This window comes from Phodopus roborovskii, unplaced genomic scaffold, assembly GCF_943737965.1.
Source record: "Phodopus roborovskii unplaced genomic scaffold, PHOROB, whole genome shotgun sequence".
NCBI lineage: Eukaryota > Metazoa > Chordata > Mammalia > Rodentia > Cricetidae > Phodopus > Phodopus roborovskii.
Window position 1 is genome coordinate 880442 of NW_026126542.1, and position 144179 is coordinate 1024620.

The 144179-nt window shown below is 40.1% G+C and overlaps 1 protein-coding gene across 1 annotated transcript; it reads left to right on the plus strand.

The window, feature by feature from the left end:
• Positions 1-6372: 6372 nt before the first annotated feature.
• On the plus strand, positions 6373-85610 carry Cfap95 (cilia and flagella associated protein 95). The gene is made up of 6 exons (XM_051200135.1): positions 6373-6524; positions 29111-29216; positions 51008-51126; positions 51939-52007; positions 69425-69482; positions 85372-85610. Exons 1-6 carry the CDS (start codon positions 6373-6375, stop codon positions 85552-85554), a joined length of 687 nt encoding a protein of 228 aa, XP_051056092.1. The 3' UTR covers positions 85555-85610.
• The last annotated feature ends 58569 nt before the right edge of the window (positions 85611-144179 follow it).

A 144179-nucleotide genomic window follows, 5' to 3' on the forward strand; every position in this document is an offset into this window, starting at 1 on the left:
ACATTGTGTGACTTCTGAGACTGTCACTAGAGGTAGTATGCAGCTTTCTGTAAGTCTGATTTATAATTGGCTGACTTTTCCTAGACTGATAGATTCCCTGTGCAGGCTGTTATAGATTGTGGGCCAGAGTTCTGCTGTTACAAGTGGTCTGACCATTGTTCATTTGCATACCCAGCATCTCGGTACAGCAATATGGTTTCAAGGGTACTGTAAAGCCAGACATGGGCAGTTTCATTCATTGCCTTTCTTCTTCCAGAATGCTATGAATATATTCTTAAACTTAGCTCAGTAGAGCCAGAATAGGTATGTCCTCAAAGCCCCCGAGAATCAAATGACCAAATCTTATATCTGCTGTAAACTTTCTTGCAATTGGAGTAGACCGAGCCAGAAATGCAAAAGAAATGAGTGGCCACTGTTATTTCTACCAAACCACCTTCATGACCATCCTATTTATCTGTAAGCTTTAATCTTTGAGACTGCTCTCACTATGTCCAGGTTTAGGATTGTGACATCCAAGTAAAGCTATTAATGCTGCTGCAATTATGAGTTGGGCAACTTGCTGAAGGGTTTGATGGTGTAATTTTCCTACAGGCAAATGGCTCTTGGATCGGATACCATGTGCAGAGAGCTCAGAGGTAAGTCTGGGAATTGTGGAGGTGCTGTTACATTCTGGGTGTGGGAGTTTAGATTTGAAGGATGCTGAAGTCCCTTGAAGGAAAATGAACCAATCATTCTCCCTCTGGGTTTGTTAGAACAGGAAGAGATTGTCAATACTGAATTGATTTTCACACATCATTTGAAACCACCCCTCTTTGATGGCTCTCAGCAACTTTTTTTTTGAATAATAAATAAGCAAGGAAACGTTGGCAGTTCTGTCTTCCCATTCGGGTAGAAAAACGTCTTCTTGCGTTTCCTGAGGCCATTTCTTTTCTCTCTGAGATGCCTGAGATGGTCTGTGAATTCCATGTCTCAAATAATTTTAAATGGGAATGAAGACAAACTGGCTTTTAGCTCAGTCTAGTCAAATAAGTGTCCAAGATGATATGCCTTCTTCTTAAGCCTGCCATCTTCCATAATGTCAAAAATAACATTTCATTCTTGGTGGATAACAGGGAACTGCAGAAGATAATGTTCAAACAACTTCACAAGAGCTACGAAGGAAACAAAGATATGATGTATATTTTTATTGATGGAAAGCATAGTGAAGAACGGGCATGTCCCATAGACTAGGCTGAAATGAGAACACAACAAGAAAACACTATAAGTGAAGAAAAATAATTTCATTAAATAAAATATCAAATTCAATAACTAAAATAAATAAAATATTCACTACATTCTTTCTGTGAATTAACCTCATTCTACATAAATCTAGAAGGCTAAGTCTAAAAAAGGTAAGCCAAAAGCTTGAGATGATGTCTGCTTATAATCCCAGCACCTGGGAGTCTGAGGCAGAAGAATTGAGGACTAGAGACCATCTTGGGCTACAAGACATGGCCCTGTCTCAAAAAGTAAACAAGCCCTTGAACACCAAGAGCAAAAGATAAGCAAAAGATACTCCCTAAACCAGAGTAAATATTGCAATATTAACATAAAACAAGAAAATTCAGGGTCAAAAGAATTAAAACGGAGCATAGGATATAATTTAAAATCAGTGCATCTCCTGGCAAAGAAGATAAAGGAAAGAGACTCACAAGATTGGAGAAAGTCCTTCCAGCCCTGTTTGGTCAGTCACAAAAAGCTCGCCTGCTAACTAACATATAACATACTCCCCTTGCCAGTGTTATTTCTGTTCACTGGACATGGCTTCTACACTGCAAGATGCAATTTGTTGTCTTTAGGTATTGATTTTCTTAAATGATACTTCTAAAAATGTCACTTCTTTTAATTTTCTATTGCTGCAAAATGCACCAAAACATATTACCACAGATGCAAGGACCTTTACAAGAACATTTACTAATTTCAAAGTTTTGTAAGCTAGGTGTCTGGCCAGGCTTGTATGAGTTTTCTGGTTAAGGTCTTATAAAGCGCCAATCAATGTGTTAGCTGAATCACCTTCTAATCTGGATGCTGGGGCCATGACAGGGGTGGGGTTGGGGGAGATCATGGGTAGTGATGGAATTCAGTTCCCTGCATTTGTACGACAGACAACTTCATTCTTCTGTCAGCAGTGAGGAAGTTTTCTGGACCCTTCCTTCAGACTTTCTTTCATCTTCAGTACTGGCTACTGAAACTCAAACTCCTCCTCCCATTTTCTTCTGCCACAGTCAGGGGAACTATCCTCATGATAAGACCTGGGTTTATACATAATCTCTATTTTGATGAACTCAAAGTCAAGCAATTGGTGCTCTTAATTACGTCTGAAAAAATCTCCTTTGTCACATTCCCTTGGATCAGGGCAGGAAATCTAGAAGTGGCTCTGTAGATTTTTAGGATCCTCTCTGCTCCATCAGTCAGAGGCTGAAATAGAGAAACTGGTCATCTAGACATCAGACCTGGGATTCATGTGTGTTTGAGTCAGAGATATTCCTGGAATTCCGAGTTGCATACCACATTGTATGAGTCAAAGAACACCTGTTTAACCTCAGGCGTTTGATTGACTCAGCGCTCTGCTGTTATAAAGAATGTACTTTCCCAGTCACTACCCTCAGTAGAACTTTATCTAGAAATCATTGGTGCTTCTTGGAGAATTCCTAGACCTAACATTAAAGCCATTGCAGGATGAATGTGGGTGGGAGCTTTTATTTCCTTTGAGGACTTTCCTTTCTCAACCTCAGTCAAGAAGCTTTCCACCGTCATACCTAAGCCACTCAATCCCATGGGCAATACCGAGGCAGCCTGAGGCTCAAATGCACACTTGCCTGTCTAAACAGCCAGGACCCACCTGGACTGTCAATCCCTTATCCAGCTTCCCCTGTGAGCATCTGTGGGCGGGGCTTGTTGGGAAAAGGAAAAATGTCTGCCTTTAGCAGTAGCAAAAAGGCACCCAATTCCTCCCTCTCCTACTGAGTTTCATACTCAAGGGGAGAGGAGAGTCCTTTATCAGTATTGAAAAAGAAGAAGAACATAAAAAACCTCAGCAATGTTTCCTGAAATTCCTGGACTTCTTTCTTCCTAAGAGCTGTTAACACAGTTAAACCTCTCATCCTTGCTACTGGCAAATGGCAAGCTTCTAGAAATCAAAGCCTCACTGGGGAGAAAAAAAGAGAAATGGACGGCTCTTTAGAGCGCTGGTGACAGCAGATATTTAGTCTTTAAATAATTAAGGATATACCATTTGTATGATATTAAGGAAGGCTCTAATCTACATTTATGTTAGAACATGTCATTACTATTCCACAAAATTAAATTTTTATCGTAATAGCTATGGACATTTCTGCCAAGAAATTTTACTTATTGGCTAGATTAGATATTAAAATAAGGGAAATGATGAATTATGGAATACTAGATGTTGAATATTTAATAAGTCAATCCCATGTTGCTAGTGGAAGTTTCTGAAAGAATGCCTGTTGCATCCTAACACTGAATCAATGACAGTGGCCTGAGGGCAAATAGATGCCTAACTGGTTCCCAGTCCAAATTTGGAGCACAGCGAAGCACACTCAGATTTAAAATCATTCAACAGTAGAACTGTTGGTAATTTCCCAGAAGTTAGAGGAAAGGAAAGATTGATGGCTTTGTCAGCTGATTCCTTCAGTAGCTCCTGGGCCGTAAATATTGGCTCTAGCTCCTAGGACTTTGTTTATAGGTCCGACTAGTTTCTTTCACATTTTTATATTACTTTGAATGGTACCAATTCTACCTCCTCCTCCCCCTTCTCCTTTTTCTCCAATTCCTCATGCTGAGAAATGATTCTGACTCCCCAGTTTAGTGTAACAGGGGGAAGGAGAGGGGAAGAAAGTAGAGCGACTGCAGAGGAGGGAAAAACAAGAAGGGATAAGAAAACAAGGAATAGGGCATTGAAAAACAAGAAACAAAAGGAGGAAAAGCCAAGAAAGGATTAGGGAGGGAGAAGAGAGGGGCTGAAGAGATGGAGAGGACCAGAATGAATAGGAATATGTTATTTTGAGATAATATGTAGGCTCCAACATATGCAAACATATGTTTGGCAAAGTATGCATGCGTGAGTATGTGGCTCATCATGGTAGGTCCTTGTCTTTGAAGAACAGCAATAGAGATGTTATGCAATTTTGATTAAGCTATCATTACTTAGTTCATCAATTATGATGTAAGTACAGTTTAAAATCCATTTAAACTGGATTGACATAGAGGTGAATTGACATACAAATGAATTTCCAGCCATCCTAAAGTCTTATCTCTTAGCTTGATAAACAATTGGTAGGGGCTGGAGAGACAGCTCAGAGGATGTAGACAGAGGCTGCTTTTCCAGAGAATCCAGGTTGAGTACCTAGCACCTACTACTCACAACAATCTGTAACTCCAATTCCAGGGGATCTGATACCCTAATACAGCACCCACACAGGCAAAGCACCAAATGCACCTAAAATAAAAATAAATCATTAAGAACTGCCTGTGTGGCAGCAGCAAGGTCCAGACTTTGACAGACTGAACCTTGAACAGCTGTACAAAGACATATTTGTTGATTTGTTGCACAAAGTTGTTCTTTTGGGTAAAGTATTTCCTTATACCATGGTTCCTAATCCAATCTGTATGTCTCTCTAAAGGACCGTGTCACGTGCTCCTGCTTCTTTAGTACTTATAGTATACCATTTCAGTACACAAAACTCCCAGCTTCAGGTGTGCTAAAAGTGTCTTGAGATCAAAGTCATGCCAAGGCTATAATGCCCCCACCCCCAGAAAAACAACTGTACAAATCACAGGAAACAATTGCAGTTTTCCACGATGATTCTTCAAGGTCAAAGTATTTGTAGAAAATAACTATCCACTCCAAAGTTTACCATACTTACAGTGACTCTGCCAGATTCCTACAACACTAAGGCAATGTGGTTATGCCCCCTTCACCATAGCATCAGTATTCTCTGCCTTGATTGGATATGTGGTGCTCATTAACCCTTTTAAAGTTCACGCCCATTTCTCTTTCTATCAAAAAGGAAAAGCTGACACAGCAGTGGCCGGCACTCTGCAGGCACTTAGCTCATATCTGGTAGTTTGGGTTGCTGTGGCTGTGAGCAAAAAAAGATCTTAGCCTACCCCTGGGGTCCATACTATGACAGATGGATGGCCACAGTAAAGTGCTTGGAAGATGTGTGTAATCAAATTGGTGAAACCAGATCCAGAGGAACTCAATGTAGACATCAATCAATACAACACATATTTAATAAGTGAATCTACTCATAATGTGAATTATTTCTTCATATCTCCTTCATTATTCATTTTTGTGTGAGTGTGATTCTTTTATTAAAAAAAGGTCTCGTGTCATTTTTTTTTTCAAAATTGTATATTTGAATCAGGAACCGATTAAGTTCTACTATTCTGATCGCTTGATATGAATTTTGAGCCCGTTTTAAAAATATTTATTTAGTTATTAGATGGAGTCTCTTTATGTATCCTAGGTTAGTCTCAAACTCAGTCTTCCCACCTCCTGAATGCCTCCTGGTGAGCGATGATAGATCTTTCAGCACCTTCTGGGGTCTGTGGAATTGTGAGTAAAGGGTGGTCAAATCATATTCATTTGTGTATTTGACACTGGGAAGACACAAATACAATGATAAGAAAGAAATCTTGGTGGTTCTCTGGGAGTTGAATTCCGGGTCCTAAACTGCCTAGAAGTAGTTTGGCCTCCATATTCCGAAGGCACTAAGACCCTTCTCTGCTCTTCCCATCCCCCCACACTGTGCTTTTTGTCATAGGAGGAAAGCAGTGCTCGGCATTTGGGCCTGGAACCGTGCCTTTGGCTGCTCAAACTGTTCAAGCCATTTGCTGAATGGCTCTACTGTTTGGCAGCTGTACAAGGAGATCATATTCCAGGCCTGGGGTTTTCTCTTCTTCTCTTTTAGTCAAACTTAATTATGACCAGAGGTGGGCAGTCAAAACGGCTGCCACGGCTGTTTTTCCTTAACGGATTCTCTGCACTACATGCCCTTCTCTTCCCTTGCTTAGGCTAGCGAACCAGTGCAACTTCAAATCGTTAGCACACAACCCTCCAGCCAAAGTCTGTGCAGACTGTCACTCTCACTGCATCCTGGGAAATGTAGTTTAATCAGTAATCAGAAGACAGGCAATCAGGTTAGTAAGGCCCGAGAAACCCCCACGTTACCCTGACTCCGCCTTCTCTATTGGCCCCTCCCAGGTTGCTTAGGAGACAAGAGACGCAGAATCTTGGCCCTTGTAACGCAGAGCTGGACTGGCGCTGGGGGAAGTCCAACCCAGTCTGTTCTTAGCTCAAGCACTGGCATGGGGACTACTAATGGCGAGTGTCAGAAGTCTTTTGACAGTAAAGAGCACTGGTATGAGATTGGACCCACGGACTTGCTGGAGCGCAAGGGCTCCCTAACCCTCCGCTCTCATCACAAGAAATACTCGAAGCCAGTGTTGGTGTATTCCTGGTGAGCCGCCATTCATGGGTTCTAGGGAGGGAGGAGAGGAGAAGAATCTGGCAGGGGGCGGAAGAAGTAACAGAGTAATAGGAAACAGTGGTAGAGAAGAGAAATTGGGAAGAGGAGAACAGCAAAGAAAAGGAGTATGATGAGGTAAGAAGGGTGAGCAAGAGAAGGGAGAGGGGAAGCAGACCTTCCAACAGAACAGTGGCCATATCAAAGTGAGCTAGGAGAACTCTCCAGGACCTGCCCCAGCCAGTGCTCCTGCTAAGGAGAATATAGCTGTTTACACAGGGGAAAGGACTGAGAGTCATTTAACAGGCTTGAACATCGCCCCCTTGACACAATGCTTACTTATAGGCAGAAGTCTTATTAGAAAGCCAGGCCAATCGCAGGTATCAAACTTTAGTCTCTCTTTGCATAAGGCCAGTGCAATTTGTTTGGCATATACTCTGCTTATTTTTTTTAATTACTTGGTCACACTTAAAATTCATATAAAGATTCAGGGCTGTGGTTCTCCTGGAAAACTGAAAGGCCTGGAGGACTTCCTTCTAAGTCCATCGTCTTCTGATGATAGAGCTCACAAGACTCCAGGAAGCATTTGGCTTTCTTCCATGCTTTGGGAATTATACCTTGTGTGGGAGTTTGAATGTAATTGGCTCCCGTAGGGAGTGGCACTATCAGGTGTAGCTTTGTTGGAGTAGGCATGGCCTTGCTGGAGGAAGTGTGTCCCTGGGGGGGAAGACTTTGAGGTTTCTTTTACTTAAGCTTCACTCAGTCAACTTCCTGTTGCCTGCAAGATGTGTCCCTCTCAGCTACCTCTTCAACACCAGGTCTCCTTGCATGCCACCATATCCTACAATGATGATAATAGAATCTTTGAACTGTAAGCCAGACACTCCAATTATTATGTCTACATCTATACAAGTTGGTTATGGTCATTGTGTCCTTTCATAGTAATTAAACCCCAACTAAGATGGGAGTGGGTGGTCAAGTTTCTTGCAATAAGTACTTTAGAAATATTTGTAACATTGGAGAGAAGTGGGAAGACAGAAATGGAGGGAAGTCACAAATCTTGTCTATTTTGTGCTTTTGCCTATGGCGAGAGATGAATGATTTTGACGTTAGTGTTTGTGCCATTTCTGTTCTGCAGACGTTTAAAAGCCTGTCTACTCCCTGTATTTCCAAAGCCCACTCTTTCTTCCTTCATTTCTCATTCCAGAGCGTACTCTCTTCCTACGCTAAACTCACTGTGAGAGATTATATAGGCACAAAATCCAAAGCTACCCAGGGAAACATTCTTTTTCAACAACAAAGCTTATATTGAGACATGTTTCTTGACATTGATGGCGTGTTTGCTTATGGCAGGGGTGGAGTCCCAAGTGCCATCATTTGTCTTCATACGTATCTATGACCCTTAAGTGAAACACTTAGCTCTTCCGTTATGCCCCAAGAATGTGCATCATAACCGACATCAGCTCTGTAAGTCATGGATGAGAAAGGGTTTTCGATGGGACAGTACTTCTGCTCCCTTTGGCGTTATTGTTGCTTTGGAGTTAACTTGTAAGCCACAAGGGACTCAATAGCAGAGCAGAAATCTGAAAGTTGTGGAGCCTGTAGAGAAAGAAGGGTAGTGGGAGACTGTCCTCAGCCATTCCTGAACATGTGTAGGGCTTTCCTTTGGTTCACAAGGGAGATGAATCAAATTCAACTCAGCATGTATTTATTTGTCATAAACTTTGCTACACATTAGGGTGCAGAAAGAGAAACAAAGCTCATTGAGATAATTTTTGTATAGCATTTTGTCTTCCTTAGGGTTTCTATTGCTATGAGGAATAAAAACATGACCCCAAAAACTAGGGGAGCAAAGGGTTTATTTGTCTTTCCATCGCTGAATGAAGTCAGGACAGGAACTCAAACAGGGAGGAACCTGGAGGCAGGAGCTGATGCAGAGGCCATGGAGGAGTGCTTTTACTGAATTGTTCTTCATGGCTTGTTCAACCTGTTTTCTGTTAGAAACCAGGACCACCAGCCTGAGGATGGCATCACTCACAACGGACTGGGCCCTCCCGCATCAATCACTAAGAACATGCCCTACAAGCTTGTATACAGACTAATCTTATGGAAGGAGTTTTTTCAACTGAGGTTCTTTCCTTTCTGATGACTATGCCTTGTGTCAATTGACATAAAACTAGCCAGTACACACTTTGATGTTTGATGAACTTGGGCTCTAGATTTATTGACAGCCCTGTGACTATGTTATGTGACAAGTGATTTGATAGTACCAGGACCAATTCTGTCATTATAGAATAGTAGTTTTACAATTATTATATGAGCATAGAAGGTGACACACCCTTTGACATTAAGCCTGGTGTATAGTTAGCTTGAAAATTATTTACATATATTAAGACATTGTCAGTTTTTTTTCCCAAGGAATTTGACAGGCAAGTACAGGACTTGCACTTGATTCCTTGTGTAAATTCACCTTCTTGGTGATGATTATTTGTGAATCAGAATCAGTACTTGAGACTCCCCCTCCTCCTTTCCATTCACATGTGCAGGGAGGCAAAATGGTCCGATGCTTTTTGCCCCAATGTGCATGTTCCCAATTAAGGTCAAATAAGGCAAAACTCTGCCTTCTCGTTTCTCACAGATGTCATGTTTTGTGGTCTGTTTCATGCTGCCTTCTCTCTCATTTGAATTTGTGTGGTTTTTGTTGGCACTGTTATTGCTTAGCCTGCCAACAGACACAAGGATGAAGTGCTGCCTGGTGTCTCTAAGCACAAGGAGGTTGTGCGTGATGTATCTTTTGAAGAAAATGTGTGTTAGACAAATCTTGTGTGAGGTCTAATGTTGTCAGTGGCAAGTTCAGTATTGATGAAGCACCCATATATCAAATAAGATGCTTTAAATAGGTGGACAAAGGGGATGGGGATGTAACTTAGCAGTAGAGTGTTTGTATTGTAAGTGGAGGTCCCAGCTTCTGTTCCTAAAGTCACAAGAAAACAGACCAGAGTGCCTATAAAACAAGGCTATAGACTGTGGCCATGAGGTCACAGGAACCTGAACTTGTTTCCTCTGTGAGAGATGCTCATTAGTGGTCTGAGGTCTCTATAGAACACAAACTAGTGAGAATCTACTGTAAAGGTTCAGAAACAGTAGCATCTTATGAAGCTGGCCACACCCTGCTGTCTTTTCACAAAACCAACCTGTCATTTAATATCTATGCTGGCAAGTCAACGTAAAGTCGAGTGTACACTTATGAATGAACAATGGCAGCAAACCCATGGTTGTTAGCTCTTGCTTACCTTATTTTATGACAATTTAAACTTTTCTGAAATTATGTTTAGTAGTTGCTTGTAAGTTCAATTGTTAAACATCTAAGGTCTATGCTTACCATTTCGGTGACCTCTCAAGGGAATACTCCATCAGGGGCCTTTTATACTTAACAGGTACAAATGAAGTATGTAAGTAGGAGACATTCTGATTTACACTTCATTGTTGTTTAAACACATGGATTTTCCCTGCATCTCTCTATCTGGCATGTAATAGAAGTCTGTTTGACCTCACTGAACATACTCAAAATAGTTGTACAAGGCAGACATGATAAATGATGGGTGTTAATGGATACCTCTAGTCCACTATTAGCCTATGACATTGCCTAAGATGCACCTCTTCCTTGCAGCTAGAGTGGCAATAGAGCCCACCACCCTTGTCATAGCCTGCTGTTTTTGAGTTAGAAATACCTTCTCTTTGCTTACTCCTTTCTTTAGCATTTATGGAACTGTACCATGTTTCTGTTAGAAATTTCAAGCTGAGAGAAAACTATTTCCTGGGATATTGTGACACTCACCAGAAAAATAAGAAACAGAACAAATTATACTTACTTTTAATTATCTCATGTGAGATGTTTGTTCAATCCTTTACTCATCCACTCCTCATTCATTCATTCATTCATTCATTCATTCGTTCATTCTCTTCTGTTCCTTGGCCAAACTGACAACTGGTAACAAATGATAATAATTTAAAAAAGAAAAAATATTCATCCAGATCTCCATGGAGACAGATCCTGCTCCAGTCTCCATGGCAATATCTAGTTTTAAGGACTCAGATTAATTTTATGCATTTGTAATTTTAATTGTTTTTCTTTCTTGCTTAAGCTGCAAATTAAAGACCTTGAGGGTTACATGTTCCCCATGACACTCCCCTACCTCAAAATAATAAGAAAATGAAAATGAAGGGGAACGAGGGGAAGTCAGATGTTAATCCTGTGGGAACAGGGAATCTCCTTGTTTTAAAGATTTTTACAAAACCTAATTTGGGCATAGATAAGAAACTAGAAGTAACATGAAAATTAATCTCTCTTTGACACTCTTAGACATTTGCAATGCTGTTTCTGGAGCAGGAGTGCATTGCATCTATATAGGCCCTCCCCTGAAGATGGAGAGCCATTCCAAAGCACCAGGCCATGCTGTGTACTTAAATAGAAAACAGAGTGCTCGGATTTCTTAATTTAATGGGTCATTCTTTTTGTGTTTAATCAATGATTTTCATGGGTGCTGACCTGGAAGGATTTAGAATCCTCATATCACTGAGGGCCAAACTAGTTATGTAAAGTTCTACTGGCCAACAGACCCACTACCCCCACCTCATGCATCTCCATTACATAAGAGGATAAAAAGGCAAAAAGAAAGAGCCGTCCCTAACCTTGTGCTGTAGGTTGTTGTCACTGAAATTCACAAGGACATCCTCTTCTGTCATGTCTGCAACTTTAACATAGACCCAGTACCTCAAGAGAAAGCTTAACACTTTACTGCAGATTTGAAAAGGTCCAGTTATATGGTTTCCATGCATGAAGTATATAATTTGAGCTCAAGTAAGGAGGCATTAAAAGGGCTTTTTGTTCACTGGTACAGAGAAGATCAAGCCCTGGGACATAGAACACAGTGAGAGGTCAATAGATGTTTATCACATAAATTAGCAGAGTGTTGTAAGGCATTCACCAGGGAAGACTAATTGGACATGGGTTTAAGCCAACAGGAAGTCTTTATTAATAAGCCAGCTACTACATTGGGTGTCTGGGACCTCAAGGGCAATCGGAACCCTTTTTCATGGTGCTCTTTTAAGTACAAAATCCTCATCCTGGGTTGACATATCTCAGTTAGCAAGAAGAGTTTAGCCAGAGGTGGAACTATAGAAGCCTAAAGCAAGGTTTGCCCTGTTAAGGGCCTTCCCAGAACTACGGACTTGGATGGATTAGATCTTACTTCTTATTTTGGCTGCTTTTGCTTCTTATGTGCTATGCTCCAAGGCCTGAATGATACTTCCATCATGGCACCAGTTGTGTTAAGGTCTGGGAAACTGTTAAAAAAGGAGCAGATAGAGAGAAGATAGAAGGAAACCCAATCGGCATAGAATGTTGGCACTCTAGTATGGTGGCTTTACATGAAAGGTTATATATTTGAATGTTTAGTTCCCAGATCTGTTCGCAAGAGTTAGAAAGTATGACTTTGTTGGGGGTAGGTTTTGAAGTTTCAAAAGCCCACACAAGGTCCAGTCTTGCTGTCTTTGTTGCTTACTTATGGATAAGATATGAGCTCTCAGCTACTGCTTCAGGGCCAAACTATGTGCATGCTGCCATGCTATCTGCCACGATGGTCATGTACTCACCCTCTGGAACTGTAAGAAAGCCTCTAATAAAATGCTTTCTTTTATAAGTTGCCTAGGTCATGGTATCTCTTCACAGCAATAGAAAAGCAACTAATACAAGCCATACATCATTGATGTAACTTTTCATATTTCTTCCAAAACTCTGATTTTTCAAAAACTTACCAAAATATTCTCCTTCCTGAAATAAACAGCAGTCAAACTTTCCATCGATCTGTCCTGCTTAGATTATTGTTAGAACTGTAGTCTCCTGAATCATATGTTTTCATAAGATCCTGAGGTAAGACTATAGTATAGCACAAATCCTTAAGAAAATGACTTGATTTTCATAGCTAATCCAGTTCAACAGGATAAAATTGAAACATGTTAGTCACTTTACATGTAAGTGAATTTGGAAGAACATAACACACCAGACTTTTGTGATGTTAATCATCTAATAATGGTTTGCTCTGGAATCAGCTACAAAGCATGCTGTAGACTGGTCGTGTCTGTCAGGGCTTTTTCAGAGCAGGGAAGGGTGGGGTGGAGGAGTGGATGGACCTTGACTTTGAGCCACACCATTCCATATGCTGGATACAGGACTGAATAAAAAGGAAGTGAGAAAAATGCTGGTATTCCTTCTTTTGTCTTCTGATTGTCACACTATAACTAGTTGTCCTGCCCTGCTGGGTCATATCTTTTCCTGGTAGATGCCCAAATAAATGTTTCCTTCTTTAAGTTTTTTTTTTTTTGGTCCGGGGTCTTTGGTCACATAGAAGAGTAATGCAATGGAAGAGAATTAGAAAACAGGGGCTGAACTTGTGCCAGTCTCTTGGTCGCAATACCTGATATACCATCAGGAACTGGTGGATCCTAAGGGGATTTTGAGTTAAAATAGAGACAAGTACTTATACTGTAAAGAACTATTTTTATTTCTTATAAATGTTCAAATTATAATATCACATGTGCATTTATTATAATGTAAAGTAGACCGAGTACATGGAAATATATTCACTATCTAGTGGGTAGCAAAATTCAAAATTTGCATACTGGTGGGTATGGTGACGCATGCCTGCAATCCTAGCACCTGGCATTCTGAGGCAGGAAGATTTCTATGAGTTTTTGGTCTCTCTGGGATGCATATAGAGATAACTGTTTCAAAAAAAGAAAGTAAAACTTTGCATATGATCCAGATGTATATAATAAAATTTATTTTCTACAATTTATCTTCAGCTCTTGGCTTCTGTGGAAGAATTTGAACATGCCAGTTAAAGCCTGTCTCTGCCTTTCTAACTTTGAATGGCTTACTTTAGGTTAAAATAGTTTCAGAACAGTGCCCATTCTTTCCAGGCCCCTCTTCCTCCACATTCTCCTTCCTGATCCATTTGTGTGTATCAAGGGAGGAGGGTTATGTGACAGATGGTGGTGGGAGTGGGTTTGTCTTCCAGAGCTGTGTAGACATCCTTGTTCTTGTTCTCCTCATTCTTGCCCCACTCCTATGCCCACTGCTGGTGAGATGATGAAGAAGATTATTATTATTATTATTATTATTATTATTATTATTGAAGGCTTGGCATGTCTGTTTGCAGTTATATTCACACTTTGGCTCTTGCTGGTTCTGCAAGTCCCTGGGTCAGGCTCATTCTTTCTGGCTCCTGAATTGGACCTATCATTCCATAGCCACCAGTGGGCTACTTTATCCCTCAACATGGGTGCTGGCAGCTCAGATTCCATCTAAGTGCACTGCATATGCGCTATTGTGCTAGCTCTTTTCATCGTGGTCACTAAATATGCGACACAAGCAAATTAAGGAAGGAGGGAAGGATTGATGTTGGTCCGTGGTTCAGAATGTACACTTTGCCATGACGGCCAAGGCATAGTGGCTGCAGACTTGAGCTTGAGGCACAGCTTCATTACGTTTGAGGAAACCCACCCCACCACACCTAGGATGATCTACTTCCTCTAGCTTTGCCTCATCTAAAGTTCCCACAGCTTCCTACAACTTCCCCAGCAGCCAGGGACCACCTAGTCAAAAACACAAGTTTGTGGGAGACATTTCACATTCAAGCTCTACCACCTTGTCCTCATAAGAAAGTTTGAAAAGGATATTGTTTGGATGGAACTGGATAAGTTATCATGCTATTTGAAATACGTCAGACTCAAAAACTAAAATTTTACATTTTTTTCACATTTGTGGAATGTTTTTAAAATAATAATAAAAAATTGAAAGCAGAATGGAGACTTATTTGGAAATAAGACAGAGACTGATGGAACAGAAGGAATGTCCAGAGAAAGAGATGGGCGCAAGGTGACAAAATGCATGTCATACATGGCTGAAAATGCCATGATAAAAATCTGTTATTTTGACAACTGATGCATACTAATTAAACAAACAAAATGGTCATGCTTTAGAGCCTTTCTCCATTTCAAATGTACACACATCTTCATCAGAAGACTATTAGTTATAAGCTACAGCAAAGTATGTATTATAGATTGGCCTCTCTCTCTGCTGCTGCTGCTTCCATGTTTCCCATAAATGCTGTGTATTGTTTTCATAGCGAGACTTGAGTAATAGTCCTTTTAAAACTGACAGCATTTTCTAGAGCTTTCCCTGTGAAGCACCAGTTCTCTAAGTGATCAGAATGTAGGCATAATACTTTACCTTTTTCAGACTCCAACTCACTTGAAATGGCTTATTATGAGTCTTTAAAAATATCTTTTTAATTGCTAGTCTTTGCTGGGTAAGAATCATGATACACATTCATCTGGTTTTGCCACCCTCCCATTCTAGTCTGTGTGCTGCCGCGGTAGCTCCTACGCCACAGTTATTTTAGACCTAGTCTACGTTTTCATTCCTCAATATACTCATGCTGCTTCCAGTTGCTTTTTGAATGAAATAGTTTTTGGGGTGCAAACGAAATTCAAGAGGCTTTTCCTCCTCCACCCTGGCTCCTATCTCCCCTTCTCAATGCTATTCTCTTTTATGAAATTCCAATCAAATTTTGTTTTTCACAAAACAAACAACAACAACAACAAAAACTGAATGGCTACAGAGTTGTGCTGGGGCCACCTGTGTGAGAAGAGAGTTTGTTAGCTGGCATTTATGAAAGCACAACAGTCTTGCAGGAAAGAATGTTACGGCTTGAATACGAAATTGTCTGCCCCAGCCTTAAGGATCCTGGTTTAAAGACTTCTCAGCAGCAAATGGTGCTGTTTTGGGAAATTTCTGGCATCCCAGGAGAGGCTTACCTGGAGAAGAAGGGACCCTGATGATTGGCCCATGCGGGATGTCTTATCCCTGTCCCCTGTCTGTCTCCCTCTTTGTTTCCTGTCTGCAAGGAGGTGAAGAAGCCCCTTTGCACACAGTTGTTCTTAGTGTCTTTCCCCAGCACTTGGGTTAAGCAACCACAGACTGAAGCCTCTGGAATTGAGCAAAACACATTCTCTGTCCTCTTTGAGTTCATGTCAGAAATTCTGCTATAGGGCAAAAACAGAACAAAAAAAAATATCAAAACAACAAAAACAAACCAAACAAGGACAAAGCCTTGAAAGGCACAGTATAGACCTTGTGCTATGTGGATGCACTGGGAATTAGAATAATCATTGCTGTGTAGAGAGACTCCTGCCTACAGCCAACTCCTTATTCTTGTGATATCCTAGTTGAGCTGATTCTGGGATCTACCAGGTCCCCTCATCACTCATCATTGTGCTGATGTAATCTTTCAGTCTCAAGTTCAGTTTCACCAAGCTTTGCGGCCTTCCACACTGATAATCTTCTCAATGAGGGTATCGGAGCAGAGGAAGGGGTGAAGAGAATGTGGAGCCTAGTAATAGTTTGATACAGAGAAGTTTAGTTATGGGCTTTTGAGACAGTCTCACTATGGAGCTCTGTTCACCTATAACACACTCTGCAGACCATGCTGGACTTGGAAAGATCTGCCTGCCTCTGCCTCCAGAGTACTGAGATTGAAGGCATGTACCACCACTCTAGGCTCAGACATTTTTTCTTTAAACAGCACTAGAGCTAGTATTAAGCAAATATCTCTGCAAGTCCCCCCATCCTTGGTGCCGCTTCACATGCTTATCAGTTATAAGACCAGTCAGATCTCTTTTGGTTGTAAATGGCAAATATCTTGCACTAGCTTAAGCAAGGTGAATGAATTAACCCAAGTATGGTTGGTTTAGGATATTAGGAACACAGGTAAAAGGCACTAGTTCCTAACTTATTTCTCTACTCTTTGATACTTGTTATTTATCTTCTCATGGAGGACTAGGAGAAGCATGGCTGCCGCAGTAGAAATTGATAATTTACACCTTTATCTCCAAAAGGAAGTCTGGCTTTAAAGTGTTTTCAGCTCCAAATTTAAAGACAGTAAGTCAGTTGTATGTCTCTGGATCAAGTGTCTGCTTGGGGTCATCTTTCTAAGCAAAATCAAATTTAAACCCGGTGCCTCTCCAGTCGCCATGGAGACATGTACATAGGAGAAAGAAGATATAATGGACTTGAGATCACAGCGACAGCTCCTGTGCCAGAGAAAGATTCAGTAGTCCATGCATTCAGTTTTATAGCAAATGTGTAGAACCAAACACACTAATATATTAGATATAATGAGCAGAAAAAAATAATTATTGTACATAGATTAGGTAAGAACATTTTTCTGGTAATTTGAATATTGTGATATGCTTTTGATAGACACTAATCTTCCTTTGTTCTGTTCCTTTTAATTCATTTTGAAATACAATTATGCTTTAATTGTTATTAGTCACACTTTATATTTTCTTTTACTGATTTGAGCTTTGGTGAATTAACAAACATAATTGATTGGCAGGAATACAATAGGCTTCTTTGGTAAACTGTTAAATCTCTAATCAGATTGTTAAACTTTTGATAAAATGAAAGAATTAATATGCTATTTATCTCTAAATAAATTTTAGAACAAATAATTTCGTTTCCTTATGTAGAAAATATTTGGAAAGATTATTTTGAAACTAAAATGTAACAGTGAATAACATCACAATGTTTTCAACACAAACTAGGTGTAGTGGTGCAAGCCAGGGTTCCTAGAATTCTGAGCCTGAACCTTCAGGGCCAGCCTGGGCTTCAAAGCAAGACCTTCTCAGAAGCAAGCAAGCAAGCAAACATACAGAACCCACACCCAAATGTAACAACCACTCACCTCCCTCAATGAAAACAAAGCAGAAGGCCACAAGGAAAACAAGTAAAAGCTACTTTTAAACATTTAGGGAAACTCCAAATTGCCCATCCAAAAGCCAGAAGTGTTAAATGAACTTAAAAAGATCAAACTTTTCCCCAAATACATCCCTTAGATGAAGCGCTTTTGTGGGTATTGCTTATTTAAAATAATATATTTACTAGGGTTGGGGCTATAACTTCTTATAGAGGGTTTTCCTAACATGTACAGAGCCTTGGGTTGGATTTGTGGCACTGAGAAAAAAGGTCAAAATGTATTTGTTGTCATGTGTCTCCAAGGCACACTGCTGGTACACATTGACCATCCTCCCTGTCCTTAGGATGCCAGCGACTTTGAGGCAGCAGTGGGGAGGGCTAAGTTAACAATTACAATGCCTACAGCATGTGCTATAGGTAAGGCTAAAATAAGCAGGGTGTCCTGGTTATTAGGTGTGGATCAGAGTCCAGACCCCACCCACTGAGGTTTCTAGGTTCTGTGACTCAGAACAATGAATCAGAGCAGAGACACACAGATAGTGAAAGAAATAGACAGTTAATTAAGAAAAGGAAATGTTCTCTTGAGGGGATAAATGACTTCTTGTGCTTTGCAGGTTATTTTTATGGTGCCTGCCTTGTGTTTGTATGCTGGGGGATTTTCTACTTCATTATCTGTTATATAGTTCAGGTAGAGAAGGAGTTCTATCTGTACCAGTTGGCTTCGTTCATGTTAGTCTTGTTACCTCTCTCTCCATATGCCACTCTGCTGTCACATTGGGAGTATCTAGAAGAAGCATGTATCTTAGGTCTGGTGGATCAGATAATGCTACCCAATGGAGACCATCTATCCCCTACCATCCATAGAAGAATTAATGTATGGTATGTTAGTTCTCAACTTTAGCCTGGTATTACTTCTTCCCCAAATATTTGGAAATAGGTGCAGGTATTTTTATTGTGTTATGATTGCTATCTTGTATTGTGCATGATTGTAAGACTGAGGACTCTTGGTCCTAGGGATGGCTATGGCATCTTAATATTTATCCTTCTATATGATGTCTCATATTCTTGGACCTACAGCCTGATGGGTGGAAACAGTATAGCTAGTGTAAATCTAGAGTTGTTACATGGAGGTTAACTAGTTTCTATATGGCCATTCACAGAGTGAGGATAGTGGCATTGTTAATCAATCTAGTAATTCATTCACTCACGGCCAGGCAGTTTCCCTCTCCTTGTTGTGAAAGAATCTTTCACTTTTAGAACTCTGTGGTCCCTGGCTTCCTTGTAGGGATATATGTCACAAACAGCCAATGGATCATTGCAGGCTTTCTTCTAGAGGGTAAAATATTGTGGCCTTACACCAAGACCCTGAGAAAGATGCTAAATGAATTATTTAAAAATGTGGGGGATCAATGAATAGGGTGGCTAAGCAGACAGGGGTGATTTTTGCCATGCTTGTAGATCACATGTCTCCAGTCTAATTGTTATACACTAGATTCTCTCCTAATTCTAGCTGTGATTAATTCTAAACCCTGAGAACAAATATCTGACAGTCTCGAGCTGTAGTTAGTTCTAAACCCAGACAGCAAATACCTGGCAGCCTTGACTGTTGTAACTGTTTCTCTTGATACAAGGCTTCTCAGTGACTGTCTAAAATTCATCTCATTCTCTTTTGAAAATGGCAGAAATAGGTGACTGTAAAATCATACAGAACCAACATCTTTCTGCTCCCCGTTTCAGTCTCATGGACATATGGTTTGACTTTCTTCTTCCTGTGACTATTGAATAGCTGACCTTCCTTTCTTGTCAATGCTGTGTGCTTTAGACTTTTGTAACACTATGCGTCTCTCCACTTCTGCTTCTGGTTCTTTTGTTAAATATGGGATTCATATTTGATAACAAATACTCCCCCATTTCAGTGGCTTATCATATAAACATTTATTTCATGAGCTCCTAATAGCCTGTCTAAGTTTTTGTTGGTGTGGGAGTGATTCACTGCTTCCTCTGAGGCCTGCTCCTTACTGGGGTTTAAAAGTCTCCTCCAAAATGCACATTGAAATTTAAGTGCTACAGAGATGGGAAAGGGAAGTGAGCCAGTATGAGATCAGGAGGGGCCTGATTGAATGGATTGGTACTATCTTGACAGTGGCTCTGTAATAAAGCATGCATTCTCCTCCTCCTTTTCAGACTCCCCTCTCTCTCTCTCTCTCTTTCACCCTTGATTCCTCTCGTTCTCTCCTTTACCCCCACTGCCATGTGATGCCCTCCGAATGTTACAACATAACAAGAAATCCTTAACCCTCAGCTTCCTGACTTCTCCATGAGAAATTTATCTTCTTTATAGGTTATCCAGTTGGAGATATTCTATTACAGCACCAATGAGCAGGCTCCACAATCATCTAGAAAGGCATCTCTCTGTGTGACAGGAGAGTTGGATTTGAACACAGCTTCCTTCTACTTTCTTAGTTCCCAGACCCTGTAATTTCTGCTCATAGTAATTTCATTGGCCAGATCTAGTCAAATACTACCACTAAGTGGTCCATTTTTTTTTTGTTTGTTTGTTTTGTTTTTTGAGATGGAGTTTCTCTGTGGCTTTGGAAGCTGTTCTGGAACTAGGGCTTGTAGACCAATCTGGCTTTGAACTCACAGAGATCCGCCTGCTTCTGTCTCCTGAGTGCTGGGATTAAAGATGTGTGCCACCACTGCCCGGCTTAGTCTGTTTATTTTTATTATGTATGTTGATTAGGCATAGTAATGGGTCTCATCATGGCATTTTCGTAGATACATGTAAATGTATCTCTACCATATCCACCTCCTATTGCCCTCTCCTATCCCACACCCACTCCTATTGATCCACTTCCTCCCCCCACCCAGCTCCTCCTCCACTTTCATGTCTTTATTTCTTATTTTGATGATGCAGAGAGTTCCGTTAGGGTTGCTTACTGGGTCCTGGTTGAAAGATTATTTATAGGAGCATTAAGTGACCACTGATATTCAGGGATGGGCGGAGCCTATTGAGTCCACCTCCTGCACCATGATCTTGGGTATAGGTCCTGGAGGTGGGGAGCTCAAGGACCTTTCTCTCTGCCACGAGGATGTTGATTGGTCCAGCCTTATACAAGTCTTGTGCCTGTATCACAGCTGTTGTGGAGTCAGGACTGTATCAGTGATGTTACATTACAGACAGTGTCCTCCGTCCCTCCACTCCTGCCTCCCTCCACTCCTGCCTCTGCCTCTTACATTCTTTCCACTACATGTTCTGTGATATTCACTGACCCTTGGAGCCGGTGATACAGAAATCCCATTCATGGCAGTCCTAGATTCCCATCCTGTAACCAGGTAGATGTCTGCAGTTAACCCTGCAGGCCTTGGGGTCCTGGTCTTAGGAGAATTGTACTGATGAGTACAATGTCACATATAGAAGACTGTCTTGGAAAGTTCCCATAGGTGGACTCTAGGCTAGGCTTGTGTCCCTTCAACATTGGTGTCCTTGAGTTACTTGAGGTATCACCCATGCTGAAGAGCAGTGCTGGAAAATGCTCTGAGGGGGGGCTTGACACAAAGGTTCTTCTTAGCTCTCTGACGGAAGACTTTCATTAAAAAATTGACCTGGATTTTCAGCTCTTGAGAATTACTAGTATGTGAGACAAACTGGAAAACTTTTCCAATGTTTACAATGAAAGAGTCTATGGGCACAACTGTATGAAGTGAGATCTGGTCCAGTCAGTCCTCTACAGGTTCCCACCTATGAGCCACCTCATCAATGAGACCTTGTCTCAGTCAGGGTTACTACTGTTATGATGAAATATCATGACAGAAAGGTTAGGGAGGAAAAGGGTTTATTTGGCTTACACTTCCACATTGCAGTCCATTATTGAATAGAGTCAAGACAGGAACTCACACAGAGCAGGAACCCAGAGACAGGAGCTGATGCAGTAGCTACAGAGGGTGCTGCTTGCTGTCTTGCTCCACATGGCTAAACCTGCTTTCTTATAGAACCCAGACCCACTGGCTCAGTGATAGCCCCACCCACAGCTATCATTGAGAGGTCCTCCCACAGCGATCACCAATTACGAAAATGTCCTACAGGTTTGCCAGAAGCTTGATCTTATGAAAACATTTTTTTTTTTTTCAGTTGAGGCTCCCTCCTCTCAGATGACTATGGCTTATGTTAAGTTGACATAAATGTAGCCAACACAGGCCTCTTTCACATGACCTCTTCTCTGTCCATCTCCTACTTGGTTTTCCCTGGGTCTTGGCTCCTTTTAAGTAGCCCACACATGGCATGATCTGGGGCTTATAGTTCCTTCTTCTGCCAAGATTTTAGTTTCACTAGCTTCCCCTCCACTTTTTTATGTTTTTGAGTGATTCCTCATAAGTAAATGGAAAAATGTGCATTCTTTAGCTATGTTTATGATGAAACTGTTTTAAGCCTAGATTCTATTTACAAAGAAAAGCTTATTTGTTTTGGTTTTGAGTTTCTATTATGTTGAGGAATCTAACTGACTCTCCAGTGTAATTTTCTTTTAAAGCCTTAGATTTAGCAGAGAATTAGAAATAAAATGAATTTCATTGAAACCAAATAACCTTATCTATTCACTATACATAACACATGGAATCATAGAAATATACAGTAAAATGGACATTAGACTCCCTTAATATGGCCACCTGATATTTTCTAGAATGATAGTGAGATTAGAGGAGAGGGGACGTGCATAAAGAAGCAGATGCTGTTTGCTTGTATGTAGCATGAGGGGTAACTAATTTCCATGCCAGTTAATACTCACTAGAGCAGTGGTTCTCAACCTTCCTAACACTGTGACCCATTAATACAGCTCCTCCTCTTGTGGTGACATCCAATCATGCAATTATTTTTGTTGCTACTTCATACCTGTAATTTTGCTACTGTTAGGAATCATAATGTAAATATCTGTTACGGAGGCTATGAAAGGGTAATTTGATCCCCCCCCAAAGAGGTCATGACCCATAGGTTGAGAACCACTGATCTAGGTGCCCTTTGCACTACAGTGAACTATAATGAATGTATAATATGTCTTTAAAATATTTAAGTCTTTCTCTTAAGTCCCTTTCTTCCACCCAGAATACCTTTTACGTTTTGTTTTGTTTTTTGAGTGATGGTCTCTCACTATGTAGTCAGAGCTGGCCTTGAATTCACAAATCTCCCATCCCCCCCCCCTTTCAAATGCTGGGAGTACAGGCTTGAACTACTACACCAGGCTTGGAGTGTCTTTGGCCAACTAATACAAGCTATTCTTTGGAGGGGTCTCTCCCAGAAACCCTGAGAAGTACAATAGAATGGGAAGATAATTGAGGGTGAGCTGTCTTGGTTTGAGAAGGATGAATGTCATTACTTCTGCTGGACATCATAGCATGAAATGTGTCCCAGGTGGCATAATCAATTGTATTATCACCTTGCCTGATATGTGTTTCTTCAGCTATCTGTTAAGTCGTGTGTTTGGCAGTCAATCAGACTGACATTTCCTTAACTGTTTACACCTCTGACTGCTGTACTCATTTCTTTCCTCACAATGTTCTCTATGGAATTTCTTGTTTTTGAAGATTTTCTATGCAGGAGATTTGTAATAGTGACAATTCTCGATTTGCATGCCACTCAATATATGCTGAGTGAAGAAAATGTGGCACATCCATCTTCGTCAAGTGGTTTTCTCGAGAGCACAGCTTTAGGCTGCGAGCTTTAGGATCATGGTGCAGATGTACAATTGACACACAACACAGAACACACTGAAAAACAAAGTCCCTACTCACCACGATTCCTCTCAAGAATATAAAGTTTTCTTACAATGCTGCAAATATGTCTAAACGTCCTTGTCAGTTTAATGTATAAACCACTAAATAACACTAGCTTGGCCCATACATCTCTTTGCCTAAGAAATGTTAAAAAGGATTGTCACGCCTCTTTGCAGCATTTACTTCTATTGGTTTTAAGTTTCGAATGGATCAGGGAATACAACTGACTCTCCAGGGTATCTTTCTTTTAGAGTCTTAGGTAGCTGAGGATTATGAAGCTTAATAGAAAAGATATCACTCTTATTTGCACTCCATTTACATCAGAAAATACAATAGCTGACAGCATAGCTGCGAACTACATTAATAATTCTAAAGCTTAAAGTTAATATATTCTGCCATCTGGAGTCTTAACTAAACATTTTTAACATCTTTGAAATCTGCAAAGAAAATGTGTCTCTTGTCAAGTAAACAGAGGCAGGAATCAGGCTCAGAATTTCATCGTTCTCATGTCAGATATTCCTCATACCCAAAACCCTTTGCAATTGGTGTTATGCATATGTATAGAGAGTGTTCCCGTTTAGCAGGTAGATTTATAATTCCTCCAGAGACAAGCTGGTGCTGCAGAGAGCAAACTTGTCTGTATGCATGATCACTCCCTCCTGATGGGTACTTTTGAAGATGGAGCCAGGACACTCCTTTATCTTTATGGACACATTGGAAAGCCTTTGCATTCAGCATTTATAAGAGGGTGACAGTAACAAAATGTAGGAAGATTCAACCTGTCCATCAATTGTGAAATATATAATCATTTGTAATGTGCAGACTATGCAAGTCACCAGATAAAAATAAGATGAATCAAAAATATTCTCTATGTCTAAGAAGCCCTAACTCTCGGGAGAGCAGGATACATTAATGATACATTAATGGATCATTATAGAATAATGTGAAATGTGGTACCTTGAGGAAAAAAAAGTGTCTTTGCAAACTTCCAGTTCCTCCCTACTCCTTATAGACACAAGACCGCAGAAACCCTAGAGTGTAACTTCTCCCCTTTACTATGAGAGGAACCCTATGCCCTAACTCCTCCTTTCTTCCACTAGCAAGGATTGGGGTTCCTCTGTGGTGGGACAGCCTGAAGGGAACTGTGGCTTCCTGTCTTACCTGAAGCTCTGGGACAGTATGGTGAGCCTTGAAACTCACATGGAGTGTTGTTCAGGTTTGCATAGGAGGGGCTTGTAGATCCTTAGGATATAGAATCATGTAGTGGTAACAAGAGAGTCCTTAAGCTCCCATAGAGCCCTGGGTAGCAACTTCACCAGATCCTTTTGATGAGATAGTGAATTACAACTGAGTTGGCTCAAGATGCAGAAGGATGATGGAGGACTGGAAGGCACAGGTGATTGTCAGTGACCAGATGAATCTTCAGGGCATCATCCAGTGTGAGATCTGCACATGCTGGTCTTTGCTCTGAGCTCTCGATCACTGACAACAGTTGTCAGGCTGCTTTTTATATAGTTTTCCATTTGGATTCTCTCCTAGCAGCCCTCTTTCCATTCCTAATTCTATTTATAATGTTAAGGTACAAAATTACAGCAAAATTGGTATAAGAATCAAGTTGGCTTTCCTTATAATTCTACAACTAGGCAGTATCTCATTTTAGGGAACTGTTTGGCTGATCTTAGCCCAGAAAACTGGTCCTGTAGGGAGAAAGAGTTGAGAGAAACTGAATAAAAGATTATTGGCTATTTCAAATATTTCTTTAGAACATTAACATAGGGGGCATTGTGTCTTCATACTGACTCGGGTGGCCTGAGTTCTCTTATGTTTGTGGAATTCTGGATGTTTCAAAGCTTAGTTGGATTACATAGCATTTGGCACAGTGGTTCCATTCTTGTTTGGGCTGGTCTCCAGGAGTGTCATACAGACACTAGTCCAAAGCGGTGGCCTTCTGCAAACTCTGATGCTGTCATACACCTTTTCATTTGACTTCCCTAATAAAATTGCAGAGCCAGAAACACTTCATCTACTTCTGATTAAGTATATTTTAGATAGATTTTTTTACATTTGTTTACTAATTACTCATTTATTTATTTTGTGTGTGTGTGTGTGTGTGTGTGTGTGTGTGTATGTGTGTGTGTTGCACGTATGGAAGCCAGAGGCAATTGAAGAGAGTCATTTCTCAGCTTCCACCACGTGGGGTTTAGGGACTGAACTCAGATAGTCATGTTTGGCACAGGTGCCTTTCCTGGCCCTCAAAAGAATTTTTGTCTTAAGGTTACTATTGATGTAGTGAAACACCAAAGAAACGTAGGTAGGAAAGGGTTTGTTAGGCTTATACTTTCACAGACCTGTCCATCACTGAAGGAAGCCAGGATAGAAAGTCAAACAGGGCAGGAGCCTGAAGGCAGGAGATAATGCAGAAGCATGGAGGGGTGCTGCTTCCTGGCTTGCTCAGCCTGATTTCTTACAGAACCTTGTCATCCATCTTTCACATTCTTTCTGTCCTTTCCTCTGTGAAGTTCCCTAGCCTTAGAATGGGTAGTATAAATGCCTTGTTAAGGGCTGAGCTCTTGTCTGCTCATGCAAAGAATGACATTGGAATTTTGATTATGGCTGCACTGACTCTTTTGGCTGGGAGGGTAGCCATTTTCACAACATAATTCTCAGCTGTGAGCATGGGAGTCTTCCCACTTCCTAGTGCTTGGAAGTTTTCACAGTAGAGGTCTTCTTTCACTTTATATTTGCTCTAAGGTAATTTTTTTCTCGAGGTAATTGTGAAATGATATTGCTTTCCCCAAGACCTTTTTCAATGTATTCTCATTAGTCTATAAGGATACTGATTTTTGTGTTTTGATTTTGTATCCTCCCATTTTGTTGAGATTTTTTTTTTCTTTTAAAAAAAGTCAGATCTAAGAGTTTTCTGGTAGAGTCTTTGTTGTCTTCTGAATGAAATCATATCATCTGCCAGTAATAAAACACATTTCTTCCTTTCCTGTTTATATTGTTTTTCATTCTCAACTAAGATCATAAATACTATAGTGAATAAAAATGGGAGGGAGCCATTTTTGTATGAACATTCCGGCACTGCTGGCAAGATGCTGTGGGTCCTCTTCCCAGTATGAACTTCAGTCTGTCTTCCCACCTGGCCTGGAATATCTGGTAGCGTTGAATACCTATATTCAAATGCATTTGACCTTGAACTAATTATAAATCAGCTACTTTCAGATTCATGTCTGGATGGGGATCTACAAAAGACTCTTAAACCTGACCAGTGCTGACAAATGACACTCTTTTTGGTAACTTAAGTTGCTGTGCAAGTTGCAGTGATAGTGTAGTGCATTTTTATATAGTTAAATTTACTCAGTTTGAAGGAATGTAGGAATGTCTTATTTATTTATGCTGAATTTTTCCATTTTAAATATCATATTCTTATAGTTGGTAGATGATTGTTTTATTTGGAATGTTCTTTCAAGTCATGTACTTGACAGCTTTGTATGGGTCCCATCCATTTCAGGGGAGATTGACTGCTCTGGGAAGGACTGAATTTTGGGTACTAATGATCTAAGAGTCAGAGATGCATCTATTCTCACAGCTGTCTCAACCTCAGTGCTAATGACCTGTTGCCAGACATTTCTTTGTGGTGGGCACCTACCTGAGCATCATAGGAGTTCAGCAATGTCATTGCCAGCTTCTTGCTACATTCTGGTAGCATCCCATTCTACCTAGATTCCACAACTAAAGATCTGTTTTGTTTTGCTTTGGAGGCAGAGCCTGGCTTAGGCTGTCTTCACACTCATCGATCTTCCACTCTCAGAATCCAGTATCAGAGATTACAGATGTGTGTCACCATTTGAGCTTTAGATACTATGAATAAATAAACAAACAAATGTCTCTAAGCACCCACAAATGTTTGTGCTACATTCATTGGGTTGGGGTGCAGTTTAAATCGTACCCAGAAGTCTACTAAAAATTGCTGGTCTAGAATAGTGATTTTTGAGACCACAGTCTCAGTGCATTAATATGTTGTGAACTCAGCTTAGAGCATCAGTGGCACCAGATCTTTAAAAAATGGAAGATGAGAGAAAGGATGGTGCTTTCAGTTAAGGTGCTGGGAGAAGGGGTTTGCACAGAATAAAACACACACACATATACCCCAATCTCAACAATTACAAACACAACAAAAAAACCAAGCAAACAAAAAACACAACTACAAATGGATTTAAACTCAGTGTGGTAGCATGAGCCTATAGTCCCAGCATACAAGAGGCTCAGCCCAGAGGACCAGGAGTTTGAGAACAGCTTTGTCTCTAAACACTCATACACACACACACACACACACACACACACACACACACACACACACACACAATTTAAAAGATTAAAGATTATAACACCTGAAATTTTAAACTGTTAGAAGAAAAAAAATCAGTAAAATGCTTCAAGACATTGAAATGAGCTAGAAACTCTTTAAATAAGACACCCCAGAAAATCACAGAGCTGAAAGCAAAAGCAGACAAATGAGATTACTTTGTTTGAAACGCTTCATTGCAGCAATGGAAACAGCAGAGCAAGGGGAAAAACGTTAACTATTTATCTGGCAGAATGTTAAGGTTAAAAAATGTACAAGAAACTAAAACCTTCAATAATGAGAAAACAAAATAACGTGATTTAAATAGCAATGGGCCTTAATGGACATTTCTCAGTCATACAGATGGCCAACAGATACAAGAATGCCCAACATGCATCATGACTGGATCCATAATGGGAGACTACAGGGAGCTGGGGATGCTTCTGCTGATGAAGTGGCAGCAAAGAGGGATTCTGGGTGCCACAATACCAAACACCTCCCCACAGCTGGAAGACATTGTCCAAATTAAGGCCTTCCTTCCTAGTTAGTTGTGTCAGTTTCTGCAGTGTCAGGGAACAGCTGAAGGTAGACTCCATTTGGTTTATTCCCCAATGCGTTGTTGTGCCTTTTGCAAACGTAGCCCCCCAAAAATGTAGCACTATCTCCATCTGCTTTCTGTTGCTCAGACAAAATACTGGTGGCTGAGGGCACTAGTTATTTTCTTTGTTGCTGTGGCAGTTTGAATAGGAATGGCCACCATAGACTCATGTGTTTGAATGCTTAGCTCATAGGTAGTGGCATTATTAGAAGATGTGGCCTTGTTGGAGTAGGTGTGGCCTTGCTGGAGGAAGTGTGTCACTGTGGAGGTGTGCTTTGAGGTTTTGTAAGCTTAAGTCTGCCGTTATAACTCAGATTTTCATTCTGCTGCTTGTGGATCAAGATGTAAGACTTTCAGCTTCTTCTCTGGCATCTTGTCTGCCTGCATGCCACCATGTTCTGCCATGATGATAATGGACTAAACCTCTGAAACTGTAAGCCAGTCCCAATTAAATGTTTTACTTTATACGGGTTGTCTGGCATAAAGTTATACATGCAGATAGAGCACTAGAAAACTCATAAAATAAACAAATCTTAAAAACAAAGGGGAATTGGGGCTTTGTTGTTCAGCTGGTGGTTATCAGTTTCCTCAGGTGCTCTTTGGAAACAGGGAGTACACAGGTTATCAATCAATACATCCTGCCTTGTTAGAAAAACGATGTAATTAAAATTCACAGAAGAGAGAATTTCTAAAGTGACAAGTTGCCTTTTAAAGCTATTCCCATATCTTATTTTTAAATTTACTGTAAGTAATTAATTTACATTATTAAATAAGATTCAGTTCACTGGAGCTACTGGATAATTACTATGTTAGTTAAGTTGTGTTTCTATGACAGTTTCTATGACAGTTTTACTGAATGTGCCGAGTTGTTTTTAGGGAATAGGCTCAGAGTTCCTTGAAAAGGGGTAAGAAATACATCATTCATCATGAATTTGACACACTTATGATTAAGAGAACAGCATGAAATACAGCAAGTTTCAAGTTTTTAAATTCAATGCATGGTCAATAAGGGTTATCCCTAATAATATTTTAATAATTTTTCCTTGAAGGCACCATGACAGAGAAGCTTTTCCCAAAGACTATGACATAGAGGGTCCTGAGACAGTGAAAAAACTGTGTAATTCGACATATTGGCGATTTGGAACTGACTGTCCAGTAAGTACTTGCTGTTAATTCTTTGTCTAAATTCTTTATCATCCTGAAACGACAGAAAGTTAAGGTGAAGAATATCTTTCCTAACTGTGGTTCTCAGGTGACTTAGTTGCCTTAGTTTCATTTAGCAAACCTGTGAAATGCACCTGTTTCTTAAGGTTATCGGGTGAATTAGCCACAGCAAAGTGCTCAGCATGCTGCCTGACTGTCTTAGTTAGCTTCCTGTCACTCTAACAAATGTCTGACACAGGCTATGTATGAAGACATTTACTTTGACTTGCAGCTCTGGATGTTTAAGTCCAAAATCAGGTCACCCCAGTGGTGTGATGTCATTGGAGGAATGTATGTCAGGCTGAGTATCCACGTTTTAAGACAGAAATAAGAGGGAACTGAAACTGGGGCACCCAATTTCTTTTGAGAGTATATCCTCAATGGCCTGATGGCTCCCTCTCAAAGGAATCTCTTACCTCTTAAAGATCCCTTGCGCTTCCCAGTTCTACCACCAGGGGAGGATGTGATGCTGTGTTGCAGTGGCAGCATCTTGCTGGATAACTTCCATCTTCCAGAATAACCCTGTGAAGCAGGTGTGGTGTTTTGAAAGAAAATGGCCCCCAAAGGGAGTGAGGCCTTGTGTCATTGTGGGGGGGCAGGCTTTGAGGTCTCTTTTCTTGAGCTTTACTCAGTGTGATAGTCAGTGGACTTCCTGCTGCATTTTGGTCAAGATGGAGCCGGCTCTATATCTGCTTGCACACTGCCATGCTCCCTGTCATGGTGATAATGGACTGATCCTCTGAAACTGTAAGTGAGGCCCAATTAAATGTTTTCTTTGTCAGAGTTGCCAATGGTCATGGTGTCTCTTCATAGCAATAGGAAACCCTAAGACAGAAATCGGTACCAGGAGTCAGGTGTTGCTATGATAGACTAGATCATGTGTTTGTTTGGAGGAATTTGGTACTTTGGGTTATGAAGGTAGTGCAATGCTTTTATTAAACACTGATTAATGGACCATGCTAGTAGGAACATGGAAAAAAACAGAGGTGCCAAGAGTTATTTGAACTATTGATGGCTCACTTAAGAGGTTTCAGAGAGGAATTTTAGCATGTTGCCTCTAAGTCAAGATATAGGACTCTCAACCCAGCACCACATCTATCTGCATGCTGCCATGCTCCCCATCCTTATGATGGACTGAACCTCTGAAGCTGGAAGCCAGCTCCAACCCGTAATTATATGTTTTCTTTGTAAGAGTTATTGTGGTCATGGTGTCTCTTCACAGCAAAAAGAAAACAAAACAAAAACAAAAATAACCCCCCAAAACCCAAACAAACAAAAAACTCTAAGACAGAAGTTATGCTTATCTCCATTTTATAGAGGCAGGGAGAAAGACTCTTGAGAGTTTAGCAGCTCATTCTGAATCACATAGCAAGAGAATGGGAAAATGAAGTTTGAACTTGGGTCTATGATTTTTTTTACATTTTATATACTTTTGTCAAGGTAGGTGTTACAAAAAATTAAACCTGCTATCAATGTGATCACAAAATTTTGGGATCCAGTTTCAGAATAGTATAAGCAGTTCCTGTTTGTATCATGTGGAGTGGATTAATGGTTGTTTACTTGAGCATCTGTCCAGTCAACATAAGCTTAGCAGTCTGAAAACTCCTTACTTGTGCCGTACAATGGCAGCAGCTTTGGGATTAGAGAAAGGCCTATCTTAAGGGATAGGAGAGATGACTGAGTGATTGAGTGCGCTTGCTCATGAGGACAAGAGTCAAGATCCCAGTGTGCACACAACAATCAGGGCACCTGTCACTCGGCTGTAACTCCAGCATCAGGGAAGAATGAAACAGGAAGATTAGCCTGGCCAGACAAAAACAAGTGAAGTCCAGTGTCAGGGGGGAACCTTGTTCCCCACCTCCCTGGCCACCTCCCCAAAAAAGGAAGGAATGATGGAGAGGGACACATGCCCTCTGTTGGTAATGAGACCTAAGGCATGAACACCTGAGCATGTATGTGCACATATAGCATATTCATACACAAAATCATATGCACAAAAATAAATGCTAAAGACCCCAACAGACCCATTTAAACCTTGGGAAGTCTTGTTGGCAGTAACCTAACACATGGGTGGAGCTCATGTGTCTGATGTTGAGCTCAGTCAATGGCACCTCTGCTACACTCGCCCTAATCCCAGACTTTCTTGACCATCTCTAGGAAGATAGCCTCAGGTTCTGAAGAGTTGGTTACTTGATGCAGTAGAAGGTGACCATGCTGGAACACTGGGTGGATCTCATATTTTGCCCCCATAGGCTGATACTCTCAGCTTTGTTGTATTGTCAGGCCCAAGAAAAGACATAATTATATATTGGAAATTAATCTAGAATAGTCTCTCTTCTCTATGGTAGATAGGTAGACAGAATGAACTGACTAGGCAAAGTAGGTTGGCTTCCTTGATTTCTTTTAGTTGTAATGAGCAAAGTACAAGCAGAATGACCTGGGAAATAGAGGATTTGGTGTAAAGTTGCAGCTGGCTTGATGTAAAATGAGGCTACTTTCAGGACCCAATACAATGGTAGAGAAGACACTTCCTTCTGCACTGTTCTCCTTCACACACATGGGGTTTTATTCACATATCTATTTCTCTGATGTCAATTTGTTGTTGTTGTTTACTGTGCCTGCCCCAAATAACATGGACAATGTGTGACTTCGATTTTTTATCCAAGTTTCTTGCTCTTTGTCACCAAATATCTCGTTGACAGTCGGCCAGCATGTGGGTGGAGCTTAAGTCTAGTTTTTTCCTGATGTCTATTAAGTTACTGATCCATCCATTTTTGTTTTTCACAACAAAGCTATAAAATTGTCAAGAAAAATTACTGTGCTCATTCTAAACCTACCCTTATTAATCTTAATGCCACTCATTCAATGTCCCTACAGTCCACGGAGAGGTGGACACAAGTTCAGAGCTTCCTGGCCACTGTGTGACTAATTAACAAGTCCCCTTTCCTGTATTTTACAAAGTTTTGACAGAGGCCTAAGTTTAGAAGACTTTTTAATTTTTTTTTTTTTTGAGCCAGTACTTCATGTAGCCCAGGCTAGCCTCAAATGTCCTATGTAGCTGAGGATGACTTTGAATTTCTGATCTTTCTTCCCTGACCTCCCAAATGTTGCCACTGTACCTAGCTAAGAACCCTCTCAATAACTGTCAAGAAGCACACAACCTAAGAAGCTAGCCAGCCTAGGCAGGACCATCTGAGACCTCCAAACCAGAGGTTAGCTGTTATGGTTTTGGAGAGTGGTGTCCAAAGACTTGATAGAGGATTTGTTTACCTGAGGCTTGCTAGTTCATTTTTCTCTGGCTGAGAAGGATTTTATGAAAACTGTTTAGAGAGACATGTGACCTGATGTTTCAAAGATGTAGGGCCCTAGTCTTTGATACTAGCCTGAGAACCTTAGTGTGAGGTCCTATCAATGCCTGATGTTGGCAGAGCAGAGAGAAGGAGCAAGCTGCCCTCAGAATTGCCAAGTAACTCTGATTGTGTTTGCCTGGATAAGCCACCAGATAAAATCTGTGGGAGTCCTTTAAGAAAGAAAGACTGTAGGACTGGGACAGAGAGCCAGCCACCCAGCAAAGGAGACCTACCAAGTACCAAAGCTCAGAAGAAGAATCTCTGTTACTGCTAGATGGCTGACTCTTTGCATGGTGGGGGAATCTTCCTATTAGACCACACTGCTGCTAGAGTCCAATCAGACACATGTGGTGATGGCAGAAAGAATTTGTCTGGTGTTGCCACTCTGGGAAGGTGATGGGAGATGTCATTCTGTAAATATGTTTCTCATATTGGTTAGTGAATTAAGCCAATAGGGAAGCAAGAGAGGCGGGACTAGGAGACAAGGAGAATTCTGGGAGATGTAGTAGAGAAGAGAGAGTCAAAATATAGGACACAAGAGGAGTAAGAGGTCCAGACCCTCTCTCTGGCAAGATAAGACCACGTGGAAACACTTAAATTGATAGAAATGGGTTAATGTTTAAGACAGAGCTAGCCAATAAGAAATGCTAGTAACAGACCAACAGTTTCATAACTAATACTGTGTCTCTGTGTATTATTTGGGGCTGATGTGGCTGTGGGACCAGGTTGACAAGAAAGTGCTCGTAACAGTTAGGAATAGTGAGAGTCATCCTAAACCCTCAAGAGGTACCAACAGAAACTTAGGGATTACATAGAAGAATAAAAAGATGGGCCAAGAAATACAAATATTCAGTCTTGGTCAAACTGATCATAGTTTCATGTCTGGTTCCATGAGGTCCTGCTGGCACAAGGGAAATCATTATGGCATGAATGGTGGCAGTTCACTTCCAGTCATGAAGTGACTGCTTCTACTGGAGGTGGGGACCAGCCTATTAGTCATAGCATGTAGGCAGCAGGGCTACTACTGTGGGGATTTGAGGTAAACTGGAAAGGGCTCAGATCAGAAGCTATGGCAGTAAAACACAATCAGTCAAGACAATGACTGAGTCTCTCCCTCAGGGAAATAAATGATGAATGGGCCTGACCCCATCTTGGGGTTGAAAGCCATTTTACTGTAAAGACAAACTAGGTTCATTGCTTTTTATGATCAGACCTCTATTTCTCAAGGATTGGAGTAAGCTCCACCTGTAACCTTAGCTACAACTGGTTCTGTACTCCCTGTTCCAGGAATGGCAGTCGTCTTTGTTTCAAAAAGTTGTTATGACCATCTTGCAACCCTACCTTTGTTTAAAAAGATTATCATAACCACCTGTTGCTATGATTCTGTGTCTTACTCCTGAGCTATAAAAACCTTGTCTTCTACACATCTAATGCTAACCTCTTAAACCCTGCCTTGGGGGAAGGAGCCCCAGGTATATGAATAAAAACTTGCTTCAATTAATTGCTTGCTTTAATTTGGTCATGGTGATTTGGGACAGTGGCCTTTCTTGAAGCTTTGGGATGGACATAAAGAATATGTTAGAAGGTGCTCCTGCTACCTTGTTTGAGCCTGGGAAGGAGTTGATAGGGAATTGGGGTAGAGCTCTGCCTGTCTATAGAAAGCATCAATTGGAGATCCTTAGTAAAATAATGTTCAAAAGCAATCTCAAAAATGCCCATGGAGAGCTGTTGACTTTGAATGTCAGCCAAACCCATGTGCTCTGGCCCAGGTCAGGGGAGTAAGGGCTACATAACATTACATCTTTCCACCCAATCTCTCCCCATCATCCAGACATGGCAGGGATCCATGAGCAGAGAAGGGAGACAGAAAAACTCATCCTTGCAGTTCTAGGCTCCCAGACCTACAGTCATGAGCTGAGAAAGGGGCACTTGGTGTAATAGAAGTGCTGATCTCACTGAATGTGGGACTTTTGTAAATGGAATTATAGTCTTCTGGAGACTTTAAGGGTCCAGGAAAGCTATAATACTATCCTAAGACTTCTATGAAGACGAGAATGTACTGGGTGTGGGGGACTGCAGGGGCAGCTTGGCTGAAATAGTTTTGTGGCTCTATCAGTGTTCAGTGTAATAGCTCAGTTCAGTATGAAAAGCACCTGGTTTCATCCTCTGCATGACTCAGGCAGGTACCATCTGTGTCCTGTATTATACAGAGAAAGAAGGTAATACCATATGAGGTAGATCCCTTGTTCAAGGTCAAATAGCTAGACAGTATATCAAGATGGAACTAAAGTCTAACCTGTGAAATATTGGTGCTGTGAGGACCAGCCTTCAGCAGCTCAGGAATTGAGGGGGATCCATGGAGTTGTTGACCTAATCACTCAATTGAATTAAGTAAAACTTAATTCTCTGGATCCAGTGGGTGGAAAAAATGGAAAACACACACACACACACACACACACACACACACACACACACACACACATCTCCAACATGTCAGGATCTCACTTAGGTTGCTGATGAATGGCAACTCTTTAGCAGGTCAGAGAAACTGAAGAGGAGATACCCAGCAGGCCAACTACTGGACAGACAGACACATGATGACTTTTCTGAGGGCCTAAGCTTAGTTTTTAATTTTATTATTCTTTTTGTTGCTTGTCCTACTCTACTATTTTTCTTTTCTGTACTTGTACCCAGAGGTTCCCCTTATGTCTTTCTGTCTTTCTTGATGTCTTTTCTAACTACTGCCTGATGTCTTCCTTTACACCCTTCACCTTTTCCCTTACAGGTTATATATCCCAGCAAAATCTTTGAAGCAGTATAAAAATTGTGAATGATTGCAATTGATACAAGTAAAAAAGCATGTTTTCCATATGCCTTACATGATTAAACATTTTACATATTACAGGTGAAAACCAAGTTGTCCAAGAACGCACATACTTTTATACCAAGCAGATTGTTATAGATCAACAGAGTAAAAGCAAGCAAGGCATTTTTCTCAGCCAGTTTTTTTTTTTTTTTTTTTTTTTTTTTCTGGAAGGCTGCATTTTGCAGTCACAAAGGACCAATTATTTTATTATTTGTCTCAAAAGGTAATTTTTAAATCTCAAAGGAATCACAAACCTAAACTTGCATATTTGAAAAACAACTGGTAAGCTCTATTTTAAATCCTCAGGGTGCATACTGCATACTCATTGATCAGCAGTTTCCTTTTTTTTTTTTTTTTTTTATGTCAGGGAGCTGAGGGCTTAAATAGGTACAAGGAATTAATCATCACCTTTGATCACCAACCCATCCTAGCAAAAAAAGTTTGTCAGCAAGAAATCGTCATTGTTCTTGACCCTGACCTTTAATGTGTGCCTTTCTAAACTTTAAATTGTTCCCCAATATTTTCTACCTCAGAGCTGTTAACAAAAACATCTTAACCTAACCTTACTAATAATATGCGTGTCTAAATTCTTTCTAAGGGTTGTGGTTGAATCATTAATCTGCCCCAGCAGCAATGCTTGGAAAATGTCAATCACTATTACTGTTAAGTAATGGTAACACTGCCCAGTGAGGGGCTAGAAGCCCTTGAGAGTTTTCCTACGACACAAAGATGATGAGGGATGTGGTGACCATGAAGGCAGCCAGGGCTATGCTCAATAACAGCATGAGGTCCTCAGGACACATAGTTCTCAGGGCTTTGCCTCTCCAAGGTTCACTCAGGTGTGACCTTGCCAACCTCCCAGCCATGTTCCATGAATGCCACTGCCACCTGTTGGTCATGGCTCCCAACACTGAAATAGCCTTCTAAGCTGCCACTTGAATTTGCCACACTGTTCCACAATGAGTCCAATAGCTTGTTGATCCTCATACACTGCATCCTAACTATTCTGTAGTCTTGCTTGAAATAATACACATTTCACTTTCATTGCATATGTCGAGATCACATATGTGCACACACACACACATATCACTGTATATTGGGACTTTGATGTCCTGCAACTGAATTTCAGCTTTGTCTCCTTCCCTCGAGTTACGTGTACAAACATGCTGGCTAACTCTTTACCATCTGTTTCCTCCCAAGGATGCTTTCTTAGCATTCTCTCTCTCTCTCTCTCTCTCTCTCTCTCTCTCTCTCTCTCTCTCTCTCTCTCTCTCAAGATATCTGCTGAGTGGATGCCTCTTATATTCAAGAATATTTCTGTTTAGCTAGTTAAAAGTCTGTATGCTTGAATTCTCTAGATTACTGTGGGCATCATTTATTTGTAGGAGCATCCAACAGGACTCTGTCTATATTTTGGCTAAGGCTCTAAGAGCAAAACAGAAGTTTCACAAACTGAAGTAAAGTATGAACTTAGATGTGCAAGATCCTCATATAAGATGGTACCATTAGGCTTCCATTCATATGAATAGTATAAGAACCTAGGGATCCAAGATGCCCAAGGAAGAGTTTGAGTGCTCTACTTTGCATCTGTAAAGCTCCTTGGATAATGTGGAATTACAGACACAAGGCTCTGGTGTCTACCTAAAGAAGCAGAAAAGAAGGAAGGGGCTGGCTATGTGACTGCCAGGGGTGGAGCAATGATGATGTCCTTGGGAAAAGAAGTGGCTTTTTTTAATCAAGTGTGTGCCACAAGGAAGGGAAAGATGACATGTAGTTATTTCAGAGCCTGTCCTCATGTGGGATGGAAGGAAGACCACCTGAATCTCCAGGGTTGAAGCAGGACATTATTTTATGTACATTTTCTCAGAACTTTGCACAGGGATACTGCATTGGCATAATTCCCATCCCCTCTCCCATCTCCAACTCATGTCCACTTTCTACCTCAAATTCATGACATTTGGAGCAGTATTTTAAAAATATAGCTAGGGTCATCCTGCATCATGAAACAGACCCTTTATTCTTCTCAGAGAGGATCTCAAAGCAACCCACAGCATTCTAAGAAGGTCATTTTTGAATATCCATACATGTCAGGAATGAGTGGGGAAACATAGACATCCCTAGAGGAAGCAAGAACCAAAACCAGATTGTATACTAATCCTACCCTTTTTATGTCTGCCTTTCTCCTGCCCCACATCCTGATTGGCACCTGTTATGAGCAGTTTCCTGCCAGCCTGGTCCCAGAGCAGTGTCAGCCTCAAATAATACACAGAATCACTGTGTTAGATATAAAGCTGTTGGCTTGTTACTAGCATTTCTTATTGGCTAACTCTGTCTTAAACATTAACCCTTTCACATGGTCTCATCTTACTGGAGAGAGAGTCCTGAGCTCTTATTCCTCTTGAGTCCTACATTTCAACTCCTCTCTACTACATCTCCAAGAATCCTCCTTGTCTCCTAGACTCACCTATCTTGCATTCCTGTTGGCCAACAGTTCTTTTTTCATTAACCAATAAGAGAAACATATTTACAGAATGACATCTCCCATCAAGCACCCTTTCACCCTCATCCAGACAAGAGGGGTCTTGAGAATAGGGATCAAGTTCACGAGTGCAGGAAGACGACTGTGCCCCATTTCCATTGAAGTCAATCAACTCAAAGCAAGCCCAAGGCAAAGATTCTTCAACTTTAAATGCAATGTAGCCTTTGTGTAAGGGACTGAGTATGCAACCTTCCCAGCAAGACTCTTCTTGGGAAAGAAACAGCCAGAGCAGCTAACCAGGAAAGGCCTGGGCTAGTTTTATATTTCATCAAGCACAAGAAATGACCAGCAAATGATTAAGTAGGCATAGTGACTGGAGGAGGAAGGATTTTTGTTTTCTAGTTGTTGTCAGGGACAAGTCCTGCTTACTCAATGACCAGTTATGCTCTCTATTCTCTGATCTCACTTTGGGTTACTTTGAGCCAAACACATTTCATATGTAGCTGTTGTCTGTCTCCTTCTATTAGAGTACAAGCTCTATAAATGTAGGATCTCCAGTCTATTTTGGTTCTTGATAAGAGCTTCAGTTTCTAGAGCAGTGCACAGCACATAGTTTGTACTCAATAAATATTTGTGGAAGGAAGGAAGGGAGGAAGGAAGGGAGAGAAAGGAAGGAAGGCTGGAAGGACTACATTAAATAACTATGTATTAAGGCATCATCATCATCATATGGAGAGAGTTTCTATCTCTCTCCAGAAAGCCCTATCCTCTCTTGCCTAACTATTGGCCATTCAACAATTTATCAAACGAATAAGGTGTCTTTCCCTCTACATTAAGGACCAAGTTGTGTTTTTATTATTCTATTCACCAATAAAGACTTGGGAGTCAAATGTTGGGGTGAATACCTGTAGCTCAGAGAGGTATAGCAGAAACCAGCACCAAGAAGGCATCTCTCCAGCTATCCCAAACAAAAACAGAAAAAACAAAAACAAACAAAAACAAAAAAATTGTAAAACTCCAAATCCCTCCTTCTCTGCTCCTTCCTGTGATCCTCTCTCCATATCCCTGGTTCCCCCATATTCTCTATGGTAAATTCCTGTCAACTAACAGCTGGTTCTGTCCCCTGATCCAAGATTGATTTTAACCCAGTCTTGGGGTTTCACAGTGTGATCAAATATCCTGCAACAAGATGCCTCTTGTCTTCCTGCCTAAATATCTGATGGATATTTAGAATCTTACAGATAAATCACTTGAAGTACCATTATCAAAGCACTGGGCAGTAGGCTGCTGAGCCAGGGACACCTCTGTTTTCCTGCCTCCCCATCCTAATGTGAAGTTGATGGCAGCCTTCTTTGCATCCTCCCCAGGAACTCCTCTGGGCCATCATCTAGCATCAGCACAACTGCATCTGCCTTTCCTCTTTGAGGAGTTCTATAAACATTTTGGCCCATTGAGTGGTCCTTGCCTGATTTCTGCTTCATCTGTGGGTTTATTTATTCTACCAAATATCTTCTCTGCAATTTCTAAGGATTTGGTACAGGAATGGAAAGAGGGCACACACCATTTAGATCACATCACTCCCCATTGATGCTCCGTTTATGCACCGGTCCCCATGCCTTAATTTAGCACTGCCATGAACTACTTTTGGTTTTTTAATGTATATCAGTTTGTTTTAAAAGGTATAATGGTCACATTTTATTAATGGGACTTAAATGCTATGGTCACACACATACATGGTGGAACATGCACACACACTGCTTTATGGAAGTAATCTTTTCATTATGCTTGGAAAAAATTGTGAATTTGAGAGATGGGGTGACATGGGAGGAGCCCCAAAAAGGGAAGGGGGGCTGGGAATAATACAAATATAGCACTCATATATGGAGTTCTTGAAAATTTAAATTAAAAAAATTCAACTCACCATTGCTCCACCCTTAATTAATTACTTTCCTTTCTTTCATTGAGTCAGTGTTTACCCAAAGTAGGTCATAATTTATCCTTAATGCTTATTTTGTTTATTTCATTTTTTAAAAATTAACTTATAAAGCAACATCTGGAGAGATAGCTCAGTGGTAAAAAAAAAAAAAAATCACTTGCTGGACCCAGTTCAATTCCCCGTACATACATCCAGCTCACAACTTGCTGGAACTCAAGTTCCAGGGGATTCATTGTCTGCTTCTAATCTCCACAAGATCCAGGCATAAAGATAAATATTTAAACAAATAAGACCCCAAAAGTATCAGGTTTATGCATTACATTTTCTTTTTTTGATTTGCTTTGTTTTTGAGACAGGATTTCTCTGTGTAGCTTTGGAGCCTATCCTAGAAATGACTCTGTAGACCAGGCTGGCCTTGAACCCACAGAGATCGCCTGCCTTTGCCTTCCAAGTGCTGGGATTAAAGGTGTGCACCACCACCACCTGGCTACTTATATGACATTTTAACACATATTTAACTTTGGTTGATTCTGTCCCCGTCCCACCATGCCTCTTCATTCTCTGTCCCTTTCTCCACTCTTCCCTTTTGTCTCGCTGTCTCCCTTTCCCACTTAGTTCTATTGTTTCCCCTACCCTTTTGCTGAAAGCTACTTTTTCTTTTCTTTATAATTTCATGGGCTCCTTTCTAGTTTCCTGGCCTTTACATATTTACTCCCACCTACATATAATTATTTAACAGTTATAGGCTGAAATCTGCATATGGGAGAGAACATATGGCATTTGTCTTTCTGAGCATGGGTAACATTGATTAACACAATATTTTCCAGTTTCATCCAGTTTCTTGCTAGTTTCATTTTTCTTTATGGCTGAATAAAATTCCACTGTACATCTGTAAAAAATAATATTTGGTATAAGTACCATCAATTTAATGTCAGATCATAAAAGGCCTATTGGTCATGCTCCAGTAATTAGAATATCACATCCAAGCGATGAATTAATTCATGTAAGGCCAAACCTTTTCTCTGTGAGGATATATAGATCACTCTGGGTCTAGAAAAGACAGCAGAAGGGGGTGGGAAGATGAAGTACAGGGTACAGTTGACTGATTTCCTATCTTCCTACCTGCTCCACTTCCCAACTCCAGACACCTGAAAAACTAGAAGGTACTTTTGTGATAGTCTTGGTGACTGATAATAGACAATTTCATGACAGGAAATGGTTCTGTTATGTGTCAGGATGATCAGAGAACAAAATAGAGATTACCTGGGATTTATTTCTTTTAGGGACAAGAAAACAACAAAACAAACAAACAAAATCTTTGAATAGCTTGCTTGACCAGAGAGCAAAGGAAATGAAACTCTTTTTTCCTCTTAATTGTATTCTATGAGTCCTATTTGTTCAAAACAATGTTGGTCGTTTTTTTGCAGGGTCCTCTAGATTCTGAGTTAACCTAGATGTAGAAACAGAGCTGGAGTCTTCAAGGACAACACGACTGTAGAGGAACAAGGATTGTCTTTCTGATGATCGATCTTTATTTATTTTTTTATTTTATTTGTTTATTTGTTTGTTTTCTTGAGAGAGGGTTTATTTGTGTAGCCTCGGCTGTCCCAAAACTTGCTTTGTAGATCTGGCCTTCAACTCACAGAGATCTGCCTGCTTCTGCCTCCTGAGAGCCAGGATTAAGGCATGAGCTACCATCAGCAGCTTCCTTCCTTCCTTCCTTCCTTCCTTCCTTCCTTCCTTCCTTCCTTCCTTTCTTTCATTCTTTCTTTCTTCCTGTAGATGAAGCAGGTTGTATTTTCCCATTTCAACTTCTTTCTAATTAAAAGTATTTCATTCAATATATTTCATATTTTCCCTCCCCTTAACTCCTGCCAGGTTCTCCATCACTCCCTTCCCCATCCAACTTTGTGTGTGCTCTCTGAAAGACAAGCAAGTAAATAAACCAAGCCCACAAGGAACAAAAATGAAAATGACAAGGAAGCAAGCAGATAAATCCACAAAACACATAAACTAAAATCAATACAAATAGGCAGAAAGACCAGTAAGACAAAAGAATGCCAAGCTACATAAAAGCAAGAAAGTTCACAAAAATGCTGTTGTGTTTATTTTGCATTGGCCAACTATTCCTGGACATAAGAAACTACCCTGAATTGTGATTAATAGACATAGGGAAACTGTTGGAGAAAACCAGTTTTCCCTTTGCCAGCAGGTATTGGTTGCAGATAGCTTCCTGGTTAGGGGTGGGATTCTGTGTCCACTTTCCTTTCTTAGTAATGGAACCCTGTCTGGCTTGAATTTGTTCAAGTATTGGGCATGCTACTACAGTCTCTGTGAATCATATATCAGTCCTATTGTGCCTGGAAGACAGTTTCCTTGGAATCATTCATAACCTCTGGCTTTGACAGTCTCTGCCTTCTATAGATCCCTGGGACTTGAGGGGAGGGGTTTGATGATGACATCATATTTATGACTGACTGCTCCAAAGACTTGCACTTTCTTCATATTGTCCAGTTGTGGGTCTCTGTGTTAATGCCCATCTACTGCAAGAAGCTTCTCTGATGAGGGTTGGGCAAAGCACTGATCTGTGGGTATAGCTGCATATGTTTAGGAATCATCTTATTGCTATGTTCCTTTAGCAAAATAATAGTAATGAAAATTTTTTAGGCCCATGACCTATATAATTTCAGGTTCTTGGCCCCTTTAGCTGTATTGGGTTTTACCTCATGGACTGGGCCTTAAATCCAATGAGAAGGCTGTTGGTTACTACCATAATATTTGCACCCGATTTCACCAGCATCTCTTGCAAGTGGGTCAGTTGTGGGTTTTAGGGTTTGTAGCTAGGTTAATAATTATTTTTTTCCTCCTGTAGTGTACAGAGTAACTTCTGGTACTGTGAACATAAGGGATGGTACTTCTAGCTGAATACTAGCTTTATTTCTCTGTGTTCAATGACATACATGTTGTGTTCAGCAATAGGGCCTTACCATCAGTTGTGGAGATCAACCACTAGCCTTGGTAATAGCCTGTAATGTTTGGGAGTTCCATGAGGATTCTAGTAACCCATCCCTGGAACAGGAGGTTTTACTTAGTGGCATGAGATGTCTAGTTGGTGCATTTTATTCCCTATTGTTTGGTCACTCCATTTAGATTCTATCCATATATGTGTATGTTTTAAGAAGCTTCCACAATGATAGTTCTTCCATATGTATTTTTTTTCCAATGGGCCTTTTGTGTTAATTGTATTTCCTTCTTTACCCTTGTCTCCTACCCTCCCTAGTTAATCCTGCTTTTCTGGTTTTACCTTTATCACACCATAACATTATATTTTAATTCTCCTTCTTAGGAAGACCCTGTCCTCCCATCTGCTCCCTTACTAGATACCTGAGCTCTGTGGTTATTCAGATTGTAGCACATACATCAAAAGCTTGTAAGGTAACATCCTCATATAAGAGAAAACATACAATAATTGTCTTTTAGGGTTTGGGTCACCTCATTCAAGATGGTTGTTTTTAGCTCCATTCATTTGTCTGCAAATTTCATTTAAATATTTTTTATTCATTTTTGCATACTAACCACAGTTCTTCCTCCCTCCTTCCCAATTCACTCCTCAAAGAAAGTAAGTCTACTAAGCCTGGGATATCAAGTTGAGGCAGGAACAAGTCCCTCCCCCCTGCATCAAGACTGAGCAAGGTATCCCACCATAGGGAATGAGCTTCAAAATGCCAGCTCATACACCAGGGATAAATTCTGGTCCCAATTCCAGGAGCCCCATCACACGGACCAAGCCACACAACTTTCACCCACATTCAAAGGGCCTAGTTCATTCTCATACAGAGTCCCAAGCTGTTAGTCCAAAGTTCATGAGCTCCCACTAGCTTGAGTCAGCTGTCTTTGTGGATTTCTCCATCATGATCTTGACACCCCTTGCCCATATAATCCTTCCTCCCTCTCTTCGACTGGACTTCAGGAGCTCATCTCAGTCTTTGACTGAGGATCTCTTCATCTGCTTCCATTAGTTACTGGATGAAGGTTCTATGATAACCCTTAGGGCAGTCACCAATCTAATTCTAGGAGAAGGACAGTTCAGGCACCTTCTCCACTATTGCTAGGATTCTTAGTTGGGGTCATCCTTGTGTGTCCCTGGGAACTTCCCTAGGATTTCTTCCTAACTCCATAATAGCTCTCTCTATCATTGTTCTCCCTCTCCATCTTTCCCCCCAACTCAACCATCTCAATCCCTTATGTTCTCATCCCCATACCCTCCCTTCTACTCCCCTCCCAGTTTACCCAGGAGATCTTAACTATTTCCTCTTCCTGGGTCTCTCTTAGGGTCCTCCTTTATACCTAGCTTCTTTGGGGTTGTGGATTGTAGTTTATTCTTTGCTTTACATCTAATATCAACTCTTGAGTGTTTATCTTTCAGGGTCTGGGTTCCCTCACTCAGGATGATTTTTTTTCTAGTTCCATCCATTTGCCTGCAAATTTCATGATGGCATTGATCTTACTGATGAGCAATACTCCATTGTGGTGATACCTTATTTGTACAAATACAGCCTGTCTGAAGATCAGAGGGTGGAGCTTGGAACTAGCTAACAGAAAGACAGGAAGTGAGATGACTAGGCAGAGAAAGGATTAGAGGCAGGAGGAAGCAGGAACTCACTCTCTTTTCAGCTAGGAAGTTGGTGAGGGAAGGTGTGGCTGTGCCTTGCTTTCCTTCATCTCTCTAATCTTTCAGCTTTTGCCCCTGTATCTGACTCTGGGCTTTTATTATTAAGACCTATTAGGACTCTTGTTACACTCCATTGTGTAAATGTACCGCATTTTCTTTATCCATTCTTTAGTACAGGGGCATCTAGGTTGTTCACAGGTTCTGGGTATTATGAATAATACGGCAGTAAACATAGTTGAGCAAATGGTATGACTGAGCATCCTTTGGGTATAAAACCAAGAGTGGTATTGCTGGGTTTTGAGGTAGAGTGATTCTCAATTTTTCAGAGAAACCACCATACTGAATTCCAGAGTGGTTGTACACGTTTGTGCTCCCACCAGCAATGGAGGAGTGTTCCCTTACTCCACATCCTCTCCACCATGAGCTGTCATTAGTGTTTTTGATCTTATCATTCTGACAGGTGTAAGATGGTATCTGAGTTGTTTTGATATGACTTCTCTGATGACTAAGGATGTTGAATAATTCCTTAAATGATTCCAGCCATTTGAAATCCTTCTGTTGAGAATTCTCATTTGCTTATGTATATCAGATTTTCGTCATCTGTCAGTTGATGGATATGTAGGCTGTTTCCAGTTTCTGGCTATTATGAATAGAGTATGCCCTCATGATGTTCTGGATTTCCTTGGTTTCTGTTATAATACCCTCTTTTCATTTCTAATTTTATTAATCTGGATCTTCTCTCTCTTTTGGTTAACTTAGCTAATGATTTGCCAATCTTGCTGATTTTCACAAAGAACCAATTCTCCATTTCTTTTGTTTGGTTTGTTTTTGCTTATTTGTTTCTATCTTATTGATTTCAGCCCTGAGCCCTATTCCATCTACTCTTTGGGGGGTATTATTTCTTGTTGTTGTTCTAGAGCCTCAGGTGTGTCATTTAGTGGCTAGTATTAAATCTCTCTAGTTTTTTATGTAGGCTTTTAGTGGTGTGAACTTGCCTCTTAGAACTGCCTTCATCGTCTTTCATATGATTGGGTATGTTGGGTTTCTATTTTCACTTAGTCCTAAAAGGGTTTTAATTTTCTTCTTGATTTCTGTCTTGACCCAATTTTCCTTCAAAAGTGAGTTTGCATACTTTGTGTCTCTTTTGTTGTTGTTATTCATCTTTAATTTATGGTGGTCAGAAAGGATGCTGAGTGTTGTTTCGATTTTCTTATATGTTGATACTTTTTTGCACCTAAATAGGTGGTCAACTTTGGAGAAAGTTCCATGAGCTACTGAAAAGAAACTATATTCTTTGGAGTTAGGTGGAAAGTTCCCTATTATGTCTCTGTTAGGTCCATTTATGCCATTATTTAACTCTGGTATTTCTGGATTTAGTTTCTTTCTGGATGAGCTGTCCACTGGTGAGAGTGGAGTATTAAAGTCTCTTACCATTACTATGTGAGGAGCAATACATGGTTTTAGCTATAGTATTGTTTCTTTTATAGTCTTGGCTGTCCTTATGTCATGAACATAAATGTTTGAAATTGCAATATCCTTTGGTAAATTTTAAAAATGAATATGTAGTGTCTGTCCCTATCTCTTCTGAGTAATTTTGGTTTGATATATATTTTGCCAGATGTAAAATGGGGATAACTGCTTGCCTCTTGGGTCCTTTTGCTTGGAATTCCATTTTGCATTCTTTTAACTGAAGGTAATGTACATCCTTGATGGTGAAGTAGTGTCTTTCTTTGAACAGCAAAAAGATGGATCCTGTTTCCTAATACAATCTGTTAGTATGTCTCTCTTTATTGGTAGAATTGAGACCATTAATACTGAGATATCAGTGAGCTGTACATTATTAATTTCTGTTATTTCATTGTTATTGTATGGATTCCCCCTCCTCTTTTGATATAGTGTTCTGGGATTATTTGTTCCTTGTATCCTCTTGGGTGTACTTAACTTCTTCAGAACAAAATTTCCATCTGTGACTTCTGTAGAGATGGATTTGTAGACAAATCATGCTTAAATTTGCTTTTTAATCATAATATATTTTTCTTTCTTCATCTGTTGTGAATGACAGTTTTGCTGGGAGTTTGTAGAGATCTATCTAGGACATTCTGGCATTCAGAGTTTCCATTGAAAAGTCAGGTGTTATTCTAATGTGACTGCCTTCATATGTAATTTGGTCTTTCTCATTTTCACAATATCCTTTCTTTGTTTTGAACATTTAGTATTTAGCTGGTATGTGTTGTAGGGAATACTTTTTCTCATCCTACTTGATGTTCATTTGTACACTGATAGACTTTTCTTTCTTTGATTGGAGAAACTATTTTTCAAAACTATATTCTGTGCCTTTGACCTATGTTTCTTCTCTTTCTTCTATTCTATTATGCATAGTTTGGTCTTTTTTTTATAGTGTCCAAGGTTTCCTGAATGTTTAGTGTCTGGATTTCTTTTTAGATTTAACATTTGCTTTGAATGAGATATCTTTTTCTTCTGCCTTTTCTCTGGGACCTGAAAATCTCTCTTCCATGCCTTGTAATGTATTGATGGGCTTATCTCTGAGGTTTTTATTTGACCTTCTAAGATTTTCATTTCCATTTTTATTTCAGTTTGGGTTTTCTTTAGTGATTCTATTTCTTTATTAAATATACTTTCATGTCTTGAAATGTTTTCATTATTTCATTCAGCATTTTGTGTTTTCATGATCTTCATTAAGACATTGAATATTGTTTTTGAACATATGTGTAATTATTATTTTAAAGTCTTATGCTTCAACCACATTGATTTTTCTCTTAGCCTATTGCAATAGAGATGCTATCTTATTGAAGAGGCATACTGTCTTGGTTGTTCATGTTTGTATTTGTGTGTGTGTGTGTGTGTGTGTGTGTGTGTGTGTGTGTGTGTGTGTGCTGGGATCTAATCAACTAGAGTTTATAATGGTTGAGGTGTTTCATGATGTAGGTATCTGGTCTTGTCTTTGTTGGGTGGGTGTTCTGTTCTTTGGTTGTCATAGCCTACTTCAGATCTTGGATAAATGTGATGGCTGGCTGTCGGTACCTGGTAGAGAGTGTCTCTTTAGGTCTGTAGATGACACAAAGGAATGGAGATGGGCTAGAAGTCAAGGTTGAGAGGGGTAGCACAAAAGAATTCATGGGATCCTGGGTCCTCACCAAAAAAGAGGCAGAGTCCCCAGGGAATGGAAGTGGATGGGGAGGTGAGGCTCATGGAGAGTACAGCAGGATTAAAATAAAGTCTGCGAACACTGGGATAAAGTAGCTGGTGATTTTTTCAATAGAGGACTTGTTAACAATGTCTTGGACCTTAACAATGATTTAAAAAAACACCTCATCCTTGATTAAAAGTACTATTTAACAGGCTTAAATAAAACAGTCTTTGTTACTGATCAAAGAGCTTAGATCTCATCTTTATTCCAAAGGTGACATGCTACTCTTGTAGACCACACAAAGCATTTGAGCAATAACTAGATTTCAATGTTTTGTCCTTTTATTCACCCAGATGATATGAAAATAAACAAACAAGTAATTGAAAAGAACTGGCCACAAGTTTTAGAGGATGGAGAAACTGGAAAGAGAGTGAAGGTAGTGAGCACATCTAAAAGGGTAGACTCTAAGTTAGGGCCTTGAGGGTATGACCTAGGGAATGTCAGTGTTCCCTGCAGGTTGGGCTTTCTGGAAGCAGCTTGTGGCATCAGATGGAAAAACTTGACTTAGGATGTATTTGTAATTCCTTCAGAGGAGTCAGCGTTTCCAGGCCCTATAGGAACCAAGGAGATTCTGCATTGAGCTGAGCCATAGGATGTAAACCACACTGAGCAGGATGCTGGCTCCCCTCAAGTGTGTAATGTATGGGGACATTGTAAGTGGACCTCCTTCTAGCCTGTTATGCAGACTTTATGTCTAATGGGTTTTCTTAAATGCATCACATATAGGTGAGTTTATTCTGGAAATTTAGAAATTGGGATCTTTAAAAAAATGACTCCAAAGAAAATAGGAAATATTTAAGATATTTTGAAATGAGCTTCTCGTAAACATTTGATTTTGAAAAAATATTATCACTTGACTCAAGCTATACTTTATTATGCAAATCAAATGGAAATTGTAGTGATTATCCTGAGTTTGTGCTACATTAATTTAGCTATCTCATGCACCAAATTATTGCCAATCTCTCTCTCTCTCTCTCTCTCTCTCTCTATATATATATATATATATATATATATATTATAAAAGATTTTTGAACATATGAAAGTACTTTTATGAATTATGCTTATAACAGGTTATAAAGTGATTTTTCACATTAAGATAGTTTAGGATTATATTTGGCTATGAGCATCCATCCCGAAATCAACAAAGACTGTTCACATAAGATTTTATTTTCTCATGTAAAAAGTCTGGGGATAGCAGACCAGAACTAGTATGGAAGTTTCACAGATGGTCCCAAGAAATCTTTCCTCATAGCTTTCTTCTCTGCCATTTCTTGGTTAAGATCCAGAATGGCTGCTGGATACCAATTACAAAGCTTACCTTCTGTGTAGTGGGAAGAGGAATATGAAAAAATTGTCCCAAGAAGCTGTATAAATGACTTCCACTAATGCTCTATGGTGTAATGTATAAGCTGTATAAATGTGGCAGGAGGCTAGAACATATAGTCCATAACTCCATGAGTCCAGCTGAAATGTGAGATTCTACTGTTGAAGAGGAAGAAGCAAGACCTAATATCAGTGGGTAGCATTTGCCTTACTTAGACAGGAGCTTTGAGTAGGCTCTGGGGCTAGACAAGTTCTTTATCTCTTTGTCAACCACTTGCTATACTCTAACTCTGGTGTGGAGACTTGAAACTTCACATGCCTGGAAACACCTTTGCTTCATATAGCCTTCAGAGGGTTGGGAAGTTAATTTTTAAAACCTTATACTTTCACATAAAATGATGGCTTCTAACTCATCCCTAAGAGTCATTTAAATATTTATTCTTTTTGTTACAATGTACAAGGCCCAAGCTAGGTTTCTTTGTTCCTGGTTTGTGAGCAGGAAAATCCAAGCAAACAAGCAAACAAACAAAAAACAAGATAATGGCATATGGATCAGAGGAGGAAAAGTTATGTTGGGGAGGCCATGTGATTCAATAGGTTGTGGTCTTCTGAGATCAGTGGTCAGAGAAGCCAAGAATCTAGAAAGCCATGACTTAGATCAGGGGACCATAACCAGAGATACTGGTTAAAATTGCCTTGAGCAGAGCCTGTGCTAACCAAAATGTACTGAAGCCTTTGACTATAGCTATGATAATCTTGTGATCAAAGATTCAGGTTTCTTAAGATTGGTCCCCCAAAACACACTTTTTAAAAAAAAAATGTTATAAACAATCTTGTGGTATTTTGTTTATGAGCTAACAAAGATTGCCTCAAGATCACAGTGCAAAGTTAGTCACACTAGTCAAAGATACTGGCCAGTCATTGGTGGCATATCCTTTTAATTCCAGCAGCCACACTAGTTAGCAATAGAGGCCGTTGGTGGTGGTGTACACATTTAATACCAGGACTAGAGAGGAATATAAGATGTGAGGAGACAGGAGTCAGTCAGTCTGCAGTCATGTTGAGGACAGTATTGCCCCAGCCTTGGTAGAGGTAAGAACTCTCCAGTGGTTGGCTACTTTGCTTTTCTGTTCTTCAGCTTGAACCCAGATATCTGTCTCTGGGTTTTTATTATTTGTGCTACACAAATTCTTTGGGGTATGATGCATTCTGGAGTTTGACTGGTTGTCTTGGGAAATCTAATCTTCTGGGTTAAGAAGATACCATATTTTCTTGCTGATAAATTCTGCTTCTTTGTTGGGGGCCTTCAGAGTCCTGATCATCTAAGCTTCTATGCTAACAATACTGAATTCTTAGCTTACTGCAGTCTTCCAGCTCTTAGGAAGAATTTTTCATTCCTAAGGTCCTCTAGATGCTACTCACCATGCTTCTGCACATGGTCTAAGTATATCATAATTTTCAGATGATCCTTCATAGTAATAATTGATTGATGACCCAGTGAATTATCCTTCGGTAGGGAATGGACAATATGGAACATTGTGGCAATGATATTTGAAGACCTTGAAAGCCTTTAGGGTTTTCTAGGGAAGTTAAAAAAATTACCAATCCTGAAAGAGTTAAAAAGGGGGGAAACTGGGAAGAGTTAGTACCTAGTTGAATGAGCACTTCCCATTTTATGGGAGAAATGAATTGATTATTATTTCCCAACAACAAACAGGAATTGCTATTTTCAGGTATTTACAATGGAGTAGTGGCAATGAGCTGTTTTTGTTTTTGTTTTTTAAATGTTTGAAATGAGAACTGGAGTCAGTAATTAAAATCAGAATATGCCTTAGTAGGGAAATATTCTAGTGCCTGACCTTGCTGATGATTAATTAATTTTTCTTGTATGTGGCTTCTATTTCTCCAGAGGTTGATATCAGAAACCCGTGAACAGATGTCCCAGGCTTTTTTAAACAAAGACTTGGTGCAAAATAAGAAAAAGGCCTTAATAAATGAGGAGACAACATGCCCTGGGATTTTGGAAAGGTATTCGTTTTCTCTTCTTTTGCTTGTAGAACCCACAAATTTCAGGAAGGGTTTATATTCACTGGAAAGACTAGGTCATAAATTTTCTGCTTTCTGTTTATTCTCTACCTTGTTTGCAAAAGGATTCTTCACCCACCATCATTTACCAATGAAGGTTTTACTTATTCAAGGTTCAACTAAAACTCACATTTTATTGACATATTATTCAGGCTCAGGGTGCCTACTCTTTGGGCTTGAGCCTCACTTGTAGAATTTTCAGAGTTATTTGGCATCTATGGTCTTGTTTGTACCTGTGTACAATGCGAGTTATTTAAATGCTTACTTCAGAGGATTGTTCTGAAGTTTGGAAGAAAGTATGACCTATGCCTAGAAATACTGCTTGCCAGTCAGAATTAGGTAAGTTGTCATTGATTCAAGATGAGTTGCTCTGCTGTTCTTGTAGTTTGTGTATTTTTAAGTCTGATTCATGGGGATTACAGGTATTTCTTTGTGTGTATTTCTCCAGAAAGAAACAGAGTCCTTGAAGGTAACAGCTATGTGTAGCCACACCTGCTGTCCTACATCAGCCAGAACACCCCTCCAGAGAAGTACATAGAGTAGCCTTTGTTTTATTCTGTAATTATTGGAAAGTGCATTTCAAAGTAATGACAAATATTAAAATCTCTTGGCTTATTTTAGTTTTCAAAGTATATAAATACCACAAACTTTAAAAATAATTCTAAAAGTCATTGACTCCAAATTAGTTCTAAATGGCTTTGAAATGTCAAATGTGGAAGTCTGATGTGTTTCTTAAGACACTGTCTTGCTTACAGGGATCCTGGGTTGCCTCCCACAGGCTTTCGGGATGTTTTTATGGGATCCCCACCAGATCAGAGAAAACCGTAAGTTGTCCTTAAACTGCTGCTGATTGTACAAAATATTGATTCAACAGCTTTACTTACTGGGGTCAGTTTTTCAAGGTCACCAGAATGTCCTTTACATGATGTTTTACTTTCTTTTAACAGCAGACGTCTGTCCATAAAGAGGCACAACATCAACTAACAGTAATGACAACAGTAACAATTATGACCACAGCAAATAAAACAGCACTTACATTTGAATTCTTCCACTCTCTAACATTCACTTGCAATCTTTAAATGATGGCAGAATGGCCCATGCTTGTATTGACAACATTTGGGATGCTGCAGTGCACGTGTTGTGAGTTCCAGGTCAGCTTGGATTACATAGTGAGACTTTTCTCTGAAACAGTCAAAACAAGCATGCCTTGCAAAAAACAAAACAACAAAACAAAATGCAAAGCTGTTGTAGGAACTCTTTCAGTCAATAGTCTTTAAGGTGCCAGCCCCTTGCGGCTAAGTGTGGACTTGGAGCAGGCGCTCTTGGGTGATGGTCAAAAGTGGATGGTAGTATCCAGCAGCTAAGGGCGGAAGACCTCAGTGCTACTCTACCTTGCTTTGTTATTTGTGGGTGATTCCCCAATAAATACCTGACTTTCCTTTATCTGGGCTTTCATGAACTCTATTACTATTGTCAATAACATGTTAGTGTCCAACATGGGTCCCAAATCCATGACCCTGAGTCTCTACCAAATGAGCAAGCAGGCAAGGGGCAGGGTTCAGAGGCTATTGGCTAAAAGAATTCCGGCAATACAAAGCTGATGAAATCATCTGTGGCATGTGTAAGAATCAGGTCACCTTCGCACACCCTTCTAGCTGAGGTAATAAAAGATGATCTGTGTTGCTGTTGCAGCTCTTACACTATGAGCATGTGTCCTTTTCATAGATTGCTAAATGTCATGCTTTGCTAACTTTTATGCAATCTGTCAGTCTCATTAAAAACGCTTCCTAAATGTAGAGCTGGGGAGGTGTCTTCTTTTCAAGTTCAAGAGAGCTATTTGTGCCTTTGGAAGGAAAGAAATCAGGCATTAAGGAAGTTTCATTCAGGCAAGAGTTAGAGTAATTGGTGGTTAAATTCAAGGTACCTGAACCACAAGTAGATAATAAATAAGATGTCCTTAAGCAGACACACTCAAAATAAGGTTGTGTGTTGATCAGTTGGTCAAATGTAACCAGAGGTTTATAGGGACTTCATTCACACCTGCAATCTTGACAGTTGTGAGGCTGAGGCAAGAGGATTGCGTGTTTGACACCATCAGGGCTACACAAGGCTCTTTCTCTAACAAAATGGGATTAAAACAAAACCAAAACACACACAGGAGCGCTAGAGGCTTGCAGGGACCTGGCCTCGAATTTTCCTTTTGTGATGGTTCTGTATTTGCTAATTCGGTGTTTGGGTGTTTGTGGCAGTATCCTAGAGCATGCAGTGAACAGTGAGAATTGACTGTTCAGCAAGCAAGACATGGATATTTTTATGGGTAAAGAAATGTTTTTATTTGAGGTTATTGAAAAGTTTCTTAATTCCAATAAACCTCTCCACTGACACAACAATCCAAATCAGACCAAATCAAACTGAATTAGAAAAAGTCTACATTTAATGGATCCAATGCTCCCAGATGATTTTCCAGGCTCTCAGAGAGGAGATGGGAAAGAGAGACCAGAAAACCCTGTTTTCTGGGGACAGTTTATATTCCCTGTGAGAATGATCTTGAACATATCTGGGAGAGAGGTCATCATTTGGTGGGCTTTCTGAGATGAGGCAGGGTTTGGAGAGAGATAGGACAGGAGCCTTTGGTGAAACTTCCACAAGAACATTCCAGACTCTTTGCATATATGGTTGCCAGGGGTGGGGTGAAGCTTCCGCTAGAACAGTTAAAATCATGATGAGATTCTAAGTGTCCTGGTACGTATTGCAGGACTCACCATGGTAACTGATGTGGGCCTTGTGTCCACTCTGCTGGGTGCTTTACTCTATAAACTTGCTTGAAGTCGGGAACATTTGGAGATTTATTTCTCCTCTTCTGTTCTCCAGTCTGCAAATCCTTTTTTTGGAGATGGAGTTGCTTGTCTGGGTCATCTGATTTCTTGGCCTTTTCTCTCTCTCTCTTTGTTTTGTTTCATAACACCTTCTTTCCTTTCTTTTGAATTCACCTTTTATTATTTAAGTTCACACCCACAGGATTTTTTTTCTTCTGCGCCTGGAGTATTATTAATAACTGTTTTTCTTGGTTTTCTTCCTTTCTTTCTCCAAGATGCTTTCTTTTTCTTTCTTTTTTTTTTCTTTCTTTCTTTTTTTTTTTTTTTTTAAACTTGTGAGTTTTCTGTTATCCTGGTAATGGGTCTTTGGTCATTTATAGACATGATCAGTGGTGGGACTCAAAGCCCTCGAGACTTGTGAGACTTTCTGACATGGGGCTTCACAGGAGGGGACTATGCAGATCATTCTTTCAAAGCAGCATCATCGGGGTCAGATCTCTGGTGGAGGCTCCCAATCTTGAGGTTCCTAGTCTTTCAGGTGATAGGTGAAAGACCTTTGTCCTTGAAGCAAGGGTAATCACGCTGGGACATCAATTCTAAGTCTGCTTTTTAGAGTCACAGGATTATGTTGTTGACAAAGGACTCTCTTTTACCCTTTCCAGTGAGTGTTGAGGAGGGATGAGGCAGTTACCCTCTAGTGACTTGGGAGAGAGACTATTGAGGTAAATAAGGATCAGGATAAACAAATAGGCCGAATAGATGTTTACTGCAATAAGAGACTGCGATTAAATTATGCCATTGAGCAAATATTTCTTCCCAACTCCTTTTACTAACTTCAGATTAACTTTTCCAAGCCAGGTTCCTCTTCTTTTGAGCATTCAAATTTTGTTTCTCCTGTTCCTTCTGCTCTCTGTGTTCTTGTGGGCTCTAATTTCTAAAATATTCTAAAAATAAAATGTTTAAAGTATTTTTTAATTTTTTTTGAGGTTATAATGTAATTACATCATTTCCCCTTCCCTTTCCTCCCTCCAGACCCTCCAATATATCCCTTCTTTCTCCTTTTCAAATTCATAACCTTTTTTTTATTAATTTCTGTAGTGTGTATACATATATGTATATGCATACACATGTGTATATATACATTTGTATATGTAATACACATATATTTATGTATTTAGGCATACATATTTAGGAAGTTTTAATGGGGCCTTTGAGGAAGCGGGATTGATGTGCATGTCTTTTCCTGAAGACCTTCTTACACTGTGTCCCCATTCCCATGCCTCGGTTAGGTCCCTCCTTTTGGAAATTCATAGCACTCGAAACTTCTTTTGTCTAAGCATCATTCATCTTTGTAATGATTTCGGCCCCCAACTTTCTGAGTTCCTTGCTCTGAAGGGCAAGGCAGCCACATCTCCATTCCCTTGGGTGGTGGGATGTGGAGAGTCTAATATGCTGTAGCTGTAGCTGTAGCATAGTTATGTTTTCAGAAAATTGTTTATTTCTAATGTTCAACAGCAAATTATGAGGAAAAAGGAATGCCAAATTCCTATCTTATTTGATTCAGGGATTCAAGGCTGTAAATACAAATGTTTTTAATTTTAGTGAATGCTTTTGAAGACAAGTCTTTTAGAAATCATCACTTACTAGTTTGAATTGCAAGAATTACTTGTTTGTGTAATTTGATTTGTGAGTACGAGCAAGGAAATAAACATATGTGCAACCCAGTCCCTCTTCAATTGATTCCTTATGTAATTCTTCCTCTCAATGAACGTATATTAATTACAGGATGGCACACAGTAGAATCCTGTGGTAGTTTGAAAACTACTCTCTTGAATATTAAAATTTCTTTTGCTGTTTGCTAGCTGTACAGCTGTGGAAGTTAAATGTCAACTTTAAAAGGCAATGAATAAGAATGAGTTTGCTCAATGGACCAAAATAATGTGCCCCAGCTTATGAAAGTGAAGCTGTATTCATAATGTAAATTTAAACTCCATGTTACCACTTAAGGAAAAAAAATTAGAAAGTGGATAGAGCCTTACTGTTTGGGATCATTGTTACCTTAATTTCTCGATAACACCATTTATGTTGTAATGGTGTTGGATTGTCTACTTCATTTTCTTATAACTCAACCCAGGGCTGCTGTATCACTTTGTACCAATATGAAGGAAACACTATTTATTCATCAACTGGTAACAGCTCAGTGAGACACTGAAGAGCAACTACAGTATTTCATTCCACCGTCTTGACACTACTGACTTTAACTAGGGAAAGAGGCTCCATAATAAGGTCTTCTTTACAAGCCATGGACTAAGGAAAAGGGGGAAATTGTACTTGAGAAATGTGGAGGCTAGTCTTGATTGATCAATTTGATGGCATCTGGAATCAACTAAAACAAACTGCTGGGCGCTCATGTGAGAGATTTCCTTGATCAGATTATTTAAAACAGGAAGATACATACTAAATTGTGAATAGCACCTGCCACTGGCTGCCCTTCATTGATGAGAGAACAGTATCTTTGGGGTTCCAATGTAGACCAAAACTGAGTATCCCTCTAGGAATCCTCAAGCTCTTCAGCTCCATACTGGGGCCATTGTGACATCCAGCTTCACATACTGAGCAACTACCCAATTCTTGCCCTCTCCAGTGTGAGTCAGCCATTGTTGAACTACCCAGATCACATCCTGTAAAACAATCTAATAATTCACCCTTTAGTATACATATTCATTCTGTCAGTTCCCTTAGAGGACCCTGAGTACAAGAAAGCAGCTAGATAGAAATTAAAATTTATATATAAGGGATAAACCTGAAGTGACATTTGTAGACTTGAAGGCTGAATTAGCTGGTATTTCCCTTGAGATACAGCTATACTTTTTCTTATCAGCCAGTTTCCCAGGCATTGTCCATGGTTGGTGATAGGAGCTTTGAAAATCAAGGATGCTCAAAACTCTCTTAGAAACCAACAGTGCTGTTTTGCTTTTGGTCATTGGGACATCTTACTTTTACTCCATGTATACAGACAGACAAGATGAAGACAATGGTGGGAGGCACAGTTCCTTAAGAACATAGGGGAAGAGAATGAGAGCGTGTATCTACCACATATGCTAATTAAGTTTTTCTTTGCCTTTCCACCTTATTCTCAAGCCTCTAAAGTAAGTTGAACTTAATTTAGAAGTACTGTTTATGAGGCATGGGGAACTAACTTACGTGTAAGTGGGTCCTTGACTGTTTGATTACCTAACACAAACTCTATTTATGTGAAGGTCTTAGTTATCAGAGGTGTGTGTGTATGTGTGTGTTTACATACATATACATATCTACATACACAATACTATGTATGATCTTGTGATGAGATGCCATAGGAGAAATCAGGGCTGCCTGCCTACTGCCTGCAGTCCTCCCTCCCTCCCTCCCTCCCTCCCTCCCTCCCTTCCTCCCTTCCTCCCTCCTTCCCTCCTTTCCCTCTCTTCCTCCCCTCTCTCCCTTCCTTCCTCCCTTTTACATAGGAGTTCTCCCTATGCTATTTGTAGCATGGGACGCATGTCCACAGGAACTGGTATTAACTTGAGAGAAACCCAGCACTCAGCACCCAATGCTGAGTGGAGAAATGCCCAAGGAAGATTTTGCACAAGGTCAGCTCTGAGTCCTATATTGTGTCATTGTTATCAAATTCCATTGCCTCCCATGGTGGTGACTAGTGCATATTTGTTGACATTTTATAACAAATGTGTCTTGTTTTCAGAATACAGATGAAAAAGAAAATTAACAGTGTATTGGTCACCAGGTAGCTTTTGACACCAAATGAGAAACAGTACAGTTTGGGAAAATAGGGAATCTGGGACCTCTGGGCCTGCACAGAACCGACTAGGTGACCTTGCTCTTAGCTAATAATCCTCCCTGGTTTCCATCTGGAACACTAGGGGTTGAACCAAATGATCTGTAACATCCTTTTTCCTGTGTTAATTAATGGCTACACAGGGCAAGGTATCTAAATAGGCAAATTAAATGAGACCAAGAGGTAATTGAGGCAGTCAAGTGTCCATTGTTGGCAGAGAGCTCCTTTCTACATGTGTGAAGTGGGCTCTTCACAGTAGCAGTTAGCAAGCTCGGCTTTAGTTTAACTGCTCCTAGTTCGTTCCTCTCACGGGCCGCCAGCATTTCTAAAACCTGCCACACTCTGCAGTGGGAGAAGGGACTGCATATAAATCGCAAGGGTGTTTTCCTTCTCTTCATTTTTTTCTTTCTGCAAGTGAGGCAAAGCATTTATTTCTTCTCTACTTCCTGTGATGACTTGTCTCTTGGTGAAATACTACCTAGTTGCTGAACATATTTCTAGAAGGAAAACACTGTAAAAACAATGTGGAGTAAATAATAATCAGCTGTGACAAGGAGGGTGGGGTGGGCGAGAGGCCACAGAGTAGAAGGGAAATAGATCTGAGCCCCAGTCTTGTCTCCAACTTCTGTAGGACTGTTCACTTTCGTGGGGTTAGGCTTCTTCTTTTGGGTAGCATCCTTGCTTCCGTTCATTGTAATCCAGCTAGGCCATGTGACAGCCAGGCTGATTCTGTCCATTTCACCCTGCCACAAGCCCAGGTGTTGGTCACTTGATCCAGACATGGACATTTGGAGAGCATGCTATGATAGGAAATGGATGCTGAGGGGAAGGGGCAATGCAGGTTTCAGTTTCAATTTGGCCACTTTGTTATCTCTGGTCATCTGGTGGGGTGATTGGACTCGGCTGGGGTTTCTGCCCCATGTGATAACAGAACCACCATGCTTTGCAAGGCGGCTCACTCCCACTCTTGGTAGTTATTCTTCTTATCGTGTAAGAACTCAGCTGGAGATGCCAATACAGTGTGCTGTCACCTCCGTGTGACTGCCCTGCACATCTTAAGTATCGCGGTATATCAGCTGGAGTCCAAGAATGAGAAAGCACTGGAAAGCCTGAATCTCATTTCTGCAATAGTGTTTGTCACAGACACCTGGACTGCCTCATTGAGCAGACCTGGAAACCCAAGAAGCCCAGCTTTGTTGATGGAATTTGAGAAGCTACTGTGTTGGAATCAGATGCAGACAACAAACAGGGAACAAAGGGCAGTGTGAATCAGCCATTGGTCGATTGCTATGTCACACCTCAAGAGCCAAGAGATACTGTATCACATACATTTTTTTAAAAATCAAATTATTGGAGTTATAGGGTGATAGCAAATGGAACAAGATATTACTAGGTGTTAAAACAACCCTTGCCAAGGCACACAACCCAAATTTGAGATCAAATCGGACTTGTACCACTCCCCCAATACGGCTATAAGGAAAAGCAGGGATACATTGCATCGGGAGTAATGTGGGGAGGAATAGTAGTTACTTGGCTCTGAAGTCATTTCATGAAATTCGGCCAACTAGAACTAAACTACTTATCAAAATTCTAGTTGTTCTATCATTCTTCTGAATAATAAAACATCTCAGACCATAAGTTTTGGTGTTAATACATTTTAAAAATTATATCTGTTATTTTGTGTGGTGGGTGTGCTCACATGCCATGGCATGTTTGTGGACAACTTTTGGAATTCAGTTTTCTCTTTCCATTAAGAGTATCCTGGGGATTGAACTCAATTTGTCAGACTTGTTGGCAAGTACTTTTACTTGCTGAGTCATCTCACTAATATCCAAACGTCTTAGCTCAAATCCTGGCTTATTATTAGGTACCAGCATGAGAGTTTGGACGTATTACTTTAGTCTCTGGGCTTATGTTTTACTCTATTCAGCATGTAAATGATGAAATCAATCTAGAAAACTCTTAGGAGTAATGAATTAACATATACAAAGCCACTAGAGTAGTGTTCATCCATAACTAGCTATTTGGAAGCATTTGTTTTTATTAGTTTTACTCTCATATTTACAAGTTGTTGGAGCCCAAGTCATGCTTGAATAATTAAGGGAAATACTTGTTTTGACTTACAGATAGTTCTTCCTCTGAAACAGAATGTTGCAGAAGTGAGATTCCAAACTTTCCAGTGCAGACTTTAAGAAAACTGGTGGTTTCTGCTTTCTGATTCTTGGACTCCAGCTGATAAACTGTGAAAGTTAAGATGTGCAGGGCAGTCACACGGAGGTGACAGCAGACTGTATTGGCATCTCCAGCTGAGTACTTGTATGATAAGAATAACTACCAAGAGTGGGAGTGAGCCGTCTTGCAAAGCATGGTGGTTCTGTTATCACATGGGACAGAAATCCCAGCCGAGCCCATTCACCCCACTAGATGATCAGAGATAATAAAAATTGGCCAGTTTGCACTACTGGCTTTGAATCTACAAAAATGGACAATTGAGATAATCTCCATACCTCTAGGTACCATGTTTATGTGGTTATTTCTTCCAATATTGAACATATAATTTTATACTATAGTTTGATCATTGCTAAGTAGAGATATGTGTGAGTCAAATGTTGGGGACTAATAATCTAGTAAGTCAGGTGGGAGAATCTGCAAACTGTGAAAACTGCTGAAAAAAACCACAGGAGAAAAACTCCTTGACTTTGGTCTCAATGAATATGACATAAAGCAACAGGTACCAGAGGAAACATTACATAAATGATACTTCATCAAACTAAAAAGCTTATTATTCACAACAAAATAACCAGCAAGATTAAAAGGTAACCTACAGATCAGGAGAAAGTGTTTGTAAATCATATCCAAAATAAGCAATAAACCCTTTTATCACTTGAAAGTGGATCAAGAATTCCAATAGCCATTTCTCTAAAGAAGACATAAAGATAGATATCAGGTATATGAGAAAGTACTGAACGTGCCTAATCAGGGAAACAGAAATCAAACCAGGTCCTGAGGATTCAGTCAGTAAAGCACTTATGTAAGTAAGTACCTGGGTTTGATCTCCAGCACACATGTAAAAAGTTGGGCATGGTGCCATATGCTTTATAATCTCAGTGCTTAGGAGGCAGAGACAGAAAGACCTCTGGAGCTCATTGGTCACTGACAGGAGGACTTCTGTTACTCATTGGCTTAGCTAGCTGGTTTAATGGGTGAGACACTGTAGTATACACATCTAGTAGAGTGCTATTCAGTCTTAAATATGGAAGTTGTGTTTTGAAAACACAGATGAAATCAAGGAGCATCCTGTTAAGCAAACTATACACATGAAAAGTACTGCACTATCTCGTTTACATGTGGAATCTAAAAGGTTAAATTCTAAAAGGTTAAGTTGTAGTGTAGAATGGTGTTTACTAGGCACTGGGTGGGGGTTGGACTAAATGAAGCAATGTTGATCAAAGGATACAAAATTTCCAACCTGAAGAATAAATAGATTCCAGAAATTCATCGTACAGTTAGGGATTGTAGTTAATGCTTGAGGATTTATTTGTATGTGTGAAATTTGCTGAGAGGAAGTTGGTCATGAGTACAAAAACAAAAGGCAACAGTGGGAAGGTATTTGTGTGAGTTTGACTTTATTGATAAGGTCAGTGTATTTGAGGATAGCAAAATATCACACACCAGAAACATAAGCAGTCTTTGTTAAAACAGCAACCACAACACAGCCAAGAAGAGTGGTAAAGGTTTTCAAATTGTCACAGTGGGGGCATTCACACATGTCTATCACACATTTCCTTATGTCCCATGCCAGAGTTCCAGGTACAGGTGACACCTGAGCTTCCAGATCAATAGGATAAAAAGATAATGTAAGAAGAGCATATAGACCTCCACTTTCCCTATCCATGTTGGGGTGAACCTGCTGTCACAATGTAAGTTACATAGTTGTCATTTACAAAGTATTTGTAGTCACTTGAAGTGTTCAGCTGGTCTCAGTGGATAGGAACATCTTTGAGGTAGAGATATAGTTTAAACAAAGTAAGGACTTTTTAGAATTGCAGAAACCTTTGCTGCCGTCTATATTTGAGCCCGTGCTTTTAATTTACATGAATACTTTAATATGGATGCTTTATTCTTTCAAATGGATTCCAAAAATTATTAGGCTTGATGACTGTCTACTTTGCACCAGGAGAAAACTGACATTGGTAGAATGGATGCAAAAGACAGTCTCATGTGTCTGCTATCTAAGGCAGGAAACATAATCAGTTCTGCTGTATTGGTAAGACAAGGACTCAGCTAAAAGTAATAGAAGACTTAGTTAAGTTGTTCCTGGGTAATTAAAGTATACACTTGGGCACCTCAAATGAACTCTAAGAACAAGGAGTCCAAGATAGGGATGGTGCTAAGCATTGTTTTAAGGGTCCTGAGATTAGATACTTTTCATCTTTATAGTCTCAGTGTTGTTCCTAAGTTGCAAACGCAAAGCTGTTATAGAAGGGAAGAAAAAGAAGAGCTGAAGAGAATCCCTCTCTAAAATCTTCATCCCACACATCATGACAGACTCTGGCAGGGTCACCTTGGCTGCAGTATTGGAGAAAAACATGAGAGAGGGGCAGGCTAGAATAGTGTTGAATAACCAACTTGCAAGGTGTTACATGTTGGGAGTGAACATAGGACACAATGGAGCAATGTCACTCAGACTAGGAAGGTTAGGAGAGGCTCCAAGATAAAAGGAACACCGGAGCTGCTAGACCAATGGGAGAAAAGGCCATTCTTCAGCAGAGGAAATGGGATATTTAGAGATAGAATGAGCAGAGCCCATCCTGGGGTGAGTCTACATTCATGACAGCTGAGCAGTGCCTGAAAGCCATGTGAAGAAATTGGGTTTGATCATGTAAATATTGAGAAAGGTTTTCAAGTACAGGGAAGACATCAGGTATTTGTTTTGGGGGAAGCACAAAACTGGTAGACAATCAACCGAGGCTGCCACCAGGAGACGCGTGAATGTATCAAGGGAACAAAATAAGGTCCCCCTCATCGGCAATGACAGTGTGGCAGGGGAAAGAGGTGCAGCTTTTTGATGCATTGAGAAAGAAATGACATCTGCTGGATCACTGCTTAATTATGAGGGTGAGGTGGCTTCAGGTTGCTTCCTAGACTTCCTGCTGCAGAGGGGGATGGGGCCATTTGCTGAGGTAGCATCAGATGCCAGGAGACTGAGATCGGAGAGCAGAGGGATCCAGCCCTGCTTGCTAACATCAGTATCAAAGCTAGCTCCTTTCTCAAGTCTTGTCCCTTTTATCCATTCTCCATCTGAAGACTGAATACTCTTTTAGGAGTAATGAGACAATAATATCATTGCATTATACTTAGATCCTGCAACAGCTCGGTGGGGTGTGGTGACTTTCCAAAGAACAGGAAGTGACCTAGAAAACAATAGAACTTGGCTTTGATTTTGTCTGGTCCAGTAGATGACAGAGTGTTTCATCAATCAGTACACTGGTTTCATGTTTCATTGTGTATTCCATACTTTGCCCTTCAGAACCTCACATGTTTTGTCTGCATTCTGTCCTTCCTAACAGTCATCTGAAGTCATTTGGGTGAGGTTGTTCTTAACTGTGTAGAGGAAGAAATTAAAGCATGGGAATAAGAAACCTGATTCCCCATTAATTAATCCACTTATCTATTGCATAAATATTTGTGGAATAAATATTAATGGGAGTTGTTAAGATCCAGAGTGCTTAAGTGACTGTCTGAATGTTCCAGAATGACTGAAGGGTAAATCAGAAAGGAGAAAAATCTTGGTCCCATCACTATGTTCCTGATAGGAGGGGAGAATGCTTATAAAGACTCTAGGGATTTTTAGCCAGTACTGGTCTTGGATCAGGATTAACAGTAGATTCAAATTGCCCTACAGTTCATCTTTGCTCTCCATCACATACTCATTAACCTTTTAGGAGGTAGTTTCTAAAACTCTGACTGGATTCTGAGCTATTGAACAGCTACTGAATTCCATCTGACTTAATCAAAAGGTAGGTGCAGGAAGAAATGACAAGACCATTCAAACCAGTTTAATATATGTTTGACAGGGAAAGTCTATGTCTCATGTCTCAGACTACTCTGTAATTTATCATGCTGCCAAGGTGCTCTTGTCTCTCTGATCCTCCTGCCCCTGCCTCCCAAGTCTAGGATTACATACTTGTACCATTGAGTCTAGACTGACATGAAATGTAAAAGAAAATGATGGTTAAGAATGGGATGTGCAAAAAGTTTCCCTTTTCACCCATAATATGGAGATCTGTGGCTGTCAGTGGCTAGACTTGTCTTAGTAATAGGTACTTCTATGGTTGCCAGAGAAGAGATTAATTTGAAATGAATTATTTGTTTCTTTGAGTCACTCATATTTAGAAGACACCATTTGATATGGTAAATGTATTCTATACTTGTTCTACCTCCTTGGAAAGGAGGTTAAAAAATAGTTCCCCTTTCCTCAGACCAAATAGAAAAGCAATTAAACTGTAAAGTTTTTGCAAACTAGAAGAACTCTGTGGGTTGGGGTGCATCATCTTCTCACCCATTCACATTTCACCTTGTGTTAATGCACATGTAGATATTTTAACTAATGTCATGGTTCTAATGATAAATATCAGACTTGCTCATCTCAGAAAGTATCGTTAGTTATTCTCTGCACCTGTTAAAGGTCAATGAAAGTATGTGTGGCAAATTGTGGGTGTACTGGATGAAAGCCAGTTGTCCACCTTCCAGACAACCTGACAACATAGCATTGTCCCCTTGGATGTACCAGCATCTGGTCTTCAGTTTTACATTTCCAGAGGGGGCTGTTTTTATCTGTGCTTCAGCATTTATCTGACTCATGGAGACTGACTTGAGCTCAACCCCCCCTCTCTCTGTCTCTCTCTCTCTCACACACACACACATACACACTAACACACTCACACACTAACATACACACACTAACACACACCCCACATCCTGAATTCTAACTAGTTGATTTGTAATGAGTAATAAAAATGTCAAGCACACCAGACAGCCAAATGAAAGCATTCTCCCTCTTTGGAAACCATATGGGAAGCCAGCTTTTGATTAGAATGTTTGGACTCAGAGCAAGGGGAACTGGTGACTTGAATACAGCAATTAATGGCCACAGACTCTGCAATGGGACTCTTGCAGTGGTAGGCAACAGAGACACAAGGTCATCTTAGCCAAAGAATAAGTTTGTTTAAAAAAAAAAAAAAAGAAAGACCCCAATGACACAAGTGGAAAGTCTGTGGGGGAGCCTGCAGTCAGGACTCCAGTCCTGCAGCATTGTCTTCCGTGAGGTACAGACAGGACATTCTGTGACTCCTATCACAAAAGAGTGATTGGATTTTTCTATCAGTCTCTACTAAGGGAAATCCAAAGGACATCCCTAATAGTGTGAACATGGGTCTGGCTTTAGACCTATCAGCTCTGGATAGGGAAGAGAGACAGAGCAGATCCATGAGGCACAAGCTTGTCCCCAGTGGTTCCCAATTATAACCTCAAGTCACTGTAGGTTGCCATTGAGTCTGAGTAGAATACTGACACTGAGATCCTCCAGTTCTACTCTAGACCTGACAGATATTCCTATAACCTCAGGTTCCTAGACATTGGTAAGGACCAAGAGCATATGAATACTCATTCTTTCACACCTTTGTAAACATTATAAAGTTTTCAAAGCAGCAATCTAAGGGCAATGCATTATTTTTCAGTCTACGTTTCACCCATTACTGGATTTATGACTAAATTGGTTGTCTAAAAGCAATGAGCCTTACTGATTTCTTTTGCAAATTACCTGAATGTTGCCCAGGTCAATATTCCTTTGAGATTCTTCTTCTTCTTCTTTTTTTTTTAACCACTGCTTTACAAGAGTTTAAAATCTGTTATTGATTCTGTCTTAGTAAAATGTATGCAAATATCGTCTATAACTTTCCTTGTAACTTTATGTAGGGTATTGTTTGGCCAGTAGAAGTAAAGACATATGAAATATCATACCTACATTGCCACTCTTTGTTAGAAAAGGGTAAACTACATCATATAATAATCTTGTATCTAACAACCTTCTTGGGACTAGCTTTGTACATTTTGTGGATTATCTTGGATTTTTTAATCTTTTTAGCTTTGGGAAATACAAGTTTGCATCCCAACTCAATCACTGTAGGACACCCATTCTTTGTTTTATTATCTGGGCTTTACAGTATATCTTAGAAATACCCATGCATTGCTTGTAACATAAGGCTAGCTGGTTGTTGCAGCACCCTATTGATCACTGTTTTGTCATTAAACCTTTCCTATCATAGCCGCACAGCCATGCGTAAGCAGCTTGATTTCTGAGCTCTGGAGTCTATCCTGCTGGCTTATTTGTATACTCCTGAAGCAACAGCACTGTCTAAATTACTGTGACTCCATAGCGCTCCTTTGTACCTTGATGGAGTGAGTTTCACCAGTTCATTCTTCTTTTCCAAATCGTCATCATTCCATTTGGCATTTTATGGAATTCCATGTCTATTAGAATAATTTTTTGACAAGTTCCATGAAATACCTTGTGTTTTGTTTCATGACATTTAATTAGTTAGATGAAATGATCATCATTAGTGATTCACATCATTCACAAGTAACCAACAAAATGTATGTTTCCGTTGGTGTACTATTATATAGCTTTGGTTATATGTATTCTAGGACATTTAGAGAATGTGCTAGAATTGTGAGAGCTTTCCACTTATATGTTGCCCTCTTTGCTAGTACAAGGGTAAACTACTTCGTATAATGATCTTGTATCTGACAACTATTTGGGGACTTGCTTAGTACATTTTGTGTATTCTCTTGGATTTTTTTAATCTTTTCAACCTTGGGAAGTAAAAATTTGCACCCCCCTCAGTGATTGTAGGGCACTTGTTTTCTGTTTCATTTCCTAGTCTCCACAGTGAGTCTTTAAACAGAAAGGCTGATGGGGGGACTCAGTCAGGGGTTGGGAGCATTTCCGGAAGAAAAGATATTCATGAGCTTAATTTTGATTCTCACTGTTTTCATCCTACTAGTGTTACCTATTTCCGCTTCTTTTAATTATGTTGGATTTTCCTGGACTAGAGGCAATCACAAGTAATCCCATCCAGTTAATCCTACTGAGGGAAAGGGGAAGTGTGGGACGTTTGCTCATTATCTTAATTCAAGAGTACCATCTTTTGTTAGACCACTGAAGCATTGTTAGACCATTGACATTGGGGGTGGAGTGAGAAGTGGAAGGCCTGCTGATGCTGTGATGTTCTTACAGGACCAGCAGCCTTCATTTCTGGTGTTTAGTTTCTCAACGTTTTTAACTCTCTTGGTTGCCTCACTTAGTTTCAGAAACAGTGCCTTCCCAGAACTGTCATTTTGGTCATTCCTGCTTGAAATCTGTGGTTCAAATACTCTGATCTCAATATCTCCCCTATCAGGGTAGGATGTTGTTTCTGGAGGTGATGTCCATGGTGCTCTGTGTAGCCATAGGCAGTTGTTACCTTCCGTCCTCCTGCGATCCCTGTCCACACTCTGGTCCAGTGTGGGTTTTGATCTAGCTGTGTGGACAGGATTGTTAAAACCTATCCGAACACAAGTTGAAAGCTATTGAGTCAAAATCAATATTATTACAAATGTAAAGATTCCATCTGGCTTTTGTTTACAATTCTAGACTCAGAAAATACCTCATCCTATGAAATAAAATAGAGTGTTCTGATGAACTGAGTGGACAGGTTGTTTTGATAGAGATTAAGGAAGAAAGCAGAAACAAAGGAATTGGCTGTTTCAGAGTTTTTTCCTTGTAAATGGGATGGGTCCTCCAACTCCTTGAAATATCACATCAACAATTTAGTTGGGGCTAGATGGCATGGAATTTATCATGACCAGTTCCATTTTGATTTGATCTGTTGGTTCTGGTGCTTATGAATTTATTTCAAGTAGTATTTTCCACGCTGTTCTCCCTTTCCACTATGTTCTACTTAAGTACAAGTATGTAATTTAATTCTCTTTATTGTTGACCCATATTTGTTTGAGGTTTTGGAGGATACAGGTAAATTTAGGATTAAGAAACCAATAATGAAAGGATGTTTTACAGTCCTCCTCTGTAACTGTAGACTAATAATTTATTGTTGGGGATTCTGCTTTTATTCTACATTATATATATTATATATTTAGATTCTTATACATATTATTGGTGAGTTGCTTTTTTAATTATGTGTAATGGTCTCTATGAGTAGTGGGTTTTTAAAAAATGTCTTTTACATATGCTACTCCCAGAAGAAAATAGCTCTTAACTGATATGAGTATGTGTTTTTGCATATTTTCACTTTCAAGATATTTTTGAAAATAATTTTAAGTATTAAGGCATACAGATGGGCCTTTAAGAAGTTCTGTGATATGCAATTTAAGCCCAAAAAGGTATTAAAGCCTTCTCTTTTATAGAGATTGCTGTTTTCCTACTCCTTTAATTCTCTTCCTTCTTCCCTTCCGTCCTCCCTCCCTCTCTTCTTCCCTCCCTCCCTTCCTTCCTTCCTTCCTATTTCATTTACTGTTAAAAAGTTAAAAAGTTGAACAACCAATTCATTTTATAATTTTTATTTCTACTTGGACAATTTCATTCATGTGTACAATTTATCTTAATCACATCCAACCTCCTCACTAGTTGGATCCCCTGCTTTCCCTTCTACCTTCATTTTGTCTCCTGCATCTCCTCCCTATTACTCCTTAGCCTTCTTCTATTTCTATAGCAACCCACTGACCACTGAGTTTGGTTCGTGCTGACTGTATACTCATTATTGTGGGACTGTCCAACACAACCATAAAGAATAATGCTGGTTTCCCTCTCCCAGCAGTCCCAGAGCCAGTAGCTCTTCTCCCATTCACTTTGCAATGTTGACTGACTTGTTCTTGTGCAAGGCTCATGCTAGTAATCACAGCTGCTGACACTCATAAGTACAGTGACTATGTCATGTCCAGAAGGTAGCATTAAACAGAGCTCCCCATCTTCAAGATCTTAAATTTTTTTCTACCCCTCTTCTCTGATGGTCTCTGAACCTGAGGAGGGGGCTGCTGATATGTAACACTTATTCTCAGCACTTCTGACCAGTTATGAGAATCTGCAGTTTCTGCTACCCACTGAAAAAGGAAGCTTCTCTGACCATGGTTGAGAACTGAACCACTCTATGGGAATAATTATGGGGGGGGGATAGTCTGTGATTTCAGCCACCTAGGTGTCTTCTACAATCTTTTTAGTCATCATCTGGCAGAGAATGTGGTGACATGGGGTCAAAAAGATCTTGAGGCAAGAAGTGGGTGATGTAGAGAATCTGGGGAATACAGAGCACTTAAGATGTGCACATGGGACTTTGTAGCTGTGGGTGTTAGTACAGGAGCACAGAAGGTTATGAGGAAGTGGAAATAATTGAAGGAATGCTTGCTAGGGATAGGTAATACTGTAAAGATGGTCTGGGACTTAAACATCATTAGTGCCATCCTTCCTGAAATGTGTTTCACGTCAGTGTTTTTTGGGGGGTGGCATTCTTTTCCTGACTTCTTGGCTTCTCCTTCTTAGGTGTGTTTTAACAACCTACTCCGAAGATTATACTCCACAGTACAATTACCCACCGCCTGTAAGTACAAGAGTCACATTCTCTACAAATAGTGCATAAGTGGGGAAAAGGGATTACTGAGACTTATAATGTTACATTTATTAAGAAATACTCTCTGCTGCTGAAAATCAATACGATGTTTTATATCTATGATTTACTTTTGGAAATTAATGGATTTTTTTTTAGGGAAGAAAATATCTAAGGGTTCTAAATACCTAAGGCATATTAATCATTTTCTCTCTTGCTTATTTATTGTTTCTACCTGAATGGAACTTGTATGAAATGAAAACCACCTTTCTATTTATTTTTATCTTATATGCACTTAGAAGTATGGAACGTAATTTAGCTCTTGGAAATTGAGTGTTGCTGTTATGAAGTCCAGTTGTATGGCTTGAACATATTTACATTTAACAATTAGGCAACAGGATTAGAGAGAAAGCTTCACTTTTAAGGCACTTGGGTAGCCAGAGAAAAATCCTAGGTTGATCTCAATTATGAAGCATTGGGGGAAGAAAGGGAATAAGAAGATGGCGACGGGAGGGGGGGAAAGAGAAAATATACAACTAAATAAAAGTGGCTTCCTATTGACTTTACCTTTTGCATCGTAAACAGGAAAATACCTATGAAATAAAATTAAAATATTTAACTGCTGACAAAGAAGATTTTAAAATGCCATTATTGTCTCAAATAGTGTGATTTTTCTACTATTAGCCCAACCAAGATAAGTTAAACTGTGTAGTAACAAGGATGAATAAGATCAAAATTTTCCAGCTGGGTAGTGTGACACATACCTTTAATCCCAACACTCTGGAGACAAGAGAGGCAGATCTCTATGAGTTTGAGGCCAGCCTAGTCTCCAAATTGAGTTCCAAGACAGCCAACACTGTCTTGGACAGAGAAAACCTGTCTCAAAAAACAAGTTTTTTTTTCTTCTCACAATACTATTCAGTAAATTGTAAAAAAAAAAAGGAAAGCATACAAATAAGCAACACAGCATAAAATAATTTCTTGAAGAGTTTTCCAGGCCAATGGAAAAAAAATGTGGCAATTTAGCACCCCCTCAAACAAACCAACAAACCAACAAAAACAAAACAAAACAAAACAATCCAAATAAACAAAAAACAAAATAAAAAAACCCAGAATTTCTTACTTGCTCCTCCCTCACCAAGAGGAGATTATTTCTCTGTCTCTAGAATTGGGGCTGTCAGGTGACTGATTTGGTGGTCAGAACATGACAAAAAGGACTTTGTGGTAGCTAGTTCATCTTTTGCAGGCCTGAGTAACTAGGGGGAAGTGGAGAAGGAGCACTGGAGGGCGTGGCTTGAGATAGAGGAAAGCATTTTGGGTAAGGCTAGAGTCTATTTGCAGCTTCTGGTTGGCTGCAGCTCCTGAGGAACTCAAGAAGAGAATGGAGTTGTTGAGTTCATTTGCTTGCTAAAAACAAAAAGATCCCAAGAGCTGATACAAAAATCATGAATGTGTAAGGTGTACGGTTTTTCCTCCCGTCGCTTGTCTGGTCCCGCTGCCGCGCCAGCCCCAATTAACACACTGAGACTCTGTATTTGATATAATTCTGTTGGCCCATTACTTGTTTCTTATCGGCTAGCTCTGTCTTAAGTATTAACCCATTTCTGTTAATTTAATATTTTTACGTGGTCTTCTTACCGGGGAAAGGGGCCAGCGTCATGTCTCCCCAGTCTCTCCATCTTGACCCTTACTTACTACTTTTTCTTTTCTCCTTGTCTCCTAGTCCCACCTATCTTGCTTTCCTATTGGCCAACAGTGCTTTATTCATTAAACCAGTATGAGAAACATATACAGAATGACATCTCCCATCATGAATGAAAGACACAAGACTGGAAAACTGATCATAAATAAAATGGAAAAGTTTAGTATAACTAAAACCTCAAAGGATTTTTGCTTTTTATCAGAATTTAAGATTATAAGGTTATTTGAAAGAGCAAATAGAATCATGTTTTGAAAAAAGTTGTAAAGCCAATTTAACTTTTCCAATTTAAAGAAGAAAATAAATTAATGATACTAACTTTATTGGGTGTTACTTTCTCACTAGGATAATGTTAATACATTATAACCACAGGTAGAATTGTACAGCCTTTACATTGTTCATGAATAGTACTTATTAAAACTTCATTGAAGGTTAAAAAGGTAACATCAATATGTTTATTTCATCAAAACCACGTGAAAATATAGAGGAAATTAAAAACTTGGAGAAGCCCTCAAAATGGTGGCAAATTGGTCATTGAATATGAAATTTTGGTGATTTTTTAAAAAAATCTCTATATATTTTTTAGAATTTTCCAGTGTAACAGGATATATGTAAAAGCTTGTTTTTAAAAGTTAACGAGATGACTGAGTAGAAAAGCTTTCTCCAGCAAGCCTGGCAACCTGAGTTCCTCCCTAGAACCCACATGGTGGAAGGTAGACGGAAAGAAATGATACCCAAAAGTTGTCCTCTGACCCCCATACACGTTAAGATGCACTCCCCCTCCACGATAAATAAACACAAGGAGAAGCACAAGGAAATGAATGCATGCTTCCAAAATGAATTTCGGACCTGTTTCCTTACTTTTCACAAGCTCTGGCTCTATCTTTAAACCAAAGGAAGTGGTGGGTTCTAATTTCATGTCTGGTGTGTGATAAAATACTAACAAAAGCCTTCACTATAGCCCATCATTGTGGGAAAGTTATAGCAGCAGAGGCTTGAAGGAACTAGTCATGTCACATTGTCACATTGTCTTACTTACTTTTCCATTGCTGTGATAAGACAGCATGCAAGGGTAGAGTTTGTTTGGTGTTTAGATACAGAAGGTTAGAGTACATGGTTGCATGCATGGCAGCAGGAGGCAGGATCATCCCTGGAAAAGTAGCTGCAAACTTATATCATCTTGATCAACAAGTGTGAGGTGTAAAGAGAGAGAGAGAGAGAGAGAGAGAGAGAGAGAGAGAGAGAGAGAGAGAGAGAGAGAGAGAGAGAGAGGAGTGAAGGAGGGAGGGAGAGAGAGGAGGAGAGAGAATGGCAAGCAGTTTCTTTGAAACCTCAAAAACTGCCCCCAGTGATGCATCTTCTCAGACAAGGCCATACCTCCTAATCCTTCCCAAATAGTTCAGATAAAGGTTCAAATATTCTAAACTATGAGCCTATGAGGGCCATTCTCATTCTAACCACCGCTTAACATTTACAATCAAAGACATACAGAAACAAATGTCATGCTACCTGCTTGCTGTTTTTGCTCAGCTAGCTTCCCTTACTCTTTTACAGTTCAGGGCCCAGTTTAAGGTGCATCTCCCACCTCAATTAACCATTAAGACAATCCCCCACAATCATGACCACACACCACCCTGATACAGGTGATTCTTTGGTAAGGCTGCATTCCCGGCTATTTGGGTAACACAAATTGGTCTTGAAGGGGAAAGAAAGAAAGAAAGAAAGAAAGAAAGAAAGAAAGAAAGAAAGAAGAAAGAAAGGAAGAAAGAAAGAAAGAAGGAAGGAATGAAGAAAGGAATGAAGGAAGGAATGAAGGAAGGAATGAAGGAAGGAAGGAAGGAGAAGGAAAGAAAGAAGGAATGAAGGAAGGAAGGAAGAGAAAGAAAGAAAGAAGAAGAAAGAAAGAAGAAAGGAATGAAGGAAGGAATGAAGGAAGGAAGGAGAAGGAAAGAAAGAAGGAAGGAAAGAAAGGAAGGAAGAGAGAGGAAAGGAAGGAAGAAAGAGAAAGAAGAAGAAAAAGAAAGGAAGGAAGGAAGGAAGGAAGGAAGAAAGGAAGAAAGAAGAAATAAAGGAAAGAAGAACACAAAGTCAGGTGTGTAGGGAAGCAAGGGTAGATCTGGGACGTGTCCGGAGTGTGGATACGATCAAATTATGTTGTACAAAACTCTCAATGTGGAAAAACAACTCGCCAAGGCAATACTAGGTTGTGCCAAATTGATAGTGAAAACTACCCAGTACAGGCACCTAATTAAAACACCACAGAATATGAAGAACAAAATATAAAGAATGTGATCTGTGTTCTTGGAACACATAAGTGTTTAGCCGTTCTTTTCACATTGTCAGCATCCTTTCTAATATTTCTCCCTTTGCTTGCTTCCATGGTTGCCGTACAACACGCCAGGGCAGTTGTCTGGCTTCAACTGCAGACTTTTGTTCATGCACTTTTATTTTGTTGACAAAATAATTGATTTTGAGGCTTGATTTTAGAGCTGCTTTTCATAACACATTAATGAGTGTTTATGGTATTATATTGTGATTGGATATTTTACATTGTAACAACTGATGGTTAAAACACAGTGGGGTAGCGCTGAACTCTGACAGTGAAATTAGCATGCTCAAAACAAGTGTATAATTCACAGAATACTGACAAAGAAAGCAGAATAACTGTTACCTTGTTAGAGACTTCACCATGTGATCTTATCATGAGTTGGTTTCTCTATTCATTCAGCCTATAACCTTCACATATGCAAGTATCAAACTATTGTGAAAGCATTGAGATTCACATTATTTCACATGTTTGTGAACTGAGACTTTGTTTTTACACTGGTCTTTTTCATCAGCTCACCCCATATTTGTAAGGCAGAATGTGGAAAGTAAGGGGAATGCAACTGGGTGAAGAACTGAGTCAGCATTCCTGGGGTGTATAAGGCAAGGAATCCTTTTAGCTAGGGACGAACAAAATGAAAATAGATTTAAAAAGAGAGAGGACCTGGGAGATGATTCAAGCAGGCAAAAAGCTCCTTCCACCAAGGCGTGACAACCTGAATTCTACTCCCAGAACCCACACAGAAGGAGAGCTGACTTCCACTAGTTGTCATCTAGTCTCTGAACACACACACACTCACCTTATACAAGTTTTTGTTTTATGACCAGGTGACATTTTGGATTAAAGACTTCAGCAGACTTTTCATTCCATCCCTTTGAAAGCTCGGCAATATTTTAATTCTCCATTCATCTGATAAGTCACTAATATTCCAGGATTGTATTATAGGAAAGGCAGATTCTGAAGTGCCATAATTTTTCCACAGGAAGAGGTCACCATTGTTCTGATGGCCATGTTTCTAACAGTAGTTAGGTACCATACCCCTTTGCCTCTAGGCAAGGTCACAAAGCTCAGTTATGCTTCAGAGGATTTGGGACTAGGAGAGATTTTAATTTCTTCTTTTTAACTGTTTGGTTTCTATAGAAAATACATGTGTGTCTTTTATAAAGGAGAAAAGGTATTTTAAAAATTGAGATTTCTAGGCTTCAAATTTACATGTGGTATATTATATTATTTGGTTATAAATACAAATCATTATCAAAGAAAGATGTCCTCATATAATACAGTCTAAGGAATAAGAAAAATGATGTGTGTTTTTCATATGATTTGGAATGACAGGCCTAATGTCAGCAGCTAGTGATCCATAGGTTGCTGTGAGTATTACTGCCCGGAATCTTTGTTTGCTTGTTTGTTTGTTTGTTTGTTTGTTTGTTTTCAAGACAGGGTTTCTCTGTATTGCTTTGAACCCTGTCCCGGAACTAGCTCTGTGGACCAGGCTGGCCTCTAACTCGAACTCACAGAGATCTGCCTGCCTTTGCCTGCCGAGTACTGGGATTAAAGTCATGCACCACCAACTCCTGGCTACTGCCTGGAATCTAAATGCTGTGATTTACTTTAAAAAGTCAGTTTATCTTTTAGAGTGATTGTTCATATAGATCTTCCTATTTTCTTCATAGAAAACCTTATTAAATTGACTACATTTGTTAATTATGTAGCAATTTAGATTTGTACTCACAGTCTCAGCTCCTTTACACCTCTTATGAAATGTCCTTATGTTTGAGTGTCTAGAATTACAAAACTGCCTTTTCCTTTAGAAGATGTATTCAGTAAAAAAGAAATAGTAAATTCTACCTCAATATATAACAAAATCCCACTAGTTACATATTTATTATTGTTATATCAGATGATTACTGTTATTTTTGTAATATAGCCATTGAGAGGAAACAACATCCAGTAGGAATCAAGTCACTGAAGTTTAATGAAGAAATAAGGTCTGTCACCTAGTGTCACCCAGGGTAGGTAAGGCAGATTCTTGCTCATTTTCTCCCATGGTGTCCTGCATGTGTGCTTAGAAGACAGGAAATCTATAAAAATATGTACTTTGGTTTTGTCCAATGTGACATTCACATCAGTATGCTTGCTGCTTCAAATGCCTTTTAAGAGTAAATAAAGTACCCAAAATGAATGCACTTACGGGCACAGAATGGAAGGATAGCCCTTGCTGTACTAATGCCAGGCAGGCAATGACTGTCATTACAGTACACACAAGGTAGTTTACAGTGGCTGATTTGGCCAGGCAACGACCCATTATACATGTTTATGGATGAGCTGGATGGATGGACAAAGACTGCTTTCAAATTACAGCACAAAATTAGGCAGCTGACAATGTTTCAGAAGACTGGTCTCCAACTGAAAATGACCTTAAAAAATAAAACTATCAAATGAGAAAGGAACCAAGGAAACAAATGAAATCAGTAATAATAGACCATCAGAATGGCCCATTGGAAGGTTTGGAAAACTTGGCTGAAGATTAGATACAGACATTGATTAAGAAACAGCAGAATCATTTTATCGGGGGGAAAATAATGCAGAAGATAATGGTGTGCAGGGTACCCACATAACTTCTGGGAGAGTTAGTAGTGGTTTGTTCTTAGAAGATAGGCAACTGTGCATGGAGTGTGATGATGGGATGAGTTTGGGCCAACCAGTTATGTAAAGATACTATAAGTAGTGTGCTTCAGTCTATATGACAAAACCTGTCACTTGTCATTCAAGTAAGTGGAGGTCAGCTGTGAAACGTACTCACGGAAGCCTATTGTGTCCTACTAGTCTGACTTTCCATGATCCATCAAAGAGAAAGAAGGAAACAGAACAAAAGGATGGCAAGAAGAAACCTTCTCAGCCAGTTTCCCCCGGGCTAGCCTCCTTCTCGCTGTAACTTCAGTGGTTTCCTCATCTAACCAGGCAGTTTAGCACCCAGCATCCCTTCTTCTTTGCCTTGTATCAGCATGTTTTCTTGAACTCTCTTAACCCTTTTCTGAGCAAACTATGCTAAGGTAACTGGAAATTGATTCATCTCACTGTGTTTTGTTAGGTCTTGATTTGTCTATCCTTTCCAAGCTAGTTTTATTGGTGTCCACTGAATTGGTCAGTCTCCCTGGTTCTTGTAGACCTACAACCCTCTCCTTGCTGCACTGTCCCTATTTCTTCATGACTTCTCTTTTGGGCACCACTGACATTTGTGTTCCAGAACAGTGCTCTCTAGTTTTATCCAACCTCAAAGAATTCATCTGCCCCATTAGCTCTGCACCCATCATTCTAGACATACAGGTTTTGAGTATACAATTTAAATCTTACAGGAACATTTCAAGAAATATGCAGAGATAGCCACATAACTTCTGTTAAAGTCAACCACTGTTTATTCTCTGAAGATGGACGACTGATGTGGGATATGCTGTGAATATGTGTTGCTTTTATTGGTTGATGAATAACGCTCTTTTTGCAAATGGCCAGGCAGAATAGAGCCAGGCAGGAAACCCAGAGAGACGGAGAGAAAGAAGGCAAAGTCTGGGAGATGCCATGTATCTGCTATATAAGTAAGATGCCAGAACATTACCAGTGATAAACAGGTTAGTAAAAATGGGTTAATTTTGTTGTGAGAGCTAGTCAGTAATATGTCTGAGCCATTGGCCAAACACTTATGATTAGTGTTAAGACTCTGAATGTTTATTTGGAACTGGCAGGTGGTAGAGAAACCTCCATTTACATATGGTGCCAACATGGGGCATGTACATCCACATAAGCCTAAGGGGAAAAAAAAAACCAAAAAAAAAAAAAAAATAGGTTCTGAATACACAGAAACAGAGACATTCTGGGCTTTGTCATCTCACTGTCTCATGCAGGCCACTGTACAGAGACACAACAGCATGCTACCTTGAGAATAGCATTACATATTTCCACCATGATACACAAAGGCATCTCTAAGCCTCGCAGCATGCTGCATGGCAGATTTAACTTTTGTTCTTACAGACAAAAAAGGTTTATAGACAGTGTGCCACAAGCTGATTGGTGGCAACACATATATTTTAGAGGTATCTTAACTTCAAAATTTGGGTCTAGGGTTATGTTGCTTTGGAAAAGAGGTTCTAGTTTTGTTTCCATAATGATGAGGAGCTGTGGTCTCCTTCCAGGGTATTGCAGCTTGATCAAGCATGATCCCCAGAGAGGTCTCCCACTAACACAACCAATATTTAACCGTAATTGTAAATTTTCTCAGAATCTCCATTAAGAATACCAGTGTTCCTAATCAGCAGGAAGTACTACAGAAAGCTATACCCAAATTCCCAAAATGATTGTTTATTATAAATGTTTGTTTTCATTTAAAGGGGGGTTGGTTATAAATGGTTAATGTTCATAGTCAATCTCTTTCTAAAGAAAAAGGGGGCATATGATATACTTTATGCTGGACATGCAGGACCCACAGGAAAATGGCTGCCGAACTTGCCAAAATGAGATGAGATAGTCAGTCCTTCAGGGTTCTTGCTTCATGGAAGAGTCTGCCAGACATTCTACAGGGCACATAAAAACAACTAACAAACTGCCAATATAGGCAGGACAGTTTCAAATTTCATTTTCACTGAGAATTCTACCAGACACTGTAGGCCTATAGGCTGAGGATGGATGCCCCAATGTTACTTAAGAACTTTGGGTGACTGTGCAAGCAGCCAGATATCTCTTTCATTTCTAGGGTTTTGAAAGTTGCTTACAATGCACTTCCTGTTTACTTAGGATACTATATCCTTCTGGGTCTTTGGAGTTGAAGACTTATAATAGTTTTCCTTCATTATGATAAAAGATAAATTAGATATAAAACTTTAGATTCACAAATATGTATAGAGTATCTATCTTTAATTTTAATTTTGCCAAATACAAATAGACTAAATACTGTAACTGTAATTCTTGCTTGATAATTATTTTATAATTTTACTATGTTAAAGTTAAAACCTCCTTTTTTTAATTAGAAAAGGAGAGACAATGTCCTTCTGTATGCTGTGAATATGTGTTGCTTTTATTGGTTGATGAGTTAAGCTGTTTTGGCCAATGGCCAGGCAGAAGACAGCCAGGCAGGAAATCCAAACAGTGATAGAGGAAAAAAAGGAGCAGCCATGAACTGCTACAGAAGCAAGATGCCAGAAACATTACCTGTAAGCCACAGTCATGTAGTACACAGATTAGTAAAAGCAGGTTAATTTAATTGTGACAGCTAGTCAGTAATATGCCTGAGGCCTTGGCCAAACAATTATAATTAATATTAAGCTTCTGAGTGTTCAATTGAGGAACTGGCAGACAAGAAGATAAACCTCCATTTATAGGCACTCCTTTATCCTACATTAATCAACATGTTAACTAGAGCAAGGACACATAGCTATGATACAGTTTTCAACCTCTGGGAAATTAATGGAGTACAATTATATAATCCACAGTCCACAACAGATACCATCCATGGTCCTGTGATGTTCTCTTCAGCTATTTTCTCCCTGCCGATGATCACTGCTGCATGTAGGGCACTGACTCCTCTCCAGGCCATCTGTCCCATCACACCGTTTTCCAAGTAAACATTTTGTACTGATGCCATCTCAAATTAGAAATGTCTAAAGTGTGTTTCATAATTATCCCATAAAAGAAGTCTTCCCCATCCCTGTGTCTTATTCTTTTTAGTGGTGTTACAACTCTCCCGGCTTTGCAGATTTGATGCTATGAATCATCCTTGATTCTTTGTACCCAGTTAGCCATGAAAATGCTCTAAGCTCCTTTTATGAAATATCCTTTGTCTACATTCTGCAGGAACCTCTGCAGTAATGCCTAGTATATACACATGAAGCTCATACTTCCCAGTTATCCTTATCTATAGAAAGCTCAGATAGATCTTTCAAATCCTAGTCCTGCCTCGGCGAAACAGGTAGAAATCATGGTCTGGGTAGCACTGAATACTGGACCTGCCAACAATCTGTAGTAATTCAAATGCCTATTCCTACATATAATTATAAACACTCTCCCATACCCACTAAGAAAACATTAGACAAAGATTTTAAGTATTCTGTTAGGGAGTTGAGCATATAATAACTGACTGCAGCTAGTGTTTGAAGAGGAAGAGAGTAACTGGTAGATAGCCTTCTTACCAACTCTGTTACAGTGGAAAACAACTCCTCTCTCCAGATAAAACCTCATTTTCATGTCACAACTTAGTTATTGTAAGGAGTATTTCCCTCTCCATATTTCTCCCTTTCTCTCTCTCCCTTCTATAGCTACTTGAAGTTTTTGTAAAGACAGGATCTCACAATGTAGCTCAAGTTGTCCTCAAGTCAAGGTAGTCTTTATGCCTTAGGCTACTGTGTGTGTGTTACAGGAGTGAGCCACTGTGCCCAAACCCATCTCTCTTAAAAATACTCTCACTTTCTCAAATATCATTTCCCATTGTCTGTGTGCAGCGAAGAGCTGAAAAATCAGAGCCAAGACTACTATCCTTCCCAAGTCCTGTTCTAAGTTTGGCCTGGCTTGTGTCTGGAAACTTGACTTTTAGGATCACAATTCTCTTATCAGAATGGCTCTCTGTGCCAAAGCTAAACATGCAACTCTCATGGTTTATGCCAAACACCTGTTTTTTCTTCTGCAAGTATAAAATTTTGGTGCATGCAGACTGGGGTTGGATGTGATCAGTGCCCAATAAAAACCCTGGGAATGCATTTCTAATAAGCTTCCTCTGAGAGAGGTTTTACCCTTGTCTGGGATAACAGTCCAGGGGTCTGCACCTGCTATCCTCTGGGCTTCTGCCCAGGCACCTGTTCTCCATGATCATTTTATTTTCTATCCCTTTGAGACAATAAATCATGGCTATGTGCAGAATCTACACACACAATTGCAAGTCTTCCTAGAAAATCATCAGACTCAAGGAGGATTTGAGGTTCTTGGTTCAATTTAATCTCTCTGAAAAGAGGAGAGAACATAGTGTATTAAAAGTGACTAAATATTTGTGCTCCACCCCACCAGGATGGATGCCTTTTGCTGAGAAGCTAAGTCTGCTTCCTACTGTGGAATCTGGGTAAGCTGTGTCTCTGCTGGAAATGGTGCTGTTTGACTTGTGAGGCTAGATGATGAAAGGTAATGTTCATTCCTCCTGACTCACTTTGTGTTCATTCTCAGAACTTGGTCACCACTGAGGAAGCCCAAGCAAGCACACAGGAAGGGCCTGTGTGTTCATTCCAGCCAGTAGCCTCAAGCAGGTCCCAGTGGAACCTACCACCAACTACCAACCACAATGAGAGAATGTTCCCAGGCCCTGACCCTCAAGGCATCCTCAATTTTCAGGCCATCCTTGGCTGATGCCCTAGACATTGTGTTGAGAGGTGCTATCTTTGCTGTGTTTTATCCAAAGAATCTAGAGGTGTTGCAGAATGGCTATTGCTTTATGCTACCAGGGTTGGATGGCCTTTTATGGAACAGCAGGGTTGGTAACTTTCCCTAAGTGGACATCTAGCTATAGAGATAGGTACATTCTCAGCGTCATGATGCCCGAGAAGAATGGAGTTTACATGTGGTGTTCTCTGTGTCTGTCTCTGGCAGGGTACTCTGGGCCATGTGGTCCCTTTCCTTGTTGTCACTAATGGCTAACATCTATCAATGCTAAAATTCACAGCCCTTTCCTTTCTAATCTTGGGTGAAGATGGCTTGGCTCTCTTTCCACTCTAATTGGTACCGTAGATGCCACAGAAGCCTCTGTGACTCCCATTCGGACTCTACTCCAATGCTCAGATTTGCTCTCTTTATTAACACCCCTTTTCAAAACTGCAGTTCCTTCAAGATCTTGGCCTCCCCATGATACACAAAGTGGCTCAGGATAGATGAATCTTAGAGGTCCCTTCTGCCCGACAAAGAAAGTGAAAGGTGACCAATGTTAAGAATTCTCAACTTGGTTGGAGCCAGGGAAACCTCTATGTTTTTCTGATTTCATTATAATTTCTCTACTATTCTTCTTTCTGTCCAAAACAAAGGGGCCCTTCATGGTTAAAGATAACAGATGGGGAAAGCATTGTCCTTTTCTGTTGTCCTGATTTCCTTCTCTTTCAGTTTTCTTCCTAACGTTCTTCAGACTCTGTCTTCTCTCCATATGCCATCGGAGTAAAGGATGCTTTCTGTATACATTTAAGGAAATCTGTGATCTGCTGTTTAGTGGCTGATGTTCAGACTCCTCACACCTGTTCATTTACAACAAGGATAATATCTTGCTAGGTAAAAATATCTTCTTTTGCATGCTGCAAGCTAGCGCTACTTTGGTCTTTGACTTGTATTGTTCTGAAATACATTTTATACTCCCTTTGAGCAAATGAGTGGTTGATACACTGAGGGGAAACACATTAATGATTTTTAAATCATCTCCCCCTGTTTATAGATCTGCATGTTACTCCAGCTTGCTCGTCCAGGACTCCCACCAGCCCAGCTTTGCCTTTGGGTCTGAGCTGCAGTCACTGCTGGCGGGGGTACCTGCTTTTTTCATCTCAATGCTTTTGTATTATGCATTGGAAATGTTCCTCGCTTTACTTCCCAGTGAGGCATTTTAATCTTCTCCGGTCCTGATAATTTGCTTTTGTTTCTGAATGCCCGTGTTGTTCACCTGTTCTGTTTGGCTCTTTCTGATTTCCAAGCATCCTCCCTGCCACCAGCTTACCCACTGTTTGCCTTCGCCCCCACTTTCTGGTGTGTGCTCTGTTGCCGCAGTTCTGACTCATTTCCTTGGTCCAAGGGCCTCAGTGTTCTCACGTTGCATCAGAAATTATCTCAAGATGCTTTTAGCAGGAAGCCCAAATCCCAGCATAAGCTAAATCAGGCAGTGAAGGCAATCAATTGGCTCACATTTTTGAAATGTTAGACTTTGGGAAAGGATCAATACAACGATGTGTCCTGTTTCTTATGGACTCTCCAAACTGCTCTTTGCAAGTATTGGCTTCAGTGACTGGAGAGACCCTGAGTTTTATCCCCAGCTCTGAAAATAAATAAAGAGGAAAAGAGAACTTGATCTCATGATACACTGACAGCAGGGAAGCCTCCGGTTGCAATCTGGTCTAGAAGCTCCCTCATTTAGATTGGCAAGGTCCTTAATGATTTGTTTTAATCTTTGGAGACATACTGACTTGAGGATGTGGTAAAAACATACCAATTTTCTTAGGAAAATTGATTCTGCCCCTACTTCTAGTCTGAGGTCATCCTGCTTCACACTGGCAGCTCCGCACTGGGAAAAGGAGCTCAAGGAGAGCTGGGGTGCACTCTCAACATTTTCTGTGAAAAATTAAGCTCAAGTCCTCGTTGTTTTCCAACCTCTGGTCACCTGAAATGGGCAAGAGCAGTAATATTCATGCCACGGAAACTGGCTACTGTTACACACTGGCTCATTTGCTCAACTGGCAGGCATGCTGTAGTGCATGTTAATAGGCAGCAACCTTCTTAACCAGTTTCTCTGACTTTAGAATCGCTCCTGTCAATGCACATGTCGATTTTAAACACTTTTACTGAGATATAATTCACATGCCACAGAATTCATCCCTTTTTTAAGTGTTTGGCTTGTTTCACTTTGAGTAATGTTTTCATTCATGCCATAGCATCCATCAGTATTTTATTTCTCCTGGTGCTGAGCAATATCTGTTTGTCCATCCATCAGAAGATGCTGTGTGAATTATTGAGACCCAGTTCCAACCACGGTTCTTAAATCCAGTCATTTCTTCACCGAGTTCAACAATCAGGAGAGCAGACCCTGCCTGTCACCTGGGCGAAGTACTAGAGCTGGCCCTGGTGGTGTGAATGCAGGTGAGCTGGACTGAGGGTGGAGGCAGAACTGGTCCAGCTCCCTGCTGGCTACTAGCTGAGGCAGCACTGGGAAGCTTTCCCCAGTGATGACAATAAGAGAAAGCTGGCAGACTGACCGAGCCAGCTACCACCCAGTCCCAGAACAAGGATCCTGAGGCAGTCCACCCCAACACCCACCTTACCTGTGAACTGCTGGAGCACGTGAAAGGGCTGGACCAGGAGATCCAAAGCTACAGGATCTCCATGACACAGGGCAACAATAAGATATCCAAGAGGAGTCCCAATGAGGGGCCAATTATCTTTGGTGTAGCAGAAGCCAAAGGCCTCGAACCATACCAATGTCTCATTGCAATGAACACTTGCAAGTAAAGATGTATGGACTAAAGGGTATACTGTGACTCACCAGGCCATGCTGAGATTTTGTTTTTGTTTGTTTTTTTAAATTTTTTTTAGGGGGAGGTTGCAAGAGCAGTGGGTGGGAGCAAGGAAATGGTAAGATGAGAGGGATTGGGATGCATGATGTGATATCCATAAAATTCAATAAAAGTGTTTCAAAACCCAGCCTTTTCTGTCTCTAGTCTTTTAATAGTTGTGCTTCTAGAATCATTTACCTAAGATATAACACTTTGACTTGTCATTCACCTCATAGAAATACATCACCCTCTCTGCCTATGAAATGCTATGGCAGAAACACATCAACTTTGCATTGGAAACATTCTTCAGATTGACCCCAATAAGGAAAAGAATGAGAAGATTCTGCTTCTTCTGTTTCGATAGTTTGGGCCAATAATACAAAATGCCATTTAAAGTACTTGTATATGACTGATGGACCATGTATGCCCCCATTCCTCCACCAAACCTTCCATCCATCCAACCAACCAAGTGAAAAATAGAAAAGTCCCTCCATCCTGAAAATGGCACCCAATGGCAAAGTCAAAGTCTGAACCATGTAGAACAGCATCATGGACTTATTTTATGGCTTTATGTTATCATAGTTTGTTTCTTGGGTGACACTGGTTCTTAAGTCATACAGATCTGACTTGTAACCAGCCTCAGTCACTTAGCACTGGCTTCCTTTACACTTTCTCCTGGGGTTTAGGAAAGCTTTTATTTATGTGATGAATGGGAGTAAGAATCAAACCCCAGTATCCCATTATTTGATTAGAAGACATCAACTCTAAAGTATTGTGCTCGGTCCATAATTGGCACTCCACAGAGAAATGGACACTGTGGTTGAACATATGGTTAGAATGCCATTTTTAAAAAAATCTAAGATGAGAGTGTCTTTGGTAGTCTCTAATGGTTTCATAGTTTGAATGGTTTCATTCCCATTTTGTTCTAGTGCTTTAAAATTAGAACTGATTTAAAGCAGAAGTCAGGTGATCTGTTTTTATCAGATTTTATGTTGTGGATCTGTCATCACTCCTGGTGTAGTCAGACAGATCCAGTGCTTTCTTGGGAAATGGTCAACATTAGCATCATATTTTATTACTAGGGAGCTTTTTAATGAATGGCCTAGAGATAAGCATATTAAACTATGTTGAGCTGTTTTGAGTCAAATTTCTCATAGGAATGAACCTCAGATATTGGCATTTACAATTGTCAGAAGCATGATTTAATAATTATTAAAGATTTAATATGGAATAATCCTGACTTGTCAATAAAAGATGTTGAAAGTAGTTAATCCTAATCACTTTGATTTTATTTAGATTATCATAATGCTTAAATTGGCCTCCATGCTCATACTTAGTTTAGAAAATTTGTACATGCATAATAATGTACAGTTTTAAAGTCTTACAAATCAAACTACTGTTAGCTAGATTCTTTTTTCAGGATTGGAACTACTTATAAATGCCCAGCAAGTGTTTGGTTGCTCTTCACTGAGACATTTGGTAAAACCAAATAGTCAGTTGTTGAAAATCCATTTAGCCATAAGAGCCAACCTTTGGAGCTTGTTCCTTTGGATATATACTTCAGTCACTGTTGTTTCTGTTTTCTCACCATAGGCTTGCCCACGTCAAGATGAGTACTCCATAGTCTACAGGAAGTGCCGTTCACAATTTACAGACCTCAATGGCTCCAAAAGATTTGGCATCAACACATGGCACGATGAGAGTGGGATTTATGCTAATTCTGAGGCAAAACAAAAACTCTATTCATTGGCTGGCAATCCTATTGTCCCACATTAAAAGCAATATATAAGCAATTAGACTCTCAGGCTAATGAAAAATAACCAATGTAGCAGTTAGATTCCCTTAATAAACATAGTCTTCCAATCTAAGGAAACATTTATATTCATTTTCTCATGAGCTACCCTATAATTCTCCAAATTTAGTATATGTACCACTAAGGTGAGGTACACAACTCTAGAATGTATTTATGGTTTTGGAGGCCAAGGGGGCATCAGATTCCCAGGAGCTGAACTTAGTGTGTTTTTGCCCAATATGGGTACTGGGAACTGAACTCAGGTCCTTTACAAAAGCGGTCTGTGCTTATAAACTCTGAGCCATCACCAGCCGTGTTACTTATTTCTTTTAAGATCATAAATTTTTGAAACAATTTTTTTAAAAAGAACATAATCTGAAAATAATTTTTATTTGACTCAAGAAACAACCTAAAAACTTTACTTAGAATTAATCTTTTGAATTTCTGTTTAAAATCAGCAGCAAATTTGAAAGTAGAAGTCTGGACGATCTTAAAGGTTAAAAAAAAAGATGCAAAAAATGCATAGTTCATGTGGATACTTCAATATGTCTGATAACGGTGATGTGGCACATCAGGGAAGGAATATTATGATTACTCACAAAATTCTGCATAAACATATTCTTTATTTGTTTTTCTTCATAATCCTGTTTACTTTATCAGTAACTTTACACCTGATAAACTTACCAGTATTTTTGTTGTGACAGGGCACTAGGAAATCTCATATCACTGTGTAATGAAAGCTTGCTTTTCATTTTAGAAGAACTGTGAATACTGAACAAGTTGATATAAATTCGCTCCTTTCTAGAAGACAATGTGCATGAATGATGGGTATGACTCCCTGTATAAATGTATAAATATGCACTCATATACATGCTGTATAATGTGATCTATCTTGTATAAAAAACGAGGATTTGTAATTTTTCTGTTAGCTTTCTCTAACCACCTGGAAACATACAGACTTAGAACAACAAATGGTGTTTGCTTGGGAAGTCTACTAGGTGGACTCCCTAGTCTTGTCTCATTGAGTTGGGATCTAGAGTGTTCTCATTCTGATAGCAGGCTACTGGCTCAAGGCTGACAATGCAGAGGGTACCCTGGCCACGTGTAACCCTGCAGCAAAGGCAGGTCTTGATGCCACAGAAGTGATGGCTGGCTTCCCAAGAGCAGTGGGTTGGGAAGTGTCTGTGCCTAAGGGCCTTTCAAACATCTGTTTGTGCCAAGTTTACTGAATCATGGCCAGCAAAGGTCCTGAGACCAGCCTAGTCAGTGGGGACTGGCTTTGCAAGGATGCTATCTAGAAGGAGGGGCAGTTTGCATTTTTTTTTCTGTTATTCATAGCACTGTTGCACATTTCTCACGACAAACCCTTCTTTGAAAAAAAAGAAAAAAGAAAAAACATGCTTCCTTCCTTCTATATAACATTTCAGTCAGAGAACAGAGAGAGACGTTCCCTGTTAAATTAGTGACATGATTTGGTCCTTTTGGGTGACTTCAGGCTCACTGATCTTTCTCTGGCTGTTAGTGAAACAGGGTCAAGACAATGGGTAAAAAGTGTTTTCCACACAATCATCTGCTCCTATGAGTGAGTGTTCATGAAGAGGGAGTCTGGGAATTGTGTTACCCTTTATTAATATCAAAATCCATGCACAATGATTACAAGAGAGAAAGAGGAATCCGAGGCATGTCACCAGCTGCTCTGCCATTCCCCCTGGAGAACCAGCTCTCTGTAACCTCATTCCCAAAAGGCATTGGGGAAGCTCCAACTGGCTTGCTGCCAGCTCAACTACCATCCAAGAGACCCCGAGACCCCTACCCCCAGTTCTTATCCGGTCACATATCCCCAGAGAAGACCTCACCCATTGGGTCAAGCAGCCCCAGTACAACTGGCTTTCAGACTGAATTCCCACAACATGCTCAGAAAATTAATGAAAACACAATCGATATGATTTGTTTAAAATATTTGGCTAATTAACATGCTTAGACTATCAAGTATTTGATGATCTTGCACAAAAGGGGGAACTGTAGGATTACATTAAGACCATCTTACTTCCTGTACAGCAATCCTGGCTGTTCCAGAGCATTCAGTCTGCTGAGATCTTATGTAAGCTAAAGCATGGATGATGTGTTTGAGATGAATATTCTGTGTGGTTCAGTTTGCCTCACTGACATCCCTGGAGTGCATACACATATTCATAACTTTCAGAAGGCACTTGTGATGCCATTTATTTGTTTTGTAAATTTGGAAGGTACTTATGAACAAAAGACAGAATTTTGTCATCGTGTGTGTGTGGTCTTCCAAACTTTAGCTCTTAACATTATTATTACAAGTTGGTTTCTCATCACATGTACATTAGCTGAACCAACGAAGCAAAACAACCAAAATAAGATGTGGAGTTAGATGCAAGCTTGATTTACCTGTGATAATTCAGATATATAACTCTATAGATGACCCAAGGTTAACCATAAAGAAATAGCTGCAATGAAACAAAGTGCCTTCAGTTTTCCTTTACAGATGTTGCACCTTCCTGCCATCTCCTGCGCCCGTTTGCACCTTAGGCTTCCCTCTCAAAGCTTCATGCATTGCCTTGCCCTGGGCTCTCCATCCTGCATCTGATCTGCTACACACAGCCGGGTTAAACAGGCTTTCCCCTAGAACCTTGATGCCTCTTCCCTGCATTCTGTCTGCCTATAAAACCAGTACCACACAAACACCACCAGATTCTGACATCAGTTGGAATGACAGGCAGGCCTCCTTGAACCATGACTGCAATGGCCTCTGATTGACTGTGTAGTTTAATCTTGGAAAACACCTTTCCAGTAGAGCACCTTTCAGCTGTCAGGCTCTCTCCTTTTGGATGGAAGTCTTTAAACTGTTTTTGCCATTTTTGTATTCTGGAACCTCTTTTGAGTGAGGCCTCGCCATCCACACATTTCCTGGTGTCCCAGTGCAAAGAGTGATGCTTCTCTAATGACACTAATCTCTAAGAACTGCAGCTGCTGTGTCTGCGACATCAATGCACCCCTCTTTTCCTCGTGAAACTATACTTTTTTTTTTTTTTTGCTTCTTTCTGTTCCAATATTTTTTATCCAAACTCTGAGAGAAGTTGACTGCAAGCAAGGAATAACAAACATGTCATAGCCTGAAAGGCATGCTGTCTTCAAATTTATTTGCCTAATAAATTATTCCATTGTTTAAAAATTCAGTCTCACTAAAGGTTTCAGGCCACTAGTGAAACAAGGCCAGATTCTTGGCCAAAAAGTAAGACAAACAGCTTCTACTTACTCTAATCACCAAAATAGTCCTTGTTTCCACACGAGTTCTTATGAGCAAGGTCTTTGCCGGACACAGTCTATCAGTATTCTGGTCTTCTAGATCTAACCATAACAGGATGACCCATGAGTTCTGCCTGTAGCGCCGAGATTTCCCAAATTCCTCCCACAGACCAGTCTAAAGACTTAAAATCAAATGTTGATCTGCATGTTCATCACAACAATGACTCCACTACTGGTGACAATTTTCTTATTAGCTACTTTTTGTCTTGGCAAAATATTTATTGACAAAGCAAGTTAATAAAAGAAAGATTCATTTGGGCTTATGATTTTGCGTATCACAGTCCATCATGGGGGGAGGCAAAGTTGAGTGCCTTGGTCCTTGCTGGTGGCAGGGTGGAGCATCAACTTGCTCACATGGCTATGAACTATGGTGATTTGAATGAGAAATGTTCCCTATAGGCTCACATACTTGAACACTGGGTCCCCTGTTGCTGGTACTGTCTAGGAAGGTATGAAACTTTTAGGAGGTAAGCTGTTGGAGGAAATATATCACTGGGGGTGACCTTTCAGGTTTTATAGCCTGGCTCCACTTACTATTCTCTCTCTGCTTCCCGTGTGTGGATACAATGTGGTCAGCCAGCCAGCTTCCTGCTGCCACCACTATGCTTTGCCTGTTTGTCATCACACTTTCCCCATCATGATAGACTGTATCCCTTCTCGAGTTACAGGCTAAAATAAACCATTTCCTTCTTCAAGTTGCCCTTTCTGGGGTATTTTATCAAGAATGTGAAGAGAAGCTAATAAATACCAGGAGACAGAGAACAAATATGTGACCGAAAGCTTAGATATAACTTCAAAGGTAACTGTGAGCCAGGCCACAACTCCCAAAGGCTGTGCCACCTTCACATAGTACCACAAGTTGTAGATGGAGAAGAAAGCTGAGACTGCACTGGGGTCATTTCAGACTAAATTCATAGCATCCTGCATCTCAGAGTGTTTTGAACAATATTGTAGCTATGGGATATTTTTTGAACAATGAGAGGGTATGGAGATGGGTATGGAGCCTTTGAGGACAGGGACAGAATAGTCTAAAGAGATGTGTTTGGGTATCAAGTTGACAAGGAGTGGGCTTGTCATTCCTAATCTTCATTGTCAATTTGTCTGAGAAGTGACTAGGAAAACAGTAAAGAACACCTCTGGGTCTTTGTGAAGATTATATAAGGAACTAGGAAGCTTTGTGAATATGGGCCATGCCATCTGATAAGATGAGAAAAAGCAAAACGCTACTCGGCAGACATTGTCATTCGGCTTGTTTGCTGCCGCAATATGAGTTGTTCTCCACGCCACCCCTATGACAATGGGTGGAAACCTCTGACACTCTATGGCCAAATAAACAATGTCCCTTTTGATTTGTGCATATGATATTCTATCACAGTGATGGGCCTAACATAGACACTAACCCATTCTTGAGGCAGACTATTCTAATGACAATTCCATCATCTTAATGAACTTTTGATATTATAACAATAGCAATTAAACTCCAACATAAACTTGGGAAGAGACATCCAAAGAGAGAAGGTAAATAGTCTGAAGTCTTAGTTGCAGCACGTGAAAAGATATATTTATGCGGGAAAATAATAACTCACTTTGATGATTCTAGAAGATAAGAGTTACTTTACTCTCCTGAGTTTGTTAATACTAATGAACACTACAGTTAAAAGTTAATTATGATATCTTAAAAATATATATCTGCATATTTCACTTTTTAAAATCTGTATTGTCCTAGAATCCTTTGTAGAATTTCCAAGGCACTAACAAGAGCAACAACTAAAATCTAGGTCACTTTTGTTGGAAGAGAAACATCCAAGTTTCATGAGTCAGGAAGGAAAGGATTCTGGATGCTCCAAATACACTCGAGTGGTCTATTCTAAGCCCAGATGCTGCTTAGAGGCTCTCATGTAGGTTCAGAGGTCTTCTGTATTTTCCTGCCAATATTCAGCAAGTAAATATGAGGGATGCTTAGTTACATTTGAATTGCAGGTAAATGTAGCTTTTTAAGGCAGGCATGTCTCATATGTATATAGTATAAATACATACACTTACCTGAATTGATATTCAACTGGATGTCTTACATTGTTTTTCTGGCAGTCTCAATCTGGCTGGCTTCCTTTGGCATGAGGAGAGAACCAGCAGGTGACAAAGGAAGTGGACTGAACAGTTCTTCCAACATGTTCCCTTCTGGCTGACTGCATCCCTTGGCAGTTACACCTGTCTGTCAGTCCTCTGCCTTCATGTTGTGGGAACCCGTTTTTCTGCATGTTTCTTGTGATCCAGGGAAAAATAAATCTAACTTGCATGCTCTATGTCCTATTTCATTTAGGGGCACCATTAACTGTTATTTCTCTACTTTGTTACACTTCCCATATTATTTCTATGCCCTATGAGTAGGCATGCTGTTTCCTACCTTCATGAAGAAACAGATGATGATATTGTAGAAACCCAATCTCTGAGGTGTCTTTCTGGTGTTAACAACTTCAATGTCTCACAGCATGCATGAAGTACTGTGGACTGCCCTTCCCTCTCCAGCATCAATACCACTCATTTCTTTATCATACCTCTCATTTTCAAACAGTTTCCTAGGCCTGGCCTTTCTTTTCTTTTTTTCTTTTTTCTCCCTTTATACAATGTCTTGGTTTCAGCTATTATAAAATTTATGCAAAATTAATACTTTGTTCTTTCAATTAGCATGGCATCAATGAGAAAAAATGTTTTTTTTCCTTTAGACATTCCAGAGTGTAGTGGGGTATCAAGAAATTGGTATAAAAGCATACAGTGGTTATGATGGCAATCTCACATGTGAAATTTGCTAAGCCACGATCCCTATATAGTCAAACATCATTTTAGAAGTTTCTAAAAGGGTGTTTAAGATGAGACATATTTAAACTTGTGGAGTTTGCGTAAAGCAGATTGATCTCCTGCCTGTGGATAAGGCTCAGCTAGGGTGTTGATTAGCTTCTGTCAACCTGACACAAACTGGAGTCACCTGGAAAGAGCAAACCTCAGTCTTTCATCAGATTGGCCTGTGGACACGTCTTGGTAGTGTTTTCTTGATTAACAGAGGGTACCCTGAGCTGTGCAGGAAAGCAAGCTGAGCAAGTCCATGGGGAGCCTTCATTAACTCTCTTTGGTTCCTGCCTCTAGGTTCCTTCCTTCATTCCTTGCCTTGGCTTCCCTTGATATAGACTGTAAGCTGAAATGAACCCTTCCCCAACAAGTTTATTTTGATCAGTAATTTATCACCCAACATAAAACAAACTAGAACAACCAGCTAACTTATGGCTTAAGCAGAACAAATGACAGACCTATGAGCAAGAAGGAATTCTTACTTAAATTATCTTTGGACTTGAATTCCAATATTGGCTTTTCCAGATCTCAAATTCTCTAGTCTGCCTACTGTTTTCAGATTTGCCAGACTCAATTACAACCTCAGGATACATTAGTTCGCATACTTTTTCTGCATAATTAAAATTCTACTGGGTTAAACAATGTGCACACTCTAATCTCATGCAACAAGGAGTCCAAGAGTAAGGTGTAAGGAGTAGGTTTTTCCTCCTGCCACTGGTCTTGTCCCACCTCTGGTCTTGTCCCGCCGCCGTACCAGCCCCAATTAACACATCGAGACTCTGTATTTGATATAATGCTGTTGGCCAGGTACTAGTTTCTTATCCTCTAGCTCTGTCTTAAGTATTAACCCATTTCTGTTAATCTAAGTATTTCCACATGGTCTCATCTTACCTGGGAATAGGGCCGGCATCTGGTCTCCCCAGTCTCTCCATGATGACTCCTCCTTACTACTTCCTCAAATCCTCCTTGTCTCCTAGTCCCACCTATCTTGCTTTCCTATTGGCCAACAGTGCTTTATTCATTAACCAGTGTGAGAAACATATTTACAGAATGACATCTCTCATCCGTAAGGTATATTGTAACATGATTAATAAAAGCCAAGAGACTGACCTTGGAGTTCAAGTTTCAAGCTGAAGATTAGAAAAGCAAAGCAGCTAGCCACTAGCTCTTACCTTTCCCTTAGACTGAAATGGTGACCCTGCTAGCTCCACAGATCCTGAGACTGTAATCTTAGACTGCTATGTCCTCTTCAACAATGCTGGAGATTGCCTAATACTGACTTTTCTTCTTCTTTTTATACCTCTCAAATCCTGGGATTAAAGGCCTATGATCCCAAGTGGGAGATCACCTTTGTGTGAGCTGTTTCTCTTTGGTACTTGATCTCCTGTAGCTCAGTGTGGCCTTGAACTAACAGAGATCCATCTGCTTGTCTCTTGAATCCTGGGAATAAAGGTGTGTGCTACCACTTCCTGACCTCTATGGCATGTGGGTAGCTTTGCATTCTGAACCCTCAGTCAAGCTTTAATAAATCATAAATAATCTATCACTACAGTATATGTCTACATAGTGCATTGTCCAGGATCTGGAGTTTTCTTGCCTCTTCCTTCAGATCAGCTATATAACAGTTGAAGATGTTTCAGGCTTCACATTCAGACCTAAAATGTTCAGTGTGGTTGAGTTTGTTTCTTATATCTGGGAATCTTTTTCCAGGAACTTTCTTAGCATGGTCTCTGCTTCATGCTCTCTGTGTTTGTTGGCCCAAGAAGACTGGAGTCTACTTACCTATGGCTAAGGCCTCCTTCCTTGGGATTCTATTGGGTGGTCACTTGAGGGAAAGCAGGGTATACTCTTGATAGGAAAGAGGAGCAAGCAGGTTTTGGAAAGGCAGCTCACCTAGATGTTGAACTTTGCTTGGTCATGATCTAGGATTGAGAGGAAGAGAGGTACTCAGAAAAAAAGTAAGGTCTGGGTATGAGCTGCTGAAAGAGATTTAAAAAGGAAGACATACATGGACATCTCAAAATTATTCAAATACTCTTAATGTAGGTGAACTTGACTACTTATAGGTTATTAATTTTTCTATATGCTTGCAGTAGCATAAAGATTTAATAAGACATCTTCACATTAATATTTAGTGGTGTGAATTCATATAGGTGCCTAATAAGTGTGCCTTTATTTAAAATGTGAAAAATATGGATAAATTCCCAACTGAATCTCAGGCACTATAAGAAAGAATGCACTTTTAATGCTGTACCTTGAGCCACAAAGTATAATTCAAATTGTAATTGGCAAATAAGGAGAGGTACAGAATGTCAGTAAAAGTGTTTTTTCAGCATTGTATTTTTTAGAAGGACTTGATTCATGTCATTACTAAAAATTTTCATAAGCTCACAAAAGGTCTAATTTAAGTAATATTTCATATGGCAGATGATAAATAATTAAGGACTGTTTATATGAGATAAGAGTTGCCCACCTAAATGCCCCTAGTCACTGCTTAAAGGAAACAAACTTCATATGTATACAGTAGCTTTTGCAAAATTGAAGTTCATCATACAAAGAAATGTTTCTAAAGCAGCTCAAGAAAATTCAGAAATCTTAAAGTGTCTTTCTGTTTAAACAAGATGAAGAAAAGAATGTTGGGAAACCACAAAAAGTGTGTCTTGCAGATACCTCTTTCTCATATGTAAGTCCAATGGAGTACTTAAAAAGCTCTTTTGTATCACAGGGCAGTGATGATGCACTTTGGAAAGTTTTATAGTTTAGGAGAATGACAGCCTCTACCTTTTCCATGCAGGTAATGCAGAAGAGAACGAGGTGATTTTTTTTTTTTTGAGACAAGATTTCTCTGTGTATCTCTGGCTTTCCTGGAGCTCACTCTGAAGACCAGGCTAGCCTCAAACTTGAGGTGACAATCTTTAACTGTTTTGTAACATGGGAAGAAGTGTAAGTAGAAAGATGACTCAAAGGTAATGGAGGAAAGTAGTTGACAAGGGAATGACTGGGGAAGAACAACCGTGAAGATGCTACTGGATGCTTTCAGGGAAGAGGCAACAGTTAGCAAGAGAGCAGCATGAAGAACTATGTAAGATGTAGAGTTCAGGATTAGTTAGATGGGAAGGTGATTACATAAGAATCTATGATGAAATCAATGGAAGCATTAATAGTGAGAAGGAACATCAAGGGGAAGGTGGGGATATGCATAGAAAAAGCATCCTGTTGTAGGTATGTCCAGCACAAGCCAATCCAGGTTCCATACCTTAAAACCAAGCTTTTCTCCAAGGAGTTATAGTGCCACTAACATCTTTAACCTCTATATCATGTCAAACCGAATAGCTTGACGTTCATTTTCTACTATTCAATGTTAAAAGTCTAGAAAGGTTTAAAATTTCCACCATGGCTATTTACCCATGAATAATCTCCCTTCCACCCTTTCAACAACAACAGTTTAGAGCAGAGGCAATTCTTTACAGTCTACCCAGAACAACTCCTTCCCAGTTTCCAGGTCTTCAACTGAGGTTACTCTACTGTCAGAGACATCCGAGATTCTTCACCATGTCAATGGCTCGGGGGCATTTTCTCTGCCTGCTTTATCTGGAGTAAGTGGCATCAAGATTACCTTCATCTTCTTTCTTTATTGTCTCATTCTGTCTCCCAACAACTCATCTACTTGAGTTCTTTCTCTCACAGCTACTGTCTTGATACTTAGTAAAACCCAGAAATCCCAACAACTTCTTTTTATGTGTCTGTGTTATGAAAGAGCTTTTTACACACTCCATTAAACTTTTTTGTTTGTTTGATTTTTGGAAACAGGGTTTCTTTGTGTAGCCCCTGGATGTCCTGTTAGTTAGCTCTGTAAGACCAGGCTGGCTTCAAATTCACAAAGATCTGGCTGCCTGTGCATCTCAAGTGCTGGGTCTAAAGGCATACCACTACCACCTGGCTTACCATTGAACTTTAAACTACTTATGGAAATACCTGCAAGAAATACTTGTTAGGTTCTTTTTTGCCTAGTTTAAACAGAAAAATATTTTCAGCTGTCTCTATCATGAATAATGAGAATGGGGCCTGGAACAATGATCTGGGTCTATTGGAGTTTGCCGTGGTAGATACGCACACACAGTTTTCAATAGAAAGAAACAAGGTCTGAATTTACAAAAAGCCAGTGAAAAAGTCATTTAGGGATGATACTGTGTAGACAACAGAGTTTAAGGGATGGACCTTTTGAGTTGCTTTGGAGTTTGGCCAAGGAATGAATCTAACTTCTTTCAAAAGAAAGTGTGGTTGACTATGAGATGTACATTTTCCAAAGGTCCTGAAAGGTGGCCTTCTGGGACTCAGACAAGTGAGGGAATGGGGAAACATGGCAAAATAAGCTTAAGAGCCTGTATGTGGAGTTTTAATTCATACTGTGTCAATTCTGAGCAATAAGGAGAAGTTCAGTGGTGGGAGCATTTCACTTCTGTATTCCCCAGGACTCTCATGCAGGTGTACTCCATAACTTAGTGACTGAGGAAGTGATGTGTTGCTGAGGTAGACTAGGAATTGAATGAGGCTGAAGAGGTGAAGGATGCCTTAAGAGTTTAGAAAAACTGAATATACAATTTTGACATGTGTTTAGGAATTTCTGTCTTACAGCTTCCTGAGTGGAAAGTAAACTGATAATTACATTCAGGAAGTGTAGAAAGCACATTTTACTCTTCCCTCCCTTAGAGAGAGAGGATTTCTATAATACAAATGTCTATGGGATACAAGAGTCAAAAAAAAAAAAAAAAAAAAAAAAAGAATGAAAGAAAGAAAAGAAAAGAAAAGAAGGAAAAAGAAAAAAAGAATTCTATTTTGAGGACTTTACCAGGCTACATTTAAAACTGTTTGCTTCAAAACACATACCATCACCTGTGATGTGCTCTAGCTAAATATTTAACTTGAATACATAAGCTGTTGCTTCTATTTTAGTTTATTGGAAATGCAAAAGATAGAACAGCAGACAAAGATGATACCACATGGAAATATCCGATAAATATAGAAGACAGGGCATTCTGTAAAACAGTTGGCCCGGTTTATTTAACAAGTTGTTGAGATTTAAAAGAAAAAAAAAAAGGGGGGGGGGTGATTCTGCTACATTGGAGGAGAAGGAGTTTGAATTGGATGACTCTCTGGACCAAACAATTTCAGAGAGTATTTCATAACATTCAAAGGCACTGGGCTATAGACTGGCCATGAGAAATATTAACATTTATTTTTGTGGAAGTTGTAGATCATTTAGTAAATAAATTAGCATCTAAAGATTTTTTTTGGTAAAAATCGCACACATATGCTTATAATCATATAAAAATACCTAGAGCGATAAACTCTTCACACAAACCCCGTTTGTGTGAGCAGACATTTTATTTTCTTAGTTTTGTCTACATATGCTTCCTAGTACTTGAACTGCATTTATACTTATTTAGAATATTATAAAACCTTTTTGGTTTGAATAGTTAAAATGAAAAGCAACTAAAGGTGCCACTTAAGCAGATACTTTTGTCCTTAATGCCACCAAACAATGAAATGACAGCCTGTGCTAGTTTTCTGTTAGATACTACATGGTGTGGTACTTAAACAACAACAGGGCTTTGCTGGCCCACTCTTCTGGATGCTAAGAGGCTGTGGTAGGCGTGTGTGTGTGTGTGTGTGTGTGTGTGTGTGTGTTTAAGGGGGGAGTCAGTGTGTCTGGTTCTTTTTGGAGGTTAGGACAGAATCTCTCTCTCTCTCTCTCTCTCTCTGTGTGTGTGTGTGTGTGTGTGTGTGTGTGTTTAAGGGGGGAGTCAGTGTGTCTGGTTCTTTCTGGAGGTTAGGACGGAATCTTTACTATGCCTAACACTTGGCTCCGTATCATCTTCACACAAGTTTTACACACATTGGTGTCTGAATTCTGCTATTCATAAGGACCTCAGTAATGCTGAATTTTAGGTTCTTCTACTTCAACAATGGCTCATTTTCCTAATTAAACATACAACCCTGTGTACAAATAAATCCACCATATATTCAGTGCCATAGATCTGTATGGTTTATTTAGATCCAGACTCGGATACTTGTAGGCTAAACACATACTTGTCTTTTCTGTAAAAATCCCTCCACTTCTAATGACTTCTATACCAAGCGATTTGTTGTTTTGCTTTGTTTTTAAGCACATCTGTCAGTAGGGGAAAAACTTAACTTTTGGGGAATTAGTATTGATCCTATAAAAAGTTTTTGCTTGTTATATAGGATCCAGACAGGATGATTCAGTGTCAAAATATGTTTTGTTTGTTTGTTTAGTTTAGACCCAGTGTTAACTTTTAATTGTGACCTGGTTAACGTTTAATTCTGGCTCCCTCTACTGGACAATATGTTAACATCCCTCCCCACTCTTCTCCTCCTTTCTTTCCGGTTTGATTTGGTTTTTCAAGACAGATTTTCTCTGTATAGCTTTGGAGCCTGTCCTGGGACTTACTTAGACCAGGTTGGCCTCGAACTCACAGAGATCCACTTGTCTCTGCCTCCCGAGTGCTGGGATTAAAGGCCTGAACCACCACTGCCCGTCTTCTCTCCCTATTCTTAAATAGAGTCTAAAGAGCAAACCACAAATAGAGGTATTCACAAATGGGGTGGGGTTTCCCACTCTTCCTTCATTCATCTGTCCATCCCACTTCCTTGACCTGCCTGTGGCTTGTAAAGGTAGGAAACTTACTTTATAAACTACCTATCTCTTACCCACCACAATACTTGAAGCAGTGCTGACATTTAATCAGTCCTTAAGGTAAAGACATGTGGGTATGACTTTGACATCTACTCTTTCCTTCAGTGTGATAGACGCTGCTGGTCTGAACAGAGACTTTCAGAACAGGAAAAAAAGCCCATGGTTTTCCAAGCCATATTCTCAGCAAGGAAGCACAGATACAAAGAGGGGCATTTTCCTCCAATTGTGCAACTTTAAGATTTTTCAACGTGCATGTATCAAGAAAAGTAGGACGCACTTCTCAAATACTTTACAGAGACTAATTAATGAATCTATTCAAGTTGTCAAAATGTTTTGACTGCCTGTTATATGTCAGACTCTCAGAGACAAGCAAAGGCTTATGAGAGGTCATCTTTGCAACTCAAAGAGCTTACTGTTAATTAAATTGTTTAAGTGATGACTTTTAGGTTAAATAGAGTAGCCAGGTCTACAACTCCAAATGGCCAATTACATGATGTTTTCAGGTTAATAAATACTAACTCTTGACAGATGATTGCTCATTTATCTGCATAGTGCCATCCATTAGGTCTTAGTCGTAATACAACAGGTTTTAGATTTTGACTATTTTTTTTCCTGTACTAGAAATAGATGGCTTCTAAATAGAGTATTACAATCATACATGTGCTGGACTGGGGGTTTTATAATTTTTGTCTTGTTTACATATAAACTTTAGACTGTCCTGGTGAGTGATCTAAAAGTTGTTTAGGATGGAGCTATTAGGATCTCCCTAAATTCACTTGTTCCCCAGGAAACATCTGAATATCTAGTTGGTTGTCTTCTCTCAGCCTTAATCCATCTTACAATGCCAAGAATCTACTCAGGTGTTTTGTTATCAAAATTCTTATGCCCTTGTATGCATATATAGACCTTCACAAAGAATTGACTGGTAAGCAGAAGGACGAAGCTCAGAAGCTTTATTGTTTGGACCACTCCACTGGTCACTTGTTCTGCTGACCAGAGAAACAATATGAGTTATTATTCATGTGTCAGGCCCCAGACTCCATTCAGCTCTTCTGCTTGACAGCTCCATTACCTTGGACAGTAACTTGATCCCGTGTGCCTCATAGTACTGCTGTTTCTTGTTATGAATAATGAATGAACATGTATGAGATCATGGATAGATCCTGGTCCAGATGTATGTATGTATGTATGTATGTATGTATGTATGTATGTATGTATGTTCAGGAACATTGTTATTGCTTAATTTCTATGTGTAAAGAAGACAAATGTATGCATGGATTCCAAGGAAGGATTTAAAAGTTGATTTATCCCATGAGAGGTGGCTACGTAAATGTCATTGCCTACTGGCTTTGGATCCATAGGGAGGGGTTGGTATTCACCAGGAAGAATGCACTTTGGTAACCATAGGCACCAGGGTGAGAAATGTTAGTTCTAACTAATGAGCTAAATGTCAAGCTCCTGTTGTTCTCATATCTTCTGCTTAGGAGCACAAAAGGTATTGGAAAGAAATCCAAGTCCAAAGTGAGAGGGAAACAGACACACTAGTGTCATAAGTCAAAGCAGATGTATTTGAGCAACCTGAATTTATTCCTCCTGTGATATCCTTAGAAATCACAGGTGTCTCTATTTCAAACTCATAACTCTTGGATTTTAGCGTCAAAGGCAGCAGCAATTGCAACAAGAGGACTGTGTTCTTCCTAGCCATCATGTAAGTGCAGGTGCTTTCGTCTGCTAGGCACCATGCAGCTAAAGACTGCATGGTGTGAAATTCTGGAGTTACAAATCATCCTGAGGTTCAGCAGAATTTCATTTTCATCAAGGTAGATGTAAATGTGATTATTGCAAAGGACGAGAGCTTTTCTAAGCATTATGCTTTTAAAACTCAGATGAGTCTTAACAGTTTCTAATTTAACATCCCTAATGCCTCTTTTTCCACACAGCCCAGAAGTCAAGCTGAGCTTGAATTAAAATCCATTTCCTAGGCTGCTTCTGAAAGATAAAAACGCTAATTGGTTTGCAGGTTCTTCAAAGCCCATCCAACAGGTTGAGTTTTAGATATTTAATCAGGTGTGGACTGGAAGAGTGTCTACCCAATTACCGACAAACCCAGGCCTTTGATGAGTTGTTTTCTGTTCATGCCTGTGATCTCACCAGAGCAGGTCACTAATTCACCATAAGCACCTTGTCTCTATTGATTGGGGATCTTACCCCATATCACCATTGCTGCCACCCCATTTAGCATTAATGAAGTGGGTGACATGGATGCCACAACTCTTTTGCTGTGCACCAGCAATGAATAAGTCCATCAGAGGAAGAGGCTCTGGCTTCATGGACTGCTGTGAGTTCTTCTGACTCTCCATGGAGAAATGTTAAAAATAAATACATGGGATAGTCCTGAGAGCAAACAGCAAGTGAAATGAATAGTCAGGAACATCTATAAAGACTCAACAAAAAATGTGAGACTCTATGCTATCTAAATGAAGACCACGCTCCCCTTCCCACAGCCAGCTAAGGGAAGCAGAATCACCTACAAGTAGGCATACAAAGGAGTTTTCACAACTTGAAAAAAGGGTGCTGTGCAAAGGCTAGCTGGCTAACCTCATTACTGGTGAAGGAGCTGTCGAGTATGTGTCAAGAATTCCAACCCTCACCTCTCCCACCTAATACTGTACTAGAGAGTCTATTTAGGGACATCAGGCAAGAAAAAGAATCGGAAAGGAGGAAGTGAAATATCCTTGTTCGAAAATACATACATACAGACACATTTAAGAGAATCCATCAAAAGCTATTCTGACTAAAAAAAAAAAAAAAAAGAATCAATCAATATTCAGAACACAAACTGAATTTTAAAATGTGTGTGTGTGTGTGTGTGTGTGTGTGGCATTGATGTGTGTAAGAGTGCAGACGTGCATGTGTCACTAAAAGGCCGTGGAGATCACGTGACAACTTTCAGAATCGGGTCCTCTATATCCACTATAGCAGGCTTTTTTTTAGGCCACCAATCAGCTTTCAAACCATGACACAGAGACTTATTAGTATTGAATGCTCATCCTAGCTTAGGCATGTTTCTGGCTAGCTCTTTCAAATTAATCTGTTTCTTTTTATCTTCCTTTTGCCTCAGAACTTTTTACCTTTTCTTGTTTTCTTGCTGATTCTTTGTCTGTCTGTCTGACTGCTGCCTGACTTCTGGCCCTGGGTGTCTCCCCTTTTCTTCTTCTCTTGAGCCTCAATTTCTCTGCTTGTCAGTCCTACCTATCGTTTTCTCCTGCCTAGCTATTAACTGTTCAGGTCTTTATTAGACCAAACAGGTGCCTTACACAGGAAAGGGGGGAACAAATGCAACACTTTTTTTGTAATTAAACAAATGTAGCACAAACAAAAGTAACACACCTTTACACATTTAAAGTAATATTCCACAGCACAACCAAATGTAACATATATTTACATAGTTAAAATAATATTCCACAACATTCCATTAAGGGATTCAGTGGTCAAGCCCAGGTCATTGACTTGCATAATAAATACCTTTATCCCCTGAGCCATCTACTGACCCTCAACTTTATTTTTATACAAGTGCAATGAACAACCTGAAAAGAAGTTAAAACAATTAACTCTATCCATTACTGACTCAGAAGAATAAAATATTTAGGGATAATATGAACAAAAGAATTGCAGAATTTCTACTCTAAAAATTATAGCACATATTTGAAAGGAATTCTAGAAGGCCTGAGGAGGTAGGAAACCATCCCATGCTCTTAGAGTAGATGACCTACACCATTGTAAAAAAGGCAGTGTTCTTTAAACTGATCTATAAATTGAACACCATTACCATCAGAATTGCAGAAAATATCTTTGCATAGAACCAGGTAGAGTTTTAAGGGACCAAAACCAACCCAAGAAATTCTGGCAAAGAATAAACCAGGAAGATGTATACTTCTTGCTTTAAAATTTACTACATATGATGGACAGGAACACTATATGATGCTGACACACATACAGAGCCACCACATACACACACACACACACACACACACACACACACACACACACACACTTACACCATGCTCACATATGCACATACATATGTGGTGATACCTTGCTTGTACAAATAAAGCCTGCTGCAGAGCGGAGAGTGGAGCTTGCCACTAGCTAACTATAGAAGTTTATAGACAGAAAGGAAGTGAGGTAGGTGGAAGGAAACAGAATGTGAGGGGGGGGGGCAAGGAACTCCTTCTCTTGTCTGCTGAGACACTAAGAAGGTAAGGCGTGGCCATGGCTTGCTCCTTCTCTCTGATCTCTCAGCATTTTCCTCTATATCTGACTCCGGGTTTTCATTACATAGACCAATTAAGAACTCCATTTGTATACATACATATGCTTACATACACACAAATGCACACTAGGCAACATACACACATATACACATACAAGTCCCCCCCCCCACACACACACATACATTCACTATAAAATTTAGAGTCCAGAAATAAATACATATGTCTCTGGTCAACTGATTGTGACAGGTGTGCCCTGAGCATTCACTGAGGATAGAATGGTCTTCTTGGCAAATGGTTTTGGCATCCAACAGCATAGCCACATATCAAAATGTAAATTTGGACCCTTATTTCAAGTTATGTATAAAAACCAGCTCAAAACAAATAAATGAATTAGCTACAAGGTTTAACAGTATGGAGGGAATCTTTATAAGAAAACATAGGAATAAATTTTATGGTCTTCTTATTTATAACATCAAAACCATGAATGATAAAAATCAGAATGGATGAAATGGGCTTTGTTTTGCTCTCTTCAATGCATGGTCACTTTTTCTTTAGTTGCTGTTGCATGCATAAATGTGTCTGACTTTTGACATAAATATATCCTGCTTAGTCTTTATAATGTTATTTGTACATACTATTTTCAGACTGACTATTGGTTATTGGAAGGCAGCTATGCTCACCACTATATGACCAACACCCTACCGACTATTGGTTTTTGGAAACAAATGAGCTCTTCCCTGGGGAGACTATTTGTCCCAGTCAGCATCCCTTAGTTACCTGTAGCTCTTTGTCCAGGAGTGAGGTCTCATGAGCTTTCCTCTATTCACAGACTTTCCTCTTAATGCGATGTAATCATCTTAAGATTTACTTTGGAGTGAGCAGCACACACTTGTGCATGTGCTGAAGACTTGGGTGTAGCATGAATTTCCAAGAGAGAATTGTGCTGACTCTCATTTATAAAACTTGATATCTGTGTTTGGAACAGGATTCATGCCTCCCTCCAAGCAAGGGGCATGTGGTGGATCAAAGATACTCACTTCACGGCAGCAAAGAGGGACACAGTGAGGGGATGCTTACTGGATACAGTCTCCAAGGCCACACCCCAGTGACCTACTTTCTATTACTAGATCCCACTTCGTGGAGCTTCTGCCACCTTCCAGTAATCCCAATCAGCAGGCAATCAAGCCTTTAGCTCAGGACTTTGGTGGGTGGGTTTATAACATTCCAATAATGCAATTTTTCAAACAACAACAACAACAAAAAAAAAAGCCCACTGAAAGAGAAGTAAGAAACACAGAATTAAAATGCATTCAGTAAAGCAGAACTCATGAAGATGCTGGCCTCTGCATTCTGAGAGGCAGTGAGAGAGGGTATTCATGACAGGTATTGATGTGCTCCGTTCACACAGAAAATGATAAATATGCCTCTGTTTTTCACTTTACTATTTTGAAATGAAGAAATTCAAAGCCAGAGGCCATAAAGCATTCTGGTTTATTGAAACTTTTTTCATACAATTTATTCGTATCATGCTTTTCCCCTATCCTAGGTTGTACCCACCTGCTCCACCCACCCAATTTCGTAGCTTTTCTTTCCGAAGAGCACTCTTAAGAGATCACATTCTAATTAACATTCTTGTGTTCTTATAAGCCTAGTAAATGTGTAATGATCACTTTGTGTTTAGAGAGAAGAGACACAGGAAAGGAATGATTGTACCTTACCTATGTTCCTAATTTCATTTTAAAATCTTATTTTGTCTCCCACTAGAGAGCAAGCTCCACGAGCCATTATTCAACAAATGTCTATTGGATCTTTGCAATATCCCAAGAACTGCACTGGGAGAAAACTGGAAAATTTCACGTCTTTATAGAGCTTATATTCTGTTAAGAGGAAACAGATTGGCACACTTAAGTAAATCATGGGGTGTGTTTGAAGGGGGTGGTCACATGGAGAAAACAAGCCATGAGACAATGACTCAATGTGTTTCCCACTTGATCCAGGTCTGGTGCCTGGAAGAGCTTCCTGCCCAGGGAAACAATAAATGAATGAGTGGGTGCATAAGCAGGGCCCAAGCTACATGGTTCTAAGGCTTTGTGGTTTGCACTTTGGGCTGATTTGCTTTCCTTCCTTCTCATCTATAGATAGAGTTTAATATCTGTCTTCCCCACTGCTTGGGTTAGCTCTCTCATAAGAGGGATGGGATAATGGATTACTTAAGCACAAATGTCTCTACATTGTTTGCATAGTCTATCTTCACGTCAGCTTTGCTTATTATTTATGAAAACCTGAATCATATTTATCTTTCTTTAAAATGATATTAATTACACCATCTTCATTAATTGTAACTTGAGGCTTTGTGCTCTGAGGAGTTTCCTACTACAGCTAATCTTTATCTGTTTGTTAACTGCATTTTGATGGGTCCTAGTGCTTTTATATTCAGTCAAGATTTAATACATGTCAGTTGTTCTCAAGGAACTGGCACAGTTAATGTTAGTGATCTTTCTCTACTGTCAATAGGAAATTTTATATGTAGGTCCTATGCAAGATTCATATCTCTGGCAGCTAAGATTGTTTTACTTACATCCAATATTCTCAGAACCTTTCCAGTGGCTGACACATGAATATGTATAGCATGTTTGTTAAATAAATAAAAAAGGTTTTATATAGTGGCATTAATCAATTATATATGCAAATAACATGCCATTGTAACCAATTGAATGCAGTTTAGACTATCTTTGGATTGGAAGAGACTGACTCACATTTTTTAGATTCTTTCAGAACAATAGTATCTTTATGGAGGTTGACCAGATGACCCATAGCTTGACAACAGCTCAGGAGCATGTTTTCCTACTCAGACATCAGTCAACAGGATGAGTTAAAGCTGGGGAGCAATTCTTTCTTCCTCAGAAATGTTATTGCACCACTCTCTCACACCATCTCCCAGTGCTATAAGCTGGTTCTTTATTTTGTATGCCTTGGTTAGAAACTCCTATTTCTTCCTTTTGTTGTCCTATTTTAAAAATAAGCCAACATCAGGATTTGTTACAATATCTCATACAGACAGTACTTTATTAGGCATGATATCAAGATATCAGGTAATAGTAAATCCTTTGACTGAATATTTCCTTCATTGTGGATGGAAAGTGTGGTGATGTGCCTTGTTGCTATGGATACCAGGCATTTCAGCTACTAAAATCTAGTTTAGTTAGATTGCTTTTCTCTTGAATGCCCTATTTATCCAGCAAACTTTTTAATAGAATAAATCATAAGCCAAATTAGAAGTCATTATTTACCTGTAGGCTAAGGGAGTATCGCTCCATGGGGAATGTGTTCCCGAAGTCCTTTCATGCACCAGGGTATGATACATTCTGATTCTAATGTCAGAGGTCTCTTAGACTAACTGAGACCCATGTTCAGGGGGTCTGAGTTGGTCCAATGCTAGTTTCCCAGCTATCAGTCTGGAGGTCCATGAGCTCCCCCTTGTTCAGGTCAGCTGTCTCTGTGGGTTTCTGTAGCCTGGTCTTTACCCCTCTTCTTATCACTCCTCCCTCTCTGCAACTGGATTCAGTGTTTAGCTGTGTGTGTCTGCTTCTGTTTCCATCAGCTACTAGATGAGGGCTCTATGATGGCATATAAGTTAGTTATCAATCTCATTATCAGAGGAGGGCATTTAAGGTAGCCTTTCCACTGTTGCTCAGATTGTTAGTTGGGGTCATCCTTGTATGTCTCTGGTTATTTCTCTAGAGTTTCTCTTGAGATCTATAATGGCTCCCTCTATTATGGTTTCTCTCTTTTTTTCTCTCATCTATTCGTCCCCCAACTCAATCTTCATAGTCCCACATGTTCTCCTCTCCTCCCCTTCTCTTTCTCCTAACTCCCTCTTCACTCACAGCCCCCCCCCCCGCTCCCAATATGCTCAGGAGATCTTGTTCCTTTCCTCGTCTGTGAGGGACCTTGCTCCAAATGACTTGACAGATTTTGATGATCCCTCCTGAAGGCATCACCTTCCCTGTAGAGTGGGGCAGGGGGGAAATGGGATGGGGTGGGGGTTGGGGGCATGGGAGGGAAAGGGAACTGGGATCAATATGTAAAATAAGAAAAATAATACATATATATAAATAAATTACACAAAAGAAGTCATTATTTACATTCTCCAACTTTTTCCTGTAGCTTTTCATTACCTAAATCTCCTTCATCCATCTTACACTAAAAAGAGATGAAATGAGGAAATAAACCACAGCTCTGTTTTTCTTCCCATCAAAGTAGAAAACCAACACAGTTAATTCTACACAGTTTTATTTAAGGGTCAAAACAGGTTTGGCCCAATTGTGATAATTGGCTTTTTAAAAAAAAATCTTCAAAACTATACTTAATTATTTAAAGCCATGTAACCACCTTTCCATCATCCCATGGGCTCATTAGGAGTATCTTTAAGGTGTATGAAAAGGAACAAAGCACTAAGCAAATTGGTTGTTATATAGAGAAGGAATCATAAAGGCTTCAAAAGAAAACCCAAAAGATGTACAAGGATAGAAGAAGTATCTGTCTCCATGTGTGAAGACAATTAGGCTCTTTCAAACAATACACATTTCCAAAGTTTAAAATGCTAGCCAATCTTCATCCATAGATTGTAGATGAATGATTTCGGTAAATTTATAACAAAAAACTGGACAATGGGTCAGGGAGATGGCTCAATAAGTTAGGTTGTAGCCTTAAGCTTAACAACTGAGTTCAATCCATCCTTGGCGCCTACAGTAAAAGGAGAAAACTGACTCTGCCAAAGTTTCTCTTGACTCCACATTTACACAATGGCATGGACTTAACACACACACATGCACACACACACACACACACACACACACACACACACACAGAGAGAGAGAGAGAGAGAGAGAGAGAGAGAGAGAGAGAGGATGTTTGAAACTCTTAAACTCTTACTTTGGTCCCTCAATCCTATTCTAACTTACTAGTTTAAAAAGGGGGTCAGGTTCATTACACATATTGAAAATCTTGCACAATAAACATTTCTGGGACTGTTTTTCTGGAGGCTGCCATGTTGGAAATGAAAAGGCCAGCTTATGTGTTACCAGAACTGGATTTTAGCCACAGCTGTGCCTCCAGCTGTGTGGCTTCTGATGAATCATTTAACCTCTGTGGTCTTCATTTCAATGTCTGAAGTTAGAGGTCAGACTATATTATTTTCTAAAACCCCCCTGACATCTTCAAATGTCTACACTGCTTTGAAATGTATACACATCTCTATTTTTATCCAACTGATACCCAGAACTAAGGCAAGAAACTGTTCTTAAATAGGCTTACTAAGTTCAAAACCAAATTCAAAAAAAAAAATAAGTTTCAAAAGTACAAGCTTGCCAGCAACTTTATTTCCATCTTGCACAGCATTTAAAATACTTTTAAATTTACAGTGGAAAAATAGGAATTAGCCCACTTAAGGAGGATGGCTTCAAAACATACAGTATCCATGATGGCTTCCCCAGCTGTGAAGTATGCCATCACAATCCTGGGTAATAATAACTTTCATCATTTCTTAGGGCATGCCAAATACTCATTGTTTTATGTGGTTAGGTCACCAGCCCTCACAGTGAACTTCAAAGCAGGTTTTATCCTGTCTGTTTTACAGGTGAAAATGGACACAGTAAGAAAAAAAAGGAGGTCACTATGCTAAGGTGTCCTGCTAGTGCATGGCAGTGTCAGAATTTGATTCGCTACTGGTACTTTTCTCCAAAGCATAGAAACATCACCCTGCACAGTCTCCAGTCTACTTTGTTTAAACGGAAACACCCATCTCCCATGGACTCTCCACCACAGCAGCCCTCTCTGTCTGTCTGACCTCAGTTCTCAGTGAAGGACATTTGCCACACAACAGAAAACTGGGAACTATGCCTGTTAGTTCCCTTTCCCTCTTCACCCACCCTGCCAGCCCCTTACTAAGTAACACAGTGCATTTAAGAACTACAAATAGGAATGTGGCCAGAGTCCCGGGGCAAACCTGGCTGATTATCAGGTACTTAGATGAAGGTGTGAGAAAATAAAGATAGGCTGGGAAGACCACTGGAGCACTGAGGGACTAACAACAGTGAATGCTGGTAACTTCTGTAATAGGTTAAAGTCTCTCTCTCTCTCTCTCTCTCTCTCTCTCTCTCTCTCTCTCTCTCTCTCTCTCTCTCTCTCTCTCTCTCTCTCTCTCACACACACACACACTCACACACATATATTGTGGTCCTAACACCCAGTATCTTGCCATATGACCTTGGCCTTGTTTGGAGACAGCCTCTTTCCAGAGCTAACTAAGCTAAAATGAAATCTTGAAGGTAGACCCAATTCCAGGATGACTGGTGTCTTTATGAAGAAGGGAAAGTATGACACAGATATAACCACATGCACAAGACAAGGAGAAACCTGTGTGAACTCACAGGCAGAGAGCTGAATGGTGCTGTAAGACTAGGAGCTCTAGATGTCCAAGGACATCCAGAAACCGGGCCATGTGGAGCCTTGAGAACCAACCTGGCATGGTCATCTCAGCCTCTGACAACTTGAGACACTATAGTTCTGATGTTAGAGCTACTTGGAATGCTCCTCTAGTAGCCCCAGAGAGCATTCATTCTCCTTCAGTCTGAAAGTGCTGGGATTCCAAGAGGCAAGCAAGAGCTGTGGCTGTGACACAGGGACCACTTTCCATGAAGCTTGGACAAGGGAATACATTTCTGAGCTTCATCATAGGCTGTTTGCTTATTTTGAATAATAGAATTTATATGGGGAAATGACAATGCATGCTTGATTGATTTTCTTTGCTGACTCGTTTCCAGAATAATGGGTTGTTCTACTAATAACCTCTAATAACTTGCTTTTTCATATGTTATCAAGTGTTTTCATGTTTTAACATAATTCATGTATTACATCTACTACATGTTATTTTAGTGTGTGTGTGTGTTGTAACACTAATAACTACTAGAGATAAGAACAGCTTAAAAGAGGAAGTATTTATTTGTGAATTTTGATGGTTTCAGTCCATATCAGCTGGCCTGCTGTCTTGGGAATGATGCAGAGACTATGTGTCATGTCAAGAGCATGTTTTAGAGGATTCTCCTCATCTGCTAGGGGCCAGGAAGCAAAGATGATGAAGGTGCTGTGGTCCTAACATCCTCTTTAAGGACACATACTCAGTGACCTAATGCCCTCCTGCTAGACTCCACCTATTAAAGGGTCTACCACTTTCCAATTGTTCTATAGCCTGGGACCAACCCTTGAACACATGGGTCTTTATGGGACACTTATCCAAATCATAGCACAGACATTGCAATGTCCTTACTTAAGTCATCTCTGGCTTGGGCCCAAAGTGTCTCTTCTGATTATGTTTTTTTGTGATCATCACATGGCCTAGAGCAGAGGTTCTCAACCTGTGGGCTCTAACCCCTTTGGAGGTCACATATCAGATATTTACATTATAATCCATAACTAATAGAATTACAGTTATGATGTAGCAATGAATTAATTTTATGACCAGGGGTCACCACAGCTTGAGGAACTGTATTAAAGGGTCAGAGCATTAGGAAGTTTGGGAACTGCTGCCCTAGAGGTTTTTGACAACATTCTCTCACCAAAAGAACAAATGCCCAAGCTCATCTCAGATATTGCTCATCCTGGACTTGAGATGAGTCTGTTTTCCAAGGAGTTCTGGCTTGGTTTTGTTTGCTTGTTTTTGGTTTTTTGTTTGTTTGTTTTTTTCTTCAAGAAATGACAGTGAATACAGAATGGGCATTGTCTTCATCCCTAGGAAGAGGCCATTACCTTTTTGGATGACACCTGGTGACAGGATGGTGGAGATGAGATTTTTTTTCTCTGTGAATTTGAAGGATATCCTGTCTGGCTTCTGCTATTGGGCTTGTTATCATGACCATGCTTTTCCTTAATAGGACCACTGGGCTAAGTCAGAAAAACAGAAGTCTCTTTGATTACTTCAGGTACAAATCTTTTAATAAGGAGAGGCCATGAGTAGAATTCCATAACCCCTATTCAGATATCAAAGCTCTCACTTTCCAGTGTGGAAGCATTTGAGAGTCATGGTCCTTGTAAGGTGGTTTGGTTTGCATGAAGTCATACGGTGGGGTGTGTCATGGTAGAATTAGCACCTTAGAAGAGACAAGAGCTTTGGACGACCTCCCTCGTCCCCCCACCAGCACACACTGAGAAAAAGTCACTTAAGAATATTTTGAAGACAGCTGTCTGCAAGACAAAATACAATCACCTAGTACTGTATATTAAGTGTGGATTAGTTGGAGATATGTCTTAGAGGTGCAAAAGGTAAAGAAGGGAGCAGCAGGAGATTTTACATGTTCAAGGACATATATTCTTTTATAGTGACATGTAGTGATGCAAACTTTGTACATGCGAATGAAGCAAGTGTTCTATAGAGAAAATGGAAGAAGAAACTGCATGGGGTGTAATCTGTGGAATGGGATGGGGTGGGGACAGGCCTTTGGAGAAGAAACTCCCCCTCCCATATCTTCCAGCCAAATGTAACTCCAGAGATTCAGGAGTAGGATACGAGCTAGAGCTATCTTTTATTTAGAGTTTTTTTGTTTTTTCATAAAATGACCCTTTTCATCTCAGATATGATTTCTGTAACAACAGCTGTAACTGCAAACCTGCAAACCCCAAATCTTTACATGTGGCTTTTTGATTAAAAAAAAAAAAAAAAAAAAAAAAAAAAAAAAAGCTCCGTAGCTCTGTGTCAGTTTACTGAGTGAGAGTTGTAAAACTTCAGACTTGGATTCTACTCTGCCAGTAGACCAATGCTGGTGCCTCCAAGCAATGAGAAGGGCCTTGAGATAGAAATAAATAAACCTTGTGAGTTCAAATCCTAGAAGTAAGAGTGAAACATTATAGAGACGAAGGAACGAGAAAGCATCTGAGGCTGATGTGGATGATACAGTAGAGAAGCCATTTTAGACCACTGTAAAAAGTGTGGATTTGTGTGGGGAGAAAGCAGGAGAGCCCTGGGATCTATTTCCCACTTAGCAAACACTTCTTCTATGATGACATCACAGCTTGTCCAAGGAATTTTGGGGTTCCCAAGGCTGGAGATTCAGTGGGGTAGATGAAGAGAAACAGTTGCACAAGGGATGCCCTTTTGAAATAGTGTGAGTTTCCCAATGGGTCAGAAACTGGGACAGAGAAAGGGAGAACACAAATGAAGATATCTTCCTCACTCTGGAGGAAATGCAGGCATGGCAGTGCCTTTCAGATGGGTCAGCTAAGGGAATAACATCCGGTGGGGGGAAATGAAGAGTTTTCTTGACTTGTGTGATATCCAAAGGGGAACATTTGTTATGGCTCTGTCTGGAATCTCTGGCTCCCATCCTGAATCTGACTGTCCTCCTGCATTCTCTTCCACAAGCCTTCCATGATCCTATTAACCTTTCTAAAAGCTTGGCTGAGGTCATAAAACCTGTCTAAGTCAATTTTAAATTCTTAACTTCATAGCCATATTACTATTGTTGCCATTAGTAAAGAATTGTACTCTTTTAAAAAAAAGTTCACAACATTTTTTACTTGGGGTGTCTAGAATTAATTTTAGTAGTTACTTTATATCATATTATGTACCTGTGGATGGAAGAAACACAATGTATCTCATACATTATTTGAAAACTAGTCACAATAAAGACTAGATGTGGTGGTTTATGCCTGTAATCCCATTCCTTGTGGGGCTGAGGCAGAATTTTATGAGTTTGAGGAGCCAGCCTGAGATATCAAGTAAGTTCCAGGCCAGCCTGGGCAACTGTCTCAATAGAAGTTGGTCTTAATATATGCAAAGTGACTGGCAGGTACCAGCATTCAACAGACAACAGTGTTGCTATAACAGGGTGGTGAGCAAGAATTCAAAACCAGAGCTTCTGATGTATGTTTCATTGGGTTTTTTCCCATGACTTCACTCAACAGAAAAATTTCCTCCACAATTTTGCCCCCATTCCCCTCTATCTGCTCTAGTTACCCTTCTCAATGAGTGTGCAAATTGGAAAATAAATTCTCCAATCCCAGAAACATTAGTTTTGTTTAAAAGGATGATAATGATAAGAAATTGTAAGATGGCATTTTTCAAAATACGTTAATGTTGTTCTGGTTAGAAATAAAGCAAGAATTTTAAGAGGATAAACAAAGATCAAATGCAACATCTGTACTCAATTAGGTCTTAATGCAGTCAGAAATTCTGTGGGATTGACACTGGCTCTTTAGGGATCTGGAATAACAGGGACACCAGCCGCAACTTTAGTGACTCTCCCAAAGTGCCCACAGTCTTTCTGGGCTTTAAGATACGTTTATAGTTTATATGCTTATTAATAAATATGTCATGCCAATGCTGTGGCCAATATAATCAAGAAAACTTATGAAGGTTCATAAAAGCATAGAACAAAAAGTCTGTCTCATTAACCTTTGGGAACAACAAAAGCAAAACCCACTACTTAGAGGGTTGTTTTTTAAATTAGATCATTTATTCACTCATTCATTTGCTGTATTTGTATGAATGTATATGTGTGTGCATGCCTTGGCACACCTTGGTGGTCAGAGGACAACTTGTTAGACTCAGTTCTTTCTTTCCAGCAGGTGGTTCCTGGGGATGGAACACAGGCTGTCAGGCTTGGGGGCAAGTACCTGTATCACCTGAGCCACCTCTCCACCCTGAGTCTAGGGAATTCTTGGAGAGGATGTGATTTTAATAGTTCTATCATTGAATAATGATAGAGAAAAGAACTTGTCAGTTATAACTCTGAGTTGTACAAGAATAAATTTTTATTATTTTTTGTTTCTGGGAGGCATAAAAGTTTCCCATTTGACTAACACCTTTCCCACTGGTATTATTTTAGAGATCTATAGGTTCACCTTCCCTACTTTATCACTTTATCTGAATAGATGTGTGTGACATCTGGATGCAAATGCTCCCTGAAGAGTTCTTGGTAGAGGAGAACTGGTTTCCAACTTTGAAGCAGACCAACACCCTGGATGGCATACTTTAAACAATTACCTTGCCTCTGAGAACCAGGGCTTTCTCCTGTCTCTAAAATGATCTGTGTTTTGTGTGCTCGGCAAGTCAAGGAGTTGTCTTTTTCTTCCTTCATCTATTCCATTTTTCTAGAGGCGGGGGGTGGGTGGCAGGGGGGAGGGGAGTTAGGCTCAGAGCTCTTTAGGTTCTGGGCCTGGGAGTCTGCCTGGCAGTTGCAACCCCGGAGTCACTGTTTCCTCACAAAGCTGGCTTTGTAAGAGGGCTCCTTGATGGCAGAGAAACCCACTGGAGCCAGAAACGTCTTTCATCAGATCTTGGGAGCTGTGACAAGACTTCTGGGAACTTACACAGGCATTCTGGTTGCCCAGTAAGGTTTCTATGGCTACATGGTCCACACTTTCCAATACTGACTTTGGAACTCTTGGGGAAAGCTCCAAGAAATAATAACTGTTCTCATGAGAGACATGCCAATTCAGAAATGATTGTAAATCACTTACATCTGAGAACTCAGTGAAATGTCTCATGCCACAAGGAGAGTTCCTGGCTTAGAGGGGAGGTGCCACATGGTCAAGGTCCACCTTCACTGATGAGATGGTCTGGGGATAGGTGATATCCACCACACCATAGTTTCCAATTAAAATCATCCCAACGTAGTCAGAGATCCAAAGGCAGGGGACAAGCCTACTTGAAGTATAAGGTCTAGTCATTACAAGTTTGAAAGGGGCTGCAGAGATGGCTCAGTGGTTATCATAACTTACTGCTCTTCCAGAGGACCCAATGCTTGGTTTCAGGAACCCACATTTAGCAGCCAGAATCTCCTGTAACTTCAGCTCCAGGAGGATCCAATGCCCTTTTCTGGCATCTGTGGGCATCTGCACATGCATGACATGTGTAGGATGAGAGAGAGAGAGAGAGAGAGAACAAAATGGTTTGAAGAGCTAGCACGGGTTAAACCACTCAACAGTGTGTGTTGGGTGTAGACACCTTAAGCTCAGAGTAATAGGCTCTTGTCTTGAGCATACAGGGAAGAAAGTCTCTAGGTGGAACTTGGAGCTATTCCTGAAGACTGGGAAGTATAAACCTGAAGGCTTAGAAGCCCAGTTTATGAGCCTCAGGGTTTTTAACACAAAGGAAGCTATTCTCAGCCAGCAGTTTGTTCCACACCCAAGGGTGCACTTCTCTGGTACCATGGGATGATCTTTCTGTACATTGTGAATATGTATTCCTCTCATTGGTTAATAATAAAAGATGATGACCAATGGCCAAACATGATAATGTTAGGCGGAGCAATCAAATTGAGAACTCAGATGAGAAGGGGTGGAGTCTAGAGAGATGCCAGCCAGCCACTGAACAAGCTGGATGTGTTGAAAATGAGGTTAAAAAGCCTGAGACACATGGCAAAACATAGAATATGGATTATGGATTAATTTAAATGTAAGAGTTGGCTAGTAATAAGCCTGAGCTATTTATTATTAATAATTAATATAAGCCTCTGGGTGGTTATTTGGTAGCAGGACAGAGAAACCTCCATTTACACACTTGTCTGCAGTTTCCACCCCCAGGGCACAAGATTGGGAGTCTGTTCCCTGTCCCTGGTAATAGCCTCACAACAACCACTAGCTTCCTTTCACCTACATTTATGTTTCACTCACTCTGCAAGTTAGACTAGAATAACTCAAGCTTATGAGCTGTGGAGGACTCTGCCTCTAGCATTTAGTGACTCCATTTTCTAAAAGAGGTCGGGCCCTAAAAGGAGTTCGGGGCAGGGGGGAAGATAACGTGTCCTGTCACACACTGATCTTCCTTCCAGTCAAGTGACAAGAAGAACACTTGCTGAACTGCCTGAGCCATGGATTGCGTCTCTGTGGGGCCTCATCCTCGACAGAACTGCAATTCCTCACATTGCAGTCATCTGTTCAGAGTGCCTGCTCTCTGGTTCACAATCAGACAACCCTTGTCTTCCAGAAACAGGGGGATCCCAAGCATTGTCATTTCTAACCAGATAAGATATTGACTCATAGCAGATTGGTGTCAATATTCTCATTTACTTTTCCATATTATTTAAATAGATTTTCATGTTTCACTGGTTTTTACATTAATAAGTTATTGTTCCACACATGTTAGTCTTGCACTGTTTGGAAGCATTTAATGCTTTAAATTTTTTGGATGGTTATATTTAAGACTCTAGGTTTTTTTGGTGGAGGAGATCTTGCCTGTGATGTTCCTATTAAAGTGTTGACAAGCTCACTGGGAACTAATCAAAATGCTAGGGCTGCACAGGCAACTTTCAAACGTTCGGGCTTTGACTGGAGTGGTTTTATCCCCTTCAGAGTGCTGCATACTGCCACTTTAGAGGCAAAATGAAACAGCAAATAGCTTTGAAAGTAGAGAAAGGGCTTGGGGTTGTACCAGAAACCTCAAATAATACAGTACAAACTCAATAAAATGTGTGTCCTCAATGGCCAGGCTTGGAGGAAGACCCCCTTTGCAGAGGCCAAGGGGTTGGACCTTATTATCTGACCCTTGTCTTCCCAGTCATCTCTCCTTCCAGAATGTTCTATTGTTCTCTGCCGTAACCATCATTCCACTGGGGTCCCTTTGATCTGTTCAGATTTTAATATTTCTTCTTTCAAACACATAATTACCTGGATATTTTTCACAGCTATGGCTAGGAGTTAAAGTTGCTGAGGTGGTACTAGATGTCAAGAGCATAATAGAGTTCACAAAATATGGTTTCCCTCATGAGCCTTTGAGGGACCAGGCTTTCCATTTATCTTTGCTTTGTATTTCTGTCCTTGGGTTCACACTGTGGGAGATCATGATGGTCATGTGCAAGAAATCTCTGTGAGCTTGCTGCAAATGTTAGCATTAGGCAATGTGGAGACAGCTTGTCACCAGAAAATGGCAGTATATAGGACCCTACCCCTTCCCACATGGTTTCTACCATTGTGTGTGCAATTTCTTCAATTTCCACTTAACAGCTCACCTGTGTCATTAGCTGTTGTAACAAGCACACAGACTCTGGCTTGAAGCAACACAGGTTTATTATCTTGCTGTTTGGGAGGTCAGAATCCAGTGCAGTTCTCCCTGACATAAACTCACAGTTTGGACAGGGCTACATTCCCCAGGCTCTGGGAGAAAATACAGCTCCACTTTTCTGAATCTTCAAGGCTGCCCACATTTCTTGTTTCTCTCTCTTGCACCCTCAATGCTAGTGATGCTCTTCATTGCCCTCTTAACTATAGCCACATCTCCCCCTGACCATAGCTGGAAAATATTTTACAACGTCAGTGATCCAACTTGGGTGAACACCTCATCTTGGAATCTTGAATCACATCTAAAATGTCCTTTTTTTTTCATACGAGGTAACATTTATAGATTCTGGAGATTAGGGTATGGACATCTTTGGAAGGCTATTCTACTTATCATGGTGTACTAATCCTGAGGTTTGACAGAGAAAAACCAATTCAACCACTTTGAGTCAGTTTTGAAGCGAGCTTTATTTAAATATTAAATACTGACCAAGATGAACTTTGGTCAAAACCACTCCCTGGAACCCCAGCCTAGTGGGCTGAGTGTTGTAGGGGCTTATAAAGACAAACCCATAGGCCACTGTACTTTCCCATGAGGCTTTGCATTTTCCCAAGAATCACAACTCCCAGCATCCCAGGAAGTCACCTGGTCTTTGGGCAAGTGGGGCTTACAGGTTAATTTCTGGTCTTACAGGTCATGCAAACAGTATTTGAAAGGAAGAAAAATTCTACCTAAAATGTGAAATGACTTCTGCCTTCCAGGGATATTATAACTTTTTTCTTTTTCTTCAGAGTAGGGCTTCTTGTTCTGTTTTAATTTTCTTAGGAAAACACTGGCATTTTTACTCAGTTGTTTGTTCTTACTATGAGTTTAAATATGATTGGAAGGTTTCAGAAAAGAAGAAAGGTGTTCCATATAATGGTACCTAAGAACATATAGGAAATGCCTCCCACAATCCTTGACAACTCATTTACACACTGAAGTTTTCTTTCTTTTTGACAGGGTCTCACTATGTACCCTTGGCTGGCCTGGAGCTCACTGTGTAGAACAGACTGGCCTCAAATTCACAGAGATTTGCCTGCCTCTGCCTCAAGTACTGAGATTAAAAACAAAAGTAGACATCCATAACTAAACACTGAGCCGAACTGGAATCCAGATGCACAGAGGGAGGACAAGATCAGGCTAAAGAAACACATAGAGACAGCTGACCTGAACAAGGAGGAGCTAATTGGCCCCCAGACTGATAGCTGGGAATCCAGCATGGGACTGACTCAGACCCCCTGAACATGGGTCTCAGTTAGAAGGTCTGGGCAGTCTAAGGGGCTTCTGACAGTGGAACCAGGATGTATCCCTGGTGCATAAAAGGACTTTGGGAGCATACCCCCCATGGAGGGATACTCCCTTAACCTAGAGGCAGGAGGGAGGGCCTAGTCCCTACTCCAAATGACTTGACAGATTTAGATGACCCCTCCTGGAAGGCATCACCCTACATGTGAAGTGGGGGGTGGGTAGTAGGGGAGAGTGGTCAGGGGGCATGAGAGGGTGGGAGAGAGGGAAAGAAGGAAAGAGGGAGGGAGGAAGAGGGAACTGGGATCGATATGTAAAATGAAAAAAATGTGAAGAAAAAAAAAAAACTTGAGCCACCACACCTAGCTTTACATGCTGAAAAATGAAACCCTCTAATTTGGGCTTTCCAATGTAACTGCAATTCCACAATCATGCTTTCTTTGTGGCTGTTTATTGTGGGCATGCATTCGTGTGTGTGTGTGTGTGTGTGTGTGTGTGTGTGTGTGTGTGTGTGTGTGTGTGTGTGTGTGTTAATGCTGTAGCCTGAAACATTGCTGAAAATATTTGTCAGCTCTACATTTTTTATGGTGATGTCATTAGGGTTTCCTACACACAGAATCAAGTCATTTACAATTAGGGATACTTTGGCTGATTTTCCTGCTTTTAGCCTTTTATTTTCTTCCCTTTTCTTACAACTAAGACTCCAAGCTCTCTATTGACTAGAAGTGGATACCAGGTAAAGATACCCTTTACCTGGTTTTGTATCCATAAGTATAATACTTCATAAGAATAGTTTAGAAGTTTTCTTCCTTTATCTATTTTATGGAATGAATTGGGTATCTTTGGTGTTAATTCCTTGAAGGTCTGGTAGAATTCTGGAGTGACTCCATCTGGTCCTAGCCCTTTGAGGTGGGAGACTCATATTTCAGTGTTATTGCTGGTTATAGATCTATTTGAATCACTCATTTAATCATTCTGTTTAGTGTTTCATATGTATTTAGAAATTCATCCACTTCTTTTAAGTTTTCCAAGATAGCAGAGTTTAAGTTTTTAAGGTATGTTCTTATTTTCTGGATTTTGTTGTTACCTTTTGTAATGTCTTCCCTTTCTCCTCTAATTTTATTAATGTGTGTATTCTCTCTCTCTATCTATCTATCTATCTATCTCTCACCCCCCTCTCTCTCTCTGGTTAATTTGTCCAAGTTTTTTTTATCAGTCTTCTTTATTGTCATTGATATTTATCGTTTTATATTATGACCAAATAGAAAACATTATTTCAATTTTCCTGTATAGTAGGACACTTTGTGTCCTAATATGTGATCAATTTTGAAAAAAGTTCCATGGGCTGCTAAGAATGTATATTCTGAAGTGTTTGGGTGGAATGATATGTAAATGTCCATGAGATACATTGAATTTATATAGTATCATTTAACTTCAGTGTTCTTATATTTAATTTTGTCCAGCTGACCTGTCCATTGATAAGAGTGGGGTATTGAAGTCACCCACTATCACTATATTGGGATTAATCTGTCGCTTTACATATTGTAATATTTCTCTTATAAAATATTACAATGTTTTATGAAATATACCCATGTTTGATGGGAATATTTACTATAATCTCTTCTTGGTGGGTTGTTATTGTAATCAGTACAGAGTGGCCTTCCTTAACTCTTCTGACTAATTTTGGTTTGAAATACAATTTCAATGTTAGACATTAGAATAGCTATGCATACTTGTTTCATAATTACATTTGCTTAGAATAGCTTTTTCAATACTCTTACCCTGCCATGGTCTCTATCTTTGATGGTGAGATGTGTTTCTTGGTGGCAGCAAAAAGATTGATCCCATTTTTAAATCCAATCTGCTAGTCAGTGTTTTATTGGAGAATTGAGATCACCAATATTAACAATTTTTGGTTATCCTGTCATTTTGTTTCTTTTCTGATGTTTTCTTGAACTTCTTTTCATTAACTGATCTGCTATTGTGTATTAATTCTCCTCATCCTCTTTGGTATGTTTATTTTTCTTTGTAGTCCTATTTCTTCCATTATCCCTTTAGAGTAGCCTAGGTATAATAAATTCCTTTAGTCTGCTTTTATCATGTAAATTTTAAATTTTTATTTAATTATAATAGATAGTTTTGCTGGGTATAATAGTTTATGAACTTGGAATTATCTTTCCAAGCCCCTTTGGCTTTAAATGCTGTTAGCTGTTTTCTGGTGGACCTGTCTTTATAAATGACCTGACACTTCTCTCATGTGGTTTTTGATACATATCATTATTCTGTGTTTCTACTGTCTTAACGATAAAATGCTATGGGGACTGTCTTCTGTCGTCATTTATATTTGGTGTTCTATAGGCTTGTTGCTTCTGGATAGGCATCTCTTTCTTCAGGTTTGGTGACATTTTCATTTTCTTCCATAATGTTATTGAAAATATTTTTATGTCTTTTGTATGATTCACATCTCCCTCTACTATGCCCAGAAGTAGAAGTAGAGGATTTGGTCTTCACACACACACACACACACACACACACACACACACACACAGAGAGAGAGAGAGAGAGAGAGAGAGAGAGAGAGAGAGAGGAGAGTTTTATCGTGACCTTCACTGTATGATTCAATTCCTTTATCTTGTTTTAAAGCTTTGACATCATTTTAAACATTACTCCAGTCTATTGGTGAGGCCTTCTACTAGGGTTAATTGAGTATTGTTAATACTTTCAGCATCATTTTAGTTTAGCTTCTCTTCAATAAGTCTATCTTTATATTGAATTTTGTTTTCATATCTTAAATTGTCATCCTCACTTCATCCAGTTCTTTGTTTTTGTTTTCTTGAGTACATTTATATAGTCTCTGAGTTGTCAAACATAGAATCATTCTTCTGAAGTCTTTGGTGTTGTGGAATATATTAACTAGGCAAGTTATGTGTTACATATGTTTATGCTGTAGAATATTACTTTAACTGTGTAAAGACGTGTTACTTTTGTTTTGCTGCACTTGTTTAATGATGTAAGGATGTGTGTTTAATTATATAAAGATGTGTTGCATCTGTTTCACCTTGCCCTGCCTAAGGCATCTGATTGATCTAATAAAAAGCTCAACAGCCAATAGCTAGGCAGAAGAGAAACAGACAGGGCTGCCAGGCAGAAAGAATAAATATAAATAGGAGGAGGAGCTCTAGAGAAGGAAGAAGAAGGAGAGGATGTAGGAGATGCCCCGGGCCAGAAGCCAGGCAGACATAAAGACAGCAAGAAATAATAATTTTAAAAAAGATTAAAATCCCCAACGCAAAAGGTAGATAAAGAGAAACAAGTTAATTTAAATTAAAAAGAGCTAGCCAGAAATGTGCCTAAGCTAGGCTAATTCAAAACTAAAAGTCTCTGTGTCGTGATTTGAGAGCTGGTTGGTGGCCCCAAAGGAAGAGCCTGATATAGTCTAGAAGTTCTCCCAGGTCATTCTTCTTGGGAGCTATGAGATTGTGTTGGGAGGAGCTGTGTTGTTTGCTATTTTGTTTCTGCACTGGAACTTGTGTGTTTAAAAGTAGTTTGTTAGTTGAGTCTTTCTTTCTCTTTTTATTTTTCTTCCCTTCACTCATGTCAGCTTTCTCCTTTCAGTGGAAGCATTTACAGTGTTCAAAAGAAAACTCAATCCTGGTAAGGGGAGAGGTCATTTTCCTCTGTGGAACTGATATTCTGGCTTTCATGCTCTATCCATAATTATCTCCTTAAAGTCAGCTACTGTCTGCATTAACAGTTGCTATCCAGGGGTCAGAATACCCATACATGGTTTCTGCTTCTGCTGCGGTGTGGGGTGGCTCTCCACACCCGAATGCCCTGCTTTGCTTTTACTCTGACCCAATCCTCATTTCCACAACCCCCTATGTGTAGTTTTGGATTCTGTGTTCTAGATCCTTTACCTGGATCATCTCCTATATTCTCCCTGAGTCCACAGCCTCCAGCATGAGTTGTGAAACTTACCTGGACATGTATAATTTTCCCTAGGCCTCCCTTATATCTATAACTCCATTCACAAGTGTTACACCCTTAGGACCTAACAATTTCTCAAAGGTCCTGCCTCTTAGTACTGTTGTATTGGGGGTTAGGGTTCAACACACGGATCAGTGGCCATCAATTTTCTGTCAATAATGAAACGTGTTGTTCTCATCTCTGGGATTGTTATATGATGTAATTAATGCTAAGCACATGCCCCTGAACGTTTGGGAAAACAAAAGTTCATATCATGGGGCTGTTTCTGGGCAAACATGGTAGGCAGATGTTTGGGCTCTCTGTATCAGGTGTTGGCTTTGGTAGCTTTGTGGGTGACAAGAAGGATGTAGAACACTCATTTTCACAGACAGCAGCAGAGGTAGTGGGTGGCCTTCTGATTGTAGCAGAAGCTGTGAATTGTGACTCTGGCAGCTGAACCTGAAAACTCAGCCTAGGGCCTAGTTCTAAGAGTAAATGAAGGGTTGTGGATCACAAGGCAACATGACAACAGGTGTGTAATTTCTGCTTGAATTTACAGGGATGTTAAGTGGTTTTGTTTCTTTCTACATGGGAACATGCTTATGGATAGGAATTGAGGCAGACAACACAAGTCATATAATAATTCCCATGACACATATTATTTTCCCTACTTTTGATACATACCAGGCTTTTGATCTTGACTACGTGTCCCCCTTTTGCTTAGACTCATTTAAAGTGGATATTTGTTAGTAGATTGAAGCATGATCCTTGAGAAATAAATACTGAGGTTTAGGCTTTAAATGGTTCATTTAGTGTAGTTTCCCCTTTACCCTAATCATTTTATAGTTATTGATTTTTGTCATGTAGATCTTGGGATAAGGTCAAACTTAAGGCTGTGTGGTTATTTCTGCTCTGACCCACAGCTGCAATTTCAATCTATCAAATCTTTCAATATTGTGAAATCCACTCAAGCCTGCAGTTTGTGGATCAGAAATACATTAAAAGTAGCAGTTCTAGAGATGGGAACACTAGGTCCTTGCTGGTGGGAGCACAATCTGGTTTAGCCACTGTAGAAATCAGCATGGGGGTTCCTCAAAAAGCTGAAAATATATATAGCAAAAAAAAACACAGCTGTAGTACTCTTGGGTGCATACCCAAAGAACTCTATAACTTACCATGGAGTATTTTCTCATCCATGTTCACTGATCCACAATAGCCAGAAAGTGGAATGGGTCTAGATGACAACTGTAATAGCACCCCAGTGTCATTTTCATGTCCACCACTGGGTGGCAGCCAGCTGCCAGGTGTCAGATTGACTGGGCTGGACAATTTTCTTGGGGCTGTGTGTGGTTGTGTGTGCCTCACTTTCTGGAAGTCAGCTCTCTCCATCACAACCTTGCTGACAGCTTGACCTAAGGGGCTCATATTTGACCATGTGACCTCTTATTTCTCAGGCATTTCTGCTCTTCAAATTCTTTCTTTTGTCCTTAGAGGTTTCAGTCATTCACTAGCCAGTGGTTTGCTAGATTTGCTCTACACAAAGTAAAGTGACAAAGAAACCACACAGCTGTTCATGAGGACTGGAGTCCAAATGGCCAAAGCACAAGTCACCAAAAGAGAAAAAGGAGATGGATTTGACTCCATGGAAACTAAAAATGTGCATCAAAGAACACTACCAATAAAAGACAACCTTAGAGCAGAAAGTAAATTTGCAAATGACATATAAGGTGGGGGTCATGAGTACATAATTCTTACCGTACAAGAACAAATAGGCTAGAATTAATTAGAATATCTAATTTAAATATGGGGAGAGGGTCTGACAAGGCCTTTGTCCGTAAAAGATGGCAGGGAGCATGAAATCAGCATCAGGTAGTATCTTTAGCTGCACATTAATATAGAGTCACCCCTTTCAAATGAGCTTCTACTGAAGGTTTGCTATGAGTGCCAGGTATTAAGAACACACAGAACAGTAGTACATAGCCCCTCCTACACAGTGGTGCGAGAAACTGGCTCCGGTTACACAGGCAGAGAGAAATGTGAGAGGTAGAGATGTGGCTTGTGCCTGGAGAGGTGCTTACTCTAGTGGGGAAAGGCTGCAAAATAAATAAACACAAACAGAACACTATATGTCAGCAGAAACCAAGTTGAAATAAAGGTGGGTTTTTATACAAGAGATGACTATTAAGCCAAGTTTGTTTGACGGAAAAGCTGAGAATCGCAGAGATGGAGAAGCTCTGGGATGTAGAAGGGCCAGTTCTGGGTGAGTGAGGGCTCAGCACTGTGGTGCCCACACCTGCTTGGTGTTATAGAAATAGGCTGCCTGCCTATCTATATTTCTGAATGCCTCGTTCCTAATTTAAGAGATGTGGAGACCATTTGGATCATCTCTGGGGCCATTTCAGTTTTGTTTTTTTTTTTCTTTTGCAAGTTGCTTTTCTTACTGCCACAGAAGATGGAATTTACTTAAACAAGGTAGGAAAGTCGTGGGGCAAAGAATATAAACTAAGCTTCTGTATGATTTTGAGCCATTATTGCATCTGAAAAGGTGTGTCTCACAGGCTTATCTTTAGTGGGTTGTATGACTAACAGGATTTTAGTGAGCAGTCGAGACAGAAGAAGGGAGATGCAACTCCACATACTACTGACTCTGACTAAATGCTCCCGGACTGTCTAAATCCTTGGTATAATACACTTGTGACTCAGTCTGAATAGCAGGAGTCACCCTGAGGCCATACAACATATCCATTGTTTGTTTTGAGACAAGGTCTTACTATGTAGCTCAGGCAGATCTCCATCCCCAAACCTTCTGCCTCAGCTTGAATGCTGAGATAGAACACAGGCTCTACCACACTCTGAAGAACAGCAGCCACTTTTCCTTGCTGTAGTATGAACACAGGCAAGACAGAAGTGAAGATGAAATGCCTTCTCAGATGGACAAAGCTCAGCACATCCTCCAGTCAATCACTGTCCTCTTTACCTCTTTAGTCCTTTCTTCTGCACTCACTTTCTCACCGACAGCAAAGGATCATGTACACAATGCACGTATGAATGTTCAATTGGAAGTTAGAAAAATGAGTTTTAAGACAGGGAACTGAAAAGCCTACGGAAGGCTTGGCTCTACAGCTGTTAGCAATGCCCTCAGTAACCTGAGTTCCTTTCTTTCCCCCTTCCACAATGTCAGCTTCCCAAATGAGCTCTTCTTGTGGTCTCAAGATGGCTATAAACCCTGATCTGTGGGCTAGCTGTCCACATCTACAGCCTAGAGTAATTTCATCCCAATATCTCCCATGGGAGTCTTGGGATTAACCTGCAAATCACACTGAGGTCTCATGATCACTGTCAATCTAGTTAAAGAGACTGTGAGGTGAAGGCAAAGATTCACAGCCATGGCCACATGCTGCATGCCTATGGGTGGAATGGAATTTTCATTCTGAAATCATATAGCTCTCCCAAATTAAATCAGATGTCCTTCACTCATGAATATCTAAGAACAACAAATTGTTTCAGGCCCCACTTCCAAGCACACCTTAGGTTTATCTCTGGTTGTTATACCAATTTTTCTAAGCCTAGGCACTCCTACTTATGTCAGAACCACATGGAAGGGTCCAGAACTGTGGTCCGAGATGCATGAACAAAGAGAAGTGGGCAGTGGTAAAGACTGTTTTTTGCTGTAATAATGATGAGGTGATGTCACAATTCCAACTCTCCAAACATCTGTTGGGAGGTTGCTGTTGCTAAAAGTGGAATAGCCGATTAGAGGGCAGGGATCTCAGAGCTTCCACTCACTTCTAACCAAAAGGGAAAGCCAGTTGGTACCACAGAAGGTATAGTGACCATGGGAGGAAGTGACTGAATCATCTCGGAATTCGTAATGTCAGGGAAGAGGAACAAATGGGCATGTTCAGACACGCCCACTGCATTTCTTTTTTTAATCTGAGAACAGTAAAATGAGCTTGAAGTGTGTCTCTAAAAGGAACTCTCATTTAAGAAGAATATGTAGCCTAAAAGAAAAAAAAAAAAAGAATGTTTACTTTGTAATCTTGGGTTATCCTAATGAGAAGGATGCAGGGACTACCCACTTGGAACTATCCAAAGAAGATTTAGAAAGAACAGAAAGAATTTTGAAGGAAGGGCACATAGTCAAGGCAGGCCATGAGAGCCTGGGCACAGATTTTTGCACCAGTGAAACACGCTGAAAGATCAGCTGAAAATAAGTTGAAACTTGAAAAATATTAAGACGGAAGAGGCTCCTTCCTACCTTTTTTTTTTTTTTTTTTTTTTTTGTCTTTTGTTTTTTGTATGTTTGTGAGAAGATGGTAGAGTTAAAGAGAATAAATAGCTTAGCCATTGTGGAGGTCTGTCATTGGAGAAGTGACAAGAACCACAGCTACAGTGACTGGGCTCCTCAAGTCTGAGCCTGAAATGTGAGTCTCATCTTGACAGCACAGGTACATTAGACTTGAATATATAATGTTCCTGATAGGTACAAGGTTATGCTCAATGTTTATTGCTCAGAAGGATCAATATGGAACTGTTGTAGAAATTCAGGAAGTAGGGCTGGACTGGAGGAAGTAGATCCCTGGCTGATTCCTGTTACTCTCTCCCTGTTTGCTGTCCACCACAGTGTAAACAGCTGTTGTTGTGGAATATTATTTTAAGATGTGTTATATTTGTTTACGCTGTGGAACATTTGTTTTAATGATGCAAAAGTGTGTTGCATTCTTCTTTGTTGCATTTGTTTAACTCTGTGAAGTGTTACTTTGCCTGTCTAAAACATCTGATTGGTCTAATAAAAAGCTAAATGGCCAATAGTGTGGCAGGAGAAAGGATAGGCAGGGCTGGCATTCATGCATAGAGAATAAATAAAAGAAGAAATCTGGGAGGAGAAGGGAAAGAAGCAAGAGAACAAGGAGAGGGGGACACTTAGCCACACAGCTGGCATGGACGAAGAGTAAAGTAAGATTACAGAAGTCAGAAAAGGGAGAAGCCCCAAAGGTAGATGGCATAATTTAAGAAAAGCTGGATAGAAACAAGCCAAGCTAAGGCCGGGAATTTATAAGATAGAATATGACTCCATGTGTATTTCATTTGGGACTTGGTGGTGGACCCCCAAAAAGCCAAAAGAGTAAAACGACCAACAATAAACTGTCCTCCATCACACCATCACGCTTCTGTCATGTTCCTCCACAGCACATGGGACCAAGTAGCTAAGGCATAAACCCTATGGAACAATGAACCCAAATATATCAATCTCCCTTCAAGCAGTTCTGAGTCACTCAGAGTACTAAGTACTGAGTACTAAAAACAAGGAGAGGGTGTTTCTGAGTTTAGACATGATTTATTAACATACTTGATGGACAAATGCTCAGGGTGTACAACTGAGAACAGATGATAGAATGCTGGTCTTCAACTTCCTTGTGTCTTCCTATGGACAGAATTCTGCACATCTCTGTGTCAGTTTCCTCGTCTTTAAAATGTACCAAAGGACAGTGTCTACATACACAGTTATTAGGGAAATTAAGTAAGTTAAGGTGTATGAAGTGTGTATACTTGATCCTGGCATGCAGTGGATCTGAGCAAAAACTAGCAAGTGGCTATTATTAGTCAACCTTTAGGTGAGTGAGCTATAAGAAGTCAGAAAGGAAGGTAGAGTCACACAGAGCATGACAGAGGCAAAAATTCAGGGGCTTTGCTGAACTCTAACCTTTGCTCCAGCCATGGCTGCAAGGTGGAGTCTATAAGGTCCTCATTGTCTGAAGCCTTCCCCTTCACAAAGGCCCAAAGTAATGCTCATAATATTTGGCTTTTACATTCCATTTTCTTAACTATTTTCTCATGTATGCAGATCTCTCACTGTGTCAAGTTTAGGTACTGTTTTATAGATGAATTCCTATCTCCTACAACATCTGGCAGAATTGCATACAAATAGGCTATTCTAGAGTGAACATAGTTCTCCAGTGTGCACAGAGGATTGTTTTCAGGGCTTCCCCTTACCCATGGGTGTCAAACTGCAGATGCTCAAGTCCCTTTAATAGAATAGTGTAGTATTTGCAATTAGCCCATACACACCCTCCTCTTAACTTTAAATAATTTTGATGTTACTTACAAAACCTATCACAATGTAAAATAAATAGCCACTATTCTGTGATGTTTAAGTAACACTTAAAAGAAAATGTTCATTCAGGTTCAGTTTAGACAGTAGTTTCCCTCTTCATTTGGCTGAATCCTTAGACGTGAAGGCCACACAACTGAAAATAGGAATTGGGCTAAGCTAATGATTTGGAGTTTTGTAGCTTGTCTTGGGGAAAGTGGTGGCACCTGTAACGGTGGCAGAGATACACATAAAGGAGAGGCTACTTCACCTCAGAAGTTCATGAGTTCAAATTTGGAACACAGTGAGATCATGGCTTACTTTGGCTTAAGTTTAGAAAGACTAAGGCAGAACACAATTCTTTGGTTCCTTTTGTCAGACACAGATGAAATTATTCAATATATTACAAGGATATTCCCTATGAAGAAATTATGTTTTCTGACTATGTGGGGAGGTGGTAGTGCCATTTATATTTTTCCAAAGGGAGGACTGTGAAATTATTAAAACCCTCAATGCTCATGACTGGGTTGCTGTAAGACTACGTGGCATCTAGTCAGACCTGTGCACTGAGTTCAGACATGGCATTTAATGCTTGTGGTCCCCCTGCAGTGCTGTTTTTCTTTTCATGGAGATAACCATGATGTAACCTTTGGGAGACATGCCCATCAGTGGGCAATTATGAATACATGGAACTGTCTTTTATTACTGCTGGGCTCTGAAGACAGCTCAGGAGAAGGCAATGTGAGCTCTCATACTCTTCTCAATTCCTGCTTTGCCAATGATGATGTCTATGATTTCTGTACCATCTCAAGCACCCACACAGGGAGAGAAAAAGAATACGATGGGGTACTCTTTATTATTTCAGTAAATGTGAACTACTCAACCAACCACCAGATTTATAGACAGGATAAAAAGAGGACCTTCAGTCCCACACAGTGTCCAATTACCATGGCTATAAATCAGGAGACATTCTTAAACCATCAGTTTGCTTTAGAGGGAAAAGTGGAAACCAAAAATGCAGTGTTTCACTTTTTTAGACTTACGAAATGTTTTTCGTGACTCTCTGAATGGAGAAGCCAGCAACAGAAAGAAATAGCCAATTAGGCAGAAAATGTAAGTCTCATCACAGGAACAATCTGGTCATGTGGGAACAGTCAGGGAACAATAAATGGCTAATAGAAAAGAGCCATGAGCAGAGCTCAGGGAGGAATGCCATGGGGCCATCACCTCAGATGCCTGAGCCAGGCTGCCTTGTTTTGTTGACACTGGTGTTAAGGAAAAGAAGATCACGAATCTCAGCATCATTCCTCCTAATATCAACCATCTGCCCAAAAGTAACCTATTTAGTTCCTGGCTGACATTCAGCTTGTGTGGCTTGTTCCTTCATGGTGATTATGAAGCATCCCATGACTGGGATTCACTAATATCACAGAACAGTAGTATGGAAGCTGGTTTCCAATTCTTTAATGACAAGTTCCTTTCCCTGCCATGAGGATCTAGATATTGACACTCTAAGAGGGTGGCCAGGCAAGCCCACGCTCCTTGTGGAAGTCTCCCAAATGAGACCTGTTTTGAAAACTATTTTTAGAAGATTAGAATGAAGAATTGAACAAAAGGGTACAAGGGCAAAGTTAAATACCTCTGGCTGAGAGGGGAAAGGGACTGAAGGTTGCTTTTTCAGGGTTCCCCCACCTCCAGGAGCCAGGAAGAATCATATTCCCACTAATACACCACAGCTGTTCAAACAGAGGTGCTAACCTCACCTGGCTTAACCAAAAGTGGTTGAAAAATTATGTTTGAAAGAAGTGACGAGGTGCTATCTTTGAATTTGAAGGAGTGTGTAACAAAGGCAGATTAGATGAGTGTGAGACCCTCAAAGACACTCCTTAAACCACAGCGATTTTGCCTAACGTTTGACTTTCCTTTGATTGGCTGCTCATAATGGGTTGTTCCCATCCGAGTCTATGAGATCAATTGTGCATTACATAGCTAATTCTAGGGAGATTCTAAGAGATTTGGGGGCAAACCCACAAGTAACCAGACTGTTGGTTTTATCTTATGCCTAAATTGGACTGATCCTTAAACCATTCAACAAAATGGAACTATTCATTTTGGTCGGCTCTGTTTCCACAACCCTAAACAAATGCCACGTGAGGCTTGGTTAAGGTTCTCTCTTAATTTACATATGTGATTGTTTATGTATGCAGATGCATGTTATATGTAATCACAAAGACAACCTTTCCTGTGATCCTTAGGACTAACACCCACATTCTTCGACACAAAGTCTTGTCAGCCCAGAGCTCACAAATTAGACTAGAATGACTGGCCAGTGAGCCTCAAGGACCATCTAGTCTCTTCCTCTTCAGCACCAGGATTATGAACTCATATCACACAACCACACCCAGCTTTGTCCTTGGCTGCTGGGGACTAGGGTCCTCGTGCATGTCAGACTAGCACTGTATTGACTGAACTATCTCCGGTCCTTGGTGGGGGCTCTTGGTGCCCAGTCCTCAGGACAGGGATGCATTTTGTTTGCCTTTTTATCAGATAGCATTTTTCTAATACTCCTAACTTTTTAAGGATCAGTGTTCTACTGGCAGCATCTTGGGGCTGAGTCTCCAGCATCTGTCTTAGTGTTTTCTCCATCCTTACCTTTTCTGTTCACAAACATTTATAGATCCATGGCAGAAGAGCTGATGAAGTCAGAGAACATGGAGTGATGGGCTTTGTCTCTCAGTTACAAGGTTACTGCAGCTTGGGGACAGATGTGGAAGCCAATGCAGGAGGGAGGATGCAGCTCACCCTAGAGTTCTAGTCTCTTTCTTTGTAACAACCCTGTGATGTACCAGTAGCTGGTGAAGGCAGAAATCTGTTCTCTTCCAAGTTTTCTGGCTTTTGTCCTCAAATATCAGCTGTAATTTCAAGCCAGTTGAGATTAATGTTCTGCTATATTGGGGCTTACTTTGCATCACTTTAATTTTTTTCTTTTCTGCTTGACCTTGAGTGATGTATTTTTCCTTTTTACCTCTTCCTCCTTCAGATGAAAGATGTGTTACAAACAGTTAAGAGTTTAGCAGCCCTGTAGCAGGCAGCAACAGATCACGATGAGCTACTTCTGTACTCAAAAGTCCAGTCATTCCCTTTGTCTGAGGTGGAAACCTGTGCTCTGGAGTTGGGGGGGCATCCACCACAAGGTTGTTTGACTGGCAAGTTTGTTCTAGAAAGAACATTTTCATTGATGCAGCTAGACTCAGAGAAATTTGTCGTTCTCTTTTGCTTAAAATGGTAACGAGAACACACTTAAGATCCAATAAATAGAACAAAGGAACCCTCTTGCCTGTATCTCTGGTTACTGTAGAGCTTGGACCATGTTAAACTAGCATGAATAATCTTAGGCTAATGATGGTGATGCTGGAAACTTAATCAATGGAAGAGATATTTTGGCAGGAACTTGAAGAGGGGCTGTCAATGAGTGTTTACAGTGCAAGTGTAGAAAGAAATGGGTAAATAAATGCACACAGATGTATGTAAGATCAGTAATTATACATTCATCTCTTAGGGGTTTTCCATTGGCTTGGGTGAGTAGGAGAATTTATAGTACTAAAAGAGAGACAATTTATTATTTGTTTAAGAAAAAAGGAAAAACATGCAGTCAATGAAAACAAATGAATAGAAGCAGGCAGGTGGTTCCCAGTTCATAGATTCAATCCTGTCACATAACATTCTCAGCCTTCTCTTAATCACTTTGCCCCAGCTATCTTATGAAAATGTATAGTTCAGACTTTCTTCTTAAAATACAGAAAGGAGCCCAAGAAGATCATAGGCTGTATCAGAGTGAGCAATAGAATCAATGCTACAACCAAAAGCTCTTCAAGGTTGTCTGGGATGAAATCCTTGTTCTTCAGGATAATGGCTTTGTAATGCTAGACAAGGAAAATCCACTTACACACCACTCACACAAGCCTCATGTTCTCATCTATAAAGTAGTGAAGTAATACTTGCTTTGGTATCTTGGTAAGAGGGTTAAAGATATATAAAGATGGGCTGGAGAGATGGCTCAGCAGTTAAGAGCACTGGCTGCTCTTCCAGAGGTCCTGAGTTCAATTCCCAGTAACCACATGGTGGCTTGCAACTATCTACAACGAGATATGGTGCCCTCTTCCAGTGCACAGGCATAGATGCAGGAAAAATACTATGCATAACAAATAAATCTTTAAATACACACACACACACACACACACACACACACATATATATATATATATATATATATGTAGAGAGAGAGAGAGAGAGAGAGAGAGAGAGAGAGACAGATCTTCTATATAACAATCCATAAGGTAGCTCAATAGGGAACACTATGAACTAATGCCAGGATGAGATTATAGAAGAACTAGATAGAATTCAGCTGTACCTAATGGGATGAATGGGATGCTTGGCTACAAGAGACAGAGATGGTCTTTGACTTATACTGATATGGCAAGACCAAGCTTACTACAGGTTGCAGAGAAATGATGGGCAATAGAATATTATGAAAAAGCATGCTCATCTTCCATGCTAACAGTTAGATCTCTGTCACTGTGGTCCTCACTGTAGCCTAAAAGTTTAAAAAAGAATTGTCACTTTACATAGGGTGTTATGACTTGTGAACTTAGCTCATGTGGTGAGATACTACTTGTGATTTATTAAAGCTTGCCTAAGTATTCAGAAAGCAAAGTCAGCTGCAAGCTATAGAGGTCAGGTGGTGGTGGCAAACACCATTAATCCCAGGATTTGGGATTGAGAGTTAGATGGATCTCTGAGTTCAAAACCACCCTGGGCTACTAGAGAGTGAACAGAGCTAATGCCTTTAATCCCAGTATTTGAGAGGCATTCACTCTCTGGAGATTGAGGGTAGGACAGCATTCTGAGAGTAGTCTCTAGCCATGGTAAGCAGAGTATAGCAGTCTGAGTGAATCTAAGGATCAGTGAAGTTGGGAGCAGCCTGGGGATCCCCCCCTTTGGTTTGATCTGAGGCTGAGGTAGAGGTTAAGAGCTAATGGCTGGCTACTTTGTTTTTTCTGATCTTCAACTTGAAGCTTGTACCCCAATATCAGACTCTGGGCCTTTTATTCTTCATGTTACAAGCTCCTACTCTGGGAAGATCTAGTATTTACCTGCTCATGATTACCTTTTCTAACATGCTATTTGTTTCCCAGTTGAGCTGATCTTGGAGTAAACCAAAGTAAAAACTTTTAGGCATCATCCTAGTCATCATTGCTGTTGATCCTCAAACCTGGACCATTGCTCTGTGGTCTAGCATAGTTTACTGACCTAAGCCTGACACCGGATTATAAAGATGAGGAGTCTCTTGGAGAAAGAGGAAATACCCCAAAAAAGCCAGATATATAAATAGGGGCCTGATTTTAACTGATTTATTCTTGTTGGGGGCAGTAATACAGGAGCATTTTGTTTTTGAGAAGCATTACTCCTAACTTGGCCTCTTCCCTTCAAGATTCCCATCTAAATTCCCAGGGGAAGACATATGATCATATGATTGGTCCGCCATAGTTATGTGTCTAGGGTCCCACTTACTTCTAATGAAAAAAAAAAAGTGTTATCTTGGAGAACAGAGAAGTGAAGCTGTGTGTCTACATGTCCTTTAGTGAGACTCTTTGTAGAAGATTTGATCTCCTTGTGTTGGAGGATCACAGTCTTTGGAGTGAGATGCCGTGGAAAAGCACAGGGACACAATGATCAACTGAAACTTGCCTGCTGCTGCACCTGACTCTCTAGCTAACGTTATTTGTACAACTTCTATGGGGTGCCACACAATCCAAACACTGCAGCTCTGTATTTGGGGCATGAATCTGTATTTAGACACCCAGAAGGAAGCTGGCCTCATGGGTGCGTGCATAAGAAGTTGGTTCAATTCTAGACCTGTTGCAGAGTGGCATCTATCTATGCAGCCAGAAGACAGAATGTTGGGTTTGCAGCATAAATCATGGTTGGGTTGGTTTTTCAGCACTCTAGCATAGGGAACATCAACCATAAACAGCTTCCTGGCTGTGTTCTTGTGGTATGGTGTTTTCCTTTACCCTAGTCAACTCATTCTGAAGCAGCTCTCCAGCCCCCAACCTACCTCCCTAGGAAGGTAACTGATTTTCAAATCATGGGTCTCTGTCACATGTGCTTTCTTATTGTATGTGAGGTCAAGGACTTCCTCTTTGTGCAATGCATTCTCAACCAGTTTCTAGAAAAGTTTGTGAGATACTCATTTATACAAAGAATAATGAGCAACTAATGTTTGCAAAAAAGCATGTTCTGAGAGCTGGAATGGTCACCCCTTCATTTCTGTCCATCTCACCATCTTCCTCTCTACTCTAGGATACTGAGTTCTATGATCTGTAGCAATTGGCTCCTTTGCCACTGGCTTCTGCTTGGCTTTTGCTGATGACAGGCACTGGCAGTATTCAGGAGAGGACACGCCCCCATCCCTACCACATGACCCTTTCCTCAATGATAGCTGCAGCTCTCTCTTTACAATTCCTCTCCTTTTTCTGCAGATGTAAAACTAATTTTGTTTTAAAAGCCCCCATACCTTGTCCTGCCTCATTATGCTTCTGCATGTCTTGCTGGTGTCCCTTAACCCTGAGCACATCTTGGTAAATAGTTGCTAAATGAGCTCTTTCAATTGCATTTCAATGCAGTATCCATTTGCTGAACACCCTTCCTTGGCAGCTTAGTGTTACTGATCCTACTTTACAAATGAGAAGGTATGGCCCTACAGCTTGATGAAATTCAGTGCTAACCCAGACACCCATTTACAGAGCTCAGACTTTATGAACCTAGTCTACCCACTGTCTTGGTTTTAAACATCAGCCCTCAGCTTTGCCTCTCAGGCAGTAAGTCATATGGAAGAATATGGTTTGAAAGAGCAGCCTCTTCTGATTCCACAAAGAAAAGGTTCAGCTTTGTCCTCTCAAACACAATCTGGGTCTTCATTATCACATCTTGAAGAACATTTTCTTCTATCATTAAAAAGAATTGCCCTGAATCCCTTCTTCATTCAGGAACAGCTCCTGAGATTTCAATATCTGAGATCCTATTAAGCAGAGCTCTTAAATGTAATTATAGGAAAACAACTTTAATAAAATCTAACTCAAGGCAAGTCCTGAAATACCAGATAGTAGAGGAATCTAATTAGTGATTTCACTCTCTCCCCCATACCACAAAGCACATTGGAGTGTGAATAGCCTCATAGATTATCCAGGCTCTTAACCTCATTTGGAGTAACACAGACCCTCTTAAAATGTAAAAGTCTTTGCATCTTCTCCCAGGACAATTTCAGAATTGTATACTGTCTCCTTGTTTTCTTGGGCATACACACGCGCGTGCATGTCCAAGAGTGTGCGCATACTGCGTGTGCACGCATGCACACAATCTATAATTATTAACTATTTGTTTTCTATCACTATCTCCCTATCTTCCTGAAGGCCACTCCTAGGCCCCTAAATTATGTTTCCCATTTCCATTCTAAGCTAGTGTCTTAGGTTTGCAGGCAAAATAAATGACTTGCCTAGGGTCACACAACATATTAATTGGCATATTGATCTGACTTGGCTAATTTTTTTCTGTAGTGATGAGGTTTCTCTTTCCATGCATGTGGTCTCCACTGTGGGTTAGTTTAGGGATATACTCTGTGCCATTTTTATCCAGTAATGTAGGGTATCTGACACCATTTGTAACCACAAAAGGAGAGCTGGAAAACCCAGTGCTGATTTTTTTAAAGGTGACTTCTCAATGATGGTCATACTCCATTGGCTATCGCAAATCATGTCTAACTCCAAAGCTAGAGGAGAAGCCATTGAGGAGTACAAGACATATGATATCAGGGGTTGGAAGAAGATGGATTTAACCTTTTATCCCATGTGTTTCACTATTCCCTGGATACCATACCAAATTAATTCATCTAGATGTAGCTCCCCCCAAATTTTTTATTGTGATGGCTAAATTTCCCCTACAAAATTGAGCCTAATAATTGTCATATAGTGCCAGAAAGTGATGCTCAGTCTTCTGGGGGAGAAAAGTCATCAACAAGTTTAGTCAGTTATGAACCCTAGAAGCTATATCCCAACCAGCCGGGTAGGATGAGCCCACTGATGCAATATTGGCATGACTGCTATGGGGGCAACCAATAATTTTCTTGTTGGATTTGAAGCCCTCTTCACAGGAAGAGTTGGTGCCTGGTACTGTAATCCTAGTTAAAAGGTCATGGCTGGGGAGTTCATCAACCTTGAGAGGGAAACCTGCCTTCTCAATACTTATACTTACACCCACAGATTGACTCTGCTTTGAGTCTTTATCAGAGAAGCTTCTGTTTGAAGTGGGCAGTGGTTAATGCAGCGACTCATAACTCGTAAAAGTGCTGAGATAAGTGACAGTTAAGCACTGAGCTCTAAACAAAGAGCTCACCATCCCCTCAGGCTCATAGACCATAATCAAAGAGGCAGCAGAAAGAATGTAAGAGCCAGAGGATGGGGAAAACTATTGTGAAACACGATATCTGGACATGACATGCTTATTGCACACCCATACTCCTATCTGTTTGGATACCTCCATAAGATCTGCACAAGACCAGGCCTACCCATTTTTCATTATGGATGGTGGAGTAGATAAGGAGATAAGGTGGTAGGGCGTATGATCAAAGTACATTATACATGTGCATGGGATTTTGAAAGAATAAATATTAAGTAAAAAAAAAATATAAAGCACCAACAAAAATTGAGCCTAGCTTGGGGCTGTTTTTTATCTTCTTTGCAATGCTGCCTCTCTGGCAAAGTTCCTTTCGTATACTACCATAGCAAAGAAGGCCTGTTTCATGACATGGGTCATCATGGACTTAAAAAAAATACTCATTAATCTTTCCTATTCCTCTGCAGTTTTGAACCTAAGGTGTTACCAATGCAGGTACAAGGGTGTCTCTGGGCTTGTCTTATGATTGATCATAAGGGCAGTTCTTGTTTTTCCTCTCTGGTTGTTCATTCATTCCACAATTTATTGAATAGCTGTTTTGCTCTGAGGGTTCTAACAAGGCCTAAATTAAGATGTGGGTGTGTGAGTGTGTGTGTGTGCATGTTTATTTTTATGTCTTAAAATTAAAAACACAGGTTGGGTCAGCATCTTGATTCTACTACTTATAAAATCATAAGCTCTGGGGCTGTTTTAATATCCATGTACCTCAATTTTCTCATGTTAGGTAGGGAATATGGATACTATAGAACTCCTTTTTTTTTCCACGAATAGAACTGAAACAATATATGCAAAACATCTACCATAATACATGGTTTATGAAAGTGTTTAATATAGCTACAATTCTTGTTTTCAGAATGCTTATTGGAGAACATCAGTGTTGTTTGCCAACTAGACAGTGTGGTGAGGAGGAACAAGCCCAGGTTTTGTAATCCAGGAGACTTGTGTTAGAATCTCAGCCCAATCATGGTTTGAATTTGCACCAGTCACTGTTCTGGAGAGCTTTAGTTTCCCAGCATCCTTGTCTTGCAGGGTGCTTGGGGGTGCACCTGTAGGGATACAATACTGCAATGTCACATGCATCTAGGTGTGCTAGAGACATAGAATGAACAATGGTTCCTCTGGACACTGTAGGGCATATGAAGGTGAACAAAGGAGGGCATCCTCTACCTTGCCTTCTTAGAGATCTCATTGTGGAGATCAGACATGCTCACGTATAATGACTGATAACACTATTTGGTGACTGCCATGAAAGAGTTATAGCACTCTTTCCACAGGTGTGGAAATTTGCATGACGTAAGTAGTTTAAGCTGGGGGGGGGGGAGTGGTGTTTTTTTTTTTTTTTCTAAAAAGAGATTGTAATTTACAAGCCAATTTCTTTCATCTCTTTCTCCTGTCTGTTCCTTCTTCACTCCCAAACCCGAGGATACTCTATCAGGAAAAGCTTATGTAGATGTGCTCTGCTTCTGCTCCTGGTAGTCACAGCAGCTGAGTTAGGATTTAACTTCACAGCCCTTATTTTTCATTTGCTGCCTCAGATTCGATGCCCTGGCACCCGGAACCAGTGCAGAAAAGACTGACTTAACATTCAGAATCGATGAACAAACCCGAGAAACGTTTTACCTGAGGCAGGCTCAAGTGATGAGGGACTGAGCTCTGGTTCTTAGCGGGAGTTTAATACACTCTGCTGAGCTTTCTGTGGCCAACTGCCTTCCTCCACCTCATTACCACAAAAGATGCCTTAGAGGTATCAGGGCCTGGGCCTCCTCTCCAGGAAATGGTAGTGCCCAGGATCTCTGGGTATCATTATAATTTCCCTTTAATTGAGGCCTCTGGACTTACTGATTATTGTGCGAGCTCTGTTTTTTGTGTTTTGTTTTGTTTTGTTTTTTCATTTCCTTTCCACGTGTCTCTTCCAGGACTTGCCCTAAGAAACCAAAAGGCTTGTCTAAAAGATCTCAGAGCTAGCAGGGCTTTTCTATGCCTCATTATCTGTAGATTCCTGCTGCTAATTAATGAATTCTTGTACTCTGGAGCTTCCCTTAAATCCTGCTTCTTAACTGGGTGAGATTGATCAGCGCAGGTGCAGTGGTTGGGAGCTGCCCCGCCCCCGTTCGCATTCAGAAATGCCTAAGCTCTTTACTCTGGGTCCCGCTGCCTTTTCTTCTCCAGTTCTTCAACTGAGTGGTAGAAGCCTATGGTGGTTCTGACTGCTTCAGTTGCTTCCCCTCCCACCCCATATCAAAATCATTGTGAAGCGAGCAGCCATTTTAGATATCTTTGTACACGTACAGGTTCCTGTTCCTGACTGTTTCATGGCTGCACTGCAATGTAACAGGAAAATCCCCTTGAATCTCTTCAGTGAGGTTTGGGATTTGGGACTAAAAGATTTAGGCTAGGCCACTCAGGGGGGGCCTGGAGCTGGATAGGACGTTGGGGAGATAGGATGATTTTTCTTCTGTGTGTTAATGGTGAGAGAAATAGGGAACAGCATACAGAAAGAAGAGGGAGAGGAAAGGGGGGATGGGCTGTCTTAAAGGCATCAGGTGCCTTTCTTCCTCTGGGGTGGACTCTTCACTGGGTACCAGAGAAGTCCTCAAACCTTTTCCAATAAAATATTTTGGCTCAAAATAGAGTTGATTTCTGTTTCAGATAATCAAAAGCTCCTACTTAGTACAGTATTTTTATTGTTGTTGTTTCGTTTTGTTTTTAATTGACTTGTCAGGTTATGGTTTTGAATAGCTTACAAGGAGAAAAGTTAGGTGAATTAATGTACTCAAAGAGTCACCAATTAAACTCAAAAGAATTGAAAGAATTGAAAATAGGGCCTTGACTAGATATCTGTACACCCATGTTCCTACACTGTTATAACCAAAAGAGAGAAGTAATCCAAACACCCACTGTAAGTGCACGGGATCAACAAAATGTGGGATGAATATTTGATGGGATACTACACAGGTTTAAAAAGGGGCAACCCATTTCAGAAATTAGTGGAGGAGAGCAAGAAAGAGGCCTGAGAATGAGAGGCTCTCCCAGTACAAGTCTACATAATGAGTTCTGGGCCAGCCAGGGATTCAAGCAAAGAAATACATCAGCAATAGGATACATGAACTAGCGAGAGTAAGATCAAGCAGGCAGAAAGCAAAGGCTTCCTCCCTCCCTGTCCTTTTAGGTGGGCTGCCACCAGAAGGTGTGGTCCAGGTTAATGGTGGGTCTGCTCATATCAAATTACCAGATCAAGCAAATCCCTCATAGGCATACCCAGAGCTTGGGTTTTAATTGGCTACAGATGGAGTTAAATTGACAACCATGATAATCCATCTCAGCTACCAAAGATCAGAACTGGAACTGATTTTTGCCTCCCGATGATTTCTACCTATGAGAACAAAGGGACAAAGGGACCCAGTTATTGACTGGCAATGTTGAGTGGAGATGTGTGTGTGTGTGTGTGTGTGTGTGTGTGTGTGTGTGTGTGTGTACGCACAAGCGCTAAATGCCCAAAAGAATAGAAGAGTATTCCATGGGAGTCAGAAGGGCCAGAGGCAGAACACTAGCCTATTATGTACAAGGTTCTGAGTTAAATCCTCAGTACAGAAAAACACAGAACAAGAAAAGGAAAGAAAGAAGAAGAATAAAGAAAGCATCATGAGAGTCAGAAGAACTTGGGGGAAGGATGGTGAGACTGAAAGGGATTTAATAGAACAGAGGGCACTTGGCCTGAGAAGATAGGATTAGAAGCAGACTAAACAGCTAGTATATTATTGCACTTATGTATTTAATCATGTAATTATATAGTCACATAGCATGAACACAAATCTCTTCTTGACTGACTTGCAGCAGTGTCCACCTACTGTGCATTCAAACAATAGCTATCGACCCACTTCAGGGAGGTACGTGTTCTGCATGCTAGGAAGACAGCAATCAAATCTCTGTATTCATCACACTCAAATTCTAGAGGCTGCTTTTTGTAATTGTCAGGAACACAATGCCTCTGAAATAGTATGTGTGGTATGATCCTACCTTTAATGTGTGAATATATAGTCATACACATTATTAAAATGAGACTGCATGTGCATAGTTATATCCAAAGGGAAAATGAGACAACTACCCATCTACCCAATAATTTGGGGGAAGTAGATATAGCGGTGTCAGCAGCGATTAGATGACAGCAGTAGAATAAGCTTTACTTTGCCTTCTGAGTTTCTATACCGTGAGGGGCTGTGAACTTGAGCTTTCTTGTACCATTTAAAAGTTGTGTGTGATGTACACAGCCAAGCTACTGCACACTAAAAGTACCAAGTGCCCTCACCTGTTTTCTCTATTCCCGTCTCCTAAAATGGCTTTCACGTTTCTACCTCAAGGCCTCTTGATATTCCACAGTCCCGACACGTCTGCTGTCATCCCCTTGTTTGTGGTCCATAAATCCTTTATTTGATCAAATAATGTCTTCAGCTTGAGGGGAGTGCTTTTCCTAAATAACACTGTACCAGAAATCTGAGGCTTGGGGCTTTGAGAAGGCGCAGTATGTTGGAACTGCAAATGCTCACTGTTTCTGCTTTCTGTGTAGGCTGTTAAGAGTGTGGAAAATGTTCAAAGGAAGCTGTCTAGAAATTAGCTCACTGATTTTGTAATGGAAACAGAAGAACCACAGAGTTTAGAATCCCTTGCTGTGACTACCTTCATTACAAGAATGGTCCAGGCTTAAGTATTGTATCTTTCCCAGGCCCCAAAGAGCTACTGGCCATGATTTCCTAGTATGTTTTAGGCCTCAGAGTTTCAAGGAAAAGTTTGTTTGCCATGGCATTGCTTCTGTCAAACTCAGATGTATCTTTTCCACCAAGGTCTCATTTTGCCCACAGGACCTGCCTTACCTGGCATGGCTAGTCGGCAGTGGTTGGCTTTCCAAAGCTGTGTCTGCTGTCAAAAGCCAGGGTGTGGTGATTTTAACAGTCAGGGGTTTGAATGTGATTTTTTTTTTTTCAGTGACTTTCACTTATTTGCATTTCTGTTTCCTAGTCTAACCATTCCTGTGCTTTCCTCTCAATTTGATTTGGGAACGTTTTAATGGGAATTTTTTACTGCATGCATTTAATTGACAATCCCCCTCTTTTTTGTGCCCCAATAGGTAACTTGTAATTATGGATCCTGCTGTCGTTTTGAGTTAAAACAAAACCAATTTCCTTGCGACTTTTTTTTTTAAGAAGAAGGTTCAGTGGAAGTAGCTATAACTTGAAAAATGATTTACATAAATTGTGTACAAATGAAAATAAGACATTTAAATATTAAAATGAAAGCACATAGCTAAAATGATGGCAATAGGGAGAATCCTCAAGATAAATAAACAAAACAAAAACAAAAAAAAATTCAAAAACCTGATTCCTCATCAAAAATCCACTTACGTGATTGTTTTGTTTGTGACTTACAATCCCTTGAAGTTTTCTGTTGCTCTTAGGAATGAGTTCCAGTGCATGGGGTCAGCCTATATTCTGTTCCATGCCTCCTCTCCCACAACACTGAATTCCATTCTAGTTACAGGATAACCAATTTTCTTCATTTCCTTCGGTCCTTGGGCTGTCACACACGGAATTCTGCCTATTCCTCTCCATCTGTATAACTTGCAATTGTTTGTCAGGCTCCAGCTCCTAAGAAGCTTTCTCTGAGGAGCCTCCCAAAACCTTAGTTTAGGTCAAGATTCTCTGGGTTGTGTCATCATAAGCGTCATCTGTTGTGTTCATATTTCCTCTATTACCCTGCCAATGTGTTCAAGAGGAGAGACTGTATCTGCTGTCATTGCAGCCTAGTAACTGAGTGATACTTAGCATGTGCACAATAAATAGTTCTCTCCTTTGGAGATTATTTTTAAAAAATCTTGTGTTCTCTCTCTCTCTGTGTGGGGGAGGGGTGTTCACAAGAGGTCAGAAGAAGGTGTAAGACTTTTTAGAGCTGGAGTTAGAAGTGGTTGTGAGCACCCAATGTGGGTGCCTTGAACCAAAGTTGAGTCCTCTGCAAGAGTAACATGTATTTTTAACCATTAGCCATCTATTCAACACTAAATATTTCTTAACTGAATGGGTACATGGGAACATTTGCTGAGAAAAAGGAATCACAATCAGGTAACTTTGAGGCTCCATGCTGTCGGTAGGATGAGTACTTAGGTTATCCAATCAATACAGATGGCAAATGTTGAATACCAGAATGTGTCCATAACATTGCTCTTGATCTTCTCTTACACTGCTCATAACTGGTGGCTCCTGGACTCAGTGAGCATGAACAAAACATACAGAACTCTGAGCTAGAGAGGTCTCACTCATCGCTCTCCATTCTATAGCAAGGTGCAACTGCTTCAGAAATGTGTTGCTGTTGTCAAAACCATCTGCTAGACTCTCCAGTTAGAACAGATGAGCCCTTGGATTGCCTCTATAAGGGGGAAGTCAGAGGCAGACACTAAAGTGCATTCCTAGGAAGAAGAGAAAACAGTAGGAAGAAAACTCTGGTCTAGGAATCCAGATACCTGGGTTTGTCTCCCTTTTGTTACTACCTGGCAATTTTCACTCTGGACAAGTCACCTAGACTCCCGGGACCTTGGCATAATTTCTTAGTGGGGCTTCAGCTTTGAATTCTACAATGTTAATCTTAGTTGGTATGCGACTTTGAGATGGTGTAGTAATTACTGCTATGCGACCCAGAAGGTCCACATGAGATATCTCACTTCTCAGGGACTCACCTGAAGTTGCATATCGAATGAAGACAGCAAACATAATTTCATACCACCCACCTATTGACATTTGTGTATATACATAGGTAAGTAAATAAGAATGATGAGTTGGGGAGAATTAAATAAGAATCGCATATAGGGAACATGCTGCCTCTTCACGACGTGTCTGCTGTTATCCTTTCAATGAGCCCCAAGGGAATGTCCCCTCTCCTGCACATCCTGTTACAGTCACACAGCCCACTTTTTCTAATGGACACTTCATTTCAGAAAATCATCTGTAGTTCTGCCTCTCTCCATGTCTTCATGTATTTAAGCAATTAGCAATCAGATCTCATGTCATATTGCTGCATGTGCAAATCTGAAAATTAAAAATGCAAATTGTGGGGAATGAAAATAGATTTGAGATTTGTTTGCACTTCACCTGATCCTCATGAACAATTAAAACTTAGCAGTTTTATAATGATCTTTGAAGGTACTAAAGTAAATAATTATATTACCGATGTGAGAATTTAGTAAAAGAAAAGGAAAATTATCATTCTGAGCCTTAAAAAGACAGCCAAGTTTAGCTGTGATGTGACTAAAGACAACACTACGGGGTAGAAATTTAAATACGCATAACTTTCAAACCTTGGCTTTCTAATAGGTCTTATATTAGTGACTTCTTCAAGTTGTCCTGAAACACCCCAAGAAGGGAATTTAAAATGAACAGTTTGAACTTGAGAATTTGTTTGGGGTTAAAACTTCAGGCATTGCCAAATGATAGAAAATGAGAATATTTATTTTTATTCTGTTTACTGTCTGTGTGTGAACTTGAAGCTGCATC

Bases quoted from the DNA above. Each gene is read 5' to 3' on its own strand.
- Cfap95 (XM_051200135.1), top strand. From the start codon at position 6,373: ATGGGGACTACTAATGGCGAGTGTCAGAAGTCTTTTGACAGTAAAGAG. The intron at 29,217-51,007 runs GTAAGTACTTGC...CTATTTCTCCAG, and splicing joins GATTTGGAACTGACTGTCCA to AGGTTGATATCAGAAACCCG. The intron at 52,008-69,424 runs GTAAGTTGTCCT...TCTCCTTCTTAG, and splicing joins CCACCAGATCAGAGAAAACC to GTGTGTTTTAACAACCTACT.